This window comes from Phodopus roborovskii, unplaced genomic scaffold (assembly GCF_943737965.1).
Source record: "Phodopus roborovskii unplaced genomic scaffold, PHOROB, whole genome shotgun sequence".
NCBI lineage: Eukaryota > Metazoa > Chordata > Mammalia > Rodentia > Cricetidae > Phodopus > Phodopus roborovskii.
In genome coordinates, this window is record NW_026126571.1 from 2058579 (window position 1) to 2178522 (window position 119944).

Below are 119944 nucleotides of genomic sequence, written 5' to 3' on the forward strand. Positions count from 1 at the left end.
CATTTCTCACTGTTCTTTCTTTGAATACTTTTTCTCCACAACGTGATAAAGTACACATGGTGTTTGCCACACGCACTTGAAGCAGCCTCCCTGTCTTGTTTCTGCGCAGGGGTCAAGAAGAAAGCCGGTTACATCACTCCCGTCCCTGGGGGTGTTGGTCCCATGACAGTGGCCATGCTAATGAAGAATACCATTATTGCTGCAAAGAAGGTGCTGAGGCCTGAAGAACTGGAGGCGTTCAAGTCCCAGCAGCGTGGAGCGGCCACCAACTAGCAGTGCTCCGTGCCAGTCCGACAGGCGAAGTGGACCAAGAGGAATGCAGTGTTTTTAATTTATTCTGGTGGAATGATGTAGAATGATGTTTGTATTTATTGAAAGCTTAAACGGGTGGGTGTGTGTGTGCGCGCTCGTGGCTCTGCAGAACCTCACCAGGGTGCCCATCAGCGTCCTGCCGTTGACCTGGTGACGCACAGGAGGCATCCTCACACCGAGATCGGATGCTGAACTTCATCGAAAAACCTGCCTTTGTAGGCTCCCGTTTCCCAAGTGCTATTCCAATACAAGTTAATGACTCATCCGAGGTGCCGAGCCTTCCGAGTTCAACTTTCAGACCAAAGGAGAACGTCCTGGAGAAAACTTGGGAAAGGAAGACGCCGCAGGCACCGGCAGAAAGACCACACCCCCTTACTTTCTGTGCTTGCCACGTCAGAACCAGGAGAGCTCAGCTGGCTGGGTTGGCAGAGGGAAGCCTGGCACCGCCAGCTGTCCCCTGTGGCTGAGTCACCGGGGAAGGTTAGGACTCTCCACTTGCTGCTACCCTCCGTGAGCTTGTCCCGTTTCAGTTTTCTAGGATCATTTTGTAAGCGATGTATGCCATTGTCACGTTGGGCTTTTGCCGCACATTTCAACTTTACATTCCCAACCGTTAGAGAGTATACGTCTGCCTTCTTTGCCATAAGCTTTGAAGCCTATCTTTTGAAAAACGAAACCTGGGCGTGATAATCATGAGGGCAGATTGGGTGAAACTTAGCTTCCCACCAAAGAACCGACGGCGGATGTCTGTGTGTCTTTCCTTTAACCTGTTGGCTTTCCTGAAAGGTACTGAGGAGCTTGAGTTAATATAAGATTTAATCAGATTTTCTTATTGAAGGGTTTTTGTTGCTGTTGTTGGCTTTTTGGTTTTTTTTTTTTTTTTTTTTGTTTTGTTTTGTTTTTTGTTTTTTTTTTAAATAAAACACATCTGTCTGGTTGTGGAGTTTCTGAAATGCTGTCTTCTGCCTCAGACCTTACCCTTGTTACTGTTTCCTATCTGATGTTTTGGACTAACTTTCTAGATTACAACCACTGTAGGCTGGAAAAACCAGCCTAACCCTTTTGTGTCCCAACACTCAGTTCCAAGCCAAGAGTTTACTAATCTTTAATATATATGTGAGCGACTGGGAATCTTCTAAGCTGTTCCTACCACTCACTACAAAGGACTTGCTTGCAGAGTTTTCAACACATGTACCCATGTGTGCAATAAATATATTCGTTCCTACTGTGCAATTATTTGGCAAACTAGAAGGTGCAAGGTGAACTTCCAACCCTGTGTGTTCTCATGGGTGTTTGGATTTAGGCTCAAAGACTCAAATGCCCCTAACCACTGGGCAAACTCTCCAGCTCCCTTGCTGAGGATATTTTTATAAGTCAGGTATGATACATGCTATAGGACATGACTGTTGATGTCCTTCAGTTATTAAACATGGTGTAAGATAAGCAGACAATTTTATTTAAGTGCTGTTTACATTAGAAATGGGAAAGAATTTAAGTGAATGGAGAAGTAATTCGTGAGCATATTAAAGAGTGCTGAGGTTGAAGTGTTCATGTATATACAAAATACAAGTGATACTTATGGAAAAAAAATTACATGGGTCGATTTATACCAAACTTCTGGAAGCTACCTGGTTTCCCAGCTCGCTTGATCAATGAAGCACACTTACCTCTGGATCTTTAAAAATGCTACAGTTTAATCTGGATAGAGTGCTATTACAGACCAGTGAAGCTTTGAAACTTGTGTGCTGTTGGCTCTCCCAGGATTGGTACAGAGGAAGATAAGCAACTTTATCTGGGAAAGGGTTTGGATGAAGAGGTGGGTGGTCTTGGCTCAAGTTCGGATGGTTTTTCTTCCAGCCACTTGTATAAAGTACTAGTTTGATTACAAACATTAGCCACCTAACAGGCAGTGTCCGGGAGATTAGAAATCGGGCCTTAGCTATTGCAAAAATTGTGTGGGGCAGGGGCAGGGGCGGATGGACCTACCCACACTCATCAAAAAGTGTGCTGCAGGTTATGAAGCCAGTGGCAAGCTTAACGGGTCATTGGGTTGGCTTAAGAGTTCAGTTAGCAAGCTATATTTTGTCTTAAACACTCCACTCAGCCAGGTGAGATGCACACCTTTAGTCAATCCCAGAGGCGGGTGGTCCTCTGAGTTCTGAGCCAGCCTGGTCTACGTGGGCAGTGCCAGGACAGCTGAGGGTACATAGCTCCGATATCAAATAAAAATGACCCACCAATACATGGATTCTCCCACTAGTAATCTTGGAACTGGTCTTTCAGTGTGGACAGCCCAGCCACACTTCTACAGCAGAAAGGACTCAACTTCAAGCACAACGAGGCAAAATGATTCTCCGCCATTTCTAAATGTGCAAACCTTCAGAGCACACTTAGACCTTCAAGCTATCCAGATTTCAATCTAACCTTTAAAAGATACTCAATCGGTAAATATTCTAAATGGGAGTTACTAAGTCACTACATACTTCAAATAGGAGTCCAACACTGCTCACTTATCACACCGGCAACCGTGGAAAACACTCTTGCTCCTTTCAGAAGAAAGGTTATATTTAGACTGGGTGGCATTTTAAAGGGTTCTATTTCGAGTGTTTTAATAACTGCAAAGGGAAGAGTAGAGCTTGGACATCACAGATAGACCTCCAGTTGTGGATAAAGAAACACGCACTCTAGAGGAAGCCTCAGCCAGCCTGCATGCTGTCCCCAGCCTGGGAAAGCAGCCCTGTGCTAGAGTGTCGTCTCCCCATCCACCTGCTTCCCATAGTCCTCATTGTCAGACTCCATCTCTATCTTCACCTGCGGCACCATGAAGACTGGACTCGGTGAGTAACTGAAAGCAGGTGAAGCCGGACAGGAGATTTTGAAGTGTAGGGTGATGCTGAGTAAGACAAATTGGGAATAAAGAATTAATACCTAGTCTTGGCTTTGTTCAGCACCAGCCACCGAACAGGGTGCTAATGGAAAAGTCCTGTCAGTCATTGCTTATCATCTTAAAGAAAAAAAAAAAAATTACAAGCCAGGTAGCACTCAGACAGATCTGAGTTCAAGACCAATCTGGGCTACTTAAGTGCAGAAAAATTATTACATTCTATTAACGGGTGTTTGGTGGAGAGTTTAAGAGTGGATATCAGAGGGCAATGCAGGTGTAGGTTCCAGGGATTAAACTCAGATCATGTTTGGTTGGTTGGTTTTTCAAGACAGGGTTTCTCTGTGTAGCCCTGGCTGTCCTGGAACCAGCTCTGTAGACCAGGCTGGCCTCAAACTCACAGAGATCCACCTGCCTCTGCCTCCCGAGTGCTGGGATTTAAGGTGTGCATGCGCCACCACTGCCTGGCTCAGATCCTATTTTATTTTTTTCCAGAAGTGTAATGCTGTGCAGACCAGGCTGACCTTGAACTTAAGAGACACACCCACACTCCTAAGTGCTGGGATTAAAGGTGTGGGCCACCATTTCTCTGAACACAGGTCACCAGGGTTGGTGACAAACGCCTTTATCCACTGGGCATCTTGCTGGCCTTTTTGTTTTGTTTTTTGATACAGGGTCTCGTGTAGCCTCAAACTTGCCTTGTAGTTAAGACTGGATCTTGAATTCCTGAGTCTCCTGCGTTTGCCCCTCCCAGAGGCCTGAGCATATTGTATCCTTGAACCCAAGTGGCCTCCATCTGCTGGGCTTTCACCGTCACCCCTGAACTGGTTCCAGCCTGTTTTAACCGATTCAAATGGCTGCCAGAGGCAACCATTTGAATCATAGATCTGAGTGTTCTACTCTCACTGTTCAAAGGACAGCATCCAGACCCCATGGCCTGGCAGACAGAGCCTGCTGGGTTTGAACTGGCCACTTTTCCTGTGTGTGTGTGTGTGTGTGTGTGTGTGTGTGTGTGTGTGTGTGTGTGTGTACTGGCCTTTTCTCCTCTGCTCTGGCCCAGGCCGTGCATCAGGCAGGTCTTTCTGTCCTGGATAAGGCAGCTGAGATCACCAGCCTTTCCATGTGTCCATGCTTGCTCTCACACATGATATTGTCCCTCTGTCTGCAAGTCCCTTACGACTCCAAGTGTGGCACCTCACCTCATGCCTGGCAGACTTTTAAAACTTTTAAAATCTACTTAACATTATTTTATGTGCATTGGCACAACAGTGTCAAATTCCCTGGAACAGGAGTTACACACAGTTGTGAGCTGCCATGTGGGTGCGGGGAATTGAACCTGGGTCCTCTGGAAGAGCAGCCACTCAGCTCTTAATCACTGAGCCATCTCTCCAGCCCCCAGTTTTTTTTTTAAAAAAAATTATGTATGTAAGTATTTGCCCACTATGTGTCTCTACACCACATATGTGCCTGGTGTTTGGGAGTCTGGAAGAGGGGCTCAGATCCCCCCAGAACTACAATAACAGATGGATCCAACCTGCCATGCTGGGAACCAAACTTGGGTCCTCTGGAAAAGCTGCTGGTGAACTTAACCTAAGAGCCATCTCACCAGCCCTCCCAACTCCCACCCATCCAGCCAAGTCACTGTCACCGAACGCTTTCCGCTCCAGGGAGAAGCCCTCTCATACTCTCACAGATTTGGGGAAACACCAGTGTATATCACAAGCGCCATCTCTAGCTAACCAAATTCCCTGCATTTATGAACTTGTTCTGTGGCTCTGTTTCAAAAAAGTCTCTATCTTGGTCTAGGCTCTTGCCTGCAGTTGGGGCGGAGAGCTGGTTTAGGGTGAGCTTCTCTTTTTTAATGTGAAGATGTACTCTGTGGGGAGGGAGAGGGCTCAGTGGTTAGAGCGCTTCCTCCTGCACAGGGATGGTCTTGCACCCTTGCTGGTGGCTCCTAAGCCCCTATAAATCCAGTTCTGGAGGATCTGACGTCCTCTCTGGCCTCTACAGGCACCCACACACCCTGACACTGAACACCCAAGCAGCTTGAGTCATATCCAGGACCCACCGTCTGCAAGACTCTGTTCATGCATGGCGCTTCATCAAGAATGCCAAGTCGTTGCATTGATGGGAGGGCTCTTGGCACCTGGGCCTTGAATACTTCCCTGGGGGGGCAACTTTTTTTTTTAATGAGACAGGCTCTCATATAACCCAGGCTGGCCTTGAACTCTTGATCCCCTGGCTCTGCTCCCCCCACCCCTTGCTGGATTACAGGCATGTACCACCATCCTTGGTTTCATAAACTTTGAGGATTAAACAGGGATTTCTACATGCTAGGCAAGCCATAACCACTGGGCCAGGACCTAGTCCTTTGCCGGAACGTTTCTATCTCCACCTTCTATCCGCTTTCCTAGATCCTTTTTCTCACCTGTGATAACTAACACCCACTGTTGCTCCTAGAGCGCCTGGTGTTTTGATCGTTTGTGTGCATTTCCCCCAAGCTTTGAGTAACAGATAATTAAGCCATATTTTCACTGTGCTCTACGTTGCTTTCTGTTTTCTATGTTTGCTTCCAGTATTCTATGCGGTATTTTCCAGTAACTTCCCTTTTATAAAGCTGAGTTCCTTCGTGCATTGTAACCATGTCCATGAGAACACACCATTGCTCTCTATAAGCAGATTGCTCGCTACCTGTCTCCCAGTGGTGGGCCAGCCTTCAGCCACTGCTCAGACTCTGATCTGATCCTCACAAGTCCACTTCATACGAGGCCCCATCCTTAGCTGAGAAGCTACTGGCAACTTATGGCTGCTGGAGAGGGAGTCATTTCTTTATGAGTGTACCTACTGAGAAGTTGTTCATGGCCCAGGCAATAAATAACCCCATACCCACGCGCATGAAGAAGAAAAGTACCCAATAACCTTTTTACCTTTGATCCAATTACCCCATACCCACGCGCGAAAAAGAGAAGTGCCCAGTGGCCTTCTTACCTCCGATCCAGTTCCGAGCCACTGAAGGAAGAATCAGAATGAGTAACTCCAACTGGAAGATCTTTTTCCTGGAGTGAGATAGAAATGCCAGCTGTGGGCGGGTTCAGCCGCGTACAGGGCAACATTCTCCTCTCCAGCATGATCCTCAACCCTATAGCCAATGCTGCACACAAGGAATACCGGGGCCTCACAGAGGTGGGCGGCTTCGGCCTCAATCCCTTACATAGGGGACTCTTAGCTGGTTAGGAGAAAGTGAGGCTTGGGGAGGACAAGGACTAGAGAGGAAGGCAGACGGTGGGTCAGGAGAGGGAGGAGCCTGAGGTGACCGGGTGCTATGATGCAAAGTCCTTAAGGACTCCTGAAGATGTGCTGGCCACCTAGAGCTGGCCTCCTGGAAGGGTGACAAGTCCTATGATAGGAGCTCCAGGGTCAGGGCTCCAATTTATCTTTCAGGGACTCCAAGAGCAGGTGTCTATCACTAGGGAAGGATTAGAGGCTATGGAGGATCTAGAAGGGTCTTCATGAGAAAAAGCTGATCCTTCCTAAGCAACCTCCCAGTCATCAGTGTCAGCACCTGAGTCTGGAGTCACCCAGCTGGCTCTCTAACAGGGAACGCTTAGCCCGAGGAGCTCTCAATCAGCACAGTCCCAGGAAAACATGGGTGGCTCAAGGGTTACATTTAGACAGGTGTGCTCTAAAACCATGAGCGGGAAGACCAGCAGAGCCACGGGGTCCAAAGTAAAGTTAGGAATGGAGGTCTTGTTAAAGTGAAGAGTGGAGAATGCTCGTGCGTGTGTGCGTGTGTGTGAGTATACGTGTGAGTGTGTGTGTGAGTATGTGTGTGAGTATGTCTGTCTGTCTGTCTGTCTGTCTGTGTTGTCTCCGTATGTTTGGAGTTCCTACGCTCTTGGCTAGTCACTTTTATTTCTCCCTAGCCCAGGATCTCAGCATCTAAAACAGTTAAACCACCGGGCTACACGCCGAAGTCTGTTAGGGGAGTAGGGGGAAGAGGCAGCAGATGTCTTACTTACTGGCAATGCAGTGGATACCGTTTTGGGGATCTGATGGGACACTTTCCAAAGGGATCTTTATAACTGAGGGAGGAAGGAACTGGGGCTGGAGAGACACAGTGGGAAAGTAAGTGAGCACCCACACAACGCTCAGACTTCCTCACTGAGACAGAAGATGCACTCACATGCACACACTCATGCACACACGAGCACGCACTCACATGCACACACACTCATGCACACATATACACACTCACATGCACACACGCACACACAATACACACACGCACACACACACAATACACACATACATACACACACTCACACGCGCGCACACACATACACAATACACACATACATACACACGCACTCACACACACACATACATACACACATACATACACACACGCACACACACACACATACACAATACACACATACATACACACACTCACACACACGCACACACACACAATACACACATACATACACACACACACGCACACACACACAATACACACATACATACACACACGCACACACACGCACACACACAATACACACATACATACACACACTCACACGCGCGCACACACATACACAATACACACATACATACACACGCACTCACACACACACATACATACACACATACATACACACACGCACACACACACACATACACAATACACACATACATACACACACTCACACACACGCACACACACACAATACACACATACATACACACACACACGCACACACACACAATACACACATATATACACACACACACACACAATACACACATACATACACACACGCACACACGCACACACACAATACACACATACATACACACACGCACACTCACACGCACACACACACAATACACACATACATACACACACGCACACACACAATACACACATACATACACACACGTGCACACACACAATACACACATACATACACACACGCACACACACTCACACACGCACACACACACACATACACAATACACACATGCACACGCGCGCACACACACAGTGTAAACCACCATTCTCTTTCCACACAGACCAAGCCGTGAGGCTGTGGCAAACATGCAGGCCCGCGGAGGTTCTGGGGCGCAGTGACCCACTGCACTATAGACCCAGGAGACAGGCAGGAATTCAGCCGGGAACGTCACTCTGAACAGTTTAATCTGCCCTGTGTGCAGTCACTGTGACTCCCTGTACTGACGCTGACATAAAGGCACATTTTAAAATGGGTTTGTGACTCAGACCCCATTCTTCCACTGAGTATGTGTGTGTTGTAAAACGCAGAAGTGTTTTCTCTCAGGCCTGGAGTAACTGCTGGCACATGGGAGTATCTCAGGTGCTTACTGAAGAAGCCACAGAGAAAAAGCATTTATTTGTCTTTAAAGACACTTTTGAAGGGCAGTGAAGAGCTTCAGCTGCGATGGGCGTCGGTGGCTCACACCTTTAATCCAAGCACTCGGGAGGCAGAGGCAGGTGGATCTCTGCGAGTTAGAGGCCAGCCTGGTCTACAGAGCGAGTTCCAGGACAGGCTCCAAAGCTACAGAGCAAACCCTGTCTCGAAAAACAAAACCAAGAAAACAAAGCAAAAAAGAGCTCCAGCTGCACTTATAGAGCACTGGGGTTTGCTTCCCAGCACCCGCAATCACCTGTTACTCCAGCTTCAGGAGTCTAACGGCTCTTCCCCTGCCTCCACGGGCCCACACGCGCACAGCCACACACCCACACACTGGCAGACATACACAATTTAAAAATGTCAACTCTTAAGCCAATTGGACTCTACCTTTCCTCCCTGACATTTTTCCTTCCTCCACAGACTGGCCTCAAACACACTGTGTGTCTGGGGATGCCCTTGAATTTCTGACCCTCCTGCCTCTACCTCCTAAGTGTCGGATGACAGGTATGCATGCCCATGCCTGGTTTATAAGGCAGTGGAAATTGAACCCACAGCTTCATGCATGCCAGGCAAGTGCCCTATCTACTGAGCTGTATCCCCAGACCCAGGACACTTTTTCTTTGTTTTAAGAAATTGTCTTTGCACAGTTTGTTTTTGTTGTTGTTTGAGGGCTCTCCTCCTGAAAGAGGACAGCTACTAAGGATGAGGAAGCCATCATAGTTGGAGACTGGCTTAAGCATTGTTCTCCCCAGTCAGCAAGGGTCTCTTTGTGAACAATCTTCATTTGCAAATGACGAGACCCCCCCAGCATAGGGTAGATGAAGGTTATGGGCTTGAGTCAAATGGGGGAGACTGGGAACTAGGCAAGGCGTCGGGAGAGGGTGTGATCAAAGTGGGAGGGTTGATTATTATTATTATTATATTATTATTTTCTTACACAGTTGACTATATATCCATCTTGGGAGGTCTTGTTTCCTTTGAGGAACAATTGTCACTATTTGTAATGAGTGCTTGAATCACAAAATCTTTCTGCCTAACGTTTTGAGATTTACTATGCGGTCTGGACTAACTCCTTCGCTCTTGAGTCCCTGACAGTTTTAGGGCTGAGATGCAAGGGCAGGTGGGATTATTCTGCCCTCAGTGAAGACACAGCCCCTCCCACTTCCGTCCCTAACACCCTGAGGGCAGGCCCAAGCAAGCTGTTAGCAGGCCCACCACCTGGGGTTTGGCTTGTCATGAGCTCCCACTGGACGCCCTCCCCCAGGCCTGCTCCTTTCTCTGGAGACCCTCCTCCTAACCGCCTTCCATGTTGGAGCCGGTCCTGCCCCCAGGCACTTGCCACGGGAGGGTGGGTGTGGCCATCCATCAGCTGTCCCTCGGCAGGGAAGCTTACCAGCCCATATCACTGGGAGGATATTCCCAGGCCACCCAGGAAAACCACCCCTCAGCCCAGCAGAGGTGGACAGGCTCCGTGTCTGCTGCCTGTCGCTGTCACCTCCTCAGGATTTTCATGGACCGCTTTCTTTTTCTTCTTCTTGTCCGTCTCCTGTTTCTCCTTCTCCGGGAGGATGTTGTCAATCCAGGCCAGGTCGTGCTGGGAGAAAATCAAGTCCAGGAGCCTTCGAACAACGATAAGGCCCAGGATCTAGGGTGGGAAGACGGGTCAGAAAGGCTGAAGTTTTGTGGGAGCTCAGAGAAAACTGTGAGCTTGTCTTCTCCTCGGTTGGTTGGATTCAGGAACCATTGTGGCTAGTGTCTTTGCAGCCATCCCAATGTCCCCAAGACCAACTGGCCAGCAAGCCCCAGAGATCGCAGTATCCCTCGTGCTGGGACCCTGCCCAGTGCACACTCTCCAGTTCTTGAGTCTAGGAATCTGGTCTCTGCCTGCCACATGCACTGATTTTACAGGGTGAAACGCTTACAATTATACTGCTATTTCCAACCAGCTTGAAGTTCAACACGGGGAGCTCGCTTTCCGCTTTGTCTTGCTTCTCCAGGCCCACCCCATCCGCTTACCCACGGGGTGGGGGGGCAGAGGGGGAGGCTGGTGGCTTTTGCCCTAGATCAGCATGTGGGCTGTCCCTGCAGGGTCCTGTTACTCTGACACTTTCTCTGCTCACTGGCCCCCTGGACCTCCTGGTGGCACCGCCTCTCCCCACACCCTCCTCCTCACCATGACTGGGAAGATGATGGCGGCCATGGTTGACTTGAGGATCCAGAGCAGTGCCAGGCAGAGGATCTGCACCAGGGTGAACAGGTGTACCCGGCGAAGGGGCACATGGCGAAGGAAGGCGTGATCCGGCTGGTGCTTGGCTGGCATGAGGAAAAGCTTACACCGTTCCCAGAACTGGCAAGAATATGGCAATAGAACTCAACCGGGAGGTCAGGCTCGGGCCAAAGGCTACAGGACTAGGGTGAGCGATGATCTTGTCGGGCCTCGGAAAGAGGACTCCTAATCAGGACGGGCTATCAGAATCTAGGCACGTATAATATAGGGGAGGGGCCCTGAGTACCGGATAAAGGAAATAGCCTGGAGGAATGTGAATGCATTCAACGTTTTAAGGAAAAAGCAACTAACTTAACTGCAGCACAAACTGCCCCGGGACCCTGGCCTCAGTGTGTCAGAACAAGACAAAAATCTTCTCTTTCGTAGAGCATCTTCAGGGAAGTGAGGAGGAAATGCTCATCAGTGTTAGCTTCATCTGCCTTGATTTATCCACAGGTAAAATGGGGACCCAAGGGCCTAATGACATAGACTGCATGATACCTGTGGGGTACCTAGTATAGTCATTGTGTTGGCGCAGTCGACTGAGGGAGCATCAGTATCGGCACCATTATCCTTTTACAGAATCAGCACAGCAAGCACTTAGAGTCTTGGTATCACACGACTAGGCAGGGAATTTTGACCGTAGGTCACATTAGCCTGGGGAGGACACAATCTTACCTGGATGCCATTCAGGGAGGCTACACCCATGTAGAGGAAGACTCCATAGAGCACTGGCATGGGGATGTACTGAAATGAGAACAGAGGTTTGGGCTGGGGAGGGCCCTCGGCTACTTGGTATGGACAGTAACGTTAGCCAACCACAGAGGCTGGACACCGGAGCAGCCGAGGGTCCAAGAGCAGATCTGAAGCCGGAGGATGTAAGGGGGCCTTGAGGGAGGGATTAAAGGCGTGCGCCACCATCACCTGAAGGTTGCCTATTTACGAATGTTGAGACAGACCCCAGAGAAGCTAGGCAACAAAGAGAGCCCTAAGAGACACACGTGGATCCACCTAGGGATGGGAAAAAAAAAAAGACAAGATCTCCTGAGTAAATTGGGAGTGTGGGGGGTGTAGGGGAGGGGTGGGGAAGGGGAATGGGGGAAATTGTATAGCTCAATAAACACAAGGTTAAACGTAAGACTGTTGAGACAGTGGCTTGCAGTTAAGAGCACCAGCTTCCACATGGAGTGGCTCACAATACCTGTAACTCCAGCTCCAGGGGATCTCACGCCCTCTTCTGGCCTCCACCAGCACCTGCATTCATGTACACACACCCCCCCCCCCTCACGGACACACATACACATGATCTTTAAAAGTGAAATAAATCTTGAAAGGAAAAGAGCATCAAGACATCCAAGCCAGCAAGTGCTCTCTCTTACAAAGTTAGACTGTTCAGTTTTCAAGCACCAAGAAAGAGTTGGATCCAGATGTTGTAAACTTCAATCCCAAGGCACTTGAACTAAAAGTTAAAAGGGGATTTAAATGGCCCTTGCATCTTCCTGCTAACACACAGCTTGTGAGAAAATGTCCTAATTATAGAACAACATAAAAAGTCAACACATTAACACTGTGCAAGCTGCATTCAATGTATGACAGCGCTTGAAAGAAAACCTTAAATAAAAGGTGACAAGGAGGTACTGTGTCTCTTCTTTGTGCTTTTGTTGTTTGTTTGTTTATTTGTTTGTTTGTTTTTTCAAGACAGGGTTTCTCTGTGTAACAGCTCTGGCTGTCCTGGAACTCACTCTATTGACCAGGCTGGCCTTGAACTCACAGAGATCCACCTGCCTCTGTCTCCCAAGTGCCGGCATTAAAACGTGTGCCACCACTGTCTGTCATGGCTCATCTTTGTGACCCCAGCGCTTAAGAGGCTGGGACAGCAGAACTATAGAAAGTTTGAGACCAGCCTGATCGGCTTCTCAAGTTCCAAGACACTCAGGGGTTGCGTAGTGAGACACTATCTTTAAAAATAAAAGAACAAGCGCCATGTGCCACAGGGGTGGCCCAGTGACTTAGAGAGCTTGCTGCTCTTCCAGAGAACTGAGTTCTGTCCTCAGCACCCACACTGGGTGGCTCACGATCGCCTGTAATTCCAGCTCCAGGGAGTTCTGATGCCCTCCTCTGGCTTCTGATGGCAGCCAAGCAACGTGGCATACACTTATACAGACATACACATAAATAAAAATTAAGTCTTTAAAAGCAGTAAGCAATGGGCTGGAGAGATGGCTCCGAGGTTAAGAACACTGGCTGCTCTTCCAGTGGTCCTGAGTTCAATTCCCAGCAACCACATGATGGTTCGAAACCATCTGTAATGACATCTGGTGCCCTCTTCTGGCACGCAGGGACACATGCAGACAGAACACTGTATATATAATAAATCCTTTATAAAAAAATAATCAAAATCAAGAAAACGAAGATGAGAGGAATGTGCCATTAGCTATCAAACTGTACCTGGTTTCTGCAGCGTTGCTATGGGACGAGGGTTCACGTACACTCAGCAAGCTTTCTGCTAGCCAAGCTGCAGCCCTAGAACTTTGAAAACACAGCACCCAGAGCCCAGGGAGTTCCTGACACAACTTGAGGGCACCACGTGCCTTGTTGCCCTCTCACAGTTGTAGGGCTCCACGTCAGCAGTTACCCAGCCTGCACCTCTGCTTCTTGGGGTTAGCCCTCTCAGGCCCCAGTTTTGGGGCTCTCGTGAGTGATGACTGGAAAAAACTTAATACTTTTGAAATCCCATTTTTAATTTTTTTTTATTTTAAATTTGTGTGTGTGTGTGTACCCTGTGTGTGTGTGTGTGTGTGTGTGTGTGTGTGTGTGTGTGTGTGTAGCCCGTGCGTGTGGGTGCCCTCAGAGGCCAGAGGAGGGGGGTTGGATTCTCTGGAATTGGAGTTACAGTGGCTATGAGCTGCCTGTTATGGGTGCTGGGATGCAAACTCAAGTCCTTGGAAGAGCAGCAAGCTCTCTTAACTACGGAGCTGCCTCTCCAGATGCCAAAGCCTTTATTTATAGGAAGGTGTACACCTGGGTGGGCTCAGACCAGAGACGCTATGGTCTATGGTCCTGATCCTCCGTTGTGGAGGGAACCTAGTTTCTCACCGGTGCCGGCAAGCATGATACCACTGGTCTCAGCTCCAATCCTCATTTCAGGTTTTTTTCTTTATACTACTATGGGCCCTGATGCCCTAGACTGAAACATAGACAATGTTAGAGCTAAAGCAGACGTCAAGATTATGAGCACAAAATACTGGTCATTATATACGGGATGTAATACATGTGCCCATAAAAGAATTCCATTGTCAGTGGAATGAAAGGACAGAGGCCACAGTAGACCTTTCTAGCTGCTTTGTGGTCAGTTCAAACACACAGAAAAAGCTGATGTGGGGGGGCTGCGTTGCTGAGTGCACCCGCAGCTGGACTGGAATCTGAGGTTGTCCCTGGGAGATGGAGCTGCTGTCTGCAAAGTGCTGGGAGGAAACTTTGGCCTCTAAATCATACTCTTTTTAGACTACTGGGTTTTTTGTTTGTTTTTGTCTTATTTATTTATTTATTTATTTTATTATTTTTTTTTTGCACAAACACTTGTCAAAGCATTAGGACAGACACCAATGGTTCTTTGGAGACCTTTTCAGAAAAGGGAATATTCCCTGGACATTTAAAATAAGCCCTGGGGTCAGGGAAATGCTCAGTAAGTATGGTCTCCTGTTGCTGAGCCTAATAATCCAAGTTCAAACCCTAGGACACTCAAGGTGGCAAGAGAGAACACACACACACACACACACACACACACACACACACACACACACACAGGTCTGAGAATATAGTTCAGTGGCAGAGCATTGTCTGGCATTCACAAGACCCTGAGTTCTATCCCTGGGGCCATAAAAGTGGTTCTTTATCTGCTTGTGATCGTATCGGGGCCTTGGAATGCCGGGGAACACTCTACCACTGCTGTATTCCCCTGGTCTTCACTTATTTTGTGTCTAGGCCAGCACTGAACTCACCCTGTAGCACAGGCTGGCCTTGAACTTGTAACTCTTTGCATCACTTTCCCAAGTGACAGGCCTGTGCTATCAGGCTCTTAAAAGTGTGTTTTATTTTACATGTATTTGTTTAATCAAATTAAAAAACATAATATGCTCATTTTAAAGAAGATTTATTTTTACTTTATGTGTATTAGCTTTTTTATCTGCATGTATAGATGTGCACAGCATATGTGCACTGGTGCCCACAGAGGAGGGTGTCAGATCCTCTGAAACTGGAGTTACAGATGTTTGTGAGCTGCTATGTGGGTGTTGGGAACCAAATCCAGGTCCTATGCAAGAGCAGCCAATGCTCTTAACCATTGTTAGCTGTCCAGCCTCTATTTATTTTTTACATTTATTGATTGATTGTGTGTGTGTTCCTGTGTGTAGGTCACTGGGCATGTACAAAGGCAGAGGGCAGCTTTTGAGAGTTGATTCTCTCCTTCTACGGTAAGGTCCAGGGGATCAAACTCAGATTGGCAGCCTCAGCAGCAGGTACCCTTACTTGATGAACTGTCTCGCTGGCCTGTACCTGCCTATCTGTGTGCAATCACACAATGGAAACATTCCTTCGAAGGACCCAGCCCCGCACCCATGATTCAAATGTGCCCAGCGTCTATTTTCAAGCCAGAAGCACTTGTCACAGTGAGTGAATCAAGCGCATCTGGCTGTTCACTATGTTCTTTGCGAGGTCACCTCAAAATCGGCTGAGATTAAAAGGTGAGGGGATGGAATGGGAACACAAGTGGACTGAATTTAATAAGAAAGGAAAGTCCTGTGTGGCAGAGATGGCTCCTTCAGTTTTTAAGTGCTTGCCTCACAAAAGACGAGGTCCTGAGTTTAAACCCGAACCCCAAGTGAAAGGCCAAGTGTGGATGCACACATTTGTCATCCCAGCACTGTGGGGGTGGAGATAAGAGAAACCCTTGAGCCTGCTGGTCAGCCTAGCCAAATTTGTGAGCCCCAGAGCGAGTGAGAGACCCTGTCTCAAAAAAAAAAAAAAAAAAAAAAAAAAAAAAAGAATAGAAAAAGGTAGAGAAACCACAGAGATCATAGAGATGGCACATACTATCATACTATGCTTACAGAGGAGTACCTGGGTTCAGTTCTCAGTGCCCAGGTTGGGTGGCTCACAAACCCTAGGAGAATGTGACACTTCTGGCTTCCATGGGTGGTCTCCACACACATTCACATATACACATGTGCGCGCACGCGCGCGCACACACACACACACACACACACACACACACACACGAGTCTTACATGGGTATTGATGGGAGGAAAGGACCATTAATAGGCATTTGGATATGGCAAAGAACAGGGCAGTGAGGCCTGCCAGGACTACGTCATTCCTGACTGGAAAGCAGATCTTCTGAAGGACACAGCCTTGAACGCAGCCCTGCTATAGTGCCCTCCTCTAGCTGCTGGGCAGCGAGTAAGAAGGGTTTCAAAAATCTGGGGAAAAGTCACTTGTGTGCCCAAGATACACAAAATGGAGAGGTGGAGATTGGTCTTAGAGCTTTGGGTTCCTCTGTGCAAAGTTCACGTTCAGAAAATGAGCAAAGCAAGAAGGCCTGGAGGGAGCCCAGACCACGGCGATGTGGGCTAAGGAGGAACATAACACGGCAGACTTCCCTGGGGAGGAACGCTCCCCAGAAAGGTGACAGTGGCCCCTGGGAGGGGTGGGGCAGAGCAGACATGACAGCGGCAAAGATAACAGACCATGTAACATCACAGAAAATGGTGAATGGTCAAACACCACCGTGGCCTGTTCACATCTTATGGCCCGCAGGCCGGTGGCCCTTGGGCTTGGTGGGAGATAGGGTAGAGACTCACCTTTAGGATGGGAGCCAGGAAGACGGAGATGCCTGTCAGGATGAAGACCATGATGCCAGTCACTCTCTGCTCCCTGGTGGACATAAGCACACAGACAGAGTGACCTGGAAGATACTCAGAGGCCATTCCCAGCCCCTTCGGCTCTCCTGTTGGACTTGAAGCATATTATGTTCAAACCTATGGACTGGAGAGGTTCCTTACTTGGGCTCTGCCTTGCAGCTCAAGGCCCAGACTTGGTTAGAAAAGGCAGGGAGCACCCGACCTAGGCCAGGGCAATTTGGGGAGTGTCAGGGAAGTTGTTCACTGTAGTGCCTAACAGCTGAGTGCTTGAGCTTGAGTTGGACTTAGGTCAGCTCTTGGCTCTGCTACTTACATGTGGGCATTAGGCAAGGCCATGAGCACCCTGAGCGGACTGTAGTCGAGATAACAACGACACACTGCTATTGGGGGGTTGTAAGGTGCTTAGCGCTCTGCTGTGGTGTTAAGTTCCTACCCCTGGGAATCATGGTTGATGAAGATACGGGGAAGGAGGCAGGTGCGAGGAGGTCCTGGCACAACCCAGGCTGGAGCTGTAGGCTCGGGGCAGATTGCGTAGATTCAGGGAGAGGACTGAGAGAGGACCCAACCCTGGCCAATGCTGAGTACTGCAACCAAGCAAAGAGGTCTCTCTCAAGGCATGCCAAGGACACGGGGCGTTCCCAGGGAAGGGGTTTTCAGAACACCAGGGTCTGGCATGGACCTTGGAGCTTTGCTGCATGAACCAGTTTGTAGCCCGACCGGGGGCAGGAATGGAGAGGCAAGGAGAATGAACGGAGGTGGCCACAGGGCTACAGACAGGATCCAGGCTGGGTCCAGGTAGGCTCTCGAGAGGTATGGCAGCTAGGCTGGGTGTGAACTCATGGGGAGGAAAGACAGAGAGGGGGGTAAGAAGAGGTCTGGCAGTGGCCCATGGGTGGCGCTCTAGAGCAGTAGTTCTCAACCTGCAGTTGTGACAAGATAGTTATATTACAGTTCCTAAACTATGAAGTAGCAATGGGATAATTTGATGGTGGGAGGGGTGATCACAACAGGAGGAACTGTGTTAAAGGGTCATAGCATTAGGAAGATCGAGAAACACTGTTCTAGAATGTCCATGAGTACGTGCATGTGATTGCTTGCATGCATGTGTGTGTGTGTGTGTGTTCATACTGGAGACTACAAAAAAAGAAAAAAAAAGTATCATTTAGAATTGGCCAGGTGGTAGTGGTGCCTCCCAGTACTCAGGAGTCAGAGGCAGGCAGATCTCTGTGAGTTCAAGGCCAGCCTGGTCTACAGAGCCAGTTCCAGGACAGCCAGGGCTACATAGAGAAACCCTGTCTTGAAAACAACAAAAAGAACTGATAGAATTTAATTTTCACCTCTCTTTACTCCAGGCTGTGATTTCAGTGGCCACAGAGAATGCCCAAATACCTCAAGGAAAAACACCTTCTTCCCTTCCCCTACGATGTCCACTCCCAGTCAGGTGGATCATGCCTGCTGCATCCTACCTGACCCCCAAGAACTGGGGCTGCTCCCCGGGAGCACTGGTCTCTGTCTCCATCTTGAGGCTGTCAATGTGGGCGATGGAGATGACTGTGGCAGCCACGTACCAGGGAAGTCCCGTGAAGGAGCACAGGGCCATAAGGATGCCCACCCAGAACAGGTCCAGATGGTAGCCCGCGGCCTTCTGCAGGACAGTGAGACAGGAGAGGCTTCTGGGAACCTGATCCTCCCAAAGTAACCATTTTGTGGATCATGGTTCAAGGGCTCCCCCTGCCTTCCAGAGTGTATTCTGAGGGGGCTGCCCCACTCACCCTTAGGACTTAGGAAGTGTTCACTATTTCCAAAGCTGGCTTTAGTTGCCACCTTGTCTAAAAAAAATTGAGCCAGGGACACAGTTGTGGGGAAGGGGGATGCTCAGGTTCCACAAGGGCCTGGGCTTGGTCTCTGGGCCACATCCTCTGTGTTGTTCTTAGGTAAGGGACCAGGCTAGAGTGTTCCAGACTGGGGGGGAGGGTCAGTCAGTGGTGACCCGAGTCTTCTCAGACCCAAAGGCAGGGAGAAGAGCTCCAGGAAGCATGGGGCTGAGGAAATTCCTCTGCCTCCTGGTTTTAAGCCTATACCCATCAGCATGTGTAAGGCGCCCAAGTTTAACTGTCAGGAGGCACAAGCCAGAAAGACATTTTGAGGTGTAGAGGGAGCTTGTGCCCAAGACCCATCCTAGGCTTACATCCGGTTCTCAGACTGAGCAAGGGCACATATGTCTCACCTAAAGACACCAAAGGGGAACTTATCTTTTCAAGTGTGAAAGGAAGGATGTTCTTCCTCTGTTCCCCCCCCCCCCAACTATGCTCCTGGCTCAGCCTTACCTTCAGCTTGTTCTCCTTCCGGTTCACAATGACAGCGGTGATCTGCTGGTCCATGAAGATCAGGATGGTCACCAGCAGGGCGGGCAGGATGCTCGCAGGGTACACCCACCAAGGGTTCTTCCCAAAGGGGGCAACAAACCAGCCTCGATCAGGCCGTGTAGGCTGAGGGAGGAAAGGGAGAGGCCTGTTCCTCTCTCCCTCGTCTCAGACACTTGCCTGTGTCCCCACCTTCCCACTGTTTCTCCTTCCCCACCTGAGGGTACTTTTCAGCTACGCTATTTCCCCCTTAAAGATGCTAGGAGCCTGCAACTTTAAAGAGAGTCATACAGGCAGGTGGCCATGGGAAAGAGCTCAGACACATTGGGGCTACACAGAACTAAACAGGCTGTAACACCTTCGGAAAATAGGTGAGGACCAGAGGGCAGTCAGAAGGGCATATGTGGTCATTCCTCACAAAAAGACAAATAGCAAAAAATGAGGCCTGACAGAAGCATCTGATGGGCCTAGTGTTGTGGACTATTATTTTAAGTGTTGTTACATTTGTTTCTTCTGCCTTTGTTAATGACATAAGGATGTGTTACATTTGTTGCAGTAAGAATGTGTTACATTTGTTTCTTCTGCCCTTGGTAATGATGTAAGGATATGTTACATTTGTTTCTTCTGCCTTTGGTAATGATGTAAGGATATGTTACATTTGTTGCAGTAAGGATGTGTTACATTTGTTTCTTCTGCCTTTGTTAATGATATAAGGATATGTTACATTTGTTGCAGTAAGGATGTGTTACATTTGTTTCTTCTGTCCTTGGTAATGATGTAACGTTGTGTTACATTTGTTTCTTCTGCCTTTGGTAATGATGTAAGGATGTGTTACATTTGTTTCACTTTGCCTGCCTAAGGCACCTGATTGATCTAATAAAAAGCTGAACAGCTAACAGCTAGCCAGGAGGATAGGTGGGGCTGGTGGGCAGAGAGAAGAGAAGGAGGAGGAGAGGGAGGAGGAGAAAAACAAGGGGGAAGAACGAGGGAGACAGAGAGGGACACTCCCAGGCCAGAGGCCAGGCAGCCACCAGTCAGCCAAACATGAGAAGCAATGCAAGTAGGACAAACAGACAGACAGAAAGGTAAAAAACCCCGAGGCAGAACATAAATGAAGAGAAACAGGTTAACTTAAGATCTAGAAGGAAATAGGGGCTAAGATAAGGCCGAGCATTCATAACTAGTAAGAAGTCTCTGTCTTGATGTGGGAGCTGGCTGGTGGTCCAGGAGGAAAAACCTGCTACAGCCTAGTGCTGCCTCTGCCTCTGCAGAGCCATCTGCCTAAGGAGCTCTGAGGGCTGTCTGGGAAAAGCCAAACATCAGTGCAGACTTGCATGTCAGGAATTTTGTACCAGCTGCCGGGTGGTGGTGGCACACCTTTACTCCCAGCACTCGGGAGGCAGAGGCAGGGGGATCTCTGTGAGTGCAAGGCTGGCCTGGTCTGCAGAACAAATTCCAAGGGAGGCTCCAAAGCCAGAGGAACCCTGTCTCAAAAAGCCAAAATGAACAACAACAACAAAATTATATAGAGGTGGGCATTTAAGAGAAACAGGTGTGAGGTGTGTGTGTGCTGTGTGTGGTATGTGTATGTGATGTGTGTGTGTGTGGTGTGGTGTATGTGTATGATGTGGTGGTGGTGGTGGTGGTGTGTGTGTGTGTGTGTGTGTGTGTGTGTTGTGCTAAGCCCAGAGCAGTATATCAGATGACTTCCTCCATGCTCAGCCCGCCCTCACTGCTGGGATTCACTGCCTCTGACTGACAGCTCACCATTTTGGCTAGGCTGGCTGACCAGTGAGCACCCAGGCTCAGCCTGTCTCTGCCCTCTGATGCTGGGTTGCAGCTACACACAGCCATGCCTGGCTTCTGCTGTGGGTGCTCTGTGGGGAGGTTCACACTCAGGTGCTCTGGTTTTCAGAGCAAAGAGTTTTACTCTTGGAGTTGTTCCCTCAACTTCCAGAAACCAGCACTTTTATTTTAAGGCTGAAACAATTTCAAAGGCAGGTTCTAGATGTGGATTCCCTACTTTGGTTAGATGGTTGGTACATTTGGGAGGGTTTGCATTTAGCTGTAAGCAAACCATCAATTCTGGCTGGACAATTAATTTTTTCCTTTTTAATTATATCGAGGCCAAGCTTTAATCCCAGAACTAGAGAGACAGAGGCAGGCAGATCTCTGAATTGAGTTTAGCCTGGTCTACAGAGTGAGTTCCAGGACAGCCATACTGCACAGAGAAACCCTGTCTCCAAAAGCAAAAACAAACAAAAGAATCAACCTCTCTCTCTCTCTCTCTCTCTCTCTCTCTCTCTCTCTCTCTCTCTCTCTCCCTCTCCCCCCCACCCCACCCTTTTCTTAAATGAGACAAGATCTCACCATACAGCCTTGTCTGTCCAGGAACTCCCTATGTAGACCACACTGGCCTCAGACTCACAGAGATGTGCCTGCCTCTGCCTCCCGAGTGCTGGAATTAAAGGGGTGTGCCACTTTGCCTGACAGAGACTCTGCATTTTTAAGCTCCTTCCTATCTGACCCAGACCCCTAGGAACTTGGAAGTGCTCCCGGGGAGCACTAGCCTCTCTGTCTCCATCTTGGGGCTGTCAGTGTGGTCGATGGAGATGATCATGGCGGTCACTTCCTAGGGGAGCCCCGTAAAGGAGCAGAAGGCCCCAAGGATGCCCACACGGGACAATGTGACACTAGTACAAGGGTCACACTTGGGGATGACCATTGTAAGGGATTAAGGGATGTCTTTGGTCAGATCTCAGCTGGCCCAGTTTGTAGACTGCTACAGTCACAAGATCAGAAAGCCTCTGATAGAATGTTGAGGCTTCCCCTGGCCTGGAGAAGATTCCAGAGTCTTTCCCACTCTAAAGGTCCACAGCTCTATATTATGGTGATATGTTCCCACCCACCTCTCAAATCATCACCTCTGGTAGGATGCAAAGGGCTAGAGTACACATGGGGTCTCCTGGCTGAGAGGAGAAAGTTTGATGAGCGCAAAGGAGAAGTTTGCAGGTAGGAGGCAGGCAGAGGGACTGCCCAGGACAAGAAGCAAACCTTGATGACATTAGGCACATGCAGCTTCGGAGTTTGCAGGCCAAAACAGGCATCGATTCCACAGAACAGCAAGATGGAGAAAACAATAGAAAAGTCAGCCACCAGGGTCCGCACCTGCAGAGAGGAAAGGAGGAAGTGAGTATGTATGGCTCCTGGCTCTCTGGAAGACTCCGTCCTTAGGCAGCAACAAAGAGCATGGTTAAGGGCTGTGTTTGGAAGTCAGCAGGCCTAGGCCCTCACACCCTGGATCTCCATCTCTCCAAACCTCACTTTCCTCTTCTGCAAAATGCAGATAGTGCCCACCTTGGAGGCACAAGCGAAAGAGGTTGGTTTAGATAACGTGAGAGGCTTTGGCCAGCGTCCTCCCTGGCCACACTCTGATTTAAAAAAAGACTGAACTTGGCCACTCAGCAGGTGGCCCTAGCTCCTCCAAACCAGGGCTGAGAGGCTATTCCATGTCAGCATCTGGACCTGCTCTCCCTGTCCTTTCGGAACCAGTGTCCCCCAGTGTCTTCTACTTGTTGCTTTTTATGTCTTTCCAGAGAGGTTGATGGTGGCGTCAGGATGGAGCGATAGGGGCACATCCACATCTGTATTCTAAAGGCACATCTGTTCTCTTCTCCGTGTAGAGAGGAATCAGCAGGGACAGATCACCAGCTTAGCATGCCCACACTGTTAACTGCTCTGAGTTAAACCCCCCCCCCCGGGGGGCCCTGAAGGAGTACAAGGTTGCTAAAGAGACACTCAGACATCCCAGGTCTCAGAACTATGGCTGAGCTCCTGAGGAGAGGGTGACTGGGAAGACTGCCTCCTCCACGCCTCTCTGCATCACCATTGGCTGGAGACAAGCCAGGAGGTGGGGAGTATGAATTCCCATGTCTGTTTATAGAAGGGCAGAGGTAGACACAGCACCCTGACTTTATCCCCGCACCCCATCCTTTCTAGTTTGTTATTAAAATCACACAGAACTGGCTAAAATTCACATAGCATAGAGAGAGGCAGGGGAAACATCTCCACCCCACTGGCCTGTCCTCACTCGGTCCTACCTTCCACATAACCCACACTTGGTGTTAGTTCTGGGAGTCTCTTCGTGCCAGTCAACACGCAGCTTCATGCTTCCAAACAACTATCTGTTCATTTACTACTACAGTGGGAGAATGGCGGACACACACACACACACACACATACACACACACACACACCACACACACCACAATGGACATGTAGAGGTCAGAACACTACGTTGAGGTTGAGGTTCTCTTCTTCCACCTTTCTGTGGGTTCTGGGATTGGGCCCAGCTTGCTGAGCCATCTATCTGACCCTTTAAGGTTTGAATAATCAATTAAAGGATCCTGATGCCCATACCTGGTCACCTTGCCCAGCCTTAATATATGGGGAGGTGCTTAGTCTTACTGTAACAAAGGCTGTGTTTTGTTGATACCCATGGGCCATCTGTTCTTTCCTGAGCAGAAAGGGAGGAGGAGTGAATGGGGGGGTGGGAACAGAAGGGAAAAGTGGGGGGGAGATCTGGGATTAGAGGAGGGAGGGGGAACTATGGCCAGATGTAAAATAAATAAATTAAAAGAAGCACCACCTGTGGACAAGGGCTTAGATTTACTGAAGCCATCCTTCCTGCTCATCCCAAACCCTGGGGAGTTATTTTAAAACCCTGCTATGAGCGGCCTCTGTGCTTTGTGTTACATCCCTGCTTCCAGGTTTTTCCAGTGCCTTTAATTCACCACCACGACAGGTGCTGCCCGGCCCTGCCCACCGCCTCTCTCCTCCTCTGTTCCTCTTTCCAATTGTGACACCTTCACTCTGATCTCTATTGTCAAGAGGATCCTGTCTGTAAAAAGAACTCTAATTTCAATTTTAAGGCATGTGTTTGTGTATGTGGTGTGTGTGTGTGTGCATGTGTGTGTGCACACGTGTGTGTGCAAGGGCAGTGTTCATAGAGGCCAAGCAGTGTGAGCTGTCTAGTATGTGTACTGGGAAACTGAACTCAGGGCTTCTGGAAGAGTAATAGACTCTTACTATATGTATTACTATATGTAATAGACTCTGATATATGTATTTTTTTAAAGACAGGGTCTCTCTACATAACTCTGGCTGTCCTGAAACTCACTGAGATCCACCTGCCTCCAGATTGCAGGGACTAAAGGTATGTGGCACCATGCCTTGCTCTGTTTTGATTCTAATGGTTTAAATATGTAAACATTGGTCACAGCCCAGTCAAGATACAGGGCAGGTAGATACTTGTCTTTTTATAATCTCAGCATCCAGATCAAAGAATCATTAAGTTAAACAATGAAATATGAAATTGGACATTTTGTCAGATACTAGTGATTTCACATGAGCTCACCTAATACAAAGATGGACATAATACCTAACAATGTACTTTCTTCTGCCGTAAGAAATAAAAAAATTTCAGGTGGTGGTGGCGGCGGTGGTTCACACCTTTAATGCCAGCACTCAGGAGGCAGGGACAGGTGAATAGCTAAGTTAGTGGTCAGCCTGGTCTACAGAGTGAGTTCCAGGACAGCCAGGGCTACATAGAGAGACCAGTGTCAGAAAAGAAATGAGGAAGGAAGGAAGGGAGGGAGGAAGGAAGGAAGGGAGGGAGGGAGGAAAGGAGGAAGGGAGGGAGGGAGGGAAGGAGGGAGGGAGGGAGGGAGGGAGGGAGAGAGGAAAGGAGGGAGGAAAAAATCCTACATTTGTTGATAACTGACTCTTGCACGCAGTGGCATTTTGCTCTCTACCGAAAACTACTGACAATTTTATCTCATGTGTGCAGCTAAAATTGTCACATATTTGGTAGCATATTATTGGTAATCATCTGACACTTTGTTTGCTCAACATTATTCTTGTGACATTTTTTCCTGGCAGAAAGGTATATTGATTGTAACAATGGTTCCATGTTTTTTCATTTATTTATTTTAAAAAATTGTTTTATGTGTGTAGGTGTTTTGCCTGTGTGTACGTGACTGCACTGCATGTCTACCTGGTGTCCAAGGGCACTGGATTTCCTGGAACTGAAGTTACCAACAGTTGGGAGCCACTGTTGGGTACTGAGACCCCAGCCCGGGCCCTGTAAAAAGCGGCCAATGCTCTTCCCCATTGAGTGCCCTCTCCAGACTTGCCTTTCATTTATTCACCGCACTGTAAGCTGGTACAGATTACTCAGTGTGGCCCTCCTACTTTGTGAAGCTAATGCAGGAGAATTCTATAAGTCCAAGACTAGTGGGGCCATGGGCTGAGACCCTGTTTAAAAAAGCAAAAAACCCAAAACTGATCACTTTCATGTTTTCCTCTTAGAAGCGATGTTCTTTGTGAAAATTTTTGCCCATGTGTGAGACTTCTCTGGAGTGTGGAAATGATGGTAAGAGGAGGACAATGTCATCTTCAGCTTTGTTCCAGGAGACATAGCATTCTCCATCCTACACGGCTGTCAGTCCTGAACAGCCCCTGGTGTTCAGCTCCACGTTCACTGATGTCTAGGAGGCAACAGAACACTTCTTTCTTAAAAAAAAAAAAAAAAAAAAAAAACGACAACAAGAACAACAAAAACGTGTGTGTGTGTGTGTGTGTGTGTGTGTGTGTGTGTGTACAAGCCTCAGCTCATGTGTGTGGAGGTCAGAGGACAGCTTGTGTAGATGGTTCTCTTCTTCTACCATGTGGGTCCCAGAGAAGGAACTTAGGTTATCAGTCTTGGGGGCAAGCACCTTTCTTTACCTGCTAAGCCATCTGTCCCTAATTGTGGTATGATTTAGAATGACACTAAACTTCAGCTAGAAATGCAAGGGTGATGCTCTTGCTACTGAAAGAGAGCAAAGGAGAACTTGGTCTGTAAGACGATACTTAGCGTAAAGTGTAGAACTGAAGTCTGTGGTACTGGCATATAAATAAGCCAGTGAGATTCACACTGTCATGTAGGATCAAGTGAAACATGACAAAGGATGTTTTACAAAACAGTACAGAAGACAATGGTCTTTACAAGCAAAAGCTGGGACAACCAGCTCTTTATAGAAAACACAAAGCAGCACTATCTCCCATTGTAAGTCAGAATGGCTTACAATGGATTGCAGAGCAAACACAAAAGGCAAGCCAGGCTTTTAGAACATGACAGGGGATTTCTGTTAGTATTTTCCACAAGGGAAATTTCACCGTGTTTGATTACAGTAAAACTGAGAATTCTGTGAATCAACAAATCACGCAGGGGAGGCTGGAGAGAAGGCTCGGCAGTTAAGAGCATTGGCCACTCCTGCTGAGCTTGGGCGGCTCACAGCGATCTGTACCGTCAGTTCCATCCCATCCAATGCCCCTTTTCTAGCTTCTTTGGACACTGCATGAATGTGGTGAGCATGCGTACAGGCAGGCAAACATTCATACACATAAAATAAGTGAATCTCACAAACAATAAGGAAAGTTAAAAGGCTCAGCAGGTTACCCTGAGGATCTGAGTTCTACCCCTTGCCCTCAGGACCTACATGATGGGAGGAGAAGACTCTGACCTTCATATATGAACCATGGTACACCTACACACACAAACAATTAAAAAAAAAAAGTAAAAGAAAAATCAAAAGGCCAGTTAACAGGAGGATGGGAACAGGTCTTTGCAACACTTACATCACAAAAAAGAATACACTTCACATAGAAAGCAAATTCAGCAGAAAACATGTGACAGATTGAAACAACATTTCTAAGAACAAAGGCAATTTGGCTACATGGCCCAATAAACACATGATAAGGCTTTGTTGTTTGTTTTCGTTTTTTTAACTTTATCAGTCACCACGGGAACAACAACAACAACAACAAAATTAGAAACAAAGGGAGTTAAGAAGCAAAAGGCCTGGGGCGGGTGAGATGGCTCAGGGGCGGGTGAGATGGCTCAGAGGTTAAGAGCAATGGCTGCTCTTCCTGAGGTTCTGAGTTCAATTCGTTCAATTCCCAGCCAGCCACCACAATCATTTATAATGAGATCTGCTGCCCTCTTCTGGCCTGCAGGCATACATGCAGGCAGAACACTATGCATAATAAATAAATAAAATCTGAGGAGGAGGAACAAAAGGCTAAGAGGAATTTTGGAAAATACCAAGTGTTGTCAAGGGGACTTTCTGCCTTGATGTTTGATTTTCAGTACTGAAGATTAAATCTAGGGCCTCAGTTGGGCATGGTAGAACACGCCTTTAATCCTAGCACTTGGGAGACAGGTAGTCAGATGTAAGTTCAAGACTGGCCTGGTCTACAAAGTGAGTTCAAGGACAGCCAGGGCTATTACACAGGGAAAAAAAAAAAAAAAAAAAAAAAAAACACAAACAAAAAAAACCAAACCATCTTGTCTCAAAAAATATCAAAATTAATTAATTAATTAATTTAAAAATGAAAATTTACAATCTAGGTCCTCTTGCATGATAGACAAGCACTCTGACCCCGAGCCATATTCCCAGCCCTCTTTTAAAAACTTTACTCCTATTGTCAAACATTTATTTTTATTATTTCTTATTTGTGTAAATGAGTCGCGTGTATGCCCTGGGGCCTCTGGTGGCATGTAGAGGACATTCTGGATCTGGAGTTATAGACAGTTGTGAGACACCCAGCGTGGATGCCGGGATCCACTCAGGTCCTCTGCAAGAGCAGCGAACACTGGTAACTACTGAGTCATCTAAAAGCCCCTCCATTTTCTTTTGAGATTGGGTGTATATTTCCCAGGATGGCTTACAATTTGTCATCCTCCTGCCTCAGTCTCTATGGTGTTGGGATTACAGGCTTGGGCCATTGAATAAATCCCTCAGGTCAGTGACTCCCTGGTGTTCATCTGGAGAGACTATGTGGAATGTTCCTTTAAAAGAAGTGTGTGTGTAAGTGTGTGTGAGTGTGTGTATGTGTGAGTATGTGTGAGTGTGTGTATGTGTGAGTGTGTGTGAGTGCGTGTGAGAGAGTGTGAGTGTGTGTGAGTGTGCGTGAGTGTATGTGTGAGTGTGTGAGAGTGTATGTGAGTGTGTGAGTGTGTGTGAATGTGTGTGAGTGTGTGAGTGTATGTGAGTGTATTGTGAGTGTGTGAGTGTGTGTGAGTGTGCGTGAGTGTATGTGTGAGTGTGTGTGAGTGTGTATGAGTGTATGTGTGAGTGTGTGTGTGAGTGTGTATGAGTGTATGTGTGAGTGTGTATGTGTGAGTGTGTGTGAGAGTGTGTGTGTGTATGTGTGAGTGTGTGTGTATATGTGTGAGTGAGTATGTGAGTATCTGTGTGCGCGTGCATGCATGCACAGGTGCCATTGGCCCAGCTGATGAAGCGTGGGGGCAGGCTCCCTCTTTTCACACTGGGGGTCCTGGGGGTAGGACTCAGGTTGTCGGTCTTGGCATTGAGCACCTGTACCTGAGGCGCCATCTCACTGAGCCAAGCCTGCCTTAAGAACCCCCCGGATGTAAGTCCCGACTACCTGCAGGCGACACTTACCTTGGTAGGAAAATAGCGGCTGAATTTGAATTTCTTCAGAGTCAAGGTCATGGAGTAAGTCCCGAAGAAAAGGATGAAGGACATGAGCGCCAGGTCTGGGGTGAACCGGCAGGAGTTCCCAAGCAGGCGCCCACCATAGCTCAGACACTCCTTCTTGCTCAGCAGGGACCAGTCCAGCGCTGTGAGGTTAAGGGGGGTGTACTTGGAGACCAAGCACAGGAGAGAGGGGGTCAGAACCCTCCTATTAGGCAGTGTGTCCTCCTCCCTGTGGTCCTGGGTCGCCTCACTACCTTAGAAACCTTTGTGGGTCCTTAGCCCTCCTTCTCATGGTGTCCCTGGGGCAGGTGTCCCCTAGGAATGACAAGCACACCGCTCCCCAGGAAGATTAGGACAGTTTCTTCCGTGTGCTCTGGGATCTGTGGTTTTGACAGCAGGAGGAAGGCGCTGTCTCCATCAGGAGTGTGTCTCCCGTTCCAGGCTGAGAGCCTGGAACTGCGGCACTACCTTCTCAGATACCGTGAGTGTCTCCTTCCTTTCCCTGTGTCACATCCTCATTATTTTCTTCTTGGATCATTTCAACCACTTCCTCCCTTGGTGTCCCAGATGCTAAATTCAGAGACTGTGAAATAGTGAAAGTATATACATATACTTATATGTACTATATCCTCTGTAGCTGTGGGCCTCACATATGTGAATTTAAGCAGTTCCAGATAAAAACATCAGTTGCATCTGTACTAAATGTGCATTCATTCTTCCTGCACTCCTAGCCGGATATGACTCACTGCCTCAAGTCCCTGTGGTCTTGACTTCCTCTCGGTGATGGACGATAGCCTGGAATTGTGAGCTGAATAAACCCTCCCTTACAGCTGCTTTCCTTTGCCAGGGTGCTTCATCACAGTGGCTGGGAAGGAAATTGGGGTTGGGGTTACTTGGAGCTACTGTAAGAGGCCTCACCTCTCTTGGAAACCTGAGATCACTCTGCTATGAGTCACTAAGGAGTGAAATAGCAATGCAAAGACACAGGCCAAACCATCCCAGCTGGAGCATCTGAGGTCAACTCCCAGCACCTAACACATCACAGGTACTGGTAAGCAGGCACTGCCTGGGTTACATAGTCAATTGAGAGAGTGATAGGCTGAGCCATTGGCTGCCTGTGCAGAGGGCTGTGTAAGCATCCTTATGGACACTCAGAACGCACAAATCTGCCCCAAGGCCTACACAATGCCCTTTACCTGGATTATAATTTCACATCCTTCCATCTACATAGGCTGGGAGAGGCCTGAAACCCACCACTTACCATTGTTTGGGAAGGGAGACCAGCTGGGGTCCCTGGAGACTAATAGGTGTGAAGAACAGGTTAAATTCATTGGGGGGGGTCAATAAACTTCTGGGTCTGGGAGGGCACTGTTGGATGGGAACTGGGGGTTCTCCAGCAGAAACCAACCACAACCTGTGTATGTATACAGCTGTTTATCATTTACTCTGGTATGCATAGAGACGCCATGCATGGAGGATGCTTTTAGAGCAGTTACAAACTTGAAATCATTGTTCACAGAGCCCAGGTGCTCCTGGGATTGACCCCCCAACTCCTTCCCTACTCCCCACCATAAACAAAAGCACAAGAACAGTCTGCCCTGACAAGAAAGGGCTTACCAGAGACGTGTTGGTGTTTGGTGCCAGCGGGGCTGAGGCATTGACCACAGTTGTATTCACTGGAGAAGACACAGAAGATGGGGCAGGGGTCAGTAGTTCCTAGACATGCAGCTTCCAAGGGCTCCACCCCTCTGATCTCACCTTCCTGTTCTGCCCCATAAGGCAGGGGATTGCACACCCGACTCACACAGCGCAGCTGGGCCCTGTGTAGAACAGCCCATCCCAAGGCTTCTAACAACTCAGATCAGCAATCTGGTGCTGAGACCAGTTGATGAACAGTGTATCTATCTGTGAGTCCCTGCTGGGTGCTGGACACAATTTTGTGCCATCACAAACTTTTAGAAAAAAAAATGTTTCAGAGAGCTAATTCCATGCCGTGCACTATGCCAAGCCCTGGGGATGCACTCAGTTCCCAAGATCTCCATGACGTATGCCCATTTTATAGATGAGGTAACTGAGGCTCAGTGCTGATAATCTATTTCCTAGCGTTTCAGAGCTCATGCTTGGAACTATGATCCCATCCCAGGCCGCTGGCAGAGGAACTCTGAGCCTCCCACTCTGCCCAGTTTCCATCTATGGACGTGTCTCTCATACCCCCTCCATCAAACACCTGTCAGTGTTTGCTTTGATATTTTCCTCTCTAATTTGCCTCTTCAGTGCAAGGTAATGGGGGCATAACCTGGATCTACGACCTGAAGGAGAACCAGGGCCCAAAGGAGCTGCCTACTTCCAGCTGTTCACTCTGCGTCCCTTGCTAAGTAACCCCCTCCCCTGACCTCAGTGTCCCCAACTGTAAGTGGAATATCTAACCATCTCTTGAGGTCTGGGAGGAAATCTGGAGGAGCCAGATCATTTCCCACTCTCCCTCTGCTGTGTCTGGCTTCCCTGACTCTTCTGGGTAGGAAGGGTTCATCACCCACAGGGCCAGGCTCCCCGGGTGATGTAGCCGCGCATCACGAAGGCCAGCTTTGGAAGACCACTGCTTGCCTACCCTCCTCCTCTGGACTGCATGAGCGGAGGGAAGACTGACTCCTCCCCTTCCTTCTCCAAGCAGTTCCTGCAGTGGCCAGGGCAGTTGCTGCTGTAGTCTGAAGTGATGTAGAATTCCCATTTGTTCCTGCTGGCTGCCTACCTCTGGACAGACACCCAGAAAAATGCTCCTAGCCTTGAGGCTCCACCCAGCCTCTAGAAAGTTGTCCACAGGGCTGGGTACGATGGCAGAAGTTGGTTATGTCTGGGCCAGCTGGATCAGTGTTGACCCCGGGCATAACAATGCCAAGGGCATCGCATCCTAAGAGTCAAGCTGAAGAAAGCCTCCCTTGTGGGAAATCAGGGAATCTATTGCCTCTTCTCACAAGAAAACATGATGCCCAGTTAACATTATGGACAGAGAAGCCAGGCAAGAAGCCCCGGTAGAGGCTACCCAGGGTACTCAAGAGTGTCCCAGTGCCCGATGTTTTCACATCTGGGCGTCTTCTACTCGGGCTCATCAATTCTTTTATCGCAGAGACTAAAACCCTAAAGGAGGTGGCAGAACTATAATATGGGAAATTCCAGAAAGGGTCCAAGTATCAAATATTGTACAATTCCAGTGTACGCAGCGTGGTACTCACTTAGCGTTGAGAGCGGCCAAATCAGCATTTGCAGCATCCGTAAACAGAAGACAAATCAGTTGTCATGGAAAAATATTAAAGAGAAGACGATAGTGCCCCAAGGAAGCTTGCGTGTGCGAGAAGGAATGTGAGCGAGGGATAGCGTGCCATCGTTAGACAGGGTTGTGCCGCAAAGTTAGGGGAATGGAGCGGTTCGCTGTTGGTGGTACATGCACTGGGGAGGAAACCCCGTTAGTTCCCAACTGCTCTGCTCTTCCAAATGCCTAGACCCTTGCTGTCTAAGTTCTCATAACGACAATGAAGCTGGCATTGGCACCAGCCCATCTGTTCTCTGCGGAGAAGTCTCGTTGGGATTGGTAGCTAACCACAGCTCAGTAAAGCGAAAATTCTCAGACTCGGGAGGGAGGGCCACAGAAGCTCCTGGAAGGTTGGTTTATACCCAGCCAGTTGGGTCCTACCCCAGAGTCCTCGAGATTCTGCATTTCTGGTAAGTTCCTAATTGGTGTTGATGCTGGCAGGCTTGGGACCTTGCATGAAGATGACTCAAGATAATCAGGCATTCAGGCAAGAATGATGAGGCAGTAGCTTTGTTATGCCCTTGGAAGCCCACTGTCCATGCTCCTACGTTCATAGGGTACCCCTAGGTGAATAGATGGTTCACTGACCAGCCAAAGCTCCTCACAGGACCCCTGGGCTTGGGCCATTTCTAAAAGGAGACAAGGATATATGATTCTAGACAGCAGAGCTAGGCCTAGTGTGTGGTCTAAGAGTCTGAAAAGCACAGTAGTGAAAACGAGCTTGGCCCCTGAGGCAAGACTCTGCCTCATATAGAATCAAGAAGATCTGTACTAGAATCTTTTTAGAGCTCTAGGCAAGGACCTGGGCAAAGAGTAAACTTCACCTATGACTGTTTAATGAAACAACTCAAAGCTAATGCTAGAAAGAAGAAAAGAGACAGAGAGAAACTTAGACTTCTTTCCAAGTCAGTACAATGAATGGAGGTGTGGCCAACACTAACCCCCTTGCAGGAAGGGCATCTCATGAAAGACACAGGCTAAAGTAGGACCCCATACTTACAATGCAGAATATCAGCTGACAAGATCAATATTTGTAAGGCAGGGTCTCAGTACGTGGCCTTGGCTGGTATGGAACTTCCTATATAGACCAGGCTGGTCTTGAACTCACAAAGATCCACTTCCCTCTGACTCTTAAGTTCTGGGATTAGAAGTGTGTGCCAGCACTCCTGGCATGATCAATTCTTTATTATTATTATTTTATTATCATTAAGCTGAGGGACTGAAGAATCTAATATCTACTTATTTGAAAACTTCCCAGGCATCTCTGATAAACACCGATTACCCTTTGACAGCCAGGGAAACGGAGGTTCCGTGTGGCCTCTGGACCTCAGTTTGCTTTCTGTCAGACCAGCATAGTGGTCTTAGGGGCGTGGCTCTGACTGTGATGGAGATCCCACTCTGGGAAAGCCTTCCCTTATCAGGTGAGGATTTCTCAGGTCAGAAAGCAACAACACCTGGGCAACACCAGGAATTATTGTCAGGCTGGCCAGCTGTTTGCTGGGGACCTTTAAACACAGTTGGCACACGCGTGTGGGACAGTCCAAGCAGGGGGGTTGGCAGCTCTCACAATACTCTCCCACGGTCAATTCCTCCCTCAGCTCAGCAGCAGCTGGCTTCCTGGAACTTCTCAATTCTCATTTCACATCCTGTGGCCACGGAGGGTAGATGTGATCCCTCTCAGCCTGCTCATTTGCTTAGGAGGCCACCTGATGCCAGCTTCCCCAACTCTCCCAACAGTGCCTGGCAAGGCCTCCACCCTGACTGTAGGGGAGTTTTCCCCTGGGTTGGTCTCACTGTATAAGATTTGTAACCACATTGGCAGTGGTATGTTGAGGCAAGTTGTCGTGCATTAATGGCCCTGGGAGGGACCATCAGATAGATCTACCCCTGACTTGGGTAGCATTACTGGCAGGTGTAACCTCTACATAGCCCACACTTCCCAAAGTACCCTGCAGCTTCCTCATTACAGCCCTGGGTGCTTTACCACAGCCATGTGGTGGCTTTCACTGCAGCGATCATCCCTTCAAAATCCTCCCAGAAATTAAGTCCAAGACTCTGCAGTTAGCAACGTGAATTTCAAGGTTGGCCTGCGTTACACAGGCAGACCAGTTTCAGTAAACAAAGACCCAGCGTTTGCCCCTTTGGTACAGAGAACTCCTGGCTAAACAAGCCCTCCCCCTCCAGGCAAGCTCCCCTCCTGCCCTGAGAGTTTCTACCAGAAGGAGTGGGGGGCAGTGCACATCATCGGGGATTACCTGTGTCAGGGGCCACGCACTCGCATTTGTAGGTGGTGATGGAGTCAGGCTTGAAGTCCGTGTTAATGGGGTAGTAACTGAAGGCGCCAATCATCTTTTTGATGGCGTCGTAGATGAAGATGAAACTGATGAGGGTGGAGAAGCCCTCTTCGGTGAATCGGGTGATATACTTGATGATAAAGCTGGCATCTGTGGCCACCAGGATAAGGCACTGGATGGCTGAGTGCAGGCCAATCCAGAGGCGGAACTCCATGTAGTCCAGGCCATTGGCTCTGCATGGCAGAAAGAAGTAAGGGCCCGCCCGGGCTTGGCTCCCCAGCCCCACCCCAGTGCCTCATACTCCTGTCATAGCATAGATGCTGCTGAGGACTGGGAAAGGACTGGGTTGGGTTGCCTAGTTGTGTGTGTGTGTGTGTGTGTGTGTGTGTGTGTGTGTGTGTGTGCATACACATGTATTTGTGGGTTTGTATGTAATGGTGCACAAGTATAGAAACCTCCACATAGAGAGTAAAAGAAGAATCTGCTCAGGACCCCCAAGGCCAGGTTCTCATCACAAAGGAGATTTATTTGCTCCAGAGGGACAGAGGGAAGGGAATAAGAGACAAACACAGGAGACAGAAGAGGAGGGAGAAGAGGAAGGGTTATTTGTTTGGGGAGTAGGGGAACAAAGGATTGCCTCTGGAAAGAGAGGAGACAGACATGGTCGGTAGGCAAAGGGTGGTTTATAACGATAAAGGAGGGAGCCCCCCCCTGTGTTAGGATGAGGTGTTTAATTTTAGTTGGGCACGTTAATTGGGTGAGCCATTGCTGGACTTCAATACTTCAGATAGCTGGATCTTGGTGCTCAGCCTCAGGAGGAGGAGGTGGCTAGCCTTAGGAATGAAATCTCATGGTTTCTAGCAAGGCAGAGGGAATGGGAGAGAAGGGCCAGGCCTGCCAAAGCCGTGCTTGCAAAGCTTCAGCTGGCCGGAGTCCCTTCAGGGAGTCCCAGGGATGTACCCACCTCCACCTCCCAAGCACCAGGGTCATGAGCATGGGCCACCAGATAGTACATGTCGGTGAGTCCTGGGACTTGAACTCAGAACTTCATGCTTACAGGGCAAGCCTTTACTGACTGAGTCACCTCCCCAGCCCTGGGGTGTCTGGCCTTTGAGAATTCTGGGAAGGAAACTCACTGAGTGTCAGGAACCTTGGTGCTTGGTAGGGAATGGTTTGGGGTGGCTTAGGGAATGGTCCAGTCCAAACCCATGAGGCAGCTGAGTCTTGAGAGCACCTGCCCAAGGCTGTGCTACCGCACTGACCACACTGACTGACTTCCCGGTGAGCGGTGGCGTGGCCTGGCTTCCTCCCACATGCTAATCTGCACTCAGAGGATTTCAAGGCACTTTACAGGAGTCCAAAGAAACCACCCAACAACCAGAGTTCAAGATGCCCCTCCTCACACAAACCCACCCATCCTCCTACCCCTTCCTCCTCCACCCAGCCTGGACCTGTTCTCCACCCTCACCTTGGCTAGATGCTTCAATTTCAAGAGCAGGCGTGGAGCCTACCACGCGGTACCTACTTGCTGAAGTCAAAGAGGAGCTTCTCGAAGATGAGGATGGGCCCTGTGCTGCTGAGGATGATGAGGGGCTGCCCCGAGAAGAGGCAGAACAAGGCACCAGCCATGGCAGTGCCCAGGAAGCTCTCCATTACTCCCTGTTGAGTGAGAAAGCAGAAAGAAGGAGCTGGTGGGTAGCAGTTTCTTCTGAGATTAAAACCTTCTCTCTTGGAGGGAAGCTCATTAGGACACATGAGGCCTACACACAATCCATCATAAAGGGAGGTGAAACTTTCCATCCTGCAGGAAAGCTCCTTAAGCTCAGGAGGTATACAACTGGACGGCTTCAGGAAGTCCCTGAATCTGAACAGGTACACTAGTCAGTACCCACCATGCATACATAAACTGTAGAGCCTGCTGAAAGATAATCCCAGACGAACCTGCAGGAGATTCAGGCTACGGGAAAGGGCACTCTTGAACCTGTGGAGCTGCCTTTAGGCTGTGCAGTGTGCTCTGGGTTTCTAGCTTTTGTGTGCTATCACCCATTGGGGTGGGCTTTGGTGATACAGCTGTATTTGGGTCATATCTGTTCCTGTAAGTAACACGTCACCCATGTACATAACCCCAGAAAAAACTCATGGTTCACCAAGCTGAGCTTTGGTGTTATCCTTACTTTGGTCTGCCATGGGCTCCCTATTCGGGGTGAGTAGATGTTTGTTCTGTCTCCCCAGGAATAATGTCACACGATGAGGGCCTCTCTACACAGGCTAAGACTAACCTGTCAGTGGGCTCTGTCTTCCCAATCCTGCCTCCCATTTCCCATCTTCCAATCCTACTGTGGCTAACATCAGTCTAATTCCATTTGGATAGCAGTTCCCTGGGACTCCTCTTGTCATACCAAGGCCTACAAAACAGCAAAATGCTTATCCCTGGGCACATCCTGCTGTCATTCATTCATTCATTCATTCATTTGTGTAGTTATTCATTCATTTTCAAACATCTGTGGGTTGTCTTTAGACTTCAGACCAAATCCTTCACTCAAAAGCTACCCAGCCAGTACTGGAGAAATTTCTCAGCGGCTAAGAGCACTTGTTGCTCTTCCAGAGGACCCAAGTTCAGTTCCCGCATCTACACAACAGCTAACAAGTGTAATTCCAGTTCCAGGGGATCCAATGCCCTTTTCTGGCTTTGCAGGCACTGCATGCATATAGTACACAGACACACTTGCTGCTGTGCACCAAGCAATGTGATGGGCACGGGAGACCAATCAGTCAACAGTAGAGCACATTCTCAGGTTAGTGGAGATGAGTAGCTAGTCTTTCAGGGCTTTTAAACCTAGGCATCATTGATGATTTAAGTACATGATTTTCAGTTGGGACTACTCTGTGCATTGTGGGTTATTGAGTAGCAACCCCGACCTGTAGTCACTAAATGCCAATACTCAGTTTCCCTTCCAGTTATAAAAACCAAGCCCAGCTGTGGACATGGGCAAATGTCCCCTGGGGTCAAAACCGCCCCTGGTTGAGAGACACTTCCAAGGAGTGGGATGCTGGCATGGGTTCCCAGTGGCAGAGAAGCCCACAGTAGAGCAGAAGGGGACACCGAGGAAATCACTCCAGACAGACATGTGGAAGCTGAGGTCCCAGACACAAGCGAGTATCGGCTAGAAGACGTGTGTTAAGCAGAGTGAAGAGCAGCCGGACCCAAGGAAGGGGCAGTGCACACACTGAGGCAGGGGCAGAAGGCAGTGTGTCCCAAGGACTTGAGGAGGATCAGAGTGAACAGAAAACACATCGTATGGAGGGCAGGATGCTGAGGAAGAGAACCCGGAGACGAGGCTTGACAGATAAGCAGTACCCTGGAAGCCATGGGAAGGGCTGGCATACAGGAATTCGGGGCAATGCTAACTTCTGGCAGGGATAGCAGGGCGAGGCACATGTCACATGCCATGCTGGAAAAGAGCATCCAGTGAAAAGGAAAGATGGCAGCTGCCATGGCATCTGTGTGACCCAGGAGATTCAGAGAGGCAGCCATGGAAAAATGCAGAGGCAACTGGGCATGGACCTGAAGCTTGGGAGACAGGTGTGGGCAGACATTCATTTCCGCATCTGAAAGTGTCTCTTTCCCACAGTGCTCTGAGCTTTTATGTTGTTTTGTTTTGTCTTGCAAGTGTTGGGGATTGAGTTCAGGGCCTTGAACATGCCAGGAAACTTCTGAGCTAGGTCCTTGCCAATTTCCTATTTTTAAAAATTTAATATTTTTAAAATGTATGTGTGTTATCATTATTATTGTGTATGTATATGTCCGTGCGCACACACGTACATGTACAAACATGGAAGCCAGAGGACGACTTCTGGGAGTCTTCTCTCCTGCTGTGGGGACAAGGAGTCTAACTCAGATCACAAGGTTTACATAACAGGTGCTTTTATCCACCAAACCAGTCCCTTACTCTCTTATTGTTGTTATTTTGAAACAATGTTTCTCTATGTAACCCTGGCTGCCCTGGAACTCTCCATATAGAACAGGCTGTCCTCAGACTCACAGAGATCTGCCTCCCAAGCGCTGGAGTTAAAGGTGTGCACCATTACACCTAGCTTTCTTCTTACTTTCTTTTTATATTTTGAGACAAAGCCGGATGTATTCCAGGGTAACCTCCAACCTAGTGGGTAGCAAGGGCTTGCCTGGACTCCAGATCCTTCTTTCTACCTGCGGAGAAGGTGAGATTATAGGCCAGTGCTCCCAAGCCTGACTTTGCTCTGAGTTGCCTGCACTGGGGAAGATCCTTGGTGGGAGACTTGTGTGTATCTCTATGAAGCAATGCCATCCCCAGGGAAGCCTGAGATGCCATCATGGCAACAACTTAACTCTCATTCCATGAATGTATTAACACTGAGCTGAGAAATCAAAGTGAGCATTTTTAAATATAGGGAGCTGGATAGAGAGATAGCTCAGGGGTTAAGAGCACTAATTGCTCATCTAGAAGATCCAAGTTCTCAGTACCTATATGGCAGCTCACAACAGCCTGTAACTCCAGTTCCAGGGGATCCGATTGATGCCTTTTTCTGGCTTCCATGGGCACTGGATGCACATGGTACACAGAAATTCATGCAGGCAAAACACAATACACATTAAGTAATTTTAAAAATAAAATTAAAATATAAGGAGAAGGCTGCAATTAGCCCATTTAATTGACAGTGTTGATTAAGTCCATTAAATATTAATGGGGAAGGAACGAACAGCAATGTGTATGATGTCCCTAAAAGTTCAGCCTATTTACATTATTCTTAAAAGCGTTATTTTATCAGAAGGGTAAAGAGTTACACAAAGAGATAGCCAGATTCAGGGTGGTTATTGCAACCTTGGTGAAGCTTCTTACTGCCACCAGGTGGCAGTACATTTGACTGGTGTTGGGGGGGGGGGTGTCTGTCCCCAGCTCACACTCACCTGGTAATTGTCTGTGGCATCCCCAAGAAGCCCACCAAAGGTGATGGCATTGGTGATACAGCCGAGGTAGATGAATAGAATAGCAGAGATGGACTGGATGTGGAAGCCATCATAGAAATCACTTGGGAACCAGGGTAGCTTCCTCTTGACATCCAGGCGTAGTCCCCCAAAGAACCTGCGTGAGACAGGCAGGAGACTGCGTTTTTTTCTACAGGCGCCAGGAGGGGCAGGGATGCCTCCAGAGCCCTACAGAGTCTGGGGTGAGGACCAGGGGTAGATGGGGTTACAATCTTTCTCCCAGGACACTGAGGCTTAGGCAGGATTCCTGTCAGCCTGGAAGTTTGCAGTTAGGGTAGATACAAACTGTTTGAGAGAAGGAAGTTATGAGGGGAATATTGCACTGTGATGGTCTTCCTCGTGTCCTTAACCAAACCAAGCAATGTGTGATGGGTAGTGCTGTTAACTGCACAGAAGCTAGAATCATTCGGGAGATGGGTCTCTGGGCAAGCCTGTTGGGGATTATCTGGAGTTTGTCAATTGGTTTGGAAGACTCCTCTTCACTAAGGGTGAGGCTGCTCCCTGGGTAGGGATCTGGGACTGAATAAAATGGAAAAATGAACATAAGAATGAGCAAGTATCTATTGTTCTCTGCTGCCCATCTGTGGCTGCAATGGGACCAATTCCCTCGACTCCTGTGGCTTCAACTTCCCCAGTGTGACTTCAGAACAAGCCCTCTCTCCCTTAAGTTACTTTTGTCAGAATGTTTTATCACAGTGAGAAACTAAGTCATGACACGCAGCTTATTCCCAAAGTCATCATTTACACAAAGCCTGTACTTCTGTGGGCTTTCCTAAATCTCAGTCAACCTGGGAGATTGACTCCAGGGGCAGCCAAAGAACTCGTGCCAGGGCAGCTTTCTGTTGTCCTCCCTATTTTAAAACATACTATTGTAAGTTGGGTTGTACTTCTCTTGAAAAGATACATTAAGCACCGGGCCTTGGTGGCCCACGCCTTTAATCCCAGCACTCGGGAGGCAGAGGGGAGGCAGAGGCAGGTGGATCTCTGTGAGTTCGAGGTCAGCCTCGTCTACAAAGCCACACAGAGAAACTCTGTCTTGAAAAAAACAAAACATTAAACCTCCAGCCCCTGGTGTGTGTGAATATGACTATGTAGAAAGCCTTTGGGTTGGGAACACAGCTCAGTTGGTAGAGTGCTTGCTGGCTACGCACGACACCCTGGATTTTAAACCAAGCATGATGGTCCCTGTGGGTTCAGCTCTGGAGAGGGTGGGTTAGGGGCATCATTGGTTCAAGGCCATCCTCAGCTATATCAAGCTTAAGGTCAGCTTGGGTTACTCAAGACCCCCCCCACACACACACACAGTTTTTGCTGACGTAACTAAGTTACAGTGAAGTTATTAAGAGGGTCTGAGTCAGCCCTTACAGAAACAGGGCAATACTACCTAAGGACATGCACCTGGGGACAAGCAAGGCCATTTAACCACACAGGTGAAAACTGGGGGTGGGGGTAGACCGTGCAACTGCTTAGCCAAGGGCTGCCGTAAGACTCTTGGCTGCCACTAGACTCTAGAACTCCAAGGAGGCAAAGGAGGCTCTACCCATAGGCTCAAAGACAGTGGTACCCTGCTGGCATCTTTATTTAGAGGGCAGGGTTGAGACAGGGTCTCACATTATAACCCGGGCTGGCCTGGAACTTGCAGTAATCCTCCTGCCTCAGTCTCCCCGGGGCTGGGATTACACGTAGGACCCACCAATGGCGCGTTCCCTGCTGACATCTCCATTTTGATGTGTGTGAAAATGGATTTCAGGATTTTTAGACTATCTTGTTTGTGGTACATTGTTTCTGACACGGGTGCCAAAGGATTTTAGAGGAAAGTTCAGGTTCCTTTCACCCCACACAACTCAAGATCCAAGTGCGGCCAGACTGCAGTGGTCAGATATCGTCCCTAGAGGGCGCTGCACAGGCAGCGGGAGGATCGCTAACGGGACCAGAGGAGAGGGTTCAAGGCTGCAGGCTCTCTGCCGGGCATCGGGCGGGCACCTTCCGGTCCAGATCAGCTCCTCTCCGATTTCATGCATAGCTGGCATCTCAGCGTCGTCGCCACTGCCCACTCCGCCGGCCCCGCTGCCTCCAGGCCCTCCGCCGCCGCCGCCGCCTCCAGCCGAGGCACTGCCTCCGCCCGCAGAGCCATTCATCTGGCCCAGCTCTGCCAAAGAGAACACAGATTTCCTGAAAGAGAAAGTGGGGGGCAGGGGAGAGCGGGGCTCTCAATGCTGGAAACGACCCAGCCCCTCGGGACTGTCCTCGTCCCCCTGCAACAAAAAACTACTAAATATCTTAACAATAGCGGGGAATGAAGGTGGACGTGGGGAGGAGATGGGAGATGCTCGACTATCCCGGCATTTGCCACACAAACAAGAGGCCAGGCAGGGCCTGGGATTCCCAGAAGCCACGTGAAGGTCAGGTGGACAGGGGGCAGCCATTTGCAATTCCAGCACAGGGGGAAACACAGAGCGAACAAGACTAGCCAGATGTGCCAGCGCTGGCTTCATTGAGAGACTCTGCCTCAATGAATAAGGTGGAGAGCAGTGAAGAAAAATGACCAGACATCAACCTCAGGCTTCCACACATGTGCCCAGACATGCCCAAAACATCACACACACACCGCAAAGACAGAAATGTTTCAATAATACCCCTCCCCTACAAAGACCCCTCCTCTCCCCCACCACTCCGACTTCCCGACTCTGTAGCTGTTCACAGATGTTCAGACGGCCCTGCTGGCTTCTGATGTCTTACAAAGAGAACAAAAGGCTGGTGTGGGGTGCCCTCCCTCCCGGTGTTCTTATCCTTGACACGCACCTCTTCTCAGCCGAGGGAACTTTCTTGGGTGGCTCAATTCTGATGTTCGGATCCCACTCTCCAGGGGGGAGGACAATGACCTCATCTAGAAACTCGTCAATCCCTGCAATCAGATCTTCTCGGTTCCGGGCTTTGTAAGCCACATCGCTGAAGAGCTGGTGAGGAACGAGGAAGAAGAGGGAGGAACCAACTGTAGCCATCACTCTCGATGCCAGCTTGACTTCAGCGGGTGGGTAAGGACGAAGGACAGCAAGGGAAACAGGATAACAGGGAAGAGCTAGTTCTTAGAGCAGGCAGTCATCTTGGATCTGAAAACCAGGTCGCCGTCATACTTTAGAGACAGGCAAGCATAAGGAATAGCTTATCAAACTGGGACTCCCGGTTTGGCCTATATACACTCACTTCTTCCTTCCTTCCTTCCTTCCTTCCTTCCTTCCTTCCTTCCTTCCTCTCTCTCTGTCTCTCTCGCTCGCTCGCTCACTCTCTCTCTCTTTCAAGACAGGAGTTCTCTGTGCAACCGCCCTGGCTGTCCTGGTACTCGCTCTATAGACCAGGCTGACTTTAAACCACAGAGATCCACCTGCCTCTGCTTCCTGATTGCTGGGATTAAAGATATGCACCACTACCCAGCACACTCAAGTCTAATAGTGCATTTGACAGCCTAGGGCTTTGCCTGCATATACTATGCACGCATACGCCTTTCTGTACATGCACCCAACAACTTGTCAGCAACTGAGCTGTACACACACTGCCCTCTGAACAATGGAATTGTCTCCTCCCCTTCACAACCATCCAACACAGGCAGATTCTATCCAGTGCTATTCTCCTGTGTCTGTGCAAGAAAATAGGGAGGTCCATCAGGCCTGAACTAGTTTTGTGTAATAAGTCAAACCGTGTCCGCCAAGACAACTTTTTAGGGAGACTCCTTCTACTTACCATCTTGTACCTGTGCAAAATTGGGTGTGCATACAATACAAATGGGGATGTGTTATGGGAGGGGACATTCACCCAAAATAACCACCAAACCACACTCTTCTCTCGAAGCCCGGAAAAAGAGGATCCCTGGATCCCTCACCCATGCGGCCCACTGTTACCCCGGACACTGGGCCGACCTTTCCTATTGCTTTGCTTTGGACCAAGTCCCCTGCTGCTCCTGCCCAGCTTTGTGTGACTTTATTTCCAGTCTTTTGAGTAACAGCCAAAGAACCTGGGCACACTTGGCCTAGACACCGACCCCGGTGACCCCGGTGACCCCGGTGACCCCGGTGACCCCGGTGACACTTCTGCAGGGGTTCTATGCCGGTCCTCGGCCTTTTGTTTCTGTTTTCCACAGAGAAAGCACACGGGAAAACCTCTGCGGAGCCCAGTTTGAGAGGTCCACTTTTCAGATCTATTTATCACTGCTCAGACTTGCCCCCTGGAAGGGTCGGGTTGCAAAAGGACTCGCAGATTTGCTAGGGTTATGTCTGTATTTAAAGACCTCCAGCGTCCCCATCACTCTGGAGATAGAGCAGGACCCTTAGGCTCTTCCCCCAGGGTGTGGGTGGTCCCTGGCTCGGCTCACTGGGGTTGCGTGGGGAGCTCTCACACTGGGCTTACCCTGCTGCGCTTTCTTCATCCGGAGCCTTTAAACCTCCCTCCTTTCATTGCCCTTTGTCTGGAAACCCAGCATCCCAAGACCACGCCAGTCTCCCCTTCCCTCAACCCCCCCCCCGCCCCCAGCTTCCTGCTCAGCCTTGGCTTTTATCTGCAGAGCCTCGGTTCCCCCAGGCAGATAGCAATGGTTGATTTTACTTTCTTACTTTTATAATAATAGAGTGTATAATAATAATCTCATTATTACAGGCCTGTCCCTCTCACTGGACAGTGCTCCTACATGAGAGGGTCTGGGTCTACCCCCTGAATCTCAAAGTCCTTAGGTCCCTGGTACACAACAGGGACTCAGCTGTGTTAGATGAGTAGGGAAGTTGTGCCGGCGCCACAGCTATTACTACCCAGAAAGGGAGTGCCTGCTTCATATTCCCACTTACATCATCCACCATGAGGGTTGCAATAGCTCTGCCGATCTCATTATAGGACTTAGCCCTCCCGGAAGGTCCTAGAAGAATGAATAGAAATCTGCAAAGACAGAGGAGGAAGAAGAAACAAAGAGGGAAAAATAGAAACAGATAAGAAAGACGCTTTGGCCTTCAATGTATCCATTATTAACTGTTTAAACTCCCCTCTTTGCAAGCTTTTAAAACCCATCATCATTTGTTGTGGGAGCTCTTTGAGGTACCGACCCCTTCGGGGTAGGGCTCAGAGGCTATGCGTGGGCTTGGAGCAAGCACAGGCTCTCTGGGGTTGTGGTCTGAAGGCAGATGGCAACACCCAGCGGCTAAGAGCGGAAGACCTCGGCAATACTCTACCCTGCTTTGTCATTTGTGAGCGATTCCCCCAATAAATACCGGACTTCCCTTTATTCTGGGCTCTTGTGGACTCCCTAAATACATCCTCAATCATAATTATATTAAATTATGTGTGTGTCTGTATGGAGGTATGTGCTCTAGAATGCAGTGCCTGCAGAGGCCACAAGAGGGCGATGGATCCCTGGACTGAGTTACAGGTGATTACCAACATGGATGCTGGGACCTGAAGTCCCAGCGTGTACCATCAACCGCTGAGTCATCTTGAGACCTCCTGTCATTGTTTTGTTTTTGAGACAGGGCCTCGCATAACCCAAGCTCAAACTCTTCATGCAGTCAAGGGTGACTTTGAACTCCTGCCTCTACCTCCCAAAGCCTGGGGTTACAGTAGTAACTGGAGTGCCACAGTACCTGACTTTTGCACTTTCCATTTGTTGAGTTAGCTAGTTAGTGTGTGTGTGTCCATGCACATGTGCCACAGCAAAAATGTGGAGGTTTACAGGACTCAGACTCAATTCTCCCCTCTCATCATGTGGGTTCCTAGGATTGAACTGGGGCTGTCTGGTGGTAGGCATCCTTACATTTGTATTGCTGCCTGGAACATTCCTTCCTGGCTACTGCCTCCCCCGCAACTCCTCTCTCTTTTGTGAGGGTCTCATTGTTGCTCCGACTGGCCTAGAACTCTCTGTGCAGAGCAGGCTGACCTTGAACCCACAGAGATCAGCCTGCTGGGTCCTGGGAATAAAGGCGTGCGCCACTGTACCCAGTTCTACAACCATTTAAAAGGACACCCCTGCTTGCTGGCTGCATGGGGAGGGGCTCCCTGAAGACCGGTGCGGTGGCACTTTTCTGTGACTCACCTGGTGGGGACGGGCACTTCCGTTACCCCTCCCAGCATGGCAGACTGGACAAGACGGATGAAAGCAATGAATGGTTGGTCCAGGAAATCCACTTCGCCCACGAGCACATTGGAGGCTTCAGAGTCCTTTGGGATCTTCTTCATGAATTTGTTTTTCCGCTGCCCCGGGGGGGAAAGGGACACACCCAAGAAAACTTGGCATGCACTTACACTCACTTCAGAGAGCACAGTTTCCACAGGAATTATCAAGAGACCGAAATAAACGACCAAATATTCTCTACAGCTCTGTAGATGGCGAGGCCCAGTGTTTGTGAACCCGGGACCAATTATGCCTTAGTGGATGGTGGGGTTCGGTCATTCACTAGACCCTAAGACCCTCCGCTGCCGTGTAAGCCGAGGGGTCAGAGAAGAGCCCTGGATTTTTCTGACCTAGCTCCAACCTGCAACCTCCTTTGTTGGAACTCTGTGGTAAGCGGCCCAGACCTCCCTCTCACCTTTGGTGGTTGAGAGAAGTCAGCTATGATGGTCCCTTTGCCCTGTTTCCCTACTCATGGGAATCCCTGGACCAGTCTCCAAGGATGTAGGAGACTTCCATGCCTCCAGGGCCCCCCAAGGGGACCTCCTGGAGAACTTGTAGTTCTCAGAGTTTAAAACTGAGACCATGAAGGGGCTGCTGCGTCAGCCCTACTGTGATGGGGATGTTCTTATCACCACACTACTGGCTACCAGCTTTCCAGGGCAAGGTCAGACAGATGGTGTGATTGAGTCTCATGTCCCCAACAAGTCCCCTACCCCACCTCCCACCTTTATGACTTCTCCAGAGCCATCAGATGGTACAAATGTCCCTAAGTCACTTCTAAGTTCTTCTTAGTCCCGGGGGGACACCTGGTCCCTTGTGGAGAGAGGCTCAAGGCTCTCTGCTCTTGGCACCAAAGGCTTCCTCCTCCCCTGCCTGCCTCTGAGTCAGGGCAGCACTGTGGTACCTGGTCTGTGTTTGGGGTATGAGAGATGTCATTCAGGCTCCTACTCTGGGCGTGACCTAGAGAGACGGGAAAGGAAGCCTGTCAGGGGAAGCCAGGCTCGCACCAGTCCTTTGCCCTCGGTCCCATTCCATGCTTCTGCATTCATAACCACAGCAAGGCCCCTCCCCACAGTCCTGAGCCCCTCAGCTGGCACCCCCCTGTCCTTCCCTTCAATGGCAGCTTGCTTGAATAAGCAGCTAGACTCCAGGCTCTGCGTCTACTCATTTCTCAAGCTATGGCATGCTTGCCTCTAGCCTTTGGCCCCACTGTCTTCTTAGCCCTCACTGAGATGCTCTGTGCCACGCTCAGACCGGGAGAGACGCAGAGATGCATTTTCAGATGAGGTGTCAGGCATCACTAACCTAGAACTTGGTGAAAGAGACCGGTTTCATCTCTAGCCTTCTGGACCCATGGAAGTTTTTAAAAACAGGCTGGCAGAGTCCATGGGGAGATAGGGACAGTACAGAGGCTTCCTCTGGAAAGCCATTCTCATTTCCCATTAGCAGGGTAGTCCAGTGGGCACGCTCAGCCCCATGATTCCTTGGCCTTGGGCCTGTAGCCCTGCCTTACTTCTAGAACACTGCTTTCCTACACTCACTTCCCAGAATCCTTTTCCCTCAGAAGCCTCTCACACTCTGTCCCTGTCAACCAGTCACTGCTATTGCTTCTGCTCTGCGTGTGTGCATGTGTGTGTGCATGTGTGTGATGACACACAGAATGCATCTCAAGTTCCATCTCTCTTGAGATTCAGGACCTTGGAGCAGCCCCATCTGGGACCCCAGTTTATTGTCTTCCACCAACCTCCTCCCCTTATTTCAGTCAGCACGCCTCCATGCCACCCATGGCCACTAACCCCTGGGAGGCAGGCCTGGCGCCTCCCTCACCCTCCCCTCCCACTTCCCACCAGATGTCATAGCCTCCGTCCCCTCGACTCCTGAATGCACGCCCGCCTCTTTACTCTTTCTCAGACAGAGATCTGACTGCAGCACACACCTGTTTGCAGGTCTCCAGGGTCTCCCTTCCCTTCAGAGTGATGGCCTTCTATTGCCTGGCCCTTCATCTTACGCTCCTCCAGAGCCCAGTGCTTGTTTTTTCCTCATCGGCAACTTTGTATTCTGGGTTTAGACATTTCCCCTTGTTCCTAGAAGCCCCTTCCCTGGTCCTGGATTTATTTCACACTGATCTTTGGGCTCACTCCATAACAAAGTGTTCTAATAAAAGGGTGGGGTTTTTCTCTAAGACTTGGTCGTATGTCCTCCCCCCCCCCCCCGTCATCTGTCCACTGGGCCACCTCAGAGAGGCTATGTACCTGGGCTATACAGCCCAATTCACACAAAGTGGTAATCACACCTCCTGTCTGGGGATGCCACTGAGCACTGCTGAACAAGAGGATCTCCGTACACAGGACTAGCTGCACAGAGCTCTTTCCAGAACAAACTTCTGCCTATTGACAACTGCCCCTCCCCCCCCCAGCCATATGAGAAACAAGAAGGCCAGGAGTAGGTGGGGAGTACTGAGAGAGATCAAACGCTAGCACAAAGGGGGTTAGGCTGCTGCTAGTTCTGCCCCTCCCCCCACATACACACTCACACCCATGCACACACACTCATGCACACACGCACATGTACACACATACACACACGCACACACACATACACACACATACACACATACACACATACATATACACACATACACACACGTATACACGTACACATATACACATACATATACACACATACACACACATACACACACATACATATACACACATACACACACGTATACACGTACACATATACACATACATATACACACATACACACACATACACACACACATACATATACACACATACACACATACATATACACACACACATACACACACGCACGCACACACATGCACGCGCACACACAGGCCTCAAACTCCTTTCCAACCCCAGAGCACTGAGAATATGGGTATGTGCCTCTGTGCCATAGCTCACCTGACTATTCACCACAAAAGAGCTTGACAAAAACCTGTCTGTGACCCTGGTCCTCATAGCCCCAATCACTGCTACTGACCATGCGTGTGTTTCTTTTTTGTGGTGATGAGGGGCGTCTTGTGTGCCCTTCCACAAAGGACTTAAGTGGATGTTGGTTTTGAGACAGAGTCTCACTCGGTAGCCCAGGTTGGCCTGGAGCTCAGTGTGTAAGCCAGGCTGGCCGAGAGTGTTGTAACCCATCTGCCTCAGCCACTGCACCCAGCCAGCTTTCTATTTGATTTTGCATGTGGCTTTGTGGTGCTGAGAATCAAGCATGGTGCTTCAAACATGGCAGGCAAGCTGTCCACTACCCAGTACCGAGTGCACCTCCAGCCCCAGGGACCTGCCTTTATTACTGTTACTAGGAAGGGGTCTCACCAGGACACAGGACAATGGTTGCGTTAGTGAGATCAGCGTGCCTAGGACATGAGGTCAGTGCTGATGATACCAGAACTTGGCTGAGCTTTATGTCTAGTAAGGGTTTTATAGTGGTAAATCAGGCCCCGGGACAAGCCTGGGTGTGGGGGAATCTGGTTTCTCCTGGTGGGCATCTTAAGCAAGCTAGACTCCTTCTCTATCTGTGGGCATGTGGACACTGCACAGCCATCACAGACAGACATCACTGCTGTCCGTGATCAACGGAGAACACTCACTCAGATGTCTGTAGCTGGTGCTTTGCCGAATCCTCAGGTCCTCCGTGGAGCGGTGGAGGGTTGGGCCTGCCGAGGGGCTCCTGGCAGAGCTTCGGTCTGGGAAGGGGAAGGAAGGCATGTGGCATCTGGCTGCTGCGGCCTCTCTGGTTAGCACATTGGCTATGCACTCACTCCAAACTAAACAAAGCTACTACAAGACATCTCCCCTTCCAAGAACAAATTTTAAAGGAATAATGTGAATACGTTTACATGGGGATGGGGCTGGAGAGATGGGCTCAGTGATTAAGAGCGCTGGGTGATTTTCTAGAAGGCCCCAGAACCTCAGAATTTCTTCAGGATCATGAAGTCAGACACTTCCAGCCACTGAGGTGGGCTCACTTAGCCACATGCCCTGTGCCTGCCAGCAAATAGCCCCACTCACTCGTAGTGGAAACTGACTTCCCAATGTCTGCAAGGGAGCGGTGAATGGGTTTCTTGGTTTGGTGACGATGCTTTCTCAGGAGCACGTAGCTGACCCTTTCCCGGAGCTCTGGTCGAAGAAGCCCATCTTCTATCTGCTTCTCAATGACATCATCTGGATGACAAACAAACCAAGCCCCCATGCGGGACAGAAAGAGCCCAGGGCTTTGGGGGCTGGAATCTTCCCTGGGATTACATCACTGGGGTTGAACGTGAGCAAAGGGATCGGAGACATGAACGTTGTTCTGTGGCTTTGCCGCTGACTGTTGGGACTGCCATCACCAGTGTCTTCGTGTGTGGTTGTGTGTGCATGTGTGGAAGTCTATGCTCGGTCTGTCCCTGTTGTGGAAAATGTGTGGAATAGGATCTATGAAAGTGTGCCAGGATGCTGTGTTCAAAGTGAATTCGGTTTTGCAGGGGAAATAGTCATAGCAAAGCCAAATGCACTAGATAGAATAAAGATCACAGGGATGTTTGGGGACAAGAGGCAAGCCACTTCCTCATTTACTCCATTAAGTGGAAGCTAATTTGCTAAAGAATAAAGATGGTCCGTTTTCCTCTGAAAAAGGACCAAGTTGCCATGGCAACAGAAGTAGTCACTGCTCATTCAAGGAGTCCTTCTCCCTGTCTGCCGCCTTGCTAAACCAAGTGTCAAGGATGCTCTTTTTGTAGTGGTTGGAGGGCTGCATCTCGGACTGTCTAGACAGCTTCAGCCAAAACTCGTCTCTGCAGACTCTCAGGCGAGTGTTGGCTTGGCCAGTCATATGGGCTTGCAGGCTGACACAGGCTGGGAGGGAATTGTCCTAGTTTGTGGACCACAGCAGAGAGGCCCTGGCCTCACCTATGATCTGCGGTAGGGAGCCACTGTCCAGATCCAGCAGGACCGTCCCTGTCTGCAGGCAGGTGCGGAGCTCGAAGAGGCTGTGCAAGGATAGTGTGGACACATGGGGCTTGCTCCAGCGTTCTCCTCCTTCCTCCACCTTTTCTTCAAATTTTATCCACCTGGAAGAGGTAAGAACAGGACTGAGCGTGGCCAGTGCCCTCAGGAGGAAGCCTATGCGAGGTCCAACCCCGAGTAGTGTCATGCAGCACCTTACTCTGAGATACAAACAGTCCATCCAAGGTAGACAGCTCAAAATAGCTTCAGGAAGTCCCTGAAACTGACCAGACTGACTAGCCCCTCCCTGCTAGTGTCAGCAATAAAAGCTGAGAGTCCCGCTCAGATGCATAGAGTTGAGCTGCCAAGAAGACTCTCAGAAAAGCCAAGCTACCTGGAAGAAAAAGAAACCCGCTGAGCTGCCCGGATGACACTCCCGAAACCCGCTGAGCTGCCTACAGGCTGTGCAGGGGGCTGCAGGTCCCCAGCTTTGTGAGCTGTCCCCCATGCTGGGTGGACTTTGTTGATACTGTCATCGAGTCATTTGCACTCCGGGAAGTAACCCTGTAAATATTCCCATAAGTAACCCCAATAAAAAACCCATGGTTCACCAAGCGGTTATCTGATGATATGTGTGCCTTGGTCTGTCATGAGCTTCCTGTCTGGGGTAAGCAGGTGTGTACGTGTGCGTCCCCAGGGAAAGTTTTGTCACACGGGCCTGTGAGTATACATTGTTGGAGGCATTGGCTCTGAATTCACAAGTAGATGATCTCTTAGGGATGCTGTCTGTTTGTCCTCACACTGACAATGTTGTGGTGCTAAAGACAGAATGATAGCAAAAGGTAACCTCAGACTGGAGAGATGGCTCAACAGCCAAGAGCACTTATTAGTCTTGCACAGGCCCTGCGTTTGATTCCTAACACCCACAAGGCAACTCACAACTATCCACAACTCCAGTTCCAGGGAATCTGATGCCCTCAAAACTCAACAGGTGCCAAACACACGTGAGGTATACAATATGTATACAATAATAAATCTAAACAAATTTTTGAAGAAGGCAACCTCATTTTTTTTAGAGATAAATATTCAAGCATTTGCAGACAGAATGATGTGGTAGTGTGGCTTGTGTTAATATGACCTAGTACATGTCTGGGGCAGGGTGTGGGGGACCTTGAGATTGTCCACGAATTTATCGGTAACTGGGTGATGGGTACATGGCAGTGCATTCTGATACACACTACCTTTGTGTAAATTTGAACTTCCTATCACCCAAATGCTTCAATATTTTCTAGACCGAATAAAGACGCAGGCTGTTTCTAAAGTCTCTGGTCAGAGCCAAGCGTATAAACTTGTGGGTGCCTGATGGAATGGTGTGTGTAATCCCAAACAATTTGCTGCAAAGCATCCTTTATACCTCAGTTGGCTGCAAAAGGCACAGATTAGATTTGCAGAAACAGGTCAAGTGGAAAGAAAATCTCTGAGTTGGAAAAAAGACTTTTAGGTATTTCATCCAGTCCCGGTCAGTGCCACGGCCTCCATCCACTTCCGTGCATGCCAGAGGCAGGGGCCAGGTGCCCCGTTCTCTGAACAGAACCTTAAGGAGTCACATGTCTCAGCAAGCAGATCTCTGTCACAAAGAGGGAGGGAGCCCCAGACCTCCTGGTGAGATATAACAAGAGCAGGAGAGAGAGAGAAAGTATGCCAGGGCTAGCCATCAGGTACAATCCAGACTTCCAACACAAACCCCCAGGCCTGGAAGAAGCTATCCCACCAGGAAAGTCACCAGGATGGAGCTGGGCCTGTAGCTCTGCCAGTCGATTCCCTGCCCACAGTGCAGGAAGCCAGTGTTGGATCCCCAAACACCACATGAAAATCAACCTGATATTGTCAGGTGTGGTGACCCATACCTTCAATCCCAGCATTCGGGAAGTAGAGGCAGAGGCAGGAGGATCTCTGTGAGTAAGAGGCCAGCCTGGTCCATATAGTGAGTTCCAGGACAGCCAGGGCTACTTAGTGAGACCCTGTATCAAACAAAAATGAAACAATGAACAAACCCAACAGTGATGGTGTACAAAGTAGCAGCGAGAAGATTAGAAACTCAAGGTTGGCTGGCCAGATGGCTCAGTGGGTAAGGGTGCTTGCCAAGAGTCTGGTGACTGCAATGTGATGCCGGGAAACCCACATAAAGCTGGAACAAGAAAATCAAATCTGAAAGTCAACCTCTGGCCCACATCATGTGAATGTGTGGACACGCACACAATAAATTTTAAATAATGTAAACAAGTTAAGAATAAGTCATTCCCAGCTCCACAGCTGAGTTTGAGGCCAGTCTGAGCTATACAGCCCAAGGTGAATCCTGGACAGATTATGTCCACATTTCAGAGCCCTGGGAACCAGACACCAGTGTCATTTAAAGTAAAGACATGGAAGAGCAACAGAGATGGCTGGGCTGTTAGGGACACCAATGGGGACTCACGATCCACTGGTAAATCAAACTCCAAAGGGTTCTGTGTGCCCTCTTCTGCCTCCTCAGGCACCTTCACACAAGTGCACAAATCCACTCTCCCATACATAAACGCATAAATAAAAGTCTTTTCAAAAGAAAACATATATACTATTGTGTGAATTCTTTGTTTCTTTTGTTTGTTTGATTTTTATTTTGTAGCTCAAGCTGGCCTTGAACTTGCCATGTAGCCGAGGATGTTCCTGAACTCCCGAACTCTGCAGTGCTGGGCTAGTAGATTTGTTCCTCCACACCTAGCTGCTGCCGTACATGAATTGAAGTTTACTCGTTGAGGACACGTGAGGTCTACACCCCTGCTCTGGTCCCTCTGCACCACCTCTGAAGGAAAGATGGTCAGACTTAGCGGCAGGCAACTTTATCACCAGGGTCGCCTCAACAGCCCTGTAATTTCTTTTTTAAAAAATTATTATATATTTCCTCTTATGTGTTTGAGTGTTTTGCCTGCATATATGAAATAAATGCAGCCCATGTGTGCAATGCATGCAGAGGCCAGAAGTGGGAGTCAGATGTCCCGGGACTGCAGGTAGAGACATTTGTGAACCTCCATTGTGGGTACTGGGAACTGCATCCCAGTCTCCTGGAAGAGCAGTAAATGCTCTTAACTGCTGAGCCCATAGGTTTATTTCTCTTCCTTCCTTCCTTCCTTCCTTCCTTCCTTCCTTCCTTCCTTCTTTTCTTCCTTCCTTTTCTCTCTCTCTCTCTCTCTCTTTCTTTCTCTGTCTCTCTTTCTTTTCATTTCTTTTCTTTTTATTGTTGTTTTGTTTTTGTTTGTTTTTTTATTTTTTGAGACAGGGTTTCTCTGTGGATCTTTGGAGCCTATCCTGGAACTTGCTCTGTAGACCAGGCTGGCCTCAAATTCAGAGATGCACTTGCCTCTGCCTCCCAAGTGCTGGGATTAAAGGTGTGTGCCACCATTGCCCAGCTATAGGTTTATTTCTTAAAAGCCATATGAATGTGAACTGGTCCCCACCATCTGGTAAAGCTACTTAATCCCTCCTGATGGTGACACCCTCCCACCCACCTTTACTCTTCATGGCCAGGCCAAGATCATGCCTCTATGATGAGACCTCCCAGGGGTCCAAGATGGACAAATAACTCTTTCCTCTGCACACTATTGCAGCTGATACTAATAAGGAACCAGCTAAAGCCCGAGGAGCACTTTCCAGGTGTCAGACTCTCTGCTTCACAGGTGGCACGTATTAATCCCTTTACCCTCCACAGATGGGGAGCCTGAGGCCCTTAGAGGACAGCTGCTCTTCCCAAGGTCGTGCATCTTAGCAGAGACAGGGTCTGAGGGACAGTAGAGCCCGTGTTCTCAACTTTACACATGCTATGCTGGGTCTCAATTACCGTGTACTTGAGCTCACATTTGGTAGCTGAGAAAGCAGGTTAGGTACCAGATGGGAAAACAGCTTGGTGACAGCAATCTCCAACATTCAGACCAGTGGGTCAGCAGAAAGTGACAACTCTAGAAACCTTCACGGGTCCTCAAATCTCCATACCTGACTCCACTGTTAAGAAACACAATAGCCACAGACCTGGGCCCCCTGGCCTGGGTACCAGCAACCCACAGCTCCTCCATGCTACTCTTCCATCTCCCCCCCTCCTCAGAAACGTTGGGAACCCCACCTGCTCCTAAGCTCCTAGGGCCTGGCTCTAATCAGCAGGCCCCTCTCAGCTCTCTGCCCCCTTAAGCTGATCTCTTTCTTTCCTCTGTCCCCTTTCTATCAGCATCCAATAGGCTCACATCTCCCATCCTCAAAGACAAAGCAGAAGCCGAAGCCACAGCTCAGTGGAGGCCCAGCACACACAAGGTCCTGGCTCCATACTCAGTAGTGCATGGACAGTAGTCATCTTGGGGTTAGAGGTGTGGCTTAGCTGGCAGTGAGTTTGCTTCCCCAGTGTGTGGTGGGCTGGAGAGATGCTGCACAAGTTGGGATCCCATGGAAAAAGCCCGGTAGAGGTGTGCTCTTGTAACCCTGGTTCTGGGGGAAAGGGTAGCAGGGCAAAGACAGGCAGCTCTCTGGAGCTTGGTGCTAGCCACCTTGGCCAATTTGGTGAACCCCAGGTTCAGCGAGAGAGCCCTCAAAAATAAGGTGGAGAGTGATTGAGAAAGATACCCAACATTGACTTGTGACCTCTACAGACACACACGTATACACGTGTGTGTATACATGTGTTGCATGTGTTCACACATATGAACTTGTATAATCATACAAACACACTGTCTGCAAGTGTTCTGGTGTCCCACACCTTAACCTCAGCACTCGTGCGGTAGAGGTAAAAGGGTTAAAAGTTCAAAGTTATCCTCTGTTACATAGTGAGTTCCAGGTCAGCCTGGACTCTGTCTCAAAAAATATACATTCATGCATGCATGCATACACACACACTCTCTCTCTCCCTCAAACGACTTTTAAACTTGGATTCCCATCTTGTGTAGCCCTTCATCACTGAGCTGCCTCCCCAACCCAAGACTTTTGTTTTATCTCTTCTCAGAACTAAAACCAAAGAACTCTGTATTTTCCCAGAAACTCTTCGGGGTTCCCCAAACCCTCAGCATCAAGCTCAGTTTCCATAGCTCAGCCAACATGGGCTCTGCTGACAGTGTTGCCCATGGCCATGGCAGATGCTGACAGTCTTGCTCTATTCTCCACCCACAAGGAACATATGCCCAGACTCTACTGTCCACCTTGGTCTTCAATCCTGGTTTCCATTCCCAGCACCACATAAAAGGAAGAGAGAGAGAGAGAGAAAAAATGAAGTCACCGTTAGCTACACAGCAAATTTGAGGCCAGCCTGGGCTACATGAGACACAAAAAGGAAAATATAATGCACCAACTCAACTAAGCTGACCCATTTCTCACGCACCTTTTGGCCCTTTTCTAGTCATGACAGGAATGTTCTTAGAGCATCCGTATCTGGCAAGAACCGTCTGGCAAGTTCTTGCTCTTGGGACGCTGAGTGGAGCTGGCTCTCAAGGCTCTAGCGTGTTAAGCTCTAGTTATTTCTGAGTAACCCTGAAGGACCCTCCACTCTTGGGTAGGTTTTAACCTGGACGATTGTCCTGGCAATCCCTTCCCTTGCAGTCAGGCAAATGTTGATTTGTGAAAGGGGTTCTGGGTAAATCATTTGCTCATAATGTAGGGGAGGGGGTCACCCTACCTCTCCTGATGCAGCCCTGCCTTGGGCAAGGTCATTATCAGTGGACAGCCAGGCAGACTGCTCATGCGGGGACGGCAGAGAGACAGAGTTAATAACAGTCTCCCTTATTAGCAGCCTGGCCGCCCACCCTTGGTCCCATCAGAGGCGCCGCTGCATGTGAAGGGGGCGAGGCTCAGCAGAGCTCAAAAAGCCACTTAAGTCTACCCAGCAGTGACTCCTTCGAGAGCCCGAAATGTCCCCCAAACTAATAAACCGGGCAAAGCACCGCCAGGGAAAATTCTTTGGGGATTTGAGATTTTTCACTCTCTTAATCCCCTAACTCAATAAAGTAAGCATTCCCTGCAACAAATTAAATACTTTCATGGAAGGAGCCCCTCCCCCACTTCCTTTGATGTTGGGTATGATTCGCCCCCATGCCACAGCCTGGGGATCTGCATGAGGTGTTACTCTCCACAGCCTGGGGATCTGCATGAGGTGTTACTCTCCACAGCCTGGGGATCTGCATGAGGTGTTACTCTCTCCCTTCGGTTGTCTTCTGTTATTTTATAGAGGCCCGGAATCCAGTGGGATTCTGGAAACTTCTGAGACTTCTGGCTTCCTGAGGTGGGTCCCACCGGTCTGTTAGCTGAGAGAAACACTTGCTATTCTTTCAATAGGTGACAAATTCCGAGCAGGTCTGGCCAAACCCCTCTATTTTGGGGTTTTGTTATTTTTTTGAGGTTCGTTTTGTTTCATTTTGTGGTTTGCTTTTTGTTTTTTTAGTTTTTTTTTGTTTTTTTTTTTTTTGCTTTTTGTTTGGGGGGGGTTGATGATTGTTGGTTGTTGTTTTGATTTTTATTATTTTATTTTATTTTTTTTATGTACCACTGGCCTGGAGCTTGCCATGGCTGGGCTGGTTTGCCTCTGGAGTGCTGGGATTGAAGGCATAGGTTACCACTCGAGACACAGGTTTTGGGTGCACACATCTCCTAAAGAGGGGAGAAGGCGGTCCCTCTTTACTGGTCTTCGTTAGCTTTCTTCTTCTCTATCTGCCCACTTGGACCAGAAGAGACTATGCCCAGGGTAGACAGGCTTCAGACACCTCCCTGCTCAGAGGTGTTAAGTGCAATACTCCGGTCAGACTCTGGCCATTTGAAGTGTCCTTTCCCATCTTGTGAGCCCTGGATAGAGATATAAGGGTCTCAGGCTCTGCAGTTGTCTGTATTTGGCTCCAACTCCAAAAGGGATTACTTGCCTTCATTCCCATGTCTTTTCCTGGTAGTCAAAACAGCTCCCTACAAGTTGGGGCTGGGTGGGGGGGGGGGATGGCTAAGAGCCTTGAGAGCACACAAGACCTCAAGCAGGAGGGTCAGACAGGCCTGGGGGGCGGGCAATGCAGCCTTGGCTTCCTGTGTCTCTGACCCTTGGCAAGCCACTAGTCCTTCACAGAATTCCATCTGTGAAGCCAGATTCCAGCTCTGCCCTCCTCAGGGTCACTGTGGGGTTTGAATGAGGTGAGCCTGCAGTCTCTTAGCACTGGGATTCAGTGAACCCCGAATAAGAGGAGGCTGGTGGACTTGCGTAGGGGGACTGGGCCCACAGCTGTGGGGCTGCAGAATGGTTCCTCCCTGAGGCCAGCGCACCTTCTCCCTCTTGGCGGCCCTCTTTCCAGACGCCCTTGCCACAGAGAAGATGTGGATGGAAATACGTTCTCCCCTCTGCCCAGCAACTGTCCAGGCCACAGAGGGAACTTCTGGGCTCTGAGTGTCACAGTAATCTCATGTAGACTTTGTCCTGGGCATAGCTGAGACCCACAAAATGTGGGTCTCAAGAGAGAGAAGTCATGTGAACCATTAGACACTAACTATTCGGCCTCTGCCATAGCCCAAAGTGCAGCTCCACCTGGCAAACCTTACTCCTTAGCGTCAATCCCTCCCTCATGATGGAAATGAGTTGATTTCATCTTAGTGTGATCATGCTTTGTTTGGTATTCCAGTCTGGCCTTGCACAGCCCCTGTGGCTGGGGACAACCTTGACCTTTTCTCCTCAGTGCTGGGGTTACAGCTGTGGGCTTCCACCTTTGGTTTGGGTGATGCTGGGGATTGAACCCAGGACCTAGTGTATGCTAGGCATATACTTTACCAACCGAGTCATAGCCACAGCTTGGACTTTAATGAAATCAGAGTGGTTTTTCCTGCATGAGAAACGGCTCAGTGGGTCAAGTGTTTGCATTCACGTGCGAGGACTAGGTTTGGGTCTCCAACACCACGGGAAGCCAGGTGAGTGTATGGAGTCCCAGGACAAGGGAAGTAGGGTACGGGGACTAAGCACTGTGGCCAGACTGGTTAAATGGGTTAGCGCTGGGTATGAGGGAGTCACCACACACACACACACACACACTCACACACACTTACACACATACACACTCACACACATACACTCACACTCACACACACACTCACACACATACTTACACACACTCACACACATATACACACATACACACTCACACACATATATACTCACACACACTCACACATATACACATATACACACATACACACACATACACTCACACTCACACACATACACACTCACACATATACACTCACACACATACACTCACACACATATACACACATATACACTCACACACACACTCACACTCACATACACTCACACACATACACACACTCACACACATACACTCACACTCACACTTACACACACTCACACACATACTTACACACACTCACACACATATACACACATACACACTCACACTCACATACACTCACACACATACACACACTCACACACATACACTCACACTCACACACATACACACTCACACACATATACACTCACACACATACACTCACACACATATACACACATATACACTCACACACACACTCACACTCACATACACACACACATACACTCACACACACACACATATACTCACACTCACACACATACACACACACTCACACACATATACACGCACACGCACACACACGCACACACACTCACACACATATACTCACACACGCACGCACACACACTCATACACATATACTCACACTCTCACACACATACACACTCGCACACACATACACTCACACACACATACACAAACACACACACACATACACACAGAGGTATGTGTGCCCCAAGACAGGAAAAAACACTCACATGCACAACACCCTGCCTAGCAGAGGTTAAAACATTACTACTCAATGGGTGGTGGCGCACGCCTCTAATCCCAGCACTCGGGAGGCGGAGGATCTCTGAGTGTGAGGCCAGCCTGCTCTCCAGAGCGAGTTCCAGGACAGCCAGCACTACACTAAAAACACCTCCTCCTGTACATGGCTCTCTCTCTTTTTCTGTCTCTCTCTCTCTCCATGCTCTTTTATTTTATTTACTTTTAGCATGTACATGCCTGTGTGGTATGCATGCGTGTATGTGTATTTATGTGGGGTATGTCTGAGGATGTATGTTTGGGGTAAGGGGGCTGAAGTTGACGTTGGAAGTCTCCCTCAATCGCTTCCCGTTATACTCACTGATGCAATGTTTCCCCCCAGCCCCGAGCTCAGCTACAGATTGTGGCTACTCTAGTAGCCTCTTGTGCTGGGACCACAGGTGACCACCACTCCTGCCCAGCTTTTCCATGGGTTCTAGGAGCACACGCTCTGGTTCTGGCACTTGCCTGGGCAGCACCGCATCTACTATCCAGGCCCGGAATTCCTCAGCTTTCTCCCATGGTTCCACTTCTGCTGAGGGTCACACGCCCAGACCATTCTGCTGCTGTTCCCCCGCCCTACCCCATGCACTCCAGCCCGGCTGGTAGTTTTCCTTCCACAGCATTTAGTGTGGATATATGACAGATATATGACGTTATAGTTGTCTTCCAGGGTCTTATGTGTCACTATTCCATCTTTCTGTGTAACCTCCTCGTGTGTGTGTGTGTGTGTGTGTGTGTGTGTGTGTGTAGTGAGATAGTCCTTCTGTAGCACTGACCACGCCCATTGGGGGTGGAGCCATGGGCGGAAGTGACCTGTGGAAGGAGGTCGGAGGGGGCCAGGAAAGGCTCTCTCTTTCTGGCGTGACTCGGACAGGAGAGGATCGGGTTGAATTTCCTGGTGTTCATCGGTCTAGGTTGTAAGTTATTTCTCCCTGAATAAACATCTATTCGGCCTATTTGTTTATCCTGATCCTTATTTACCGCGATATCTGTGTGTGTGTGTGTGTGTGTGTGTGTGTGTGTGTATGCGCACGCGCACAGGTGTGTGCAGGTCTCAGGATGAGAGGGCAAGCTTGTTCCTCAGGTTCTGCCCACCATCTTTAGAGAGACCCTGGAACTTAGGCTAGGCTGCCTGGCCATGCGCCCCTGGGGTTTGCCTCTCTCTACCTCCTGGCTGGCACTGAGGTTACGGCACACAGCACCACTGTGTTATTCTGGGGGCAGAACTCAGGGTCTCATTGCTCCCGTCAAGCTCTTTGCCAAATGAGCTAGACGCTCAGTTCTTGCATTTCCATTCCTTTGACAACAACAACCACTTACGTTTGCTCTAGACACCAACAACCAACAATGGCAGATGGGAAGGAACTCAATCACAAATGGGGACGCTCCCAGACAGAGCCCAAACTGTGAGGCACCATCTCTCACCGGCCTATGCCCGGACACACCCCTCCACCCATCCCAGCCCCTTCTCACCTGGCTGACTCCTTCCACTCCATCTGGTCCCCATCGTGCTGCAGAGTGTCCATCTCTGTGAAGAGGGTGGGGTTGGGAGCCTCATCTTCCTCCCCCAGGATGTCCAGCAGCTGCTCAGCAGCCGGGGACCCTGAAAAAGAAAGGAGCTGGCTCTGCCCAGTGCCCTGCAGAGCCACAGAGCCAACAGGGACAGGACACACAGACACACACACACAGATACACACATGCACACACACACAGATACACACACACAGGCACACACAGATACGCACACACACACAGACACGCACGCACACACAGACACGCACACACACACAGACACACACACACAGACACACAGACACAGACACACAGAAGCGATGAGTGTCTCTGGACTCACTAAGACTCCGTCCATGTTCCCGGTCAACTGAACTCTGCAGTGGGCGCAGTGTGAGTGTTTGAGATAAGGAAGGATTCGGTCTTATAAGTGACCGTGAAGGCTGGGAAACGGCCAAAGCCACCGAGGCAGCAGGACCCAGGATCCAGCCGGACCCAACTACATTTGGCGTAAAATGTAGAAGGGTGGCTGGCTCCACCGGGGCCCAAGCCAGTTAGTGATGGGGGAAGACAGTCAGTCAGGGGAAGGCTGGGCTAGTAGTGTCCTTTGGGCTCTCTCCTCACTGCAAGGAGGCCCTGATTCCTGTGTACCCTGCCTCCTCACCAGAGGCCCACCGGAAGTCACCTCCTCTGTCCCCCATTCCCTCCCTCTTCCCATGCTCTGTGCCAGGCATCATCCTCAGAACTGGAAAGCAAAGCAGTGCTTGCTAAGGTTGTTCTGTGGCACAGACGGAAAATAAGCGAGTAAACGGACCCATATATGACCATTTGCGATAGTGCTTTGTGCTCTGGGGAAAAAAAGACAAAATCCAGGGGGCAGGCTGTAGAAAGTACGCTGGCCACAAAAGGCCCCTCTGAGACAGGCATTTGAACTGTGTCTTGGACACATCAGGGAAGGCGCCCTGGGTGGGGATGCGGGATGCGTGGGTAGTGTGACTGCAACACGGAGCCAGAGAGAGGGTTGATGGCGGAGGATAACCCGCGTCTTGGCTAAAGGCATCCCTGGGCCCTCCCCCTCCCCCACCTCCCTGCAGGCGTCTTATCGCCTCCCTCTGTCTATCAGTAGATCCTCCACTGACAGTGCTTTCAAGGACTTCACACCTAACCTCTCCCTGTAGCAGAGCCTGGCACTGACCTCATCTTCATTTCTGCTGCCTGGAGGCCCAGGCCGTAGGGCACTCAGTGTGTCCCTAGTCCATCGGGACAGGAACCTCACTCAGTCGCCACGTATCCACGAAACCACAGAAAGAAGGCCCTTACCAACCCCGCACCAACCCCAGCATCCCGCTCAGAGCCCATGGAAGAAAGCCTCTTGGCTGTGCAGCCCTCTGCTTGCCGTTGTTCGGTCCCTTTCCCGTGCCCCTCAGTGGCCCCCGACCCTCAAGCCTCTCTGTAAGTGGCTTTAGCTCCTACCCGCTTCTGTGAGAGAACAAGGGCATTTGGGTTTGAAGTCTGCTAGAGCCCTTTCTGCTGGTCCTTCTGCTCTGGCCAAAACATTCCCTCCTACACCTCAGTGTCTTCCTCCTCTGTTGCCTCAGAACACCCCATCCTCAGCCACCGCAGCATCCGAGTTTGCCCTTTAAATGTCCCTAAGACACTCATGCAGCGGATTCGGGGCTCTCGGCGCTCTCCGGGCAGCACAGTCTACACAAGTTAGACCATTTTCCTAGCAGAAACTGCTAGGAACATATGTGTGTGTGCACCCACACCGGACTCACTGATTCCGATGCATTGGATTTTGAAATTTTTCTATTCTTTTAAACTTATTTCACTGGCTTTAACTTTAAGGAAATTTGGTTCAAAGAAAAGAAAAGGATCATTCCTGTAGGCATAGTGGCAAATGTCTTCAACCCTAGCACCCAGGAGGCAGATGTAAGAGGATCTCTGTGAATTTGAGGCCAGTCTTGTCTACATAGTGAGTTCCAGGACAGCCAGCACTACAAAGAGAGATCCTGTCTCAAAAAATCAAAGGCCCCTCCCCCCGCAAAAAAAAAATCATTGAAAAACATACTTTCACCTTCAAATTGAAAGACAGTTATGGCTGCTTGGTTCTGAGGAGACAAAACAATTCACCATGGGGTCAGAGTTGGATAGCCACTGCTCTGTTTTTGTTTTGCCTTGCTGGGAAGCAGACCCAGGACGTTTGTGCAAGCCAGCGCTCACCGCAGCAAGGCTACATCTGGACCTAGCCCGCAGCATCCTTCACTCTGCTGCTCCAAGCCTAGCCACATCAGGACACACTTCTCTGGAAACAAGGGCAATGCCACCCCCTGGGCCTCGGTCCCCATATTTCATAAATCTGGAATCTTCCACATCCTTCAAGGCCAGGAAGAAGGTAAATGAAAGGACAGAGCGAGCGCCCCTGAGGGGACACAGACTAGAAAGTACTCAGGGCAGAGGTCTGGGCAGTCCGTACCTGCTCCCTGGAACAGCTGAGTGCTGAAGTCTCCTGGGGTTGGTGCTGCCTCTGGCCCCAGCCTGTCTCCCTGGCTGCTGCCTGCTCCAAAGTTTTCCTCTTCCACACACAAAACAACTCACTTTTGTTCCAGTTAAGCGGCAAGGGAGGCGGGGAGGAGGAGGGCAGGAGAAGGATGGACGAGAGGGAAGGAGGGAGATTGCGGCTAGAGAGAGAGAGAGAGAGAGAGAGAGAGAGAGAGAGAGAGAGAGAGAGGAATATATGCAATGGGCTGTGAGATTACTTGGAAACCCTGTGAAAAAAGAGCTAAAGTGAGAGAAAGGGGCGGAGAGGGCAGGGGAATCTGAGGTGTGAGGAGAGAGGAGGCTTAACATGGAGAACAAACCCAGAGCAGCGGGTGGTGGCGGGTGGTGGCAGCTGAGGGCTGAAAGAGAACACCCAGAACTAACTGCTCCTCCCTCACCCTCCCTGAGCTACACTCCCTCCTCCACCCCGCCCCCGCCCCTGTGAGCCCTTCCTCACAGACCTGGAGGCTCCAGTCTCACACACACACACACACACACACACACTCACACTCACAGACACTCACAAAACACTCACAACACACTCATAGACACACATACAGACTCACAGACCAGACACACTCTCACACACACACACACTCACACTCAGACACACACACACACACAGACACACACAGACTCACAGACACTCACAGACACACTCTCACACACTCACAACACACACTCATACACACACTCACACACACACTCTCTCTCACACACACACACTCTCACACTCACAGACACACTCACAAAACACTCACAACACACTCACAGACACACATACAGACTCACAGACACACACTCACACACTCACAACACACACTCACACTCACACACACTCACACACACACTCTCTCTCTCTCTCTCACACACACACACAAGGCCTCCTTAAGGTCTTAAGATTCTGGTGGCAGGTGAGCAGGCTGCCCTGTTCTTTCTGTTTGGGAGCTGGGTGGAGGCTGAGGTTGTTTGGGGGGCGTGTTTGCTGTGGGGTCCAGTGTGTCACTTGAAGCTGGATTAGCTTCCTTCCCAGCTTTAAACACAATTCCAGGGCTTGCTGCTTGTACCCACCACTGAGACACAGTGCCAAATTGTCACTTAGTGGATGCTCTCTGAGAACCCGTGGACAGCAGGGGACCGGTCACTTCGGGCAGTGCGTGAACCCTGCCGGGGAATTACTTTGCTCTCTGAGCAACTCTTAATCTGGGTCTGGCTCAGCAGTGCTTACACATGCAAAGTTGATCAGAGGTCCCCAGGCCCCCAGGCTCCCAGGCCCCATACAAACTCCAGCTCCTTAGGTCTTAGAGTTGGGATGGTGAGAGCCACACACAAAGCCCCTGGTGCAGGTGAGTTGGCCTGGGGATCCTAATAACCGCACCACATACTGACCCACACCTGGGTCCTGACCACACTTTCATATTTGAGGCTAGAAGAGCAAGCAGGGTCTGAGATGCTTGTAGAAGGCTATGGCCAGTGTGTTGCCTCATTTGGGGGGATGCTGGGGCTTGAACCTGGGCCCTCTGATATGCTAGGCCAGCCCTGTGTTCACCGAGCTACAATCCCCTGTTGGTTTGTGATCTAGCTATGGAGCTCAGGCTAGTCTCCAGTTTGTGGCATTCTCCTGCATCACACTCCCGAGCGCAGGGGTCCAGGCATGCGCCACCACCTTGCTTCAATTATGGCCACTTTAGTAGGGGCTTCTCTAAGGTGCTGTGGCCCCACACACACACAGCGTGTGGCAAACTAGCCCTCACCATGTGAAATGCCACAAATAGCAGCACCTCTGTTCTACAACTCCAAGAGCCACATACCGTGGGCCCAACTATGGGAACAGACTCAGGCAAGCTAGGTACAGTGGCACACACACCTGTAAGCCCAAATCTTGGGAGGTTCAAGGCTAGCCTGTGCTACGGGAGACCCTGTCTCAAAAAAAAAGAAAGAAAGAAAGAAAGAAAGAAAGAAAGAAAGAAAAAGAAAAAGAAAAAGAAAAAGAAAAAGAAAAAAGAGAGAAGAGGAAGAGGAGGGGATGGAAGGAGGAAGGGGACAGGGGAGGAGGGGAAGAAGGGAAAGGAAGGAGGAGGGAGGAGGAGAGGAGGAGGAGGGAGAGGAGGAGGAGGAGAGGAGGAGGAGGAGGGAGGAGGAGAGGAGGAGGAGGAGGAGAGGAGGAGGAGGAGAGGAGGAGGAGGAGAGGAGGAGGAGAGGAGGAGGAGAGGAGGAGAGGAGGAGGAGGAGAGGAGAGGAGGAGGAGGAGGAGGAGGGGAGGGGGGAGGAGGGAGGAGGAGGGGAGGAGGAGGAGGAGGAGGAGGAGAGGAGGAGGAGAGGAGGAGGAGGAGAGGAGGAGGAGAGGAGGGAGGAGGAGGGAGGAGGAGGAGGAGGAGGAGGAGGAGGAGGGGAGGAGGGAGGGAGGGAGGAGGAGGGGAGGGAGGAGGAGAGGAGGAGGAGAGGAGGAGGGAGGAGGAGGAGAGGAGGAGGAGGAGGAGGAGAGGAGGAGGAGAGGAGGGAGGAGGAGGAGGAGGAGGAGGAGGAGAGGAGGGAGGAGGAGGAGAGGAGGAGAGGAGGAGGGAGGAGGAGGGAGGGGAGGGAGGAGAGGGGAGGAGGGAGGAGGAGGGGAGGAGGAGGAGAGGAGGAGGAGGAGAGGAGGAGAGGAGGAGGAGGAGGGAGGAGGAGGGGAGGGAGGAGAGGAGGAGGAGAGGAGGGAGGAGGAGGAGAGGAGGAGAGGGAGGAGGGAGGGAGGAGGGAGAGGAGGAGGAGGAGAGGAGGAGGAGAGGAGGGAGGAGGAGGGGGAGGAGGAGGGAGAGGAGGAGGAGAGGAGGAGGAGGGAGGAGGAGGAGAGGAGGAGAGGAGGGAGGAGGAGGAGGAGGAGGAGGAGGAGGAGGGAGGAGGAGGGGAGGAGGAGGAGAGGAGGAGGAGGAGGAGGAGAGGAGGAGGAGGAGGAGGAGAGAGGAGGAGAGGAGGAGGAGGAGAGGAGGAGGGGAGGAGGGAGGAGGAGGAGGAGGAGAGGAGGAGAGGAGGAGGAGGAGGAGGAGGGAGGGAGGAGGAGGAGAGGAGGAGGAGAGGAGGAGGGAGGAGAGGAGGAGGAGGAGGAGGAGAGGAGGAGGAGGAGAGGAGGAGGAGGGGAGGAGGAGGAGAGGAGGAGGGGAGGAGGAGAGGAGGAGGAGGAGGAGGAGGAGGAGGGGAGGAGGAGGGAGGAGGAGGAGGGAGAGGAGGAGGAGGAGGAGGAGGAGAGGAGGAGAGGAGGAGGAGGAGAGGAGGAGGAGAGGAGGAGGAGGGGAGGAGGAGGAGGAGGAGAGGAGGAGGAGAGAGGAGGAGAGGAGGAGGAGAGGAGGAGGAGGAGGAGAGGAGGAGGAGAGGAGGAGGGGAGGAGGAGAGGAGGAGGAGGAGAGGAGGAGGGAGGAGGAGGAGAGGAGGAGGAGGAGAGGAGGAGGAGGACTGGCAGGGAAGTGTGTGTGGCAGGGTTGAGCTTGTTTTGGAAGCACAGAGAGCGGCTCTCTTTCTAGATGAGGACGGCCACCCATTGCTCGGGCAGAGCTCAGGGTGATTTGGTGACACAAACCTGGCAAGAAGCCTGGGGAAGCCTTGGGGAGCAGTTAGAGACACCCACACGTCAGTGACCTCAGGCTCTGAGGAGCCTACCTGAGTGTCTGCCCCTGCTTAGCGTGCAGGGTCTCCCCCATTCTCATCACACTGACCCAGGGCTTACACAGCGCGGGCACTCACAAATACTTTCTGGGTGAGTGAATTTGACTAACACTCAGGAGCACATGGGTGAGAGATCAGCTGCCCCAAGAAAGGAGCTAAGTACCCAAGAGCCAGGGACCAGGAGCTGGGGATGGAGTTGTGGGGTGCCTGATGCTGTGTGGGTGGCACAGGGCCACAGGATACGGGGACTGGGAGGCAGAACCCGAGGGTGCCAGGGTCATTCTTGACAAGCGAAGGGAATCTTTGAGAGAGGACTGGGAAACCCCTTGACCCGGTTTCACGGCTGATAAAATTTCTTTTCCTGACACTGCACATAAACTCCAAGGCAGGGGAAGAGAGCCTGAAGATTTGTTCTCACAGGAATCCCTCCTGCCTCCTGCGGCAGATGGCTCTGGGGACATCTGCCCAGCCTGTTTCCCGCCCCCTGAAAGCTGTCTTTGGGTAACGTGTGACTTATGTCACTGGTCATAACCTATTTAGGTCAGGAGTAGTTTTGGACATCTGATCCATGTCTGGAAGGTTGAGTTGGGTCTCTCGGGTAGCTGGCCGTTCTTGACGCTTCCTGGGATGAACACATAGGTGGGGGCAGGAAAGAGGAATATGGCTAGGCATGCCCTGCGCTGCTGGAAAGCTGACTCAAGCTCCCTGCATCTCCAGCTCAAGTCTGGCTATCCCTCTGCCTTGAGTGATACGCTCTCCTGCTCTACATTGAGAGCTCACACACATTCCCCTGGCAGAGACCGGATTCTTAGAAGTCTCTCCTCCCTCCCCTGGCTCTCTCTTGAGACTTGGCTGCCCATTGAAGCTGACCTCTTGTGGATGAACTGTACCCTAAAGGAAGCAAGGTCTGAGCAGGCCCTCTCTTCCAGAGCTTGCTCTAGGGTATAGGAGGTCACCCTGGAAGGGTGCTTGACAGAAATGCTGACCATAGCAAAAATCTACCACAGATGGCCTTAACTGACCATTTCTGTCCTCTTTGGATCTGCTGGGCTGTGTGGGTATAATGAGCCCTGTTCCTCTGACTCTGTAGTCCAGGCTGGCCTTGAACTCACAGAGATCCACCTGCCTCTGCCTCCTGTGTGCTGGGATTAAAGGCGTGCACCACCACCACCCGGCTAAAGAGGTTATTTCTTGAAATGCCAAGATAGCGGAGGCATTCACCCATCTGGGCACAGGGGATGGGGCAGATAGCTCAGTGGTTAAGAGTACTTGTTACTCTTGTAGAAAACCCATGTTAAATTCCCACCATCCATATTAGGTAGCTCACAATTGCCTGTCACTCCAGTTCCGGGAGCTTGAACACCCTCTTCTGGCTTTGGTGGGCACTTACATGTACATGTACACACATGTACACTCAGGCACACACACATATACATGAAGTAAACACAAATAAATCTTTTTTAAAATGAAAGAAGAGTCATATAGGTAGGCCTGGTATTTTATCACTTGGGAGGCTAAGGCAGGAGGATTGCTGTGAGTTAAGGCCTGCTTGGACCACCGGAGAGGTGGCTCAGGGGATAAGATCACTGGTTGCTCTTTCAGAGGACCTGAGTTTGGAGGCAGAGTTCAGTTACCAACACCAGAATGTAGCAGGCAGCTCACAACTGTCTACAAGTCTAGCTCTGGAAAGTTGGGATGCTTACAAGAAGATCCACATAGAAAATAAAATAAAATAAATCCTTTTAAAAGGAAACCCACACTGGGTAATTTTCTGGCAACTTGACCCAAGCTAAAGTTGCCTGAAAGGAGGGAACTTCAATTAAGAAAATGCCTCCATAATTCCGGCTGTGGGCAGACCGGTAGAATGGGTAGAATGTTTTCTTAATTAGTGATTGATTCACTAATTGGGGAGGGTCCAGCCCATTGTGGGTGGGGCCATCCCTGGGCTGGTGGTCCTGAGTTCTACAAAAAAATCAGGCTGAGCAATCCATGGGGAACAAGCCAGTAAGCAGCACCCCTCCATGGCCTCTGCATCAGCCCCTGCCTCCAGATTCCTGCCCTGCTTGAGTTCCTGTCCTCATTACTTTTGGTAATGGAATGAAGCTGTGAATGAAATTAACCTGTTCCTATCCAACTCGCCTTTTTCTCAAGGTATTTCATCTTTGTGTGTGTGTTTGAATCAGCCTGTCTCAGAGACTCTGGGGTAGAGGAGATGTAGAGAGAAATTAACCTCTTGTTCTTGCTCATCAGAAACAGGGCAAGAGGGTTAGGTGGTGGCGTGTGTATATGTGTGTGTGTGTCTCATTGGTAGAGAGCACTCGCCTAACATGCACAAAGCCCTGGGTTTGGTCCCTGGCACCACTGATCCTAGCTTTTGGGAGGTAGAGGCAAGAGGATCAGGAGTTCAAGGCTGGCCTGGGCTACATAACAAGTTAGGGCTCATCCTGGGCTACATGAGACTCTGCCAGAGAGAGAGAGAGAGAGAGAGAGAGAGAGAGAGAGAGAGAGAGAGAGAGAGAGAGAGAGAGCAAGCACTTTAGGAAAGGAAGGAAGGTCAACATGAAAGACTTCTTGCTTCTAAAGTCTGGGATCTCGGAGGCTCCAGAATCTATATGGGAAATAGCCTTTCTTCTCCTTTATCCTGGAGTGGTTTTGGTTTTTTTCCCTTTCTTTTAATTGTTTTTATTGTATGTGTGTGGGTGTTCTGTCTACATGTATGTCTGAATACTAGCTGCATGCCTGGTGCCTGCAGATGCAGAAGAGGGCATTGAATCCCCTGGACCTGGAATTATAGACAAGTGTGAGCTACCACATGGGTGCTGGGAAATCACCCCCAGGTCCTCTGGAGGAGCAGCCAGAGCTCTTATTTGCTAAGCCATCTCATCGGCCCCAATTTGGATTTTTTTTTTTTTTCAAATGGCCTTATAACAGTAAATATAAGAAAATTTTTTTCTTGCCCTCCCATCAGAAGGAGTTTATAAGCATCAGCAGCAGGAAGGCTGACCATTGAAAATGTCTGCTCATGGGGGAAAGGCTTGGGCTCTGTGTTTTGGTTTTTTGTTTTTGTTTTTGTTTTGAGACAGGGTTTCTCTGTGTTGCTCTGGAGCCTGTCCTGGAACTCGCTCTGCAGACCAGGCTGGCCTTGAACTCACAGAGATCCACCTGCCTCTGCCTCCCAAGTGCTAGGACTAAAGGCATGCATCTCCAACACCCGGCGGGCTCTGTGATGTTAATGTGGGTTAATGATGTGTGTAAGTAGAGCTGGCTCAGCACCATGGACTGAGCCAAGTCCTTTATCTGTGTCTTATTTGGTAACCCTGACAGTCTGGTGTGGCCAGGCAGCCGGTTCACATGGAACAGACATGATCTTAGTGCTGGAAGACCTGCCTCTCTCGTCCCTGGAAATACCTCCCCACTGAGAGGACCCGGGCATCTGGCCATCCACCACAGCCTCCCCCTACAGACTGAATCCTGGGACATCCCCACCTGCCTGGGTCTTGGGTCAAGTTCTCATCAGCATCTGGGAAGGGTGGAGATGAACTTGTGCACCTAAGGCTCTTGCTTCTATGGCATGCAAAACATTCTCAGACAAGAAAAATGCTTTTTGGGATGGAAAGGGGGTTGGGGGGGATGGGGGGATGGGAGGGTGAGGGAACTGGATTGACATGTAAAATAAGAAAAAATAATAACAAAAAATAGTTAAAAAAAAAAAAAAAAGGAAGAAAGAAAGAAAAGAGAGATGCTTTTCCAGGGCTGAAAGCTCATCTCTTGTCCGAGCGCATTGCGGCTTGAGGGTTCTAGTCATTGCACATTCTAGGCCTGAATGCAGCTTGAACAATCTATAAAAATTGAGCTCCTAAATTGTATTCACACTGGGAAAAGAGAAAGGTAAGGAAGAAGGAAGGGGGAGAGGGAGGGAGGGAGAGGATATGCTAATCATTCCCTTTATTCCCAACCAGCCTCTCTTTCTCTGACCACTGACAGAGAGTAACACTCATACAGGCTTTGAAGTCGAAGGTTAATTCCCAGCTTCACTAATTACAGGGTGTATTATGCTTTGTGCCTTTGAACTTTGCTTTCCTAAAATAACCGTGGGATAATGATATACCTCTCTCCCAGGGTGACGAGAGGGTTAACCAAGATTGCGGTAAGTACTTCAGATTGTACCGCAGAGCTGCAGTAAATCAAAACAGCACAGCACTGACACACAGCAACAGCAAAATAAAATAAAATAAAAGCAATGCAACAAAGAAGACAGAGAAGGCCTGAAGTACGCCCAGGCATGTGGAGCCAGCCGGTGTTTAGCCAGGGTAGCAAGAATATGCAACAGGGAAAGAACAGTCACTTTAGTAACCAGCATTGGTAAACAGTGGATATTCGCTGCGGAAAAACGAATAAAACGAAGCCAGACACCTTCATACCATCCACAAGAACCATCTCAAAACAGATAAAACACTCCAGAGTGAAAACTTCCAAACCACAGTCTGGCGGGATGTGGTCAACGACCTGAGTGTGATCTCTGGCTCCCTGGCCAGAACTCACTCCCACAAGCTGTCCTCTGACCTCCACACCTTCAGCACAGCACAAACCTCCACCCGCAAAACAAATGGAAAAAATGCTCTTTAAATTTCCAGGCCACAGAAGTCCCCTCCAACCTAGAGGGAAATCACCTTGACAATAGTCCCAAAGGTGATTTGGGGATTTGACACCAAAAGCACAGGTTAAAAAAAAAAAAAAAACCCAAGTGGGTGGAGCATCATCAAAGGAAGTCACCTCTGCAGACCTCAGCCAGATAGAGCAGCTCCCAGCGCCCAGAGCTACAAACCCATGACCACCGTGCCCGCCCGGCTCATGGGCTGGGCATCAGATCCAGAACTTGCTCTGAGCTAGACAAGCACTGAGCCAGAGCACAATTCTCAACATCACAGAGAGAGGGCAGAGCCACAAGTTATCTGTGTCAGTGAGGGGGGAGTGTGGAACCCTGAGAGTCAACACTGAGCCGTGGCATGTCACCCATATTCTACAGAGAAACCTCACCTGGCCATCCACCAGCAACAAGCCCTTGCAGGAACTTACGTGTCCTTTTGGTAAAATCCATGCCGCCTCCTGGGCTGCTGGCCCTGATCCCTGGGCTAGCCAGTTCCTGCTGTGGTTTGTCTGGCTGCAGGGTCCACTGGACTTTTTGCAGGCCTGAAAGATGTCCCTTTGAGTCACTTTTTCTCTGAGAGTAACTGGGGACTGGAAACCCAATATGTATTGAAGGGAAATCTGTGGAGAAAGCAGGAGAGTCAATGACTAAACCAGTTACAGAGACAGCTTCAGAAGCAACACGGAAGACGTGGCTGCCTGGACAGAGGCAGACCCCCAACACTCAGGAAAACAGAACCCAACTGGTGTTCCAGGCATGGAGCTCTGTTAGAATGCACACACAGTGGTGGCAGCGGGGGCCTCCTTCTTGTCTCTGCACAGCAACGGCAACCAACAAGCCCGGGAAAATAAACCCAAACACAGAATCCTGAATGCTTTTGCTTCCCTATCGCTGTAAAATGAAAACATCGCGTCTCAGACGTTCGGATCACACACTGCTCTTGTAGAAGACCCGAGTACGGTTCCCAGCGCCCATGCCAACAGCTCACAGTAACCTGCCTGTAACTGCTACCCTCCTCTAGACTGAGGACACCCACACTCACGTGTGTGCACGTAACCACACACACAAATCACATCACGCGTTGTTAAGCCAGGGACCCCTCACCACAGACTTGAGGGCCCACAATTCTGCATCAACAGAAAGAGCCCGGCAGCCCTGAGCAGGCTCTAACTAACCCAGCCGTTGGTTTTAGAATCTACTAAATGTAACGTTGGTGTCTGTCATTGATCATAGCTGGGGGCGTTGGTAAATTCAATGGCTGCATGTTGGGAGACCTCCGTCCTAATCCACCCAGACATGCCCAGTCATGTGGTCCCTGGAGACATGTCCAGTTCAGTAGTTTACCGCCGTGGTGTGACATGTCAGCTACCAAGTCCACACCTCAAAAGCTGCACAAGTGAGTTACAAAAAAATGTCATGACACAAAACATTAGTTGGGGGTGTGGGGGGGGTATGCATTTGCACGTTAGCACACAGGTGTGCTTGCCGAGGCCCGAGACTGGTGTACGACACCCTTTCAATTACTCTCACCATTATTCCCCTGGGCACCCAGAGCTGGACGACTGAGCTAGTCTACCTAGACAGCGTACTTTAGGGACTCCCTGTCTCTGCCCTCTGCCCCCGAGTGCTGAGGTTCAGGTCTGCACCACACTCACACAACGTTTACAAGTGTCCTGGGCAGCCAAACTCGGGTTTCCACACTTGCACAGCACACAGCACATGCTTTACCCTCTAAGTCCATCTTCCCAACCTGGCATTTTTTTTTTCTTTTTTGGGGGTGGGGTGGGGTAGGGGGAGTGGGGGGTGGTAGAGTGTTGTCTTTTTGAGACAGGGTTTCTTCTAGCTCTGTAGACCAGGCTGGCCTCGAACTCAGAGATCTGCCTGCTCTGCCTCTCTAGAGCTCGGATTAAAGGCGAGCACCAGGACCACCTGACCATCGTAATGTTTTTAAAGTAAGCTCATGGCTTGGCATTGGGCCACAGTCAGAGCTACTTAGTAGGCAGTGAGTCTGAAATGGACCTGTCTGCAGGGACACAGTAGACTGGTCCCCACCAGCTTCAAGGACACACTCCAAGAGCCAAGGAAAGAGACAGCTCTCTCCAGCCTCCAGTTAGGAGCGCTGATAACTGTAACACCCCAGGAATTCTCAGGCCCTTGTGGGAATTTCACCAGGTTCTCAGAGTGTCGGTACCTTGACCTGGCTGTCTCCTCCTGTAGATTGTAGGATCCAGCTTTCTGACCCCAGCCTTCTCCTCTTCCATCTTCATCCCTACGAAGGAAAAAACCAACACAGCTTCAGAATCCTGAAGGGTATGGCGGGCCAGGGAGATGGCCCGGTTGGTAAAGCCTTGCCCTGCTAGCAGAGTTTGATCTCCCAAACCCACCTTTTAAAAGTCAGATGTGGTAAAGCACACTTGTAATTCCAGGGACGGGGAGTTGGAGAAAGACAGGGCTTTCTCCTGGGGCTCACTGGCCAGCCAGCCTAGCTGAATTTGAGAATTCCGGGTAAATATGAGAAAACTTTTCTTAAAACACAAGATAGATGGCATGCTGAGGAATGGTACCCTAGGTTGACCTTTGGCTTCCATGTGTGCAACAAATCTGTGTGCATGTTTGCCAGAATACACATATGCACATGAAATAAAATAAAATTGTAAATTAAAAAGATAAAATATGGATGATAATGGATAGCATTAATACAGTATTTTGAGTGTCCGTGTATTGGTACTATTAGTATTAATTTACCTCCACTGAGGATGCAGACCAGAGCCTTGCCTTTTTTTTTTTTTGTTTGTTTTTGTTTTTGTTTTGTTTTGTTTCTTTTTTCAAGATAGGGCTTCTTTGTGTAGCCCTGGCTGTCCTGGAACTGGATCTGTAAACCAGGCTGGCCTCTATCTAACTCGTAGAGATCCCCCTGCCTCTGCCTCCTGAGTGGTGGGAATAAAGGCATGGACCACCACTGTAAACCTTGCTTACCTTTGTTTTGTTGTTGTTTTGTTTTGTTTGTTTAGTTTTGTTTTGTTTCTTTGAGACATGGTTTCTCTGTGTGTAGCCCTGGCTGCTCTGGAACTCACTATCCAGACCAAGCTGGCCTCAAACTCACAGAGATCCATCTGCCTCTGCTTTCAGAGTGCTGGGATCAAATGTGTGTGCCACCAACGCCTGACCATTTAAAATTAATTTGTTGACTTTGAGACAAAGTTTGTGTATAACCCTGGCTGGTCTGGAATTCAGTATATAGACAAAGCTGGTCTGAAAATGCAGAAATCTGCCTGCCTCTGCCTCTAAGTGGTGGGATTAAAATCGTGCACCATGAAGGCTTTGCCTATCTAAACTAAGCAAGTGTTCAACTACTGAGCCTCACAGGTAACCATTGGTACCACTCCACATATATGGAGCTGAGGCACTAAGATCTAAATGTCTGTTAAAGTGGAGAAAGAGAAATTCAAAACCAGATTGTTTGTTTGGGGAACTACATAGGGTTCTTAACCTAAAGGTGTCTAAAGACATACACCCAGCATAAAAATAACAGAACTGTCAAACTTGACAAGAAAAGATTTGGAACACCTGAATCGATAACTATGAACTACTGATACAAAGTGTCCATTGTTACTTTCCCCAGTTTTATTCTGTTGCTGCTGTGAGACAAGGTCTCAGGATGTAACATTAGCTGGCCTGAAATTCTCTGTGCAGAGCAAATGCATCTCTAATTCTCACAGATAGGCCTGTCTCCACCCCTTGAGCTCTGGGATTAAAGGTGTTCACCACAGCACCTGGTGTGTTCACCACCGCCACACTTTGCAAGTTCAAACCCTTTTGTACAGTAGGAAATAAATAACAAAAGCTAAGCATGGCGGCACACCTGTCTCAATCCAGGCTTCAGGAGCAGAGGCAGGCAGACCTCTGCGTGTGAGGCCAGCCTGGTCTACACAGTGAATCCCGGAGCCACTAGGGTTTTATAGTGAGACCCCTAACTCAAAAACAAACAACAGTAACAAAACATAATCAATTGCTTGTGCCAGCAAGCGTGATACCTGTTTGGCTGTTGTCTATATGCTCGATGGCTGATATAGATATGCCATCTGTATGTTTGAGCAGGCAGTCCATTATGACTGACCATTGTCAAGGCCATGTTGGTTGTTAATTGCTCTGCCCCCTGAGTGGTGGGAATAAAGGCTTGCACCATCAGTATCACTGATGGAAGTAACTGTCCTGGGGACGGAGAGAAGGAGGCTAGAAGAAAAGGCAAGTGGCAAGGGGAAGTGGCACTTAGCGACCTGGGCGACAGACCGCCAAGACTGCTGACTCTCCTTCTCTTCATTGCAGTGACAGCTCCGGCTCATTAGCGTTGCAAAATTGCCCTCTGCTGTTACGAATCTCATCTCGACATCCTAACACATCTGGGAAGCCCCAGATAAGAACCTAAATGAAGAGTTAGCCCTGTTCTGAGAAAATCCCAACCCATTCCTGGAACTCCCCACATTTCCCCTAACATAACTCATGGACCATCTCCCTTTAAGATGAGCCATCTAAGATCCCAGTGGTGGCCAGGGAGGTGGCTCTGGGTAAGAGCTTTGCCCCCAAAGCCTGGGGACTGAGTTCAGTTCCCCAAATCCACATAAAGGTGGAGAGACAGAATGGACTCCACAGACTCTCATGACAACACACGTGAGGACGATGATGATGATAAATCAAATATATTCTTATTTTTAAATTGCAGCTTTCTCCTTCATCAAATGTCTACCTTTCTTTTTCCCCCAACACAGTATCTCATGTAGCCCATAATGGCTTCGAGCTTGATATGTGGACACACACACACACACACACACACACACACACACACACACACACTGAAAAAAGACTAAGAAATTGCAACCTGGAGACTTAAATCATTTGTCCCGAGTCATAGGGCTGGCTCTGGTGGAGCCTGTGTTCAAGTTTAATTCTTTCTGATCCCTAAGCCCAAGGGAGTAGGGGGGGGGAGGAGTGAAGGGGAGGGTCTGGCATAGGCTTTCGCCAGTCTCCCGCTTTTGGGATCCAGGCTCTCCCTGAGCCCTAACTGAATTCCTGTCCTCACCACAGCTCAGAACCCTATACAACACCTTCAGCTGATTAGAGTGGATTATGTCTGGAGTGTGAACCCTACAACTGCCCACTGTGATGTTACCAAAAGACTTAAGGCCATGGCCCTGGCAGGCGGCAAACAGAAGAGATGCAAGGACAGATTTCTCCTATCTCCAGGTCCTCCCATGACCAACTAGAGACCATCATTTCCCCACCCACCTTGGGTCCCAAATCACCTTGACCTTGAGCATGGTTCACTGTTCAGATCAAATTTTCGTTTGTTCTGAGATACTGGCCAACACCTTTCCAAGTCCCTGCTGCCAACCGGGAATCTAGGAGCCTCAAGAATAATCTAAAACCTTCCTAGCAAGATAGATACTGCAAACTTGAGTGGCTGAGTCAGTGATACCCTGGACATCCAAACACCCCCCCACTCAAGCAATGATGCAGCCATCCTTAAATTTACACAGCACCTCATGACCATCAAAACCTTAGTGGCAGAGTCATCTGCCAGCTGGAAACTCCTACTTCCCACCCCATCCACTGGGCATATCGATTCAGGCAAGCCCATTCAGATGTGTGAGGCAGGGGAAGGGACACAGTCGGGACGGAAAAAAGGACCTGATTATTAGGGAAGGAAGGCAAAGGATGCTGACTCGTCCTCAGTACTAGGCAGCCGTGGCTCTGGACATGAACTACCTAGAGAGCGCTTGTATTACACTCATAATTTTATCAAATGAACCGACAAAAAACGGCACAGGATCGCGCCAGGCCGTGGGAAGCCGAGTTAGAAACTAGGCAAAGGGAGGTGGGTAAGGTTGCGCATGCTTGTCATTGCAACACTTGAAAGATGGAGGCAGGAGGATCAGGAGTTCAAGACCAGCCTGTGCTACATAGCTAGTTCCAGGACAGCCTAGGACACACGAGACCCCCAACTCAAACAAACCAAAGAAGGAAACCGGAGAAAGGCCACCTTCCAACTGGAGGCTCATTCGTCCTCGGGCCTGCCAAGTAAACGCCTGTTCTCCAGCAGAGAAAAGCAAGAAAATGAAATGTCCCTGAGCAATTGACAGTGATCATGCCAGGTATCATATCCACAACCGAGAAATGAAAATGCAGAATGAAAAGTAAGCAATGCTGTCTCCATTCCAGGGTTACACTAATAGTCCCCACCTTCCTCTACAACTTGCAGGCAGAGAAGAGGCAAGCCTCGGCCTTCTGGATGCTTCTTAAGTGTTGCCAAGCATTGTAAAGACAGACAGAAACACAGGCCTGGAATGAAAGAAACTTGCTTTCATTGGATGGAAGCAAGCTGAAGCGATCCCCTTGGGTTCTGGGAGATTTGGAGAATCCACGCTCCAAACCAGTGAACTCAAGGCACTGCAATACAGTATAAATCTCACAGGAAAGGTGAGTTTGTCTAGCATTCTGGGTCAGCGTGTGTGACAATCACACTTCAACACTCAGAAAAACACACTTTGTCTATGACGCTTTAAGCTGCAGACTTACCGTGTGTTTCTCAGCAGTGGACTCCAGGCTCCAAATCGCAGGAAGGCCAGAGCCCCTGGCTCGGCTCCCTTTGGGTAGCAGGAAGGCTTTCTGTGGCTTCCAGGCTGAACAGTATTTGGGGCATTGGAGATTGACTTCTGGGGTTCGGTAGCGGTCAACCATGTGACCAGGGTGGGGGAAGGGACACTCCTGCAGGGTCAGGCACCCATGCCTGATTGGCTGGGTACAGCAAGGGCTGACTAGGGCCTACAACAGCATGGGCAGGGGACTTTGCTCCAAATATCTCCTCCAGTTTCATCGACAGTTTAAAGCTGGTGAGCATTTCATGACTGTGCTGTATTCCATCCTTGAGTCTGAAATATCTCCCTGCTTGGTTTTTTTTCTCTTTGGAATTCTCTGTGTGTGTGTGTGTGTCTGAGTGTGTGTGTGTGTGTGTGTGTGTCTGAGTGTGTGTGTGTGTCTGTGCGTGTGTGTCTGTCTGTCTCTGTGTGTGTGTGTCTGAGTGTGTGTGTGTCTGAGTGTGTGTGTGTCTGTGTGTGTATGTGTGTGTCTCTCTGTGTGTGTGTCTGTGTGTGTCTGAGTGTCTGTGTGTGTCTGTGTCTCTGTGTGTGTCTGTCTATGTCTGTGTGTGTGTCTGTGTGTGTGTCTATGTCTGTGTGTGTGTGTCTGAGTGTGTGTGTGTCTATGTCTGTGTGTGTGTCTGTGTGTGTGTCTATGTCTGTGTGTGTGTGTCTGAGTGTGTGTGTGTCTGTCTCTGTGTGTCTGTGTGTGTGTCTATGTCTGTGTGTGTGTCTGAGTGTGTGTGTGTGTGTCTGTGTGTGTGTCTATGTCTGTGTGTGTCTATGTCTGTGTGTGTCTGTGTGTGTCTGTCTGTCTCTGTGTGTGTCTGAGTGTGTGTGTGTCTGTCTGTGTGTGTGTGTTCTTGCCACAGCTGACATGCAGAGGTCAAATGACACCTTGTGGGACTCAGTTCTCTCCTTCTATTCTGTGGGTTCTGTGTATTGAACTCAAGTCATCAGGCATGTCGGCAAGTGCCTTTACCCACTGAACTTACGTTGCTGGCCTCAGATTTTTTATTATTATTAATTATTTATTCTGACTTGGAGGGATGTTACAGCTGAAAGAAAACTTGGAGATAACCTCATTCTACCCCAGAGCACCCAGTTTAAGTTAAGGGAAGCCGAGCCCCAGAGAGATGTGGCGTCGTGTCTAGGAGTGTGTTCAGGGTTAGGTCTGTTGACACACTATGGTGACCCCGGTGATCCAAACTCACTTCAGCTTTCGGGTACAGGGTGGTGGCATGGGACCCAGCACTGCAGGCACTTGAAGGTGCAGAGGGCAGAGTGTGAAATGGCCCGGGAATAATGCAGCCAGGGCTACAGTCGGCACCTTTGCACATAATGACTTTCCTTGCTTATTTTCACATCGTCTTGGCCTCTAATGTGGCGAAGACTTCACTTTGTTTGCTGATATGCCTCTGATGCCCAAATAAAGCGTGGCTTGTATATGGTTGAGTTCAAATATGAGCTCACATTGCTTTTGTTTTTTTAAATGGGTTCAGAGCTCAGTTAATCTCGGTGGGACCTTGGTTTCTGGAAGTGGCAATAGTTTTCTTGATCCCTCCCTTCCTCCCTCTCTTCCTTTTCTTTTTTTCTTTCTTTTTGGAAGACAGGGTTTCTCTGTTTAGCTTTGGAGCCTGTCCTGGAACTCGCTCTGTAGACCAGGCTGGCCTCGAATTCACAGAGATCCGCCTGCCTCTGCCTCCCGAGTGCGGGGATTAAAGGCATCGTCTACCGACGCCCAGCTTCCTTTGCTTTTTTAACTTTAATTTCCTCAACTGGAAAAAGGGGATAATTGCTTCTACTTCTACGGCTGACTGAGTCTATTCAGGTGACATACTAGGCTAGCTCCTGGCTAGTAATATTTCATAATTGCAACACTTGCATTGAGCTGGCAACCTGTACTGGATTAGCGGGGACCAGGTGGGTTGTGTTTTAGCAGAGGGGGGCCCAGCTGACTCCTAGACTTCCTAACATCTAGGAACTAACATCTCCTGCCGGCCTTTGGCAGAGCAAATGCTGGGCCTCTCCTCCTGCATGATCTCTACTGCCACCTGGAGGTCATCCACGGCAGCGGGTCCAGATTCTCAAATTACATCTCCCACAGAAGGAAATGAACTTCACTGACAATCCCTTTCCTCCAGAAAAGCCAGACCCTCAAGGTCTCCCATCTTCCAAGCTTGGTCTTTGACAAAGCTTCCCCTGTAGCCCGCAATGCTACCGGAAACCATTAAGACCAGTCTGGGGTTTATGAGCTCCCCCTTGCTCAGGTCAGCTGTCTCTGTGGGTTTCTCCAGCCTGGTCTTTCTTGATCCTTTTGCTCATCACTCCTCCCTCTCAACAACTGGATTCCTGGAGTTCCGCCCAGTGTTCATCTGTGGGTATCTGCTTCTGCTTCCATCAGCTACTGGATGAAGGCTCTAGGATGGCATATAAGGTAGTCAGTCATCACTCCCATTATCGTGGAAGGGCATTTAAGGTAGCCTCTCCACTATTGCTTAGATTGCTAGTTGGGGTCATCCTTGTAGATCTCTGGACATTTCCCTAGTGCCAGATTTCTCTTTAAGTCGGCTCCCTCTATTATGGTATATATTTTCTTGCTCTCCTCTGTTCTTCCCCCGACTTCCGGCTCCCTCGTGTCCTCCTGTCCCCTCCTCTTCTCCCCTCCTCTCTCCTAACCACCCCTATGCTCCCAATTTGCTCAGGAGATTTTGTCCCTTTCTCCTCCAGGGGACCACGTATGTCTCCCTCCTTGTTTCCTAGCTTTTCTGGCGGTGTGGATTTTAGGCTGGTGATCCTTTGCTCTATGTCCCAATATCCGTTTATGAACGAGTACATACCACGTTTGTATTTTTGTGACTGGGTTACCTCACTCAGGATGGTTTCTTCTATTTCCATCCGCTGAGGCAGGGACTATTAAGGGAGCAGGAAGAATGACCTCTGAGGGTAACAACAGAGACAGTGAAAGAATCCCATTGCACTGAGGACGCCAGCAAGAGCGGAAATCACTGGAGGCGCTTCCTGCTCCCCTTTCTCTGTGTATTAGAGCCCCGTTAGCTGAGTGAGGAGGGGGTGCCTGGGACTTTGGTCTGAACCCTCATCTGCCACAGGCTTCCCCTCTGTGTGAGCCTGAAGAGGCTGAATCAGGACTGAAGCTCAGATTAGCGCAGGGGAGTGGACACTATAATTCCTGTCACAAGACTCAGCCCCAGGGCGACCTAAACAATCCTGTGACTGCATAAATATCTCTCAGGACCAGAGAGGGGTCAGACTTAGAATGAATTTTAAAATTTGCTTTCTAATTTTAGCAGTGTGTGATATCATCTTGAATTTATGAACAAATATGTGTACACCCCTTTTAAGTGTTTGATTTTATTGTATGTGTTTTATTGTATGTGTATGGGTGTTTTGTCTGAATTTATGTCTGTGCACCACACGCATGCTTGATGCCCTTGCTTGAAGAGGGCATTGGAGCCCCTGGGACTGGAGTTCCAGACGATTGTGAGCCCACAGCACACTGCTAGGACCCAAACCAGAGTTTCTCCACAGGAGCTGCCAGTGCTCTAACCATTGCTCCAATCTCTCATGCACATATCTGGCCTCCCCCCCCCCCGCTAGGTGGAGAGCTCTCTACAAGTGGGACCCATATGCTTCATTTCTATTTTATGCATATAGGTGTTCTGCAGGCGTGTTATGTCTCTAACATACTCGCAGTGCCCTCAGAGGCCAGAAGAGGGCACTGGATCCTACTGTCCGCTGCCACATGGGTTCTGGGAAGGGAATCCAGGTCCGCTAACCCCTGAGCCATCTCTCTGGCCTCACCCATGAACTTTTTCATCCCCATCAAGCTCCCCAAACCCAGTCAAGGGCCTCAAATGTACCCACCAGTCACTTGTGTGTGCACTGCTAACCCAGAGGGATTAGCCTATGGCATCTTCCTATTTTGTGCTCATATGGTGCCCTCCCCCATGTAGAGGTGGGCAGGCAGTCCTGGTTGACTCAGACTGACTCATCCTAAAGAAAGCATGTGGCAGGGAGTCCAACTACCATGCCTAGACTTCAGGTAAGAGGGCAGAAGAGACGGTGGCGTGGGTGACCATTTCCTGTGTCTGTCGGGCAGCTGCTGCCAAAGCTTAAAGTGAAAGACAAAAAGGTAAAGTTAAGGAACCCACCGGCCCCCCCCCCACACACACACACACTTGAAATAAAGGAAAGCCTGACCTGGAAAGCTAACCCAGACCAATATCTCTTCCCTGGAATTTGCTAACATCCCCCTCACAAAGCCCTGAGAGAGCAGGATTCCAAGAATTCACACTGCCCCTCCTTTCTGTGAGTCAGCAGGTGGTAAATAGGGTCCTTAAGAAACAAAGAGACAGCTGCAACTCCGGTTTGCCCAGACAAGATTAATTAGCACACCCCGAGGCCCTAAGGTCTGTTGACCCTAACAGTGAAAGGGTCACATGCTCAATGGACAGAGGGTCCCACCCCCTCCCTAAGCTTGTGGGTTTGCCTTTAAAAACACCTGTTCCCAGGCCACGGGGCTTCTCCCTAGACTGCGTGCTGAGGGAGTCGTTTGTGCAAATGTTTCCTGTTCATTAAAGCCTCTTGCGTGTTGCAGCAACTGGACTGGACATTGAGTTCTTGGGGTATCGACCAAACCTGGGAGACTCCTCATTCTGAGGGTCTTACAGTATGGCCCTAACTAGATTATATACTGACAGGAGTTAGTAGGTCTGTGGCAGTTGGCTGTCTTAATCTTTAGGGGCACACCACCCAGCTCCCAAATAAATAAACACACAGAGACTTACTCTAACTTATGGGCCTTACCTTGGCTTCTTTCTGGCCAGCCTTTCTTAATTTAAGTTACCCTGTCTGCCTTTTACCTCTTACTACCTTTATTTTCCTTTTATTCTATATTCTATATATTCCTTCTTGCTCTGTGGCTGGCTGTGTAGTTGAGTGGCTGGTGTCCGGCAACCTCCTCGCCCTTTTCCCTTTCCTCCCGAGCCTAGAGTTTCCCTCTTACGCTCTCTGCCTGGCAGCCCTGCCTGCACCTCTCCTGCCTAGCTGTCAGGTGTTTTTGGCAGGCCAAGTAACACAGCTTCTCTGAGTTAAACAAACAAAGCAACAATCTCTGCATCATTAAACAAATGTTGCACAGCCTAAATGAATGTAGCACATCTTAAATATTCCACAAGTCTGTGATTCTTGGGTTCCATAGGCCCGTGGCACCTGCTCAGTGGCCCCCTCCACAAACTTCCTCCTCACTCCTGTGAGCTGGATCCCACTGCTGGCCCCACCCAACCCCACCACCATCACCATCCTCACCAATGCTGGCCCCACCCAACAGCACCATCAGCACCACCCTGCCCAGTACAAGCCAACAAAGATCTTTTGGGTTCATTTCCTGAACTGGTTGTTGAATTCTGCGTCTTTGTTCCCGGTTGCCAGTGACTTCCCAGGGCTGTCGAACCGAGTCAGAACTGCTTGAACTGGCTCCCTAATTCTCCCAGCCTTCTATTCGCCCTCCTTCCCCGCTTCCTAGAGGGTCAGACTTTAGCCAAGGCCATTCCTACTGCCCAGAGGGTGCAACCCTATAGCCACTCTCTAAGACATTGTGCCAACATTTAATAAAGACACAGATACACATGCCAAATGAGCAACTAATTTCACTCCTTGGAGAAATGTGTACACATGTGTAGCAGGGCCTGTGTACAAGGGAGCTTGTCTGCAGCATTATTTTCTTATTCTTATTTTGTGTGTGTGTCTAATTTTAAAAGGAGTGTAACAACCTACTTTCCAAAATAAAGTTTAAAGCCTTTTTTCTACTAAAAATCTAATTTCTAACATCACCTAATATGTATGAAAACTTAAAGTTGTGATTTATCATTTGTTACTCTAATTTCTCCTTTTTTCCACTTTTAAAACTCATATATTAAGATTTATATAAGCAGAGGGCTGGAGAGGCGGCTCAGCTGTTAAGAGTTCTTGGCACTCTCCCAGAGGACCTGGGTTCAGTTCCCAGCACCTGCATGGTGATTCACGGCTGTCTATAATTCCAGTTCTGGGTGATCCAGTGCCTGCCTCTGGCCTCTCTCTCTGCCCCCCCTCTCCCTCTGCCCCCTCTCCGTGCCCCCTCTCTCTCTGCGTTTCTGTCTCTCTGTCTCTCTCTGTCTCTGTCTCTCTCTGGCTGCCTGGCTTCGGGCCCCAGGTGTGTCTCTCTCTTTCTCCCTTGTTCTCTTCCCCTTCTCTCTAGATTCCTCCTCCTGTTTATTCTCTGCCCGCCAGCCCTGCCCCCATCCCTCCTCTGCCTAGCTACTGCCGGGTCAGCTTTTTAATAGACCAATCAGGTGCCTGAGACAGGCCAGGTGAGACAGCAACACTTCTTTACATTATTAAACAAACACAGCATAAACAAATGTAACACATCTTTACATAAACATTACCACAACAGAACTGCATTGGAGGTCCTGTGCTTCACAGAGGGGCTTTCATGTTGGGCAGGTGATGCTGGACCTAAGAATCTGCTCAAGAAACCTAAAAAGAGCAGGCTCCTTAGGGGACACCATGCCTCTGCCAAGTGCCAGCCAGTCTGTTTGGTTCTAGCACTGGTGGGTCTGGGAAGCCACTATTAGTATGCTGTATGTTCCATCCCTGGTGCAAAGCGGCCACCAGCCTATCTCCATCGTCGTAGCTGTCTCCACAAATCACCCCGCCACCTGCCTGGCCATCTACTGGCCACCTAAGGCCCTCTGCACTGTGGCACTCTCCCGGGAGCCATTGAAGGGATGAACTGGAATGCCACAGTGCAGGTGAGAGCCTGGCTTTCCTCTCCCGACATCACAACCTGCTTCTCTGTTCCTGTCCACCAGGGCACCAGGTACCTGAAAATTTCGAGTCCACCTCCCAGAGCTTCCTTGTCCCTGAACTCTAGTGTCTGTCCTCCATTTGATAGACAGCATGAGGAAGACAGACATGGGGACTCTGTCACATTCTGCATTACAAAGACCCACTTGTGTCCAGCACTGCGGCGTCAACAGGTACACGTGGTTATCGTTTTAGCATGATTATCCCTCCTGCGCAAACGCACCTGGAGGACCACGGGGCTGGTACCAGCTGGACTCACATTTCAAGTGCCTCTGGGAGAATACAGAGGATGCTAAAAAGCCACACAGACGCCCCACGTCTCAGAAATGTAGACACAGATGCAGTGACCGGCTCTTCAGGGTGTTAACTCTACCTTCTCTGAATAAAACTCTACTTCAAGATTCAACTAGTCCCTATTCAGTTGGCTTCGGGTTACATGTCTGCCCAGACACTTTCTCTGTTCTCCTGGTGGCTGATTCCCCAGTGCTGTTGGGGGCGGGGCTCAGTTCTCCCGCTCTACCCGGGGTCTCTGTGCTCCCTCTGAGCAACCTGAAGCCCGGGTCCTCTCCATCTGGGGGTGGGATGCGGTGGGAGGGGAGGGGGCAGTGACCAGCTGTGCTTTCCTTCAGCTGGTCATGAAGAGGCGATGACCACCTCTGCCCAAGCCTTTCATCTCCTCCCTGCCCTCACTGCCGCTGGGACTGAATCTTCCAAGAAAGCACTGGCAACTTTAAGCTTTGCCTTCCACTAGGTTTTCTAAGTAACCAGAATTAAGACAGTGAACCCAGCCAATCCGTCCCTGCAACCACCATGGGTGAGTGTACTCCCAACTCACTTCCTGCTGAGCTCCACACCTGGTGGACATCAACAGGTATGGTCCACCCACCCAATGTTCTCCTTGGACTTGGGAACAGGTGAGGCATAGTAGGAGCCCACACTACGAGGAGACTGGGCCGGGCTCGCTGTCTCACGCAGCCTTCACAGCCCTGAAGCATCAGTATCCTCACCGTGCAAATAAGAAACTCACAGATTAGAAGTTTGGGTCATAAAGCAACTAACACTCCACACAGGCCTGCAACAAAGCTTAGAACCAAGGCGCCACAGGAATGGCACTTTCCCATCTGCCAACACTAGAGAGCCCTCGCAAAGACAACCCTTTCTCCTTAGGGGAGAGGGCCAGAGTGCAGGGGAGCATGGGAAGCCCAGGAGTCTGCTGAACCTGGGAAACTGGCACTGACTGGTGTGCAGGACTGGTTAAGGAGAGGCACTGGAAAGCAGGTGAACACCTTGACACAAACAGCTGCATGCCCTCAGTCAGAAGGCATTTAAAAATGGACACTTAGGGGCTGGGAAGACGGTTCAGGTGTTGTGAAGACCTGAGTTTGAGTTCCAGTAAGAGACAGGCGCTGTGAGCTTGACAACTGTCCCCAGAGCTCTCTGGCCAGCCAGAAGCCCTTAATCAAGTCCAGAGACTTGGAAAGCTCCTGAGATTATTCTCTGGCCTGTACACACACACACACACACACTCTCTCTCTCTCTCTCTCTCACACACACACACACACAGAGCAACCATTGACCCTTGAACCCTTGTCACTAGGGCAACCAAGCCCTATATATGTCCTGGGGCCTCCCTAGTATGTAGAAAGCCAAGTCTTAGCACCTAAAATGGCCTTAGCCATGCACTTCTTTGAGTACTGAGCAAAGTTACCTATAGGACTAACCCAAAACCCCAGCAAGAAGGGTTAGAGCTAGGATGTTGAAATCCCACAGTCCAGTGACCTTCCTAGAGGGTGTCCCCACTCCTGAGTACAAAGCCTTGACCCGCCCCTTCAGAGCACCTGGAAATGCTGCTCAGGAAACCTGGACTGAGCTCTGAATTTCTAGAATGCCAATGGGCCCAGTGAGTCTCCCTCCTGGAAGTATTTCAACAGGTCTAGGTCAAGACCAGAAATCCCAAGATTCACAACAGCAGCTCCCCATGGCTCACATGCATTGTTTCCCTGGTTTAGTAAGGGTTAATCTGGGAGCCCTGAGTCCAGTGGAAAGACAGTGGCCAATGCATCACAAAGATCACAAAGATCTGTGCTCCAGCTCTAGAAAGTGGAGTTGTAAGGAGTAGGTTAGCAAGGGGCTCCCTCCCTCCCATTAGGCTCCCTTTCCCTTTAGTTCAGGGTAGCTGGGGGCGCGGCCCTCCACCCATCACTCGGCCTCAGTGGCCCTCCTCTACCCACGCCGAACCACTTGGCCCAAGCCCCCACTCAGAACCACGCAGAATGCTGTGAAGCAGAAAGAAGATGCTTTAATCAAGGGGTGAAGTCCTCAGTCAGGGAGACCTCACTCAATCCTTGGTGGAGGGGTGTCAGCCCCCCTCCAGTGCCCTGAGGCCCCTCGGGAGAGAGGGAGCAGCTGAACAGCAAGTTGGAGAAGAGGCCGGGGTGGACAGGCAAACCCAGGTTAGGGAAGCAGCAGGGCCCTGAGCAGACCCGCCGGTGCAGCTGACCCGGGCAAGAGCGTTAGTCCTCGGGTCCAGCCTAGGAGTGGCTGAGGCCGCTGCACACTGGCCATGGTGCCAGTGGGTCAAAGGGGACAGCAGGGGAGGGCGCTCAGGAGATGAGGCGGCTGTGCAGCTGGTGCAGCTGCTCCTGGGTCAGCACCAGACGGTGTCGCTGTCCTAGGCCGGCCGCACACGAGAAGGTCACTTTGCCCATGTAGACCGTGTCACCCTGATGCTCTTCCCTGGCCTTGCGGCAGGAAAGGGAAGGAAAGGAAAGAGGTCAGGGCTGAACTTGATCACGGGCCGCTGAAGTTACCAGCACAGGGAAGCCCCTGGAAACGGAGCTTCTGAGTTCTAACGCCACAGTTGAGTCTAACGCTTTCCGGGCAGGTGTTACTTATACGCGGGAATATTCCAACCTCTAAGTGGGAAAGCGCTCTGCTGCTTACAAGTAAGACTTGGCCAGGCTAGATTAAGCAGGTGTGAGGCGGGACCAGAAGGGGGAGAACCCGCAGGAGCAGCCCGCATGCACCATCCCCCAGCGCGTGCCCCCTTACCCTGAGGAAGGCTGATGAGGGGAAGGTCGCAAAGTCAGTGGGGACAGTGGCCCCAGGACGCTGGGTTACTGTCTCCTTGAGGACCTCGTCCTGGGGAGGGGGAGGGAGGCAGGTTCACAAGGGGCTCCGCTTTCCATCACACTCTTGCTCCTGACTCTGCCCCAGGCCGGGCCAGCATCCTCCATGCTTTACACACCTTCACTCTTTAAGGCCTAACTCAGCTTCTACAGCCTCTAAAAACCCACTGGCAAATACTTGTGCTCTAAGGATTTCAGCCGACAGAAACTGCAGCCACACAGCCTAAAGAATGGCTGGGTCAGCATTGGTGGTTTCAGCAGCCCGAACAGGATCCCACACGGGCATGCCCCTCCCCCCACTCCACCCCAGAATCGCCTGGCTCCACCGAGGGGTGAGCCGAGCCGAGCGCGAGCGCGCAGGCCCAGTGTGGGAAGGAAAGGCGGGTGTGACTGACCTTGAGCTTCTCGATGGTGTCACTCAGGGACCTGAGCTGAGTCACCTGCTCCACAAGCTGAGCTGACGGGCTCTTGGCAGCTGTGAACAGGAAGGATGCTGAGGACACCAAGGTCCATCCGAGCCGCTCGACGACATAGTCAGGAGCGTCGGCACTGGACCCCCACAGCACTAAAAAGTCTAAGAAGTGCCCGGGCATGGGGCCCACGCCTCTAGTCCCAGCACTCGGGAGGCAGAGGCAGAGGCAGGTGGATCACTGTGCTTGAGTCCCAGGACAGCCAGAGCTACACCCGGAAGCCCTGTCTCAAACATCAAAACAAAGTGAAAAGCTGGGACTACAGAGTCAGTCAGCAAGCTTGAGGCCTTCAGTTCAGTTCCCAGTGAGAGAAGAAAGGAGGGAACGTGATTGAGAATGAGGGAAACTCTGAGCCCTAAGCACACAGCCAGAGGCTGGGGGAAGGAGGAGGGCCATACCTGGGCTGGCTCGCGTGATATCCACCACGTGGGTGCGTGTGCTCAGCTGGTTCAGGGCTTCCAACAGCTGGCTGGTCTTGCGATACAGTGCCCCAGCCCCGAGCTCACCACCAGGGCCCTCGTGGGGTGGGAGCGAAAGCTTTGCAACACGCAGAGGGGGCAGAGCGGCCAAGGACGCCTTCATCTGGGCTCCCTGTCAGGGTGTGAGTGGCCAGAGGTGAGGTGGCCCGTGCTCTCCACCCATCGAGGGCGGACATGTCCGAGCCCCACGCTCCCCACAAGCGCCTTACCCTGAGGGTGCTGTTCTCATGCTGCAGCTGAGATATGTACACCCTCATAGCAGAGATCTGCTGGAGCAGCAGCGGCGAGTCCTTCACCGGCCCCGGGCCGGGCACCGCGCCCGCAGCCTGCCCAGGACTGCCCCCTGGGGGTGCCAGACACAACCTCATCAGTCCTGGCCGCCCAGACGGAACTGGGCTCTTCCCCTACCCTCCCCCTCACCCTCCCCCTCCTCGCCTGTCCCCGGTCCCAGGCCCCAAATGGCCTCCGTAACCCCAGCCACAGGGTGAGTCTCTACCTCGCTGTTGTTCTTCTGTGTGCAGGAGAGCGCGTGGGGAGCAGAGAGAGAGAGGGGGGGTTAGACAGTCTGGGAGCGGGGAACAGGACAAAACAGAGGACACCGGACATGCAGAAAGAAGGACCTTCTCCTGGCCGCCTCTGCCTTTGGGGCAGAGAGCAAAGGCGGGCGAGGCCACGAGTCCGGGCGCTGTGTGAGCGGACACAGCAAGCACTTGGGTGTGGGGCTCTCCTGGCCCCCGCCTCATCTCCAGGGATGCTAAAGACTGTCCCAAAGCACGTGGAGCTGTCTGTGCAATGTCACAGAGGTGTGTGGCCACCTCCCTGAATCAGGTTGTGTCTATGGCCTCAGGTAAGGTGGGCAGGGGAAAGGCCAGAGACCTTGGTGCTTTAATTATGGGGCTAGGAGATTATCCTCTGGGGTGAAAAGGTTAAGTACAAAACCGAAACAAACCAGGGCAGTAAGAAACAAGGGGCAGCAGGCTCTTTTACCCAGGGAACTGGGAAACAGCCTGGAAGACAGAGAACTCCACACGAGGCTGCCTGACCTACCAGGAGGATAAGCAAAGGTCAACACAGAAGCCACAGACACAATGGGAGCAGGCCCGCTGAGGTCGTCAGACAGCGGCCGCAGGCAGCTGGGCACTCTAAGGGTGTGGCCCAGGCCTGTCCCGCATACGGCTGGGAAGGGACAGCCAGAGCCTAACTCGGTCGTTACTGTGGCTTCTACTTTGCTCAGTGGTCTCTACACTTATCTTCCTGGCAAATGAAAGCCTGGTGAACACAGGCAGGGAAGCTGGGCGCGCAGTCTTGGCTGAACACCTAGGGTATAGGCACCCGAAGTCAAACTGAAGCCAGAGAGGACGGTCAGTGTCCTCTGGGCCAGCGACACCTAGCCACTGTACTCACCACCAGCAATGCCGGACACCAGGGTAGCAATGCCTGAGGGAGCAGGACCCCGGAGCCCCTCAATGGTGCGCTTGGACTGGCTGCTCAGCCGCTGCTTTAGCTCTGCCTTCTCTGCCTCCAGCTGGTCGATGTCAGCCTGGAGTGCATCCATTGTCTCCTCAAAGTCCCTGTGAAAGAGAACCTGGGCTCAGGGTGTCCCTTCCTCACAGCCCCTCCTGACTTTCCAGCCCTGACAGCAGGTCCTCAGAGACCACCCCAGCACAAGGAAAGGAGTCACTGGCGTGGCCACAGAACGCGGCCAACACTGCGTGTGTGCATGTGTGTGTGTGTGGGGGGGGGCTCGGGGCCCCAGGGCGGTGCCTGACTTCTCCTTCTTCCGCAGCAGGGTCTGGGTCTCCTCCAGTCGCGTCTGGACTTTGTCGATGCGCTCGTCCGCGTCCTTGGCAGCGCTGTCCAGCTTCTTTTCCAGGAGGCTCAGGCGCACATTGGCCTCACTGAGCTCCTCTCCCTGGGTAAGGAAGCGCTTCTTGTTCCCCAGCATTCTCCCGGAAGCCCCAGCACCGGGTGGGGCCACGCGGGGTGGGGCTCCCTCCCCGTGACCCCCTGGCTGTGGGGGGGCTTCTTTCCTTCACCTTAGTTTCCTAATTAGTTAATGCTACGTGTGCAGTGTGTGCGCCGCGTGTGTGCCTGGTGCCCTCAGAGGCCAGAAGAGGGCACTGGATCGATCGCTTAGGACTAGAGTTGAAGACGGTTGTGAGCCACCATGTGGGTGGCTGGGGAGCAAATAAGGGTCCCTTGAAGAGCCGCCCAGTGCTCTAACCAACCACAAATCCATCTCTCCGGCCCTCCACACCTTAATCTTGAGTGACTTCTTTAACTCCTTGATAACTGTCTCTCGGTCTTCAAGCTTCAAACCCAGACCTTCAGCATCTGTGATCTCGGCACGCAGGGCTGCAGCCCGGAGTTCAACCGGAGGAGGCTGAAAGACAGAGTGGAGGTGGGGGAGGAGCGGGGGAGGAGCGTGGGGTGGGCCAGAGGGTGGGCTGCAGGGAAGGGGCCACGTGTGGCCCTCTTTCAGGGACATCCACGAACGGGAAATCGTCCTGCGTCCAGGCAGGACGCTCCTCCCTCCAGACTCCTCACCGGCCACAACCAGGGCAGCTCTGCAAGTTGCAGCCCTGCAGGTCCCTGGGTCCCGGAAGTCTCCACCTACCTTGCTGGGGGGCCGCTCTGCATCATACTCGCCCTCCTGCATGGCCGTGGCCAGCTTGTTCATCGTGCTGATGAGGATGGTGCAGGACTGGCGCAGGCACTCGTAGGGGCTGCTCGAGGGGCTCCCGTAGATCTACAAGAGCCAAGCGCAACTGTGAAAGACCCGCAATGGCCACTGCCTTCCCCAAGCCCCACAGCCCAGGGGTCCAGGCCAACCTGCTCGCTCGCTTTGAAAGCCAGCTCCTCCAGCGCAGCCACAGGAAGCCCCTCATTCTCTGCCAGGGGGGCAATAAGCTGGGCGGCTGCTGCTGCCACCTCCTGCAGAACAGCCACCACCCATGTCAAGTGCTTCCTGCCGTCCAGGAGTGTGTCCGATACCTGTGTGAGGGGCTGGAGTCAAGAGCACACCTGGCCGGCATCTAGCTTCCCGGTTCAGTCCCCCTGACCAGACCCCGATCTTTATGTGCTAAGCCCCTCCTGTTTCCGCTCAGCTTCCTTCCTTCCCTCACAATCTCAGCCCTAAACCTGTGATCCAAAGGCCAGCGCTGCCGGGATCCCAGGCGCATCTGTCCCCGGCATTCGCCTACGGATCTTCTTGCAGAACTGGCGGATGTCACTGCATGATGTTTCCAGGTCTCGGAGAAGAAGGGCAATGTCTGTTGCCTCCTGCCCACCCTACACAACAGGAAAAGGAAACGGCAGAGCCAGGCCAGCGTTAGCACAGGAGGAGTGGGGAGGGCAGAGGGACCCCCCCCCAGGTCTAGGCGTGCCCTCACCTGCAAGAAGGCACGCAGACGGCCCACCTCCACGCTCATGCAGTCCAGGGCACTCTGGGTGAACTGAGCAGAAAGAAACGTGCGGTGCGGCCGGTCGGTCATGGCCTCTTCTGCCCCACCCACCCCCCGCTGACCTCTTGACCTGCTTCCCTTCCCGCATCCCTACAGCAGTCTAACCACTGAGCTACACTTGTCACCTTGATGTGGTCAGCCAGCTGCATGGTGGAGTCCTCGGGCTGCTCGGCAAGGTGGATGCTGTACAGGTGCTGAGGAGCAAAGACACAGAGACAGCCTTTAGTCCATGGGACGGCAGGGCCAGGGGACCGTCCCCTTCCAGCTAGAGTCCCCTGCACACTGTAGGTATATCACAGGCAAGTTCACATCACAGCAGGCGAGAGCCGGGCGCGCGGCTGCCGCCCGTAATCCTGGCTAGTCCTGGGGAGGCGAGGCAAAAGTTTCGGAGTTCAAGGCCAACCTGAGGTACAGTGAGACCCTGTCTTATAAGAACAATCAGGGAGACAGACGGCGCAGGAGTAAGGACACTTGCCCCCAAGCCAAGCAACCAGGTCGGTCCTCAAGACCCATAGGGTGGAAGGAACGGGTTAACTTCCTCATGCTGTCCTATGACCTCTACATGCACACGCACTACACAACTACACACACAATTGTTTTTTTAATCCAGACATGATGGCGTAGACCTATTACCACAGCATTTGGGCTGGAGGCAGGAAGATCAGAAGCTCATGGTTACCTTTGGCTTAAACAAAGCAAGTTTAAGGCCAGCCTGGGTTACATGAAACCCAGTCTCAAAAAGAACAAAACAAAAAAACTAGGCCTGCCTCCTCCAACAACAAACCTACCCTAAACAACAATAAAAACAAAACCAGAGCCAACTGGGTGTCAAGCAGCCAAGCAGAGACATAAAACCTTGTATATCCTGGCAACACGTCCCATTAGGTAGAACCCCCCCCCTGCCCCTCCTGCCCCGCCCGGCCCCGCCCCTTCCCGAGCCGGAGTTCTGGCCCCACACCTGGTAGTACTTGATGGCCTTGGTGAGGGGCTCCACGTTGACAGTTTCATCCAGCTGGTCCTTGTGCAGCAGCTCAATGAGGAAGTCTAAGGAGCGCTCGTGGGCACTCATCTCCGGGTAGAGGCTGCCCACCTTCTTGTACACGTCCACGTTGCACTGAGAGAGGGCGCTGAAGAGCAGAGAGGGGCTCTGTGAGGCTAAGGTCTCCAGGCCCTGTCTGCCTTCCAGCCAATCTCGGGCCGAGGGACGGGGTGAGAGGTCTTACTGCTCATAGCGGTGCAATGTGGCCTGCAGCAGACTCAGCGAGTACACCAGCCCGGCAGCAAAGCTCAGCTGCTCCCCAGCAGCTCCTCGAAGCCCGGGCCGCTCTGAACAGTTCTCACTTAGGTCAAACTTCTCCTGGGCCTGCTTCCGGATAAGCTCTGCCTGTAGGAAGAAGATCAGGGTGCTGGACTGGGAAGAGAGGACAAAGAGCCACAGACCCAGGGATCCACACCACGTTAGGCAACCGTGTGGAGGGCAGGGGAAGGATAGAAACAGCTCGGCTCTCACAGGAGCAGGGCAGCGATGCCAGGAGCTTGTGATAAGCAGCAGAACCCCGTGGTGGACTTGAAGCTGCTGCTCTCTGCCTAGAGGACAGTCTGCCTAGAGGACTGCCCTGCCATTTACCCCTTCGCTAACACCCGGCCACCTGTGGTCTACCTTAAATGTCACTCCCTCAGCAACCTTCACCTTTGCCTAAAATGGATCTGCAACTGCCTCACGAGAAGGGTACTTCTCTCCCCGGACACTTTCTCCTATCTGGATGGGGCTGGTTTCAGACCCCTTCTGCACACACTAACACATGATGCTGGACTGCCTAATGTGAAACACACAGGATGTACATGCAAACTACGTGCACACTCCCACACACATTAACCCACCTCCAGGTTACTCTAATAACTAACGCACGCCAAGGGGTACAATGGCGGTACTGGGTCGTTTAGGGAACAGTAAGGAAACACTGTACATACACCAGGTTTTTCTCCAGGTACTTCTGATCTGCAGCTCAGCTGGTGGGACGCACGGAGACCTTGCTGCCTGAGCGTACCCCACCTCCACCCCCACCCCCGTAAACTCATGGGCAGACGGCGCCTGCTGCCTCTTCTCCGCCGTCTTTGCGTACTCCGGCTCACGGCAAGTTTAGTGCTCATTGCTCATGTGACTGAGTGGCCTTACCTTGCAAATGAGGCGGGGCATGAGCAGCAGGACCAGCACACAGTCATGGTCTCCGCCGGGCCGAAGGAAGCTGTCTGGCATGAAGGCCGTGAGCAGGGACGTGTGCCGGTTGGCCTGGGCCACCTCCATCTGTCTCAGCTCCATCTCAATGGCCTGTGAGGTGGACGGACAGGGAGCAGGGCTCTCAGCCCACAGGGAAAGCTGCAGAACCACCACCCCTGCTTCATGAACCAGGCCCTTTACTCTGAGGATAAGCCCAGGCAGGAATTCTTCACAAAGCACCCTGAGTCCAGAAGCCCACACCATGTGTCAGCCCACAGGTACCCCAAGCTCTACCACCCCGACGTCAGAGTGCCCGCCTTTCTGACCTTGGCATGAGCCTTGGTCTCGGCAAACTTGATTTTGAAATCGAAAGTCTCAGGCGGTGGCTGCTGCTGCCTCTCCACGGACGCTTCCTGCTGGTTCGTGAGCTCCCGGTTGACATCCTGAGAACAGACGGTGAGGCACAGTGGGCCCTGGGAGCCCTGGTACTGCTGTGTGCGGAGGACAGGGGCGCAGCGGGCACCTGCAGGTGTGCGGTCAGCTGGCGGTACTTCTTAATGGTTTGCTGATAGTCAGCAACCGTCTCCTGGGCCGCTTCCACCCGCTTCTGGGCCTCCCGTACTCGGGCGCCGGCCATGTCCAGCTGCTCCCGTAGCTCCAGCTCTGTCTCACGTGCATTCTCCTGCAGCTCGTCGTTCATCTCGTTCATCGCTTCCTGGACGCCACGAGACGGGGAGGGCACAGTTAGGGTCAGGACGGCAGGGCCACAACGGTCCCCTTACCACAACCCCTGCTCAAAGGTGAAGCAGGGGTCTGGTGTCATCTGTCTCAGGAGGCCCCTTCTCTTACCAAGTCCCCCACCGTCTCCCGCAGTTCTCGCACTTTCTCTTCTAGATTCAGGTTCCGGTCAGTCAGCATCTCCACCATCTCCTCAGCACCCAGAGCAGCGTCCACCTGTATCAGAGGGAGGACACGGACAAGTGCTGCTGCAAGGGGCAGTGGGAGGGGGCAGCGGGGGCCGCTACAGGGGGAGGGGGCAGAGGGAGGGGGCAGCGGGGGCCGCTACAGGGGGAGGGGGCAGCGGGAGGGGGCAGCGGGGGCCGCTACAGGGGTCCGTCCGGGTGAGGGCTGTGCACTCTGACCTGCTCCTTGAGCTCATCGATGGTGCCCTCTGCCTGGTTCAGCTCCTCCTGCAGCCGCTCACGCTGCTGCCTCACGACCTCCAGCTCCTGGTTCTTCTTCTCCATGAGCTTCTGCAGCTTCACATGCTCCTGCTTCTCTGAGGAGGAGAGGTCCCGCATCCTGTGGAGAAGTGGAGGGTAAGGAGCACTCCACCGCCCTAGGCGGGAGAGGGGCAGGAGAAGGCCTACCTCACCAGGGCGTCCTTGAGGCGGGCGTTCTGCTCCTCTAGCTGCTTGAGCTGGTAGCTTGACGCAGCCCCGTCTGAGCCTGTGAGAGCAACAGTGTGTCCGTGTCTCCCAGCGGCGGCCATCAGCTGGCCCGGCTGTTCCCGCCCCCTTACCTTTCTCTTCGATCTCAGCCTTGAGGATCTCCAAGTCTGTGGTGAGCTCATCTACGCGTTCCTTCAACGCTTCCACCTCCTGCTGCAGGGACTCAGCGCGCTCCTCAGCCATCTCCTTGTCCAGAGTGGCCATCTCAATGGCGTCGGCAGTGTCCGCCATCTCCTCCATGTAGCGCTCTTTTGCCTCCAGCGCCTCCTTGGCTTCCTGGAGGTGGAGGTGGAGGTGGGCGGGGCTGAGCGGAGGCACCCAGTGTTGCAGCCAGGCTCCCAGCCCCCCCTCTGGCCACACCCTCCCCCCCTCTGGTTCCCCCCCTCTGGTCCCCCTCCCCCGCTCTGGTCCCCCTCCCCCCTCTGGTCCCCCTCCCCCGCTCTGGGTGTCCCCCACTCTGGTCCCCCTCCCCCACTCTGGTCTCCCTCCCCCACTCTGGTCCCCCTCCCCCCTCTGGTCCCCCTCCCCCGCTCTGGGTGTTCCCCCCCTCTGGTCTCCCTCCCCCGCTCTGGTCCCCCTCCCCCGCTCTGGTCCCCCTCCCCCGCTCTGGTCCCCCTCCCCCGCTCTGGCCCCCCTCCCCCACTCTGGCCCCCCTCCCCCACTCTGGTCCCCCTCCCGCGCAGCACCAGCATCTTGCCAAGGCCTACCTTCCGCGCCTCTTTGAGGCGCCGCTGCAGGTCCGCCTGCTGCTCCTGCATTTTGCTCTTCCATTCCTGCACCTGCTCCAGCTGGATCTTGTGCTTCTCCAGCTCTTTCAGCTTTACCTTGTCTTCTGATCGTTTGAGGCGCAGGGTTTCCAGCTTCTCCTCCAGGTCCCGCACCTGGGCCCTCAGCCCTTCCTCCTCCTGCCGAGGAGGTCCCGTGGTTCGTGCATAGCTCCCACCCCACCCAAACAAAACTGAGCTGCAGCAAAGACAGGGGTGTATAAAAACATCTCCCTGGCCTGAGAATCAATAGCAAGTGGCCCACAGCCGTCTACGAGGAAAGCTGGCACACTGCACGCGGAGGAGGTAAAAAGGGCAGGAAGGGGAGGGCGCCTCAGCTGAGAGCGAGAGCCCCGTGCCCCGGCCCCACCAGTCCCAGGCCTTCCCCAGCCCTGGGCAAGTCCCCAGCACCGCGCCCGCCCGCCAGGCCAGGCGTCGCGGGACCCTTGATTCTGCCCTTACCTTAGAGGGAGACGGAAGTGGTGGCGCTGCCCCAGGAGACGCGAGGGCCGGCGTGGGGATGATGGGTGCCGCCAGCGGAGTCTGAGCCGGGGTGCTGGGCTCGCTGCTGCTTAGTTCACCAGCCGATGCCGATCCAGAGGGGCCCAGGGAGCTACTGGCCCCAGCCACCCCAGTACTGGCTGGGCGAGTAGGCTATTAAGAGGACAAGGGCAGGCCAGAAAGAGAGCAGAGACAGCGCATGGAAGGAGGCAGAGGAGGAGACAGCGCAATGAGGCCAGAGTCCGAAAGCAACAGGGCCGAGGGCAGAGGGGAAAGGGGGAGAGGGTGGGACACGTAAGATTCCGAGGTCCTCCCTTGGCACCGAGTCCACACTCAGAGCAGGCTCTCACTCCCCACAACTCTCCTCGGTGACCCACATGAGGTCATTCTAGCAGCTTCTTAGCACTCCCATTCCCATCCTTGAGCTGGCCCCATGTCCAACTCCCCCACAAGAGAAGAAGTGTCTCAATGTCATTTCCAGAAGCAAACAACAGATTAGAGATTGTCCTCAACTGTCACGTTGTGTTCCAGGGACAGTATGGTCTCAGGCTTGCCCCCTGGTAAGCCGGCCTTAGTCTTGGGAACCAAGCTGACTGTCAGCTCATCTGGTGTGTGTCAAGGGATCCTATAGGCTACTGGGCTGAGCTGGGAACCTCAGACAGACCACGGCAGAGTGCACCCCGCACTTCCTCCTCCAAGACAAAGTTCTAGTTAAGTGACAGTATGTGGGCCCCCATGAGGCTGGAGCCCAGGAGCTGGCCAGCACCCAGGAAGTCACAGACCCAGGAGCAGACAGTGCTTGCTGCCCTGGAAAGGCTGAACCCCAAAGCTCGCCTGGTGAGCAGACACAGGCTCCCACGCTGAGGCCTTCAGATACTCATCTCTTCACCCAGATAACGCGTACCGCCAAGACCCTCACTTCTTTTAATCTCACCCTTCAGAGCTGGTCAAAGCCTGCCTTGTTAGCCATAACCCTCTCGCTGCTCTTCCCCAATCAAACTGGCTAAGATGGCCTCTTAAGGGTTAGAAGTTGCCTGCCGGGGCTAGAGAGATGGCTCAGCAATGAAAGAGTTCTGGCTGTTCTTCCAGAAGACCCAGGTTTGATTCCCAGCACTCACATGACAACTCCCAACAGATCTGACACCCTGTCTTGGCCTCTGAGGGCACACATATGGTACACATACATACATGCAGGCAACATTCATACACATAAAAATAAACCTTAAAAAAAAAGGCGGAGGGGGGGATGAGAAATGGTTTTTCCAGGAGGGTCCAGTGACCAGCCTCCAGCTGCTCTTCCCCTCAGAGAACCCTCCATACACTGTAACCAACATTTACTTGCTAGCATGCATGCCCACATACATGCACATGCCTGAAACGTGTGTGCACTCAGCATGGCCTACAGAGACCTGCTTGTTCTCACCTTGGGCCGTCGAGTTGTGGTCTGGACAGGCAACAGGAGCCAGAGGAGGAGGAGTCAGGAAAGAAAGGGTCATGGCAGGGGACAGACGTAGCAATGAGGGCAGAAGCAGCAACAGACAGGGTTAGCCCCACCAACCCCCCATCCCACGCCTCCCTCAGAGTCGCCACGCTACCCCAGGGACTCTGTCCCCACCCTCATTTTTACCCCTTCAGATACCCTGCAGATCCCAGAAGTCCTGCCTCTAAGCTGAGCCGCAGGGGCAGTTGGTAAGAAGGTCTCCAGAGACTGGCCTTCTGTGAAGGATCTCCCACTCTAGGCTAGAGGCCCCGCCCAGGCATCACGCCCAAGGACTTCCCCAAGTCAGCCTCTTCCATCAAGTGCTGGACTCTAGGGAGGACACCCTAGGACCCAGCCCATGACAGGAGTACCATACACCCAGAAATGGGAGCTTAAATTCCAAGATAGAAAAAGGCTATCGTGTGCGTGCGTGCGTGCGTGCGTGCGTGCGTGCGTGCGTGTGTGTGTGTGTGTGTGTGTGTGTGTGTGTGTGTGTGTGTGTGCGCGCGCGCATCTGTCACTGCCCCTCAGGTCTGGGTCTTAAGCAGGCTCCATCCCTAAGGCAGAGGGCTCAGGTGTCAGGACTATGAATACTGCATCAGTAAAAGCCCACAGCTCAGCAAAGTAGCCCTCCCAGCTGGTTGCAAGTGGTGGGGGTGATCAGAGCACACAAGAACCACAGTTACAAAAGCAACCCAGGAGGGTTAGGGTTACTTCCAAGTAGCAAAGGGGCAATTAGCTCCAACTCCCAGAGGACTGCTGGCTGTGCCTCAGGGCTCTAGCAAAGACAAGATTTGGCTTGAGCTCTCTTTTCAGCAGACAACAAATACAAGAAAAGCAATGTCCACCCTCTAGTCGGGACCAATTCACCACAGCTATGAGTCAAAAACTCTTCCAGGGTCCCCATCCTACCCGGATTAACTCCCCAGCACAGACTCTGGGGAGAACAAGCAAAGGCTGCTAAGCAGGCCTGCTTCAAGCACTGATGCGCCTGGCCTGCTGCCTCAGGCTGGACCCCTGCAAACCCTCCAAGGGAGTCTGCAGTGAAGACTGCCTGAGGCCCAAGCCTGTGAGGCCACTGGATATAAGGCCTAGCACAGACTCAATCAGAGCCCAAAGCAGGTAGATCAAGAAACATATGTCCAGGTGGGGCACAGTGGCGACACACAGCTCTCCCTGCCCCCCCTCATCCTTATCCTCCTCCCCCCAGCCAGGTAGACTGCTGAAGTCAATCAGCCCCCACCCCCACCCCAGCAGCCTGCTTCCATCGCCCTGGCAACCCGGCAGCAGGACCAGAGCAAGCAAGAGTACCTTTCGGGCTGTCGGTGCCTGTCTCATCATTGCAGAAAACCACAGAAAGCAAGGAGAGGAAAGAGAGGAAGGCACAGACAAAACCAGGGAGGGAAGACAGACGAAGGGAGGGAGGGACAGGCGGCGGAGACAGGAGATTAGTGCATCAAATCCCGACAATGCAGGCTTTGCTTCAGGCCTGCAGAAGGCTGCTGCGGTGACGCAGAGACCCCGGCAGGTGCGCAGCAAGACGGCATACGATCGCGAGCCCCGGGGGGCTCCAGCAGGCTCCGGTGCCTAGCCTGGCCCAAGGCGCCGGCTTAAGCTGATGGCAGCCTCAGTGGCCGCAGCAGCAGCAGCTCCACCTGACGTCATGCACCCACCCTCCTCAGCTCCATGGGGGTGGAGCTACCAGTCCTAGGTCACCTAGCAACCACCCAGAACCGGGTGGCTCCTCCTCCGGATGGGACTAAGTCCTGCGCAAATCTGCCCTTCCTCCTAGTCACACAAGGTTCTAGCTCCGCCCTCTTTTCCCCCTCCAACTCCCAAGATCTTGCTTCAAAAAGCTGGGCCAGGAGCCATTGTGGAAATGGCACCTTACGGGGCCAGGGGATTCGTGGGCAGGAACAGAGGGTCTGCCAGCGCCATCAACCCCTCATAATTACATTCTGTCCCTTGACAGCCCGGTCACATGCACTCCTGTTACACACACTGGAGATACAGTCAGAGCGCCCCTGCAGTTCCAGCTCCGAAGAGTACCCGGTGACCAGGAAAACCTGGGACCCGCCACTGCTGCAGCAACAGCTCTAATTACAGTGCCGGGCTCTTCCCTCACCTCTCCAAGCTATTATACAGAGACGAAAGCCTGTGTCTAAAGCTTTCTAGAAAGGGCAGGTATTTTTAGAGGTACCTATGCTCTCCCTCTCAGAACACCGGTTTGGGGAAGCTAATGGCTCTTCCGAGAACTCAGTTGGTGGCTCATAGCCACCTGTAACTCCGGTCCCAGGGCGGCACCCTCTTCTGGCTCCTGCAGACGCGGTACACCAACAGACATGGAAACAAAACACCCATGCACACAAACACACATGTACTGGCTTTTGTTCTGGATCTAGTTCTCTGTTCCATGTGGGATGACAAAGGGAACTCTGGCCAAATGATATGCTGGGCGTAAGACTGGAGAGAGCAGGGGCCGCTTCTTAGAGTGAGCAGTTGAGGCAGGGCTGTGGCATTTCACCAGACATGGGCATTGCTCATGCCCCCTCACCAGGGTCTTGTCAGCCTGCACCCACAACTCTTCCAGCCTCACATGTTAGTTTCATGCCCTTCTCTATTCAGGGACCTGAGGTGAAACTGGAACACCAATCACAAGACAAAAATCAAGGGGAGGCAAGTCCCCACACATCTGGAATGTGACCAGCACCCTTTAGAGCATTATCTGCCTTAGAATCCTATTCCTACCGGGAGCCAGGACCCAGGATCTAAACCAGTACTAGCATGTGGCCTCTACCATGGTAAGACTTCCAAGTCTTTTTGACGCCCACCAGGAGTTGAAAAGATGCCTTCTTCCCCTTCCCGCCATCCCAATCCAGAAGCTTCACGGTACTGCACACACGGCTCACACAGGCACATGCAGGGCAGAAAGAACTTGGGTAAAGGCCCAAGACAAGGGCTGGCGTGAGGAAGTGGTCATGGCAGCATGGAGATGGGCATGGTGGTGCCCACATGCAATCCCAGCACTAAGACTGAGGCAGGAGGATTGCCACAGGTTCTAGGCTAGCTTGGTCTACACAATGAGCTCCAGGCAGCATGAGCTATGAAGTGAGACCCTCTCAAAAGACCTAAAGAAAAGTCTGTGGAAGGGAAGGGGGTGGGGCTGGGCCTCAAGGCCTCAGACACATACTCGCAGAGGGAGGGCAGTAAGACGCCCAGGCAGAGAGGGTGGGCATTCGTGGCAGCATTGGTTCAAAGGCAGGCAGACACAGTTCTGGCTTCTGAACTGCTCTTTAGTGACCTGACCCCTTTCTTCTTGTGCGACCATTCTGTATCTGGAACTTTCCCCAGCTCCATCCCTCCAATATGTCCTGCCGTCCCCCCTAAGCCTGGCTAACTGAGAACTCACTGTAGACCAGCTGCTGTGGTGTGCCATCGGCACCTGGAGTCTCTGAGTGGGGGTCCAGAGCAGGGAGAAGTCTCTGGTGAATGCTGCTTTGTCCAGGCCCCTGAGCTGCATGGCCTCGTTCCCCTCAAAGGTACTCTGGGAGTCAAGCTGCCATTTCCTCTGGCCACCCCAGCCCAGTGGTTACACACATGCATGCATGCATGCAGCAGTAGGGGGCAGGAGACATGCGGGACAGCAGGACAGGCTCACAGCCCGCCCACCCACCCAGGCCCAAACAGCAAACACACCACCTTCTTAGGCTTCAGTCCCCGCTGCGTGAGGGGTAGGAAAGGGCCGAGTTAGAGAACAGAGTGCCTGGCCAGGCACCCCGTGCACAACTGTTAACACCGACTGAGGTGAACACAGGCAAGGGTAAGGAAGTCAGGCAGACTTCAAGCTCTGGGCAAAGAAGGGTCCCTCAAGGACGGGCTTCTAGGATGTTCACCCCAGGGCAGAGAAGCTGGAGGCCTGTGAGCAAAACATCCTTCTCCCTCGGCAGCCCACCTTACCCTGCTCCCAAACCCTCAGGGCTTGGCATCTTTGGCTATCAGAAGGCAGGAAGCCGGCTACACTACTGGGGTTAGGCCTGTCCTTCCGATCTCCCCCAACTAAATCCCATCTGACCCTAACAGTTTTTCCTGCCACCTTTATTCTAGCACTAGAAGTTCAGTTCAGACCTATCTACTGCTTTGACCTGTCTGGCCCTGGGTCCTCCGGCCACTCCCTCCCAGCCCCCAAACCACTCACCAGTTTGCTGGTTTTTGCAGCTGCATCAGCTCCCTCTGTAGAAAGCAAACAGCATATATTTATAAGAGGGCAAGCAGGAAAGACCCCCCTTCAGTGGGATGGGGAGGACAGAACAAGGGAGCAGGGAGCTGATGCCCTGTGGATGGGCGGGAAACTTGGATGTGAGGAGGCAATGTCAGTGTTCTTCGGCTAGTACCTCTCTTGAAGACCTTTGAAGCAGAAGAATCAGGAGTCTCTGGGGAAGTAGTATCTGCTCCATCTTCAAATACTTGGATCTGAAGCCAAAGAACAGAGTACAGTCAGCTGAAGAACGCCGGTAATACGATGGTAATATGGCCCCTTCTGAGCTCCTGAGCAAGCTGGAGTACAGGGCGCCTTCCCCTTCTCCCAACCTTGTGTCCCACCAGCGGCACGAGCAACAAGACATGCGTGTGCATGCACACGCCCACAAGAATGGCGAGTTACCTGGGATTGGCGCACAAAGATGCCGTGGCCTTCGTCACACGTGAAATACTTCCTCCCCTGGACACTGCCGTCATTCTTGCCTTTAGCTTCATCCAAGATCACGCCTACCCACTTGCCAGTGGCGAAGAGTGTGGCTCCCACATAGGCCACTGTGCCTCGGTGGCCTTTTCCAATCACCTCTACCCGGGAGCCTACCCGCAGGGGCCGGGCACTGGCCTCGACACTCATCCTGCCGCCACTCGGAGTCTGAAAACAAAGCATTTGCAGACACACGGTCAGAGGCTGCAGACAGGACCCTGGGCTGAGAAATAACTCAAACGCCATTCCTAGGGTGAAGGAGCCCACAAATTTCCCTCTGAAAAAAAATCAGTAACATATCCAAAGTTCCCCCAAAGCCGGGTACAGTGGCTTACACCTAGGATCTCAACACCCAACAGGTTATGGCAAGGGGATAGCCATGAGTTTGAGGCCAACCTGGGCTATATATAATAAGTTAAAAGTCCGTGTGGGCTACATAATAAGCCCTTCTTTCAAGGAAAAAAAAAAAGCTTGTTTTGATAGCTCGCACATGTAACCCCAGCTCTTGAGAAGCTCAAACAGGGTCATCACGAGCTTGAGGCTAGCCTGAGCTACACGGTTCAGTTCCAGGTCAACCTGGCCTACAGTGAGACAAACCTCAAGGAGAAAAAAAAAAGTCACAAAGGTGAACAATGACAACAATTTTAATTTTTAAAAATGAAATTTAAAAGACATTCTCAAATCCTCCAGAATCTATTAGAACTCTTAAGAATTTAAATTGTATAACAAATTAGGATTCACTGATAGAGCTTTGAACGTCACCATATGGCTGCTCTTGGCTGTACTGCCCCCAAGGAGAGGAAAGTAAGAACAAGCAAAAAGCTCAATTCAGAGCCAGGTTCCCCACAACCCTGCCTCAGGGACCAGAGCTGAGAAAGTTGGTGGCTCAGAGTAGCCCTCTCCACTGTCCTCTGTCTTCCTTGTAATTCAAATGCCCTTCTCTGTGTTCTCCACCCCCTTTGCACCTATTTCCTTGTGTGTGTGTGTGTGTGTGTGTGTGTGTGTGTGTGTGTGTGTGTTAATTTGTGTTACTGCTCTTTGAAACAGGATGTCAGTAAGTATTACTCTAGGCTGGTCTAGAACTTGCAATCCTCCTGCCTCAGCCACCTGAGTGCTGGGATCACCAACTGCTTCTTTTCCGAGGCACAGAATGGCACCTCTTCCCAGGCCCTCAGGCTACCATCACTCTATCCATGCCATGTCCACCATGACATTCCTGGACGGCTGACCACTCCCGTTCACCACCCTCTTCCTCTCTCGGGTCCTTGCCCTGCTCCTGTCCACTCTCCCTCAAGCTCTGAAGATGCTTCCCCAGTTAATCATGCTGTCATAAAAAGAAAACACAGGCCACAGAAACGAAGTACCTCAAATTAGCCCCGCACCATCCTCAGACCCCACTCAGTGGTTCAACTGGGCAGGCAACGAAATAAACAAAAACCCTATCCTCGGGAAGTTCCCGGCTTCTTACATACCCGTGATGACTGAACACATGAAATTAGGTCCTAAATCAGACCATGATTTGGAAGAAAATCACACCTAAGCCATTTTTAGCAATAGCTGTTCCATGAACCAGAGAGCTTGCAGGAAACAAACAACACAAGAAAATGTGACCCCCCCCACAGGCCTGAAGACTCCAGGGGGTCCTGCCTGATACCCCACACCCTCTGCACGGCTGGCTTCAGGAAGGAGACCTGCCAGGGCCAGGGACATCAAAACACTTCCCACCCACCTTTCCCTAACTGCCTCCCTCAAAAAGCCCAGCCAGGAAGGTAAGGACACAGCTCCCAAGGATGTGGGGACCTCAACTCATACCTTGGGGTGTAGATACCACGGGTCTAATAATAAAGGGAACTCCAGTTACATCAAGGCTGGACCAAACTCAGAAAAGACCTCCCACACCTCCCAACACGCCTCTCAGAATCAGGTGGCTGTATCAGTGGATGCAAATCTCATCTCAGATAGGAGAGAGTGTAGGGACAGACAGCAGAACATCTAGAAGGCACCTCGCTGCAAGGTCTTCTGACTGTGGCAGACAGACTGGACCCTCACAAGCCCCTAGCCTCAGGCCCAGTTGGAGTCAGAGGTCAAGCCTGGAGGACCCCAGTTAGGGCCCAGCTGGGGGTGGGGGAGGTGGGGAGGGTATCCAGCCTGCTAGCACCAGAGCTCTGAAGGCTCCTTGGAAGCCCGGTGTGTGAGTGTCTCAGCTGAGGGCCAGCCTGTGTCCCCAGCCCCCACACAAGTGATGTCCACAGGCACCCGGGCCTGCTCGGGCAGCCCTCCCCGGGCCATCCCACGTAGATTGAGGCCACTTACCCGACTGTACGTGTGCCTCTTGCTCTGGGCCATGCTGCTCACCCGGACTCTACCCCCTCCCCCAGCTAGCCAAAGACAGAGAAAAGGCAGAAACCCAGGCAGGAGGGGTCAGGGTGATGGGCCCGCATGGACGGGCTCAGAAGCCGTCCGGCACGGACCTCCCTCCGTCCATGGGCCTCCCTCGGTAGGGATGGGGGCAGTGATGGGGCTGAGGAGCAAGTCCCTTCCACTGCCCAGGGGTCCCTGAACCCAGAGACACCGAGCCCCGCTCGCTCGCCAGCTGATGAGTCTCACTCTGCGCTAGAGCTTCTGCTCCAGACTGTCAGGAAGCACGCGGGCCCCTGGGTCCTAGTGCTCCCCGGCTTCACCGGGGCCAGACAAGAACCAGCCAGAACCCAGGGATGCGCCCACCCACAAAGCCCCAGCACTGGAGCTGCTCTAGCAGTCCTGACACTTCTTCCTCACCCGTACCCACCCCACCACCGCCCCAGCCCCTAGAATGTGAAGCCTCAGCAGGTCCCCAAGCATCAAGTGTTACTTCAAAATGATAGCTGCCTGCAGCATTCACATGGAGACCCCCAAACACACACACACACACACACACACACACACACACACACACACACACTTTTATTTGCTTTTCTGTGTCACCTTCCCCAAGAAAATACCTGGACCCAGGTCCAAATCCACACAAATAGGGTCTGAATTTCACTCTCACACTGGACCAGACATACAGCAAAGGAGGGCAGAGATGGAGGCGCGCTTACACACAGAAAGCCGCTCCCCACCCCTGCAAAGGCAGGGTCCCACAGCCACCCCTCTCTTCTGTCAGGCTCCCCACCCCTGCAAAGGCAGGGTCCCACAGCCACCCTTCTCTTCTGTCAGGCTCCCCACCCCTGCAAAGGCAGGGTCCCACAGCCACCCCTCTCTTCTGTCAGGCTCCCCACCCCTGCAAAGGCAGGGTCCCACAGCCACCCCTCTCTTCTGTCAGGCTCCCCACCCCTGCAAAGGCAGGGTCCCACAGCCACCCTTCTCTTCTGTCAGGCCAAGCTTGGGTCCCCAAGATGCCTCAGCCAAGCGGATTGCTAAAGGCAGTTTTCAAATGCCAGGAGTCCAACTGTCCCCTTAGACCCAAACCCCACCCTACCTCTGTCCCTACCTCTTGTATCCATGGCCTTGTCTCCTAACATCAGACTCAACAAGCTAATATATTTATTTATGTATTTGTTTATTATTATTAATTCCCCACCCCCCCAGACAGGGTTTCTTTGTGTAGTCCTGGCTGTCCTGGAACTCGTTCTGTAGATGAGGCTGGCTTCAAACTCAGGGAGATCCACCTGCCTCTAACTCCCGAATGCTGGAATTAAAGGCATGGGCCACCACTGCCAGGCTAGGCTAATTTATTTTTTATAGTTGCATACTTGACAAAATTCCTTAATAATGACATATTACCTCCATACTTTAATAGCAAATGCTGCTAATTTAATGAAACTATTCATTCTAGTGAGAGCTCCACATACTACCTCACTATTTATTCGTCTGTCGATGACTGGGAATCAACAGGGCCTTATCCCGTTAGCAAAGTCAGCCTAGGGTCTAAGCACTGGGTGCCCTGGCTGTGACGTGGACCTGCACATTCTGCCTCTCTGCCCAGTAGCCACGACACAGTTCTCTGAGGTGACGAGAAAGTGTGAAGGTGCCATCCGTCACTTCATATGCTAACTTGAAAAAGTTTTAATCACATGTTCTCTGTATCTTCACTTCTGCCTAGAACCCTGTCCAGGTTGCTCTCCTCCTTACTCTCTACTGCACAGGAGAGCAGGGACATTCTGCCCCAGGCAATCATACTAAACCCATCCAGAGTGTTTGCAGTCCACAGAACACATTCAAAAGCATCACTTGAGGGCTCAGCAGATGGCTCAGTGGGTAGAGCACTGGCTGCTCTTGCAGAGAACCTAGGTTCTTCCCAGCTGCCACACAGAGAGAGGCTCACAACTGTCTTCATTCCCAGTCCTAGAGGAGCTAATGCCCTTCTCTGACCTCAGAGGGCATGGCACATACATAGTGCAGACGTATCTATGCAGAAAAAAAAACACACACACATAAAATAAAACTTAAAAAAAAAAACGACAAAATATTTAGGACAGAGGCTGGAGAGATGGCTCAGTTCGGCTACCAGCATCCATGCTGTGTTACCCCCCCCCCCCATAGCACCAGCTGAAGATGAGATGCCTCTGCAGGAGCCTACACTTGTGTACAGGTGCGTGCACACATGCACACAATTTAAAATAAAATGAATGCTTTTTTTTAAAACTAAAGGTAAGCATTAGAGAGGTGGCTCAGCTGTCCTGACCATGTCCAGCCCTTGCACAGGGCCTGGGTTTGGTTCCCAGCACCCACAACAGATAGTTCTGGGGAGTCTGACTCCTCTGACCTCCCCATTGACACATGCTCATACACAGGCACACACCCATGCACACAATGAAGAATAAAATAAATCTTAAATTTGCCAATGAATATGCACATATGCATATTTCATTTATATATCTGCATATATAAATAATAAATCTTTTGAAATCAAGTAAGAAGATTTAGCACAATAACTGTCTTGTAAATCTAAGTGCTCAATAAGAACTAGCTAAGGGAACCATCATCACCACATGTGGCTGTCACAGTAACTCGAGGGCAGGTCAGGGATGACACGGACAAGGACTCAGGCTTAGAGACCCACTCTCCCTCAAGTTACACAGTAGAGCCCAAACCTGCTCTAGAACTCTTGGCTACCCCTCACGGCTCCACACTTATCTCCAGGCTTCCAAGACCAAGCTCTAAACTATACTGCCACCAAAACATGTAACAAGAACATAAAGCTGCAACACCAGCCAGCACTAACATGGCAGGAGGGTGGTGAGTTCTAGGTCAACCAGAACTTACACCTGAGACCACGGGTGTAAGAACAGCCTCCCTAGGCTCTGGCAACACATGATGCTCTACTGCTTGAGAGCTGTTTATTCTACCAGATGGGAGTACCTAACACATCTACATCAGTATTCAAGACTCAACTATAGAATTCCAAAGTACTACCGGGCAGGAATAGGTATGCATGCATATATGTATGTATGTATACAAATCTCAACTGTATAGACAATAAACATTATACAAAATTAGACAGAAGAAAGGTAAACTGGGAAAAAACTTATCTGACTGTGCCTTGAATTGTGGGGTTTTGTTTGGTTTGGGGCTACACAGAAGCCCTGTAAGGCCTGAGTACAGAATGGACAGAGACATAAAGTATCCACTTGGGTTCTTCTGTCAAACTATAAAGCCTGCTGCCGGGAAGCCCACAACCTCTCTTTATGATGCAACTGCCCTCCATGCGGACAATCCATTACTAATAAATAAACACACTGAGATACACTTGGGAGAAAGGAGGATGGACAGGGACGGATGGGCTACTCCGGTGACAACAGGAAGTCAGCCTCATTCCTGAGCTGTGGAGTAGCATAGTGAAACTGCACAGGAAGCTCAAACATGCTGTATGGAGTGGACACAGGAGCAAGCTGAAGAGGCAGGAGTACAGCAAAGGACATGCTGCAGTGGTGAGCATGGGGTGTGAAGGGAAGGGGAAACAGACACGACGCTAGGAAAGACAGCACCCTGGCATGAGCCCCACTTACAGCCCAGGACACAACTCTGTTCTCATGTGTCCTCACCTGCACGACTCTGAGCAAGATGCTTAACTTACTGAGCCACAGTAACCCAATCCACACACACAAAAGGCATGCTCTATCTCTTACGGATGTTACAAAGAATAAAAGCAAGCAAGCAAGCAAGCCAGCAAGCCAGCCATGAGCTGGGGAGCAAGACACACAGGCACTTTGGAAGATCAGGGAGACTGTCCCATAACATCAACCTCCAACCCCCAAAAGCATTAACGCTTAAGCTAAGGATCTGCTACAATGCCTGACCTCACAGCTGCTCAGTCAGGTGCAGGTGCCTCTGTAGTTACTGTATCCACACATCAATGAAGACTTGCTAACAACAGAAGCTCTAAAGTTGCAACAAATGAAGAGATGAATGAAAGCAAAAGTTAGCAGACAGGGCTAGAGGTGGCTCAGTGGCTGGCAGTGTTTGCTGCTGTCACAGGGGGTCTGGGTTGGTTCTCAGCAACCACCCTGTAAGGCTCACAGCCACCTGTTACTCCAGCTCCAGTAGATCGTACGCTCATTGGGCAACTCCCCACACACACTTACTTACAAACACACACAAATACACAAAAATGAAACTGTCAAATAAGTAGACTGTGAAGCTTTCAGTTGTGAACAGTAAGACTGGGGTCAAGGGCTGGGGAGGTGGCTGGGTGGGTGAAGTGCTTGACACCTCATAAGCCTGAGGACATGCGTCTGTAGTCCCACCCTACCGACAAGGTGTGAGGCCAGGACCAACAAGATTGTCCTCCGTGGCACCTGTGTACCTGCACTGGGACATACGAACGCACACATACATCGTGTACACACAAAAGCGTTTTTTAAACACAGAAAAGAATGAGGATGGACACGGAGTGGGGAAAGGGAGTCTGGGCATGCACTTGGGGCCTTTTCTGGGGCAGTCAACTGTGTACACTAAAATGTGTTTCGTCGCCTGCTTCCAGAGCAAACCTGTGAGGTCAGTGCTTGCCAGTAGCGAAGGACTGAGGAGAAAGGAGGTAGGACTATAAGACATGAGGTCTGTGATAGAACCATCCAGCACACTGAAACAATGCCCACATGCGCCCTGAGACACCATGCCACAGCTCCTCCGTCATTAAGCACAGGGTTGGAAGATGAACTAAGTAAGGGCATGTGTAATCTCTACTATTTTGTGCATGAGTGTGTGTGCATGCATGTGTGTTTTGCAGCAAACTTAACTGCCAGCCTCATGTGAGCATTAGGCAAGCATTGTACATACTTAGCCCTTTTTATTTGTGTGCATGTTTGCAGGGATACAGAGGCCAGAGGTCAGTATCAGGTTCCTTTCTCAGTTACTCTCAACCCTGATTTTGAGACAGATTCCCTCCCGGGACCTGGATGCTGCCGATTCTTGCTAGAGTACTAGCCAGCAAGCCCTAGGAACCCTGCTGTCGCCAACTTTGTAGCATTGCGCTTACAGGTGTACGCTCATGTGTCTGGCTTTTTTACGTGGGTACTGGGAATCACACAGCCTGTCGTTCGTGCATGATAGCATTTTACCAACAGAACCATCTTCCAGGCTCCATGCTTTTCATTTTGAGACAGAATCTCAAAAAATTGCCCAGGCAGGCCTTGGGCTCAGAGTCTTCCCGCCTCAACCTCTCAGGTAGCTAGGATTACAAACCTGAGCCACCAGGTTATTCCTTATTACATGTACTAGTTATTCCAAAATAAAATACTCCAAGCAGAGCTGAGGACCAGGTTCACTAGAACACTTGCCTGGCATGTGACAGCAGGTCCCAATACTGTGAAGAAAAGCTCATGATATTGCCAACAAAACAAAAAGAGGGGCCTGGGGAGATGGCTCAGCAGCTTGGTGTGTAAGCGTGAGGACCTGAGGACCTGAGCTCATGAGCTCAGATCCCTAGAAACCACTAGAAGCTGGCATGGCCGTGCACATCTAGAACACAGTGTTGGGGGTGGAGACAGGCAGATCTGGAGCTCGCTGGGCAGCCAGACTAGCTGAAGGTGGAGGCCATTCTGATCAGGGAGACATCTTGACGTAGGCCTCTGGTTCATACACGCGCACACGCGCGCGCGCGCTCACAAACGCACACTCACGCACACACATGCGCACATGCACACACACTTCAAGTGAGACTATTACTTCCACCCATGAGTGATACCAAGTCTGATACCAAGCATCACTATTCAGGCGCCTGCTTTTGCCACAGCGTTACTGGGCCTTGACACTGTCCCGCTGGGCTCTTCCCAGTCCCTAGAGAGCCACAGTACCTGCATTTCTAACCCGTTTTCCTCCTCGACAACAATAAATACTGCTAAGACATCTAGGGAAGTGGGAGGAGCCCTCAGTATCTGGTAGCTAAGTTAAGTCTTGGAAAACTTCTTAGAAACCCACAGGGGACAGGCAGACCTGGGGGGGGGGGATGGGACACACGGATAGTGAGGATGAAAGCCTCTGCATCTTTGCTCCTCTGTCACTTCTACCGTCTTTCTCCCCCCCCCCCCAGGACCTCAGGGTCCCTTAACTCTAATTCTCTTTCAGCCTCACACTGCCAAACTTTGGTCCTGGGCTAACCCCACATTCTGTTCTCGCTGATCCTGCCCCAGGAGGGGCTGGTTTGAAACCTGGGCAGTCTGACAGTAGAGCCGACCCCTGAAAGCAGTAAAGAAGAGGTAAGTGTGTGCACAGCCTCCCAGAGTCAAGCGGGAAAGGCCCACTTGCTTACAGAGGACCAGAGGACGCTGGAGGCAGAACTGAACCCAGCAAGGCAGAATGCACGGAGCTTTTGGTCCTGGGTCCTACTCCAACACCCGCCTTGCCAATCTTACAGAGATGGGAGTGGATCCTAAACAGGATCCATTCATGCTCCTTAACCCTTAACCCGGAATGCCTGCCTCCTACTCCAATCTGAATGGAGCTCTCCCCACCCCCAAAGTTTCCCTCACTCCCAACAACTACCTGCGAATTCCCAGGTCCACCTCCAGGAACCAGAAAAGAAAGTTCCAGCTGTACAACACCCCTCCGCAGGAGGGCACGAGGCACTCAGCCCCAAACTCAGCAGCAGCGAACCTCACACTGACAGCCAGAGTTCCACTTAATCTAGTTTCCAAGTCTGATTTAGTTCTTTTCCCTGAATCACCCAGCAAGATGCTGGCACTAGGACCCAGCAGGAAGGGAGCACAGAGCCTGCGCTCTACCGAGGTAAATGCACCATTTCACAACTCCAGCAAAAGCCAAGGCAGCCCACAAAGGCACTGCTTCTGCCGCCTGGGCAGCTGACCAGCCACCCCTCACAGGCAGACCAGGTCATCCTTTCTTTTCCAAGAAAGCATGACATCACCTGATCATAATGGGGATCAATCTCCTCAAACCACCATGCAAAGGCGTATCCATAGCAACCTCAAATGAAGGGCACAGAGATGCTCCAGTGGCTGCAGCAAAAAAAAAAAAGGTGAGTTTGTTTCTCCTCTACCCATGCCATCTACCATTCTCCTGCACTCGCCAGGGGCAGGCCCTGCAGATCTAACCACCAAACTCACAGGGAGAACTCAAAGATGAGCTAAGAAGCAAACTAATACAATGACGTAGTCTGCACTGAGTGACAGAGTGCATTCTCCTTTTCTGGAGGATGGGAACAAGGTGTCTCTTCTTAGTCACTGTCTCAAGTGACAGTCTCATCCTGTGATATCTGACAAGCAGCCATCAGGTACTTGTCTTTGGATGCTGGGCAGTCGTTCTAAAATTTGAGAAACCCCCTTTGGCAGCAATGGACCCTTACCTCCGTACTCACTAAATTGCTCCCTTCCCTAATGCCTTGGGAGAAGAATTCCCATTTCTGCAGAGATACTCACCAAACATGAACACTAAGCCTTATAAAACCCTGCATGTCTCAAGGTCCCTTTCTGTAAAACAGCAATAAAATAGGACAGGATTGTTGTGAAAACCACAGGAGGCTTGGGCAGTTCAAAGCTAGCATGGACCACAAACTTCCATGCTACAGAGTGACATCCTGTCTTTAAACGCACACTACACACACACACACACACACACACACACACACACACACACACACACACACCCCTACCTGAAGAGCACTTAAAACTGAGTCTGGGGTAAAGCAGCCTCTATCATTACAATGAAGATGAAGAGGCTTGTAAGCACAGGACTCCAGCTCAGAGAGGCCATGCCACACTCCTGGGCTTACCTCAAAGCTTTCTCTTTATTCTGATCAGCTTCTCTTACCATATCCAAGCATCTGTTCCTGACAGAGCTCACACTGACCAGCTAGCCCTTAGCAAACAGCCCTGCTGAGAAAGGAAACTGAGCCTATCAGGCAAGAATTCCTTTGCACCCATCTTTGCCTTCTTCCTAAATTCATTCCTCCTTCCATCCCTCGCCAGGACTTTCGTTTCAGCTGTGATGATCCTTACACATCATCACAAAAACTTGCCCTGGCCTCCTCCATTCTAGGAAGATCCATTTCTATCCTTGCTGTGTCCTCTGCAGGCTGCACTCTTAAGCATTCTTCCCCTCTGCCAAACCGTGTTTGCATCCCTCAGTCCCATGAGCCCTGCACCCCCATAATGCCCCCCCAGGCTGTTCACATTTTCAGGGTGAAAGGACCCTGGAGAGCACAGCACCCTGACTCCCCAACCTGCAGGTGTCCTTGTCAAGCTCTCCCAGGGCGGCTACCGTGAAGCAGGCGAAGACGGGGACTCCCTCCCTGGAAATGTTCTCCTTCCTGACTTCCTCAGCAGCCTCCACACAGACACATGTTCCCACGGTCGGTGGTCTGTCTCCGGTCGGTCTCCGTGTGGCTGGAAGAGCTCATCCCCGCCCCCTTCACCCTCAGCCAGCAGATTCTCCACCTGGCTGCTGGCATCACAGACCACTCAAGTTCAACATGCCCCAAACACATCAGTGCCTTCCCCCTCAGAAACTTCTCTTCCTATTTCCTCTTTGGTACTGGCACCACGGTACCCAGGTGACACAGAGGAGTCACCTCCAACAGCCGCCTCTTATCTGAAGCAATTAGCCACTACTTGGATTTAATTGTTGCTGTAGCCTCTCAGGTGCATCTGCTCCTCTCCACCCTCCTTGACCTAATTTCAGCTCAGCCACGAAACATTTGCCACAGCCAGGCTCCCCCTTTACACCCACCCATCTTAAGAATCTCCCAAAACACACTTGTGACACTCCTGTCTAAAATCTCCCGGTGGGGCTCAGCGGGTAAATCTGCTGACAAATCTGATGACCTAAGTTTGATTCCCAGGACCCATATGATAGAAAGAACCAACTCCTACAAGCTGTTATCTGGCCTACATACATGTATGCACACACACGGACACACACGTAATAAAAATGTTTTTATTAACACCACTGTGAACAGGAATAACCTCCCTCTGATCCCAAAGTTCTCACATTCTGGCCACTAGGATCTACTTCCGGGGATGCCCTGAATCCAAGAGTACCACCTGGACCACTCTCTTCATCCAGCTCTACTTAGCTCAACAGCCACCTCTCTCCTGAAATTCTCCAACTTCTCCCTGCAGGGCCTGTTCTTTCCTCTATGCCCTTACATAGGCACCCTGGATGAAGTTCTGTTACGGTGCTACACTTTATTGAAAATACTGCCTATCACCTCTGACCAACCTTCCGAGGACAGAAAGCACATAGTATTCAAAAGTTGCTGTCCCAGCCAGGCTCTGGGCATAAACCAGGCCCAGATCTCAGAAGAGTGGCCCACCCTTGCAGCCCACAAGAGTGTGCGCTGGAGGGTCAGTTCAGGGGTTAAAAGGGCTCACCGTGCTCCAGCAATGCATGAAGCTCTTTCAGATAGGAGCCTAAGCCCAGGTCCTACAGAAGTTGGCACTAACACACAATCTCAAGCTCAAATGCTTTCATGGTAAAGAGACCACAGACCACAGACAGGTCCTAAGTAAAATGCAGATCTTCTGAGAAGGAATGTTCCAAAGGCTCTGAGGGCACCAAGGACCCAATATCTGCTGCGGCTGCGAAGCCCCTCTGAGATCAGAAGGAGCAGGGAGAGATCACATGAATTTGACCTATCCGACAACCTCAATTAGTGCCCCCGAATTTCAGAAAGAAAACATCGATAAGCCAAAGTCAGATGCCAAGGACCCTAAGATACATTTCCACCAGGCGGTCTCTTACCTTGTCCGGTCATGGACACATACTCTGAGTAGCAAACACCACTGGACAGATAGTCAACAACCAGCTTCCCGAACAAATTGCAGCCATGGGTGGCAGGGGACACTGGGAACCCAGTTTCCATCTCCCGTGATATGCAACAGGCGTATGAAATTCCCTCCGTAAGTAACTAGTGTCTAAAGCAGGCCACATCAACGGCAGCCCTAAGCTCCACTGCCAGGCAGCCGCTACCACCGGAGGGGCTGCCCGGCCACTCTCCTAGCCTCTATGGCTCTTCCTGCTGAGTGCCTTCCCCTCTGTGTACCCTCAAATCCAGCCAGGCTTCGCTGAGCACCTGCACCCTTCCTTTCTCCTCCGTTAGGCTGCCAGCACTCTGCTCTGCCATCAAATTACATCGTGTCCATAATGTCTGCAACTGGTTAAACAGAAAAGCTGATGCAGAATCGGTCTAAGTCCTTCCTCCATTACTATGCAAAATCCCTGCCTCTGCCCTCCTCCACTTTAACCATGTACACCACACCACGGTGAGATAAACAGTCTCAAACACTGCTTTGCTCACGCCCATCTGCCATCCTTTCCATGCCCTCTACCTTCCTGCTGTCATCTAACAATCCTGGTTTGGGTGTGCACAGTCTTGCCTCTGAGCCACTGCAGCTCCTTCCAGGGCTTTCTGTAGTCTTGCAAGCCACACCCATCCTTCAAAGTCCAGCTTAAGTCCGCCATGTGGACAAAGTAGGTTTACTATTGAGTTTTCATTAATGTGGTGAAAGAACTGAGGGCCAATTCAGTTAGAATAAACAAGCTGGAATATCTGTCACCAGGTGCTGTAAGAGTCAGGAGTTTCCCTCGGCAGCCTCACTTTTTGAGGCAGGGCTTCCCTCTGTAGCTGAGGCTGGCTTGGAACTCACTATATAGCCCAGACTGTCCCCAAACTCAAAGCAGTCTTCCTGTACTGTCCTCCCAGGGTCTGGGATTACAAACATGTATCATATGCATGGCTTAAAAGCCACATTCCCATTTTATTTTTAAATAGCTCAGGCTGTCCTAGAGCTCAAGTACCTTGTAGAGTACCTTGGCCTCAAACTCACAGAGATCTGCCTGATTCTGCCTCCCTGGTGCTAGGATTCAAAGTATATGCCACCACACTTGGCAAGTTTTTTGTTTTTTTGAGACAGGGTCTTTCTATGTAGACCTGGCTGTCCCGGAACTCAATACAAGACCAGGCTGGCCTCCAACTCACAGAGAGACCCTCTTACCTCTGCCTCCCAAGGGCTGGATTAAAACTGACCATCACGAAGCCAGGTGTGGTGGCACATACCTTTAATCCCAGCACTTGGGAGGCAGAGTTCTACAAAGTGAGTTTCAGGACAGCCAGGACTACACAGATAAACCCTATCCCGAAGAAACAAAAACAGTAACAACAAAAAAGGTGAGTACTACCACATCTCGACTTTTTAAAAAGAAGTTGCTGTTCTTTGGCTTCATTCTGAGATAGACAAGGATGGATGTCCCAGGGACTTATTTCACCACACCAAGAACATCTTTAGTGTGCCATCCCATGAATAAGATGGGATGTCTTATACCTGTAACCCTAGCAACTGGGAAGCGCGGGTAGAAGCAGTCGTTCAAGGTCAGCCTTGGCCACATGGGGAGTTTGAGGCCAGCCTGTCCCACATAAGACCCTATTCAAAAGGGGGTTAGGATGAAAGGGAGAGAAAGAGGCAGGGAAAGACACTACATCTAGTTATTTCCCTATTGTTAGAAAGTTCACACCAGGGGGCTGGAGAGATGGCTCACTGGTTGAGAGCACTGGCTGCTCTTCCGGAGGACCCAGGTTCAATTCCCAGCACCCACGTGGCAGCTCACAACTGTGAGCTCCAGTTCCAGGGGATCTGACACATTCACACCAATGCACATAAAATAAATTTAAAAAAATTTTTTTTAAGTTCAAACCAAGTATTTAGTTATTTCCCTACTGTTTTTTCAGTAGACGGTCTGTCTTACTACCCGTGTTACATTTGCACATAATACAGAAAGTGTGCATATATGCGTGACTTCAGTCTGGGGTCGTGGTTTCTCTCAGAAGTGGGGTACACTGGCTCAAACGCGCAGTTCTCAAACTTTAGCCTGAGTCAGCATTTCTCTGGGAGCTTGATAGCTCAAACTACCGGACCTGTCTGTCCTCGGGGCTTCTGGCTCATCAGCTGCCTCTCTGTATGTATGTGTATGTGTGTATCTCTAACCTAATTGCAAAGCCTGCCAAACTAACAAGAGCATCATATATGGAAGTCAACCGGCACAAAGGTAACCAACTGGGTTAGAGCCCACCACTGAGATAAGAGGGGCTGAGGGGTCCTGACCCCTGTTTTAAGGTCTGGACAAAGTGAATGACCCACGGGGCAGATTGTTCTACATAGCAGTCAGCAAAGCGTGTTGGCCAGCTCAGTGATCTGCTACTAAGAACCTGGCCCCAGACCAGCAGGCACCTGGGAACCTGTTACAGATGCAGAATGGATTAGATTTGCATTTCCCCCAGACCCTATCAAATAAACACATTCCCATTAAAGTAAAAAACCATTGGCACACACTGCCCCTTTACAATGGTGGGCTCCTATTTCTAGAACTTCATTTCCCAAACTGCACCACACGTTAAGCAGAGGCACGACCAAATGCAAAACAAGCAAAGAAACAAAACCCGGTATCTCCCAGTCTATTTCGGCAATTTCTCCACATATACCCTAGTTGTGGACTCCTGATGAATAAGCACACTAAAAGTTCTGAATCTGTAGTTGAGAAAACTTGAACCACAAACTTTCAAGCATATATGAATGCAGAGGGCTAAGAGGTGGCTCATCAGTTAAGGGCACCTACAGCTCTTACAGAGGACCTACAAGCGGCTGTAACTCCAGCTGCCGGGGTCGGACATCTCTGTTTCTGTGGGGACCTACACTCATACACTTTTTCTTTTTTAAAGTTATCCTTATCTCCTTAAATGCAGTGCAGTTCGGGCTTTGGCAGCATAGTAGGCTAAGAATGCCATCTCCAGACTCTTAAGTACACTAGGGTGGGTACCAAGCGGCCAACAGGCGCTTGCTGCTCTCCGAGCTGCTATAAATGAGAGTTCGGTTCCCATGCGCCGCCTTCAACGCAGCAGTTCTCATCAGCGTGCTCTGCGGTTGCCCAGCCCACGGTAAAGAAGGTGTATGAACAAGACGACTTCACAGCGATCACCCTGCCACCCTAGTGGGACCTCGCTCGGGGCAGGGCGTCACACAACAAACGCATTTCCAGACCCCACGTCTGAACCCTCTAGGGTTATTTTTTTGCCTTCGTTTAACACACATTCCCAAGCACGTGTCCACAGGAAACCTGGGTCGGAGCGAGCGGGGCCCCTTGCAGAGCTGCAGGCTGGCGAGCAAGCCTGGGAGACGCGCTCCCGGGCCTGGGCCGCGCCCGGCCGGCCGTCGGGGCGCCCGCCACCCCCCACCCCACCCCACCCGGCCTGGCCTGAGCTCCGGGCCCCCGCCCGCTGCGCGCAAGCCCCGCCGCCGCCCGGCAGACACTTGGCGGGGTCGCCACGGCTTACCTGCTGTCAGGGCTCCGCGCCCGGCTCTGCGCCGCCGCCGCCCGGGACCTACGGCCCCGCCCCGCCCCGCCCCGCCCCGCGGGCTGCCCAGCGCGGGGCCCGACCCCGCGGCGACCCACGGAGCCCTAGGGGCCCGGGGACTCTGAGTCCTGGGTACAGTCCCCTTGTTCCTGCAGCCCCGCCCTGGCTGGCGAGGCCACGCCGAGCGGGGCAAGAACGACCGCGATGAGGCACTGGGCTAGACACCTGCGGCCGGCTGCACGCGGGCGCACGCGCACTGCTCCTGGGAAGTCCGG

The 119944-nt window shown here is 51.1% G+C and overlaps 3 protein-coding genes across 4 annotated transcripts in view; 1 reads left to right on the plus strand and 2 right to left on the minus strand.

Moving 5' to 3' along the window:
• The window catches only part of Mthfd2 (methylenetetrahydrofolate dehydrogenase (NADP+ dependent) 2, methenyltetrahydrofolate cyclohydrolase), an 11822-nt gene extending 10634 nt beyond the window's left edge, over positions 1-1188 (plus strand). The window contains exon 8 of the mRNA XM_051203063.1: positions 110-1188. Within this exon, the coding sequence (XP_051059020.1) occupies positions 110-273 (164 nt within the window). The 3' untranslated portion in view covers positions 274-1188. The remainder of the gene's footprint in view (positions 1-109) is intronic.
• A 5966-nt stretch (positions 1189-7154) lies between these two features.
• Slc4a5 (solute carrier family 4 member 5) lies at positions 7155-72158 on the minus strand. Its single transcript, XM_051203252.1, has 24 exons — positions 72122-72158; positions 60830-60959; positions 50409-50569; positions 49530-49682; positions 49109-49204; positions 46391-46446; positions 45409-45566; positions 44174-44261; positions 42144-42298; positions 41325-41513; positions 39264-39438; positions 35844-35977; positions 34280-34551; positions 30335-30393; positions 28682-28882; positions 22227-22340; positions 19137-19298; positions 18276-18454; positions 16750-16822; positions 11570-11638; positions 10799-10972; positions 10121-10270; positions 7213-7297; positions 7155-7168 (listed from the first exon to the last, which is right to left on the minus strand). Exons 1-24 carry the CDS (start codon positions 72141-72143, stop codon positions 7155-7157), a joined length of 3069 nt encoding a protein of 1022 aa, XP_051059209.1. The 5' UTR covers positions 72144-72158.
• A 15311-nt stretch (positions 72159-87469) lies between these two features.
• Positions 87470-104050, minus strand: Dctn1 (dynactin subunit 1). 2 transcript variants are annotated; one of them, XM_051203201.1, is made up of 27 exons: positions 103808-104050; positions 103539-103617; positions 103343-103377; positions 97629-97820; positions 97110-97307; positions 96474-96678; positions 96322-96400; positions 96094-96253; positions 95801-95905; positions 95475-95666; positions 95278-95394; positions 94910-95062; positions 93957-94117; positions 93692-93860; positions 92859-92927; positions 92662-92724; positions 92411-92560; positions 92102-92263; positions 91887-92018; positions 91527-91652; positions 91039-91181; positions 90674-90840; positions 89479-89612; positions 89189-89381; positions 88716-88795; positions 88244-88333; positions 87470-87933 (listed from the first exon to the last, which is right to left on the minus strand). In XM_051203201.1, the coding sequence occupies exons 1-27, from the start codon at positions 104033-104035 to the stop codon at positions 87796-87798; spliced, it is 3720 nt and encodes a 1239-aa protein (XP_051059158.1). In that variant the 5' UTR covers positions 104036-104050; the 3' UTR covers positions 87470-87795. The 2 variants fall into 2 exon arrangements, with proteins under 2 accessions (XP_051059158.1, XP_051059160.1); XM_051203203.1 differs by lacking the exons at positions 103343-103377; positions 103539-103617; positions 103808-104050 and adding exons at positions 99091-99111; positions 100459-100671.
• Positions 104051-119944: the final 15894 nt, after the last annotated feature.

Coding starts and splice junctions, on each gene's coding strand:
- Slc4a5 (XM_051203252.1), bottom strand. CDS start 72,143: ATGGATTTTACCAAAAGGACAC. Junction 45,567..46,390: donor ATACCCCAAACACAGACCAG/GTACCACAGTGC, acceptor CCCCCGGGGCAG/CGGAAAAACAAATTCATGAA. Junction 10,973..11,569: donor CCTCCCTGAATGGCATCCAG/GTAAGATTGTGT, acceptor TATTCTTGCCAG/TTCTGGGAACGGTGTAAGCT.
- Dctn1 (XM_051203201.1), bottom strand. CDS start 104,035: ATGAGTGTCGAGGCCAGTGCCCGGCCCCTGCGGGTAGGCTCCCGGGTA. Junction 92,561..92,661: donor GTCTGCGTGCCTTCTTGCAG/GTGAGGGCACGC, acceptor CCTGTTGTGTAG/GGTGGGCAGGAGGCAACAGA. Junction 91,653..91,886: donor CAGAGCGGCCCCCCAGCAAG/GTAGGTGGAGAC, acceptor TCTGTCTTTCAG/CCTCCTCCGGTTGAACTCCG.